This window comes from Onychostoma macrolepis, chromosome 12 (assembly GCF_012432095.1).
Source record: "Onychostoma macrolepis isolate SWU-2019 chromosome 12, ASM1243209v1, whole genome shotgun sequence".
Classification (NCBI taxonomy): domain Eukaryota; kingdom Metazoa; phylum Chordata; class Actinopteri; order Cypriniformes; family Cyprinidae; genus Onychostoma; species Onychostoma macrolepis.
The window spans coordinates 2,126,369-2,270,547 of record NC_081166.1 but is presented as its reverse complement, the minus strand read 5'-3'; the positions used below and the strand labels follow the sequence as shown (position 1 = coordinate 2,270,547).

The 144,179-nt window shown below is 35.8% G+C and overlaps 11 protein-coding genes across 26 annotated transcripts in view; 8 read left to right on the top strand and 3 right to left on the bottom strand.

Annotated features, from left to right (window-relative positions):
• Positions 1-6,908, bottom strand: part of LOC131551494 (uncharacterized) — a 10,800-nt gene extending 3,892 nt beyond the window's left edge. The window contains exons 1-9 of the mRNA XM_058794499.1: positions 6,896-6,908; positions 5,356-5,790; positions 4,410-4,799; positions 4,250-4,321; positions 3,682-4,074; positions 3,166-3,564; positions 2,977-3,066; positions 2,312-2,692; positions 2,150-2,230 (exon numbers count right to left, since the gene is read on the bottom strand). Coding sequence (XP_058650482.1) covers positions 2,150-2,230; positions 2,312-2,692; positions 2,977-3,066; positions 3,166-3,564; positions 3,682-4,074; positions 4,250-4,321; positions 4,410-4,799; positions 5,356-5,790; positions 6,896-6,908 — 2,254 coding nt within the window. The remainder of the gene's footprint in view (positions 1-2,149; positions 2,231-2,311; positions 2,693-2,976; positions 3,067-3,165; positions 3,565-3,681; positions 4,075-4,249; positions 4,322-4,409; positions 4,800-5,355; positions 5,791-6,895) is intronic.
• Positions 6,909-28,619: 21,711 nt separating this feature from the next.
• LOC131550875 (pancreatic secretory granule membrane major glycoprotein GP2-like) lies at positions 28,620-51,702 on the bottom strand. Of its 5 annotated transcripts, none has more exons than XM_058793358.1 (18): positions 49,955-51,702; positions 49,810-49,859; positions 49,329-49,687; positions 49,026-49,088; positions 48,888-48,914; positions 48,276-48,689; positions 46,309-46,698; positions 45,839-45,910; positions 45,249-45,641; positions 44,748-45,149; positions 44,621-44,653; positions 43,524-43,628; positions 43,233-43,417; positions 42,847-43,004; positions 42,521-42,766; positions 42,160-42,322; positions 40,756-40,858; positions 40,329-40,674 (listed from the first exon to the last, which is right to left on the bottom strand). In XM_058793358.1, exons 4-18 carry the CDS (start codon positions 49,072-49,074, stop codon positions 40,571-40,573), a joined length of 2,844 nt encoding a protein of 947 aa, XP_058649341.1. In that variant the 5' UTR covers positions 49,075-49,088; positions 49,329-49,687; positions 49,810-49,859; positions 49,955-51,702; the 3' UTR covers positions 40,329-40,570. The 5 variants fall into 5 exon arrangements, with proteins under 5 accessions (XP_058649342.1, XP_058649341.1, XP_058649340.1 ...); XM_058793357.1 differs by having other exon boundaries at positions 49,329-49,859; positions 49,955-50,040; positions 50,139-51,702; XM_058793359.1 differs by lacking the exons at positions 40,329-40,674; positions 40,756-40,858; positions 42,160-42,322; ... (1 more) ...; positions 42,847-43,004; positions 43,233-43,417 and adding exons at positions 28,620-29,352; positions 29,450-29,552; positions 29,947-30,109; ... (1 more) ...; positions 30,888-31,045; positions 32,414-32,598 and having other exon boundaries at positions 49,329-51,702.
• On the bottom strand, positions 34,000-38,449 carry LOC131550903 (pancreatic secretory granule membrane major glycoprotein GP2-like). The gene is made up of 4 exons (XM_058793417.1): positions 38,404-38,449; positions 34,460-34,849; positions 34,286-34,337; positions 34,000-34,050 (listed from the first exon to the last, which is right to left on the bottom strand). The coding sequence occupies exons 1-3, from the start codon at positions 38,447-38,449 to the stop codon at positions 34,312-34,314; spliced, it is 462 nt and encodes a 153-aa protein (XP_058649400.1). The 3' UTR covers positions 34,000-34,050; positions 34,286-34,311.
• Positions 51,703-54,311: 2,609 nt separating the features above from the next.
• hid1b (HID1 domain containing b) lies at positions 54,312-64,593 on the top strand. Its single transcript, XM_058793360.1, has 19 exons — positions 54,312-54,471; positions 55,109-55,258; positions 56,027-56,197; positions 56,703-56,816; positions 57,488-57,594; positions 58,815-58,928; positions 59,008-59,260; positions 60,101-60,157; positions 60,321-60,461; positions 60,626-60,716; positions 60,949-61,100; positions 61,457-61,535; positions 61,614-61,778; positions 62,017-62,259; positions 62,693-62,841; positions 62,930-63,007; positions 63,169-63,260; positions 63,740-63,898; positions 64,093-64,593. The coding sequence occupies exons 1-19, from the start codon at positions 54,406-54,408 to the stop codon at positions 64,154-64,156; spliced, it is 2,445 nt and encodes an 814-aa protein (XP_058649343.1). The 5' UTR covers positions 54,312-54,405; the 3' UTR covers positions 64,157-64,593.
• Positions 64,594-65,360: 767 nt separating this feature from the next.
• On the top strand, positions 65,361-75,123 carry ush1gb (Usher syndrome 1Gb (autosomal recessive)). The gene is made up of 4 exons (XM_058793378.1): positions 65,361-65,747; positions 69,296-69,746; positions 70,556-71,128; positions 72,090-75,123. Exons 1-4 carry the CDS (start codon positions 65,554-65,556, stop codon positions 72,372-72,374), a joined length of 1,503 nt encoding a protein of 500 aa, XP_058649361.1. The 5' UTR covers positions 65,361-65,553; the 3' UTR covers positions 72,375-75,123.
• Positions 75,124-76,011: 888 nt separating this feature from the next.
• On the top strand, positions 76,012-86,965 carry fads6 (fatty acid desaturase 6). Of its 2 annotated transcripts, none has more exons than XM_058793388.1 (6): positions 76,012-76,387; positions 80,573-80,739; positions 81,468-81,648; positions 81,938-82,122; positions 84,126-84,251; positions 85,187-86,965. In XM_058793388.1, exons 1-6 carry the CDS (start codon positions 76,168-76,170, stop codon positions 85,334-85,336), a joined length of 1,029 nt encoding a protein of 342 aa, XP_058649371.1. In that variant the 5' UTR covers positions 76,012-76,167; the 3' UTR covers positions 85,337-86,965. The 2 variants fall into 2 exon arrangements, with proteins under 2 accessions (XP_058649371.1, XP_058649370.1); XM_058793387.1 differs by having other exon boundaries at positions 84,072-84,251.
• Positions 86,966-87,138: 173 nt separating this feature from the next.
• trim16 (tripartite motif containing 16) lies at positions 87,139-99,308 on the top strand. The gene is made up of 7 exons (XM_058794498.1): positions 87,139-87,196; positions 88,529-89,193; positions 94,306-94,401; positions 94,924-95,157; positions 96,100-96,271; positions 96,384-96,479; positions 97,781-99,308. Exons 1-7 carry the CDS (start codon positions 87,139-87,141, stop codon positions 98,374-98,376), a joined length of 1,917 nt encoding a protein of 638 aa, XP_058650481.1. The 3' UTR covers positions 98,377-99,308.
• A 912-nt stretch (positions 99,309-100,220) lies between these two features.
• tvp23b (trans-golgi network vesicle protein 23 homolog B (S. cerevisiae)) lies at positions 100,221-103,855 on the top strand. The gene is made up of 7 exons (XM_058793410.1): positions 100,221-100,299; positions 100,576-100,646; positions 101,718-101,862; positions 101,993-102,082; positions 102,971-103,108; positions 103,182-103,310; positions 103,410-103,855. The coding sequence occupies exons 1-7, from the start codon at positions 100,291-100,293 to the stop codon at positions 103,434-103,436; spliced, it is 609 nt and encodes a 202-aa protein (XP_058649393.1). The 5' UTR covers positions 100,221-100,290; the 3' UTR covers positions 103,437-103,855.
• A 734-nt stretch (positions 103,856-104,589) lies between these two features.
• exoc7 (exocyst complex component 7) lies at positions 104,590-129,310 on the top strand. Of its 11 annotated transcripts, XM_058793369.1 has the most exons (22): positions 104,590-104,766; positions 105,060-105,125; positions 105,736-105,920; positions 106,994-107,099; positions 107,185-107,407; positions 110,026-110,190; positions 110,382-110,393; positions 113,493-113,582; positions 115,230-115,292; positions 116,461-116,606; positions 116,674-116,826; positions 116,923-117,021; positions 117,949-118,011; positions 118,102-118,168; positions 120,750-120,788; positions 122,000-122,065; positions 126,854-126,974; positions 127,144-127,239; positions 127,319-127,382; positions 128,235-128,276; positions 128,763-128,896; positions 128,985-129,310. In XM_058793369.1, the coding sequence occupies exons 1-22, from the start codon at positions 104,707-104,709 to the stop codon at positions 129,085-129,087; spliced, it is 2,163 nt and encodes a 720-aa protein (XP_058649352.1). In that variant the 5' UTR covers positions 104,590-104,706; the 3' UTR covers positions 129,088-129,310. The 11 variants fall into 11 exon arrangements, with proteins under 11 accessions (XP_058649352.1, XP_058649353.1, XP_058649344.1 ...); XM_058793370.1 differs by lacking the exon at positions 110,382-110,393; XM_058793361.1 differs by lacking the exon at positions 115,230-115,292 and having other exon boundaries at positions 104,591-104,766.
• A 2,219-nt stretch (positions 129,311-131,529) lies between these two features.
• Positions 131,530-138,542, top strand: plaub (plasminogen activator, urokinase b). Its single transcript, XM_058793420.1, has 12 exons — positions 131,530-131,728; positions 132,364-132,447; positions 132,545-132,590; positions 133,112-133,213; positions 133,295-133,454; positions 134,896-134,993; positions 135,077-135,106; positions 135,199-135,385; positions 136,284-136,435; positions 136,772-136,912; positions 137,009-137,157; positions 138,084-138,542. Exons 2-12 carry the CDS (start codon positions 132,391-132,393, stop codon positions 138,252-138,254), a joined length of 1,293 nt encoding a protein of 430 aa, XP_058649403.1. The 5' UTR covers positions 131,530-131,728; positions 132,364-132,390; the 3' UTR covers positions 138,255-138,542.
• A 3,600-nt stretch (positions 138,543-142,142) lies between these two features.
• Positions 142,143-144,179, top strand: part of vclb (vinculin b) — a 42,188-nt gene continuing 40,151 nt past the window's right edge. The window contains exon 1 of the mRNA XM_058793349.1: positions 142,143-142,441. Within this exon, the coding sequence (XP_058649332.1) occupies positions 142,274-142,441 (168 nt within the window). The 5' untranslated portion in view covers positions 142,143-142,273. The remainder of the gene's footprint in view (positions 142,442-144,179) is intronic.

The following is a 144,179-nucleotide window of genomic DNA, read 5'->3' as shown; positions in this document are numbered from 1 at the left end:
CTTCTGTTCTTCCAGATACAAATCTATAGCACTGCTTAGTTGCCCACAGTCATAATCAAAGAATTCTCAGATTTACATGTTACCCTACCAAAATAAAGACAATTTCCATGTTTATCATTTATAATCATTTCCCTCCTGAGGTCTACTACTAAAATTAGTCTGTGTTTTCCATGCACCTGACCATTAGAAATGAGTTTTTTTTTAATGGTACCTTTACTTCTTTTATATAAAAGCCTTCGAAGCTCCTTGCATATGAAATGATTAGCAAAAACAGTGTTTTATATGTCCCTCTTATATGTCACACCTAACTCAAGTCTTGCAGACTCTACTAATGAGCTGATGAGTTGAATCAGTTGTGTTAAATGAGGGAGGCATACAAAAAAAGCAGTGGTTGGGGGTCCCCAGGACAGGTTTGAGAAGCACTGATTTATTGTAACTGCTAACTTTTCTTTAGCAATACAGTGGTGGCCAAAATTGTTAGAACACTTGGCATATTTAAAGCTGCAGTCCATAACTTTTTTTGTTTAAAAATGATCCGAAATCAATATCTGAGCAAGTACATAACCAGCAGTGTTTAAAACTATTGCCTTACTTTAGCCCGATTCACAACATTTAGTTTTCTAACCTGAGTGGTACGGGTAGGTTTTCGCAGGAAATTCAAGCATGCTGCTGTGTCATTACGTCACGTCTGTAAACATAAAGAAGTTGTCCTGGCTAGTATGCTATCGCATGTGCGGATCCTGCAGGTGGCACATCGTTTATAGCCTTTTCTCACAGCAGCTGGAATAATTAAATGTATCATTTTGATGGCGGATTGTAATCCAGAAAGTATTATGTGTTTATGAAACACATGTGAATGAAATTAAATTATATTCCAGTTTTAAATGTGCTTCTGATTACGGATAGCCTGAGTTTACACAAGATTTGTATTTTAAAGACAACCAGCTCGAAGGGAGCATAGTTTGCTTTTTGGGTTAAAAGAATTTCTTAACCAAAGAAGGTTAAATTTTTTATAAAAATGTTTAAGTATTACAGTTGTTTTAAAGCTAAAAGGCTAAACTATTCAAACTATGTTTGACTCAAATTGAAAGAATAAAGAGTTTAATTTCTATTAAGGTTTATAGGGATTTTAAGATGTAGCCTAATTAGCGATTTGAATAATTAAGTTACTTATTGAGTAACTAAGTTACTTTTCAGACAGAGCAATTAGTAAAGTAATTTAAATACAATATTGATGATGTAATTAGTAATAGTAATTAATTACTTTTTGAAAGTAACTTACCCAACGCTGGCCGTGCCAGAGTACAAGAAGATAATTCCGCAAGTAACTGCAATTCCAGGTTTTCAAACATAGATGGCGACAAAAAGGCAAAACTTACGGACTGCAGCTTTGTTGAATTGGCCATTACAATACCCATAAAACAAACTATTGCCAGAACTACCTGCAACAGAAGAAATCTGCTGGAACATTGAAAATGATGGACTGGCCCCCTGAAAGTCCGGACCTCAACCCCATCGAGCAAATTTGGGGCGAGTTGGAAAATAAACTGGACATATCTATTGTGAATTCAAAGGAAAGCCTTTGGCTTGAGTTGCAGAAGGCATGGGATAACATTAGTGTTCAAGTTCTCAGGGAAAATATTGATACTATGCCAGAGAGATGTGCTGCTGTAATTGCTGCAAAAGGTGGGCATACCAAACATTAAAGATAAAAATGGATGAAAACAGTACGACTCACTTCATTTGATATTTGTTGTGCTCAGAGCAACCATCTGCATGTTTCATGAACGTTATGAAATTAAATCATGTTTTTGAAGCAAAAAAAAAAAAGTCAATATTTTCAGATCTGTCAGGTGTTTTAACAATTTTGGCCACCACTGTATGTTAAAAGGTTTTATTAAACACACACACACACACACACACTGTGCTCCCTTGCTTTCAAATTAGTAACAGAATCTTCAACACATCATCTGAACTAGCAACAGCAGATCCTGTATTGAGTACACAGTGATCTGCGAAGGAACTAGTTCTGCTAAATTTAAAACATTATTTAATGTGTTCAATTCCTTATATGTGTCATAATAACACATAACATGTATCTGATTTATTCATATAAACCAATAATACTGCAGATTGTACATTACATTACCAGTCACTGTGGTTTCGGCTACAGTTTCTGCGGTTGTGTTTGTCTCTGTCGTAGTGTAGGTATTGTTTAAGTTCCACGCATCTGAAAAAAAATATGCTTCATAAAAAACAATGATCTCTTACATAAATATAGGACACAAAGGATACATGTAAATATATTTACCTGCACAGTATGCCAAACTGCAGGTAGTTGGACTCACAAACTCATAGACATAATAATCTCCTGGACAGGCTTTAACTTTAATGGGGTTGGATTGGAAATGGCAGCAGTTATTGTCCCAGTGACCGCAGACATCTCGAGTGACCACTCCATCCTCAACTGTTGGATGTCCTCCGTTCAGCCAGAGTGGAGCATGAGTGCCACAACTATACTCTTCAACACATGTGTCAGGCATCTGAACGCTCTGATCCTGAATGAAGAGACGGTACCAGCCGCTCCAGCTGAACCAAGCGTCACACATTAGTTGAGAGGAATGTTGATTGTTGGTGGATCTCCATGAATCATCCAGGACATTGTAGTTGTAGCAGGGGTCAACAGGGGGAGCTGTTGATACGGAAACATTCGAAAAATCACTGACTGAATGTAATATAAATAATCAGTATGAAATCTGTAGAACATTATTAACTTAGGCTCCCTATTACACTTGTGCTCCAAGGTATTCAAAGCTGAAGAGAGTTTGTCTCTGGTTGAACATCTCATTCACTGAACATCATTTGCTCATTTCTGAAGTTCATTTAGCTATGAATTTACTGCACTCTTGTGCAATGGAGCGATACATAAACAAAGATATTCATGAGAGTTTAAAAGGAAACAAGACCATACTTTACCAGTGGTTGTGATTGGTGTAGTAATGGATTCTATGGGTGGAATTGTCTCTGTTGTTGTAGACACTGATGTGAAGGACTGACTTGTGGCTTCTGGTATTAAGAATTTATTTTTTAATATCAACTTCAGCCATTATTAATCAAAACCAAGAAAAGACTAACTGACTTAATTACATATGAGCAAATACTCACCTACACAGTAATCTCCACAAAAAGGTGGCTTCACAAATTCATAAACATAGTAATTTCCAGGACAGGATTTGATTCGTATAGGGTGGGACGTGTAAGTACAGCAGCCATCCCATGAGGAGACACAGACCTGACGGGTGACCACTCCATCTTCCAGCTGTGGATGAGGGCCGCCGAGCCACAGAGGCTCATAAGAGCCACACATACCAAAATTAACACATGATTCTGGCATCTGGGCATTCTGGCCATTGTAGAACAGCCTGTACCAGCCATTCCACTCCACATTATAATCACACATGCCATAGTAGTAATAGTTGTTATAAGGATTGTCAGTGGCTCTCCAAGGCTCATCCAGACTGGTGTAGTTGTAGCAGGGATCAACACTTGGGGTACTGAAAGGTACTATGGGGGTAGAAAGAGAACATTGCATACTGCATATTGTATCTATTCAATATAATATGAATATAAACCAATACAATTTGTGATAAACATGGCAAAGGAAAAGATGAATGAATGTACCTGCACAATATACAGGAACTGGGATCGAAAGAGTTGGTCTGGTAAATTTGTAGACATAATAATCTCCAGGACAAGCTTTGACTTGGATTGGTTCGGATCTGTAGTAACTGCATTGATCATGGCGAGAGCCATAAATTTCACGTGTAACAACACCATCTTCTAGCCGAGGATGAGAGCCACCAAGATACAGTGAACTAAAACCTCCACATGACATGTAAGACATACACCACTCAGGCATCTGAGCACTTGATCCATCAATGAAGAGTCGATACCACCCATCCCATTCAACACGAGTGTCATCATGATCAGAGATGTATCCATACATAGACCAGTAATTGAATGTGCTTCTCCAGTAGTTGTCTAGTATGTTGTAGTTATTGCACGGCTCATAATCTGTTAGAGGGAGACCAAAACAGACCGTTATATTTCAATGAGGAACTTTACAGGATTAAATCTGAACTAATCAAACATATTAACAAACATGAGAAGAGACTAAGCGAGACAAAATAGAGAGAGAGAGTCTGGGGAGGGGGGGGGGGTTATATGAATCAATTCAAATGTAACTTACTCAAGGTGATGCTGGGTCCAGTGATTATATCTGGATTTACAGTGGAAATCGGCCATGAAATGGTGTTATCATCTGAAAAGGACATTCAAGACATGATTTAAGTAATTTAAAAGCTTTGAAAGACTTTGTTTAAAAAAAAAAAAGAGAAAAAGCACTGTACCTGTGCAGTATCCTGAACACCAGAATTGTGGATTCACAAGTTCATAGACGTAATAATTGCCTGGACACAGCTTCACTCTGATGGGTTTTGTCTTGTAATCACAACAGCCACCCCAATAAGATCCTCCACAGACCTCTCTGGTCACCACTCCATCCTCTATCTGAGGATGAGGACCATTGAGCCACAGATTATATTCTGTGTTACAGCTGTATGAACTAATACAGGTCTCTGACATCTCGATGTTCATTCCATTGTAGAAAAGCCGGTACCAGCCATTCCAGGAGAAAGATTCATCACAAATGTAATCTCCACTTTCATTGGTGGCTCTCCAGGGACGATCCAGAGACTCATAGTTGTAGCAGGGATCACTGCTGATGTTGCTGAAAGAAACTGTCATGGAGTTTGCAAAAGTACTGTTAAAATACTGGGACCTGCTTTTTTATTAAGTGTCATCAACTACAATATTCTAAAGTTCAAATTTAACCTACTGTGCACATACATGATATTTACATTGCAACCATATTTAACAATGCACATGTAATGGGTTGAGAAAATGCCATTTATAAGTTTACTGATAAACTCTGTAAAAAAATTAATTAAATAAATAAAAAAAAATAAATGAATAAAAAATAGGGCACAATGTACTATAATAATTTGAAGGAATTTTCCATATTGATTTTTTACAGTTGTTTCACATATATTTTGAATTTTCCACTTCACTGCATTGTGTTTTATGTGCTATGAGAGGGTGTGGGGAGACCTACATAATACTTAATGCACGGCACAACATTGATTCTAACTGTTTATACCATACTCATTTCATTAAACAATCCATTAAAATTTGTTATCTAATAATTAACCTTGATCATTTACTCTTGATATTGACTTTTAAACAAATTATGACAACATTTTACAGATAGAAAAAAAAAAAAACCTGAAATTGCACCTGCACAATATGTCGGCCCAGGGGATGATATGTTGGGTTTGACGAATTCATAGACGTAATAATCTCCTGGACAGGCTTTGACTTGGATGGAAGTGGATGTGTAGTCGCCACACTGAGAGGAAGGCGCCCACCACCACCAATCCCAACTCCACAACGAATTACTTCCCATGACTTCAAGGGTCACCACTCCATCCTCAAGTGTTGGATGAGAGTCGTTGAGATACAGTCCAGTTTCACCACCACATCTCATATGACTCACACACCACTCAGACATCTGGGCACTTTCTCCATTCAGATACAGCCGATACCAGCCACTCCATTCAACAAGGTTGTCATCATTTTCATAATATTCATATGGGCTTTGCCGTATGTCTCTCCAGTATTCATCAAGAGTGGTGTAATCATAACATGGATCAGAGCTGGAAGCTGTAGATTCTGTGAGAACAAAAAACAGTCCTGTGATGATACATAGTCACTGATTATGTGTCAAAAATTGGTACATTAGAGATACAGTTGCATCTTTATATTTTTATTTATTTTTATTTTTATTTTTTTTGGTAACCTGATGCAAAGGTAATATAATACAAAGTGCAGTGCTATAATTGTACATTACATTACATAAAAAACATGGATTGAAAAAACTGCTGGATTTACAATGCTGATGACCATTGAAAATCATCACAGTCTGAGAAAAGGGTCCATATACTATGGCAAGCTGTTTTAACATTTAATCCTTAAAGGTTCTAGTATCTGTTTTAATGCTACTTGTATATTTTAGCTACTAGTATCTATACCACTGAGTACTACTGCTTATTCCATGAAATACTCATCTCTCGTCTTTCTGATATCGGTATCACTTGCATAGCTCTTTCCTGGCTCATTTCCTACATTAGCTATAGAAAATACAGTATATCATCACCATACAAGGGAATAAATCTGCCATTGCTCCAGTTTCACAGGGTGTTCCTCAAGGTTCAGTTCTTGGTCCACTTCTGTTTATCATTTACATATATCCACTTGGTGACATCATACGCATGCATGAACTTCAATTTCATTGCTATGCTGATGACATTCAAATTTACCTAACTACCAGCTCTGATAGGTCATCACTGCCCGACTCACTTACTGCATGTATCAGGGATATCAAACATTGGTTGTGCTTGAATTTCCTTAAACTAAATAATAACAAAATTGAAATATTGATGATTGGCTCTGCTACCTCAGTCAAAAGGATGGACCTGTCCTTTGAAATTGATGGGGTTCATGTTAAGCCTTCTTCATCTGTCCGTAATCTTGGTATCTTATTTGACTCATCTCTATCTTTTGCCTCTCACATTTCTTCTATTGTTAAAACCTCTTTTTTCCATCTTCGTAAAATTGCACGTCTTCGATCTTCTCTAACTCTAGCTGATGCTGAAATCTTAATTCATGCATTAATCACATCACATCTGGATTATTGCAATGCTCTATTTTTTGGTCTGCCTAAAAAACGTATTGCAAGCTTACAGTATGTTCAAAACTCAGCAGCAAGAGTTCTCACCTCCACCAGGCATTCTGCTCACATTACTCCTCTACTGCATGATCTTCACTGGCTACCTGTGGCATCACGTATACATTTTAAGATATTACTTCTAACATTTAAGGCAGTAAATGGTCTTGCACCTTGGTCTTTTTTCCATTCCTCGTTATCGGCTGTCCACTGTAGGTGGTAGGTCATTTAGTGTTAATGCTCCAAAACTATGGAATTTGCTACCCCTTTCACTTCGTAATTTATCTTCTTTGTCTACCTTCAAGACTCAGCTAAAAACGTATTTCTTTAATTTCCATTTTGGATAATGTGGCTATATTTGGCCTTATGTGTTTGTATTGTCTAATTGGGTGTGCAAATGTTTTGTATAGCACTATGTAAAGTGACCTTGAGCAATGGAAAGGCGCTATATAAATAAAACTTCTTCTTCTTCTTGTTCTTCTTCTTAAGCTTATTATTTAGGTTCTATTTGACTTCATAACAGGAGCTTACAGTGCAGAAGAAAGTACAGACATAATGCAGACATACATGATAGTGCAGACATACATAGGAATAACACATATATAAAACGTAAATGTATAATTACACTGTAACAAGGACACCTTAAAATAAAGTGTAACCCAAATATCTAATAATAGGTAGTATCTAAAAAAATACAAATAAAAAAAGTAAAAATGTACCTAATGAATAGCTACTTATATATATATATATATATATATAAAGACCTACTAGTCAGAATTGGAATACGTACTAGCCAAAACTGAATAGTCAATATCTGAATGACAGATATTTGATCCTAAAGGGACATGATTAGGCTTGCTGCAGTAGTCGATCACAATACAGTACACCAGATTTCACTTATCGCATGAAGACAGTAAGGAGAGATGACTGACAGGACAATGTTGGAGGATGTAAGGCCCTGATATACTTCAAATGAAATCGAAAAACAAACTGATATGACGTAATTTCGAACAAAATCAGGCCAAAACGAAGTTCGTTTTGAGTTCGTTTCGGCAGTTCGAAATAGCTAACCAAAGCGACCTTCCTGGGGGAGTTCGTTTTGGCACCTAAACACCTTTGCGCTTCAATTGGTCCGTGGCAATTATGCAATCGGTGGGTGTGTTCTGGAACTCCACCTTCTTTGACGAGAGATATTTTTTCCCCCGGTTAATTTCTCATTCTGAGGTCAGACAGGAGAACAACATCTAGAACAGCAAGTTACTAGCAATATGAAAACACTGGAGTGTTGAATAGCTGAGCTGGTACAAATATATCCACACTTGTACGATCACTCGCGGAAAGACTTTAAAGATTCTGAGAATTAAAATCGTCTATAATATTCTGACCATTGGTACCCATCTCACACCTACTGTAGATAAATTTCGTCATTCTGTTTAGGGCATACGCAAAAGCACTGAAACTTTTTCTTCCCATCACATATTTTTTTCCAACACCGTGTCCTTTTAGGGGCTCCACAGAATGCGTCATTTCCTTTCCGAATGTGGCATTCGGCTTCAGGCACATCCCTTGTTACTAGTATCTGATGAATATGCACTAGTATCTGATAAGTAAGTACTAGTGTCTATTTCATAGGTACTATAGTATCTAATGAAGGGGGCCCAGTATGTAATACATAAGAACTAGTAGCTAATGAATAAGTACCAATATCTTTTTAAAAAGGTACTAGAACTTAAAAATAAGCACTAGTAGCCAACGAATAATTACTAATAGCTAACGGAATAGATAAGTAGCTAAATAAATAAATGCTAGTATTAAGAAAATAGAGAACAATGCGTCTTTTAGATTACATGTTAAAATAGCTTCCCCTCTCCCTTTCCTTTTCTACCAGGCTCTGGTCACCAAAAGACCATATAAAATGCCAAAAGTTCACTAAGAATGCATATACCACATCTAATGTATCTTGTTAATCCATTGCCCAAAACTTTCCGTTACTAGTAAACCCCTTGCAGTGTTGTGTGAGTTGCACACAGAACACTCACTCGCTGCTGCCTCGCTGCTGTCAGAAATGCATCATCACGTTTTTCCCTGACAATCAAAATGTTATATTTGATTTATATTACATTCTTCTGAAATCATTATGACTAATTGATTAATTTGAGTCAGGTAAATACCACAAATCTGTGTCCATGATAGATCAAAGTGAAAAAAATATCTAAATTCTAAATTTTAGAATAATTTGAAATTGGAGTCAGATTAACCTCAGATTAACCACATGTAGATAGAATTTTGAAGCTAAATTAACTAATTAAGTGAACTTTACAGAAATCAGGTATAAGACTTACATATACCTTCTGTTTGATCATAAAGTGTAAAATGTAAATGTTTACACTCTCAGAAAAAAAGGTACAAAAAATAACACTGGGCTGGTAACTTTTTAAAAGGTACAAATATTTACCATTTAGGTACTAATATGTACATTTTAGGTACTAATATGCACCTTTAGGGGTAAATAAGGTATAAAGGTGAACCTTTGGAAAAGGTAATGCCCCAGTGACAGCTCTTGTACCTTTCTTCTGAGTGTATATGTTACGGGGCTGACGAGACATGAGACGTGCGAATCCATATGCAAGCTTTTATTGACTAGATACGTGGTCATAACAGGCAGGGTCGAACAATGGCAGACAGGTATATATAGGCAATGCAAAGAGTTATCTAAAATGGGCGTGGGTCAGATGACAGCGAACAGTATCCAAAGGGGCTAGACAAGAGAGGTAATCCAACACGTAAGCAAAAGTCCAGGCAGGGGAAAACACAATCCGAAACAGGCAAGACGAGGCAAGACTAGGGAAACTAACAGGGGCTCTGTAGGGCAGCGATAATGCATACAATACTCGGCAGTGACGGAAGGAAAGTCCAGGGTTTAAATAAGGCATGTGATCAGTGTGTGTGTAGGATCAGGTGTGCATGTGATTAGTGCAATGAGTGATTGGTGACAGCTGTGATCAGTAATGGATGATGGGAATTGGAGTGCGGTGAAATGCAACAGTGGTGTAGTGCAGTGCAAAATTCCATGTGATGAGCGGGTGACCTCTGGTGGTGAGTGAGCGGAAGTGCATGGACAGGATTCGTGACAGTATACTGATACCATGAAGTGAAAATAAAGAATTTCAAGTTGGTTTTCTAGTTGGTCTTGCTGTTCCTGCTCTGACAACCAGGTTGTAGCAGACAGCAGTCAAACTGAGTGGCAAAATGTGTGGAAAGAATTGGAACAAGTTTCTGTAGACAACCAAAACAGATGCCTTTTTGCCTTCAGGTAAAACAACACTTCTTGTGGAGAACAGGAATGTTGACATTAACCTTTTAGTGAACGGTTAAAGTGAAAGTGTCGTGACATGTGGCCAAGTATGGTATACTCCGAATTAGTGCTCTGCATTTATCCCATGCAAAATGCACACACACAGTAGTGAACACACACACACCGTGAACACACACCCGGAGCAGTGGGCAGCCATTTTTGCTGCGGCGCCCGGGGAGCAGTTGGGGGTTCGGTGCCTTGCTCAAGGGCACCTCAGTCGTGGTATTGAGGGTGGAGAGAGCTGGTTATTCACTCCCCCCGGTACCACTTTATATTAGGTGGCCTTAACTACTATGTACTTACATTTAAATTAATCATTTGATACGATGCACTTATTGTGTTCATACGTGTTCTTACATTGTACTTATATTGTTAATAATACCTTTATGTAATTACATATACAATTAATTTCTGTAATTATATTTATAATTAAACTATTGACCCATCCCTTACACCTTAACCCACTCTTAAACCTACCCATACCTCAATAGCAGCAATAGTGTTTTGCAATACAGTATGAACACAATAAGTATATTGTACTTATTTTTTGATGTAAGTACATAGTAATTAAGGCCACCTAATATAAAGTGTGACCCTCCCCCCACCTACAATCCCTGCCGGACCTGAGCCTCGAACCCGCGACCTTTGGGTTACGAGTCCGACTCTCTAACCATTCCCCATGACTTTTTTAATAACATTAATAGCAACTCCCACACAGAAACTGACTTTTTCTCTATTATTCCTATCAAATGAATGAATTAGGCATTTATATAGCGCTTTATTGTGTATTGCTGTACACCCAAAGCGCTTTACTGTCATATGGGGGGGTCTCTCCTCAACCACCACCAGTGTGCAGCATCCACTTGGATGATGTGACGGCAGCCACAGTACAACAGCCCCAGTGCGCTCACCACACACCAGCTACAGGTAGAGAGGAGAGAAAGTCATAAAGCCAATCAAGTGCATAGGGATTATTAGGAGGACATGATTGATAAGTGCCAGTGGAGGGAATTTGGCCAGGACACCAGGGATACACCCCTACTCTTTACGAGAAGTGCCATGGGATTTTTAATGACCACGGAGTGTCAGGACCTCAGTTTAACGTCTCATCCGAAGGACAGTGCTTTTTGACAGTAGAGTGTCCCCGTCACTATACTGGGGCATTAGGACCCACACAGACCACAGGGTGAGCACCCCCTGCTGGTCTCACTAACAGAGCTGGGTAGATTACTTACAAATTGTAATCCGTTACTGATTCCAGATTACATGACAAAAATTGTAGTCAGTAACATAATCTGTTACATTACACATTTTAGGTAATATAATCAGATTACTTTTAGATTACTTTTGATTTAATTTGTTTATCACATTGATTTAAATAGCATTATCTTCTACCATAATGATGTAAAAAATGCAAAGAGTAAGAACTTGTTCCATTCATTGTAATTTACAACATGAAGTGCATCAAACATATTACATCAAGGTTTCCCAAACTAGGGTTCGTAAAGGAACTGGAGGGGGGTTGTGAGTTTAATGAAAAGCTAAAATGAAAATAAATCATTTTAAAACAAACTCCCTTTCGAGGAAAGTCTCTTCACTCGGCGGCAATATTTTCAATATTTGAAATCTCAAAAACTGCTTGCAGAACTCACAATTAAATTACATGTCAAATCAGCAACAAAAATATGAAATTAATTGCCCCATGAAAGTTGTTTCTTATGGTCAAATAGCGTTTAAAAAGCTTATTTTTCAGGCTAGACCAGCCAATGCGCATTCTGAGTCATAACGTGCTTATAACTGCACATGTGCATTGACTGGTCTAGTCAGGGCTGCGTTCAGCCCTGTCAAAACATTGCAAAACGTTTTTTAAACATATCGTTCATCCCGGAAACCAGGTTTGGGCTTGAATGTGCCCCATGTTTCTATGGAAAATTTGGCTCTTTCATTTAGAAGGTGGGACTATTCCTCTATATTGCGCGTTGCAGTTTCTCCCATTCATAAGTATAGGAGTGAACCGTTTTTGTATTTCTAGTCTTTGTTTTAAATAAAACACTTACTAAAAAATCTGAAATATTTTTGTTTACCTGCATGCCATGTGATCAATAATCAACATCAAAGAAACCGTGACCATGCAAATGCAATACTTAATTATTGAAATATTTATTTTAAAATCTCAGGGGTACTTAAAGCAAATATAGGCTATTTGGTGAATAAGGTTTAGATGAAAAAAAGTTTTGTAATGCCCACATTACATGTAACTAAGAAATAACGTGAATATGTGCATTTTAATTAGTTATAATTAATAATAAACCTACAGAGTAATAATTCAAATAAAAATGAATGTGTCAGTAGTTGATGCAATGTTGAAACCCTTCTTAAACCTGAATTGATTTTTGTAAATCCAGTGGTCCAATGCTGTCGCCAACTGACTAATGACTGATCTTTGTGTGAATGTCCACAAAACTGGACTATATATATATACATACAGTAAATCGGTAGGCTATTTTAGAAAGGAAAATTTAAAAAATAAAAAATAGAAATTAGGGAGAATCAATGAATTATGAATAATTTATTGCTATTGTGTGAATAATATGTAATCATGTAATCCATAAAAAGGTAACTGTAGTCTGATTACGAGTATTTTAAAATGTAATTTACTCTAATTACAAGTACTTAATTTTTTTAATCTGATTACGTAATCAGTTACTACCCAGCTCTGCTCACTAACACCTCTTCCAACAGCAACCTAGTTTTCCCAGGAGGTCTCCCATCCAGGTACTGACCAGGCTCAACCCTGCTTAGCTTCAGTGGGCGACCAGTCTTGGGCTACAGGGTGATATGGCTGTGGTAATGGATAATTGTAAATTCCTTTGGACTCAAAGGAAAAAAAGTTTTTCCATGTGGTTGAATCTTCATGTACTTCACAAACAGTTCCATTACACAAAATGGAACAAATTCTCTCCATATCTTTTTACAGATGAGTATATGCTTAATTAGCTGTTTGTGACACAACAGTGTAAACACACTTAAATATTAAGGTATACAGGATAGCATTGGTGAAAGTTCGATTTTACACAATGTTTGGACTTATGTGTTAAACACAATGTCTGGGTTAATCTGTAATATGTACAGCTGTATCAATACCATTATTTATACAACATATATTTCATTTGAAAAAGATGAGACAGAATGTTGTTGCTGATTTTATGAGCACAACACACTCTGAAAAACAAATGTGTGGCATCTGGACAGATTACATTCTTCAACTTTGAATCAGTCAACTGTGCAGCCTTAACCTAACTTTTCAAGGTGAATAAAATATTGAAGTAATCAAGCAATATTTATCTAAAACACTTTTTTGTCAAATCAAAAGCTAAGTTGTTGAAAAAAAATATATAGTTTTTTTTTTATTTAAATTTTTAAATAAACAATTTTTAAGTAAGCATTTTTTTTTAAACTAAAAAACTTTCTAAAAAATCTAATTGTCCTGTTAATGTAGATGATTAAGTACATAGAAAATATATTATTATTTTTATTATTATTAAATAAATAGCATCTGAAGTTTGTCCATTGATTATTTCACCTGTTAAATACACAATATATTATTATATTAATTATAAACATTAATCAATTAACATTAATTAACATTGAGAAAGTTCACCAACTTACATTTTAATGCACACGACAGATTGTAAAACACTCACCATTAATCAGCAGCAGTAGTGACACACACAGAGAGATCAGAAACCTCATTGTGACCAACAGCTCCTCCTGCACCTGCACACACATATATATATATATATATATATATGCACACATGTAATGTTTCTGATATTTTACACTTTATTTTGAGCATATTGGCACATAAATAAATATCTTCACCTGAGGTAAAATACTGCTGCAGAGCAAACTCAGGGAGATTCTCTCTTCAGCAGCTGAATACAGTGATGAGGAACTGCAGATCTCATGATCTTATCAGCATCTTTAATAACCGTGGGTGGGCCTTCACTGGAACCAGAAATACCACAATAATTTAAATTATTTTCTCATGTGTCATGAAGATATTTATTTGAACGCATTGCTTCCTTGTGTGCACCTGCTTTTAGCAAGTCTTTCACTCTGCACTCAGATAGATGTAGATGGAATGATGATGAACAAGTACTTTTTCCAGCTTTACTTAAAAAAAACAAAAACAAAAAAAAACACTAAAACAAACCCTCCAGTGAGTGAGCTAAAGGTTACTGGAAAAATGTATTAGATTTTAGATTTTAATCCTGCGTATAAATAATGTTTAACCAATAACATTAAAATAATTATTTCATACTAAGACCACTGATTCATGCAGGTGGTCAAGTAATATGAGGGTTTATGAGATGTGCAAACTAACAAGAGCATAACAATGCAAATAACAACTCAAACTTAAACCAAAAAGTAAACTGTAATGTCGTTAAAGCAGCTGGGAAACAGCATGCTAGTTAGCAGGTTAACATTATAACATCAGGCAAATGAATGAGTATGTAATATTCAGGTACAGAAAATGAAGGGGGAACAAAAGAAAAAAAAGCGACAAATAATATTAATGGAACTTGATCATAAAATTAGGTTAAGCAGGCAAGTGTTGGTACTTCCCTGAAGCTAGAATGCTTCACACACACACACACACACACAAAATACATTTTTTTAAAAGGCTGCACAGAGGTGTTTCCCGAGGCCTGATCATTTTGTTGAAACAAGAAAGCAACTCTGTTCTTGGAGAATTTAAAGAAGTGAACACTGTATTCACGAGTTTAATGAAGGTGCAGAGTAACACTCTTTAGAAATGTCCTACATTCCTCCGCTGCACATTTAACTCCTCGTTCAAATGATAGCAATGTCTCCTTTGGAAGTGTGCAGACTAATGCAAACAGAGGGGAGGGTTTAATTAAACAGTGGAATTTGATGTAGATATGTCCATGTAAACTTAACTCTCTAATCTTACTTGTCACTTTTAAGAGTTTTACCAATACCACTTTACCAATAAGAAATATACAAACAAACAAAAAAAAACAATACTTTTACAGCATTTATACATTTAGGTTATTATTACTTTGTACATTGCATTTTAACAAGTTGAATACATTAACAGTAATATATCAAATATTGTAACAAATAGTTCATTAGTTAATACATTAGGTATCATGAATTGAATGACAGCAACACATTCACTGAGAAGTACTGAATGTGATATTTCAAACTGGATAGCAGGTTTACTACATTATAGGACTTTAAGAAAATCACCAGACTCGATTCCAGACAAATGCTACTAAGTTTCTAAATGAAGTTGTCAATGTACGGCTGTCAATCATCTAAAGTGGATTTTTCCAGTTAATTGGGATTCACAAAGAACTACATAGTACATGACTGTCAGCACTGCATTAACAGTGTTTTTATTTCATTATCCATTATCATGCAATTATAAATTTGGAGATCTCAATAAAAAGACAATCCTCCTTTAGGATTTGTTGTTCAACAAGGGTGGCATCATGTCCATAGTACTGATACTGCCGTATGTTTCTCCAGCTGTCATCAACAATGTTATAATTATAGCATGGACCAGAGCTTGAATTTGTAGGTTAAGTGAGAACAGAGTGAAGACAATTCTCTCTTCCTCTTGTTTAGCAACAGTGGCATAAGAGGCTACATAACAACTAAGAGAAACCAGCATAAGTAAATAAAGGACGGTTGGTTGGCTGGTTAAAAAAATAAATGTGGATCAGACAGACTGACTGATTCTTTATCGTACATCTCCACATCTCTATGCTTTTAAACTTTCAAAAATGGCATAATGCAATAACCAATGAGGTTTGTAAGCCGTGTTGGGGAATGTTATTTTTAAAACTTGTTATAGTATTGAGTTTCTTAACATATTAAGCAGTAAAATGCCATTTACTCGATTAACTCGATTTACTTCATTGCACAGATCTGTTGTGTTCTGCCTGCTCTGACAATGACATCATGTCACCCTAAAATCAGATCATGTTCCTATTAATCTGGATCAGCAAGATTCCCAGCAATCAATCAATCGATCAATAAAGTGCCACCAAGGTGTCAGGTTTTCAGAGACAGAGAAAAAAAACTGCCTATAGACTGGTATGAAAGGTATTTTCAGCCCTCAAATAACTATATATACAATAAATTAATATCAGAATTCAGAAGTCAGAAAGAGCTTTATTGCCAAGTACGTTTATGATCTAACTGGCCAAAATGTCTCTCACATCAGTAGTTTAACACTTTAGGGACCAAAACTAAAAACATAATAATAATAAAAATACTAGAAAACTAAAACTAGAAAAAGTTTTGTGTTACTTGCAGAAATTAATTTCAGGTTTAATTGCATGCAGGTATTTTTTTAAATATAAGCACAACGTAAAAGCATGTATGTATACAATAAGTGCATTTTAGCAAATGATTAATGTAAATGTAAGTACATAGTAGTTAAGGTCACCAAAAATAAAGTGGGACCAAAAATCATAATCATTTTGGTAATTTGAGGAATGACTGTACCTCACCACATCTTAGCAGAAAGAAGACTTCAAACAGTGCAGCAACATTCTTCAAATCCTTAGAAATGAAAGTAGAATCAAGCATTTCACAGTACCTTTATCACTAATAGTTGTCTGTCTTACTATTACTAAAAGCAATAAATGATTACAAAAGGAAGACTATATGAAGCTTCCTTGTTAACTCATTAAAAATCAATTACAGTACGTTTTAGGAAAACCCATAATGCATTATGCTTATATATAATGAAAATTTGTTTTGGTCGCAACTTATTCTGGAATATCCCAGCTGTTTCTTCGTTCTTTTCACTCTCTATATTAAGCATGTTTTCTTGGGAATATTGTTTTAATTAAAAAATGAATTAAAATGCTTTTTCCCTGTCTAATCACCTCAAGTTTGTGTCACTTTCCATCCTGTTCAATCCAATTACACAAAACATTTTGACAATATCAATAATTGATGTCTTCATCTTATTCATGGAGCAGATTATCTGATATTCATTCATAGGGTTATGTGAACATTTGCTTACAAAATGCTAGGCTGCTATATGAAAGGCTGTTTTACCACATGAATTATTCCTACTACACTTTTTTTATTTCTACATTTTTAAAGGAAAGAATGGAAAACAAAGAATTGAAGATTACATTAATTCCACCTGCTTTTTATGTCACTTGTTAAATACACAATATAAATATTTATATTGTGACATTTATATTTAATATTGTGAAATGATTTATAATATTGTGACCTATTATGCCCCTTTTTACAAGATGTAAAATAAGTCTCAGGTGTCCCCAGAGTGTGTATGTGAAGTTTTAGCTCAAAATACCCCGCAGATCATTTATTACATCACTTTGAAAATGCCTGTTTCGAGTGGAAGCAGAAACACACTGTTTTAGTGCATGTCTATTTAAATGTGAATGAGCTGCTGCTTCCCGCCCCCTTTTCCAGAACAGGGCTGTGCTATAGCTTGTTTGCAATTATGTCATTCTGATGACGCAAATAATTCAGATGGAGGGCAGGAAGTGAAAAGCAGAATGGGTGAGATTGAGGAAAGTCTGCACTGTACTGGTTTAGACACTATTACAAGAGAAAGTATAAACAGAAAGTCACGACATATGTTGGACATGATCCTTACGTTACGAAGCGGAGCAATTTTTCAACTAAACTGAAATACTTGCCTTCCATTGAGATGGTGGATATAGGCTAAGCAACTAACCCTGATTGCAAACAAGCCATTTCAAAAGTGAATCCCGCATTTATCTGGATGCAGGATATATGTCACTCCTGAAACTTTGCTGCATGTACAGGGTATGTGGTCGTTGGTCCTGTAGCAGTACGTAAAACAAAACTTTTATACAAGTTCTGAATTGATTATAGCCTAGAAAGCGAGCAAATAGCGCTTCCAAATAATCCCTAAAAAGCTGTCACTCACTTCAATTTATCGCAATCTCGCAATGTTCCGTTACAATCAATGAAGCTCTCTAAACTATATAAAAATATATCTTATTTACATCATGTCTATGTGTGGCATTTAGCGCTGAGTGAATTCTGACTGTCTCCTGCTGAATGCATAAAAGTTGGCAGTCCTGTATCTATTTATATATTTATTTATCTTAATATATTATTATTGAAAAGGAATCTGCTTTCTATAGTTAGGTGGAATGCTAGTCCACTACGGAACTCCCGTAAGAAGTGTGACTGGAGACAGATGATTGTTTGTCCGTTTAATCTCTTCAGGCTGGGTCACTTTACATCCTCCAGCATTGTACAGTCATTAAATTAACAGAAGTAGTAAATGTGGTTTAATCTGGAAGAAACAAATAAAATATCAGAATCCGTCTATATACAGTTACATAAACATGTGCCTTAATACAACTTCTACACATTAATATTAAGTACAACCCGATAAATGGCGCTAAACATATGCATGTAAATCACACGAGCATCACTACTGCATATTCTGCATAAACTTAACTACAGTATGAACCGGTGACCACAATCCGACATGCGGCGGTAACATCATTGCAATATGACCGGTAAAGAAAGATATTAACTTACATTCATGCACGCACATTTACCACTCAATGAGAATAGCGGCAGAGAACGAAACTGAAAGTAAACTGGGACCGCGCGGTGAACTGCCGTCAGCGCCTGTACGCCGCACGTCACACGCACTTTGATAAATGAATAAGGAATTTAGTACAGCCGCCCCAGATTAGCATAGCTAATGTGCAGAAATATAAATTCCTTAGTCCTTAACGGCCGTGTCCTCATCGTCCGGGAGTGCTGGGAGTTGAACTAGTTTAGCCACAGGACGAAGATACAGGCAGTCCTTTATCCTGACCTTTGCTGACCTAATATGGCCGTCTTCGCTGGGTACCAGACTCTCAATCCTACCGATGGGCCAGTGAGCCCGAGGCAGTTGTGGGTCTACCACCATCACAACAGCATCCTTAGTCAGATCCTGAGTCTCACGCTGCCACTTAAGACGAGACTGCAGGTTAGGCAGGTAATGACGGGTAAAGTATGCCCAGAAATGATCAACTACAGTCTGAGCATGGCGCCATCGTCGCTAGATAGAGGTTCAGGAGTGTAGACGACTTGGGGTAGTGAGGCATCCCGCCGCCCCATGAGGAGGAAGTTGGGGTGACTGGTCTACATCCGCCACGCCAGACGAGACGTAGCCTAGGGGTTTGCTATTCAGGATACCCTCTATCTCAATTAGCACGGTGTGCAGAACGTCTTCTGGCAGGGATTGACTTCCTACAACAACCTGCAGGGCCGACTTCACAGATTTAATCTCACGTTCCCATGTGCCGCCAAAATGCGGGCTGCAGGAGGATTCATCTTGAAAGTAATCTGCTGGTCTGCCAGCTGTTCCTGCAGTTGAGGTTCCATTTTTCAAATGCCTCCCTCAGCTCTGTTTTGGCACCTCGGAAATTAGTTCCCTGGTCAGAAATAATCTCTGATGGGGTACCCGTCCGGGCTATGAAACGCCTTAGGGCAAGTAAGAAAGCATCTGCATCCAGGCTGTTGAGGAGATCGAGGTGTATGCAACGGGTGGTCAAACATTTAAAGATCACACCCCATCGCTTCTCTGAGCGACGGCCTATTTTGACCATGAATGGCCCAAAGCAGTCAACACCTGTCGAGAAGAATGGTGGTTGATAGAGTCGTAGCCGAGCTAAAGGTAGGTCAGCCATAATGGGCACCGTTGGCTTAGCCCTCCACCTCTGGCATTGCACGCACCCCCTCTGGTGTTTCTTCACCGCCTGTCTACCTCTCAGAACCCAGTAGTAACGACGGAGTTCAGCAAAAACTCTGTCCGGCCCTGGATGAAGTAGGCATTCATCAACGTCTTGGATGAGTAGCTTGGTAACAGCATGATGGGGGTCTAAAACTACTGGGTGAATCTCGGTTGGACTCGAGTCCTCCAATCTTCGAAGCCGTCCTCCAACTCGAATCAAACTTAGTGTCTGATCAAACTCTGGTGCTAGTGTGCTCAGACGACTAGAAGAGGGCACTGGCTTACCTGCTTTCAAGGCTTTGAATTCTAGTGGGAAGGATTCAGCTTGGGATTGACTCAAAATCAACGCTCAGCGCCCGATAATCCGGACTATGTGCTCCTGCATCCAAAGCAGCCGCCCCATGAAGGGACTGGTAAGTGGCCTTAACCAAGGCCTTCCAAGAGGTAAATTGAGCTGCATGAAGCATCTGCAGGTTCCGGTCATCTGTAGTTAGTCCACAGAATACAGTCTTTCTGGTTTCTGAGGAATCATCTCGATTCTCCAGAGGCGGTATAGTTGGCCACTGATCTGGTGGTCCACGTAAGAACTGAGGTCCCTGATTCCACCTACTGGGACCCGCCAGCTCTACGAGTGTCTTCCCCCGGGTGATGTCATCTGCCGGGTTACTTGCTGAGTCCACATACCTCCACGAATGCAAGTCAGTTAACTCCTGGATCTCAGCCACTCTAGTGCCGACAAAAACTTTATATCGGCACGACTCTGACTGAATCCAGGTCAAGACAGTAGTCGAGTCAGTCCAGAGTGTGGTCGTCTCAATAGGAATGGTCAACTCTTGCACTAGAAGCTTAGCAAGCTGGGCACCAGCCAAGGCTGCACAGAGTTCCAACCGCGGCATTGTCAGTTGTCGCTTGGGAGCCACCCTTGACCTGGCCATCACGAAGGAGGTGTGGATGTAACAACGGGGAAACACTACCTTGGCAAGGTTAGGTAGTTCCTGTTCCCATGCTCTCCACCTCTCAAGCAGATCTATGGGAAGGTTCGGGTCATCCCAACTTCTTGGCTTAGCCCAGAGTTTCTGGACTAGAACTTTAGCCCTGGTGGTAAAGGGGGTGACGAACCCTAAAGGGTCATATTGGGATGCCAGGACTTTGTAAATGTGCCTCATTGTGGGGAGACACTCTGTTGTCGGGCGGTGTTTGTAACCCAGATGATCATTCAGGCAGTACCAGATCAGACCTAGAGCTGGCTCCTGAGGGTCGGAATGATTCTTCTGCAGCCATAGCTCTATGCTCTCTGATTTTGCGCTAGCTGGTAAGTGCTCGACCACTGAGGGGACGTTGCTGGCCCACTGCCGGATTTCAAACCCCCCTGAGGCGAGTATAGATCTCATCTTGTTGACCAGCTGCCTAGCTTCATCCACAGTGGGAAGACTCTGAAGGCAGTTGTCAACATAAAAGCACTGTTCTATCGACTGCCTTACTTCAGCATCACGTGGCTGGTGGTCCCTGACGTGCTTCTGAAGTGCAAAGGTCGCACAGCATGGGCTGCAAGTCGTTCCAAATGGTAAGACTTGCCATTGGTAGATATCAGGCTGATCTCCTTTCCGCATGTTCCGCCAGATGAACCTCAAGAGAGGTTCATCCTCCGGCAGGAGTCTTACCTGATGGAACATAGCACGTATGTCGCCGCTGATTGCGACCGCGTGCTGTCGGAATCTAATAAGGACTCCTAGTAATGACGCACCGAGGCAAGGGCCAGGAAGGAGCTGTTGGTTGAGGGAGAGACCTTGATGCACGAAAGAACAGTTAAAAACTAGTCTGTCCTTTCCGTTGTGGTGGACTAGATGATGTGGGATAAACCATGATTCTTCATCTGAATGTAGAAGCTCTAAGGGGACTTTGACAACATATCCTGCATCCAAAAGCTTCTGAATTTCGGCCTCATAAACCTTGGCTTTCTCTGGATCTTTGCCCAAGCGTTTCTCTGTGCTTCTCAGATTGTGTAGAACGGAATCCCTGGTACCCTTCAGTGGTGGTGCATTGGCAGCACGTAGGAGAGGGGTTGCATAACGCCATGTTCCATCCACTTTCACATGCTGTGTTCTGCTCTCCAGCAGTTCCATGGCAAGTTGGTCCTGTCGTGAACGCATTACCAGCTTCTCGTTGCGGTAAGGGAGAATGTCCAACTGCCACAACCGTCGACCTGTTGGAGAACAGGATCTCGTGCTAAAGAAAGGGAAGTGAGTAAGCACTGTTGAGGCGATACCTGGTGCGGAAGAAGCCCATCTGGTCCTTGCAGCACCCAACCGAGCTGCGTGTGTACAGCGGCTGGTCCACCATCGGGGCCCAATCGAATGGGTTCCTTCGCAGCGATTAAACCTGGGTAGTCGGATCCGATCAAGAGTAGGGGCTGAATCTTGCTAAATGATGGAAGTGGAATCCCCCGCAAGTGACAATAACTCCGCTGAAGTCTCTTTATCGGCACGTTTGCTCAGTTAGATTCAGGAGAGGCGCAGAGAATACACCGCTAAGTTGTACCTTTCGTTCGGTTTTGGCTGGGATGAAAGCTGAAACTGGACTGATTGTCCCTCCAGTTGGGTAACATCATGACGAATGGTTCGAAGGGCCATAACCTCCTTCTTTCCTTGTAGGCCTAGTTGCTGGACCGCTGCTGGGAGAATAATGCTGCGCTGTGCCCCATCATCAAGGATGGCGTAGGTTTGTATAGACTTATAGGAAGACACGTCCTGTAGGGCTAGGTGGTGTCATGTAGATGCGGTCGCTTGCTGTTGTAACTAGCATGATGCTCGGGCCCTGCTCTGCTATGCGATGGAGAACTCTGAGATGCACATCCCCACACTCCCCGCATGGTTTCTTCAGTGTGCACTCATTACAATTGTGGCTGGTGCGTCCGCATTTCCAACATCTCTTACCATTTCTTATCCATTTGACAAGTCGCTCAGGTGGGCATTCAGCAATCTCATTGCACTGAGAAAGGTAGTGCTCTTCACTGTGACAGAATAAACACAGGCGCTTTGTTATCTTGACAGGTTGCTGGTTTGGAGAAGCCTCTGTTCGGACGGGCTGTACTTCTTTAACCTTCTCGGCTGATTACTACCATGATAAACAGAGATAGCCCGGGTCTGTGGCTTAATGATAGCAGGACGCTCTCTACGTGGAGCCAGAGCCTTCTCAGTGTGGTAGCGTTGAGCCATCTTTGATGAAAGCCTTTGAGCTTCAGCCTTGACCTTCAACCACTCTGTAAGGTCATGTAAATTATATGGATTCAGACTGTCTGTACTCAGTCTTCCCCTTAACTGGAGGTGCTCTATGAAGCCATCCCTGTAATGTTTAGGAGTTTACTACAGCCGGTCAACATGTCCGGTACAAGTAAGCTCGTCCATGTGGTCCCTCCAGAGATGTCAGCATACCCACTAGAAGGTCAACGTTAAGAGCAAAGTTCTGGAATGCTTTAGAATCTCCAGCCTTGATATCTGGTGAGTTCATTAGAGCCGCAACCTCACTTTGTGCAAGCTGGTGGGGTTGGCCATATTGGCGCTGCAAGGCTGCCATGGCTGCTGAGTAAGGTGCAGGGTGGTGACGGCATGCTTGGGCGATTAGCTTTGCCTCATCCAGGACCAGCTGCTCCATTAGCACACGATATTTGTAGTGTTCTGTGAGATCAGTGCGGGGATTCAGCAGATTGTCTAGGGCTATTTTCAGATCTGTGAACTCCCTCTCACTGTCATTCACAAGTTTTGGCAGTGATGGGACTGGGACTGGTTGCGACGGAGGTGCAGCAAGTACTGGCTGGTATACTGGACGACGGGGCTGCCATATGTGTAATGGTGGGTGCCACTGAAGGAGGATACCAGTTCTGCCCTGAAGTCTGCATGAAGGGCTGAGGAGCGTAATATCCAGTGATCACGGGTGAAGGCTGATATGGATCTAACACAGGCATCGGTTGGCCCTGTGACTGACTATGTTCCGGGATCTGTAATTGGTAAGCTGGTGGCACCAGAGTACGGTGTACGGTTGTAGATATTGGCAGCTTCACTGACGTGATGGTGTGAGGCAACGAGGATATGAGATTATAGGAAGAAGGACGGAACCCTGCACTGCATGCTGCTGGCGTTTGCCTCTCATAAGTTGCTGATGTCGGTGGCAGAGGCGGTTGTAGTGCAGGTGTGCTGTACACCATATGCGCTGTGGTCTGTGATGTCTGCCACCGTACTGATTGATGGGTGGCATCCCTGGGTGCTCCGAGGCAGGAGGTAGGTGGCCCTATATCCAGTAATGGGAAGGCTGGGACTGCCGTAGCTTTTGGCCTAACGATGGGGGGGTGAGTAAGCTTGCTCCATTTGCTCAGAAAAAGGAGATGCAGTGCCGCTACTTAACTCACACTGGCTGTTTCCTCGCTGCTGTGGTACTGGAGATGTGTAACGATAAGGAGAAGGAGATCTCCCAACATCTAACTGCTCTACTAGGTCGCTGAGCCCAGCGTCTATATTGCTCCCACTGACTATGACAGGACCTGGTCGATACTGCAGAGATGATAACTCATGCCTAATCGGCTGCATCCCAGTCGAGGCAAGCTCGGCCTGCCCACTGAGAGTCAATGATGCCGCTGCATGGTCCATCTTTGGCTGCTGATATGGTTTGTAGGGCCCAGTAACTGGCAGAAGGGATGGGGGTAAGGCTACATCGTAAGCCTGCAAATATGAAGGGATCTGACGAGCTCTGGCTTGCATCTGAGCAGGACATGTGGTATCGGGAGAATAATGCGGTATCTGTTGATCCATGTCACCGTAGTGGCTCTAGCTATCCGGCTCGAAGGACCAAATGAAAAGGAATCTGCTCTCTATAGTTAGGTGGAATGCTAGTCCACTACGGAACTCCCGTAAGAAGTGTGACTGGAGACAGATGATTATTTGTCCGTTTAATCTCTTCAGGCTGGGTCACTTTACATCCTCCAACATTGTACAGTCATTAAATTAACAGTAGTAGTAAATGTGGTTTAATCTGGAAGAAACAAATAAAATATCAGAATCCGTCTATATACAGTTACATAAACATGTGCCTTAATACAACTTCTCTACACATTAATATTAAGTACAACCCGATAAATGGCGCTAAACATATGCATGTAAATCACACGAGCATCACTACTGCATATTCTGCATAAACTTAACTACAGTATGAACCGGTGACCACAATCCGACATGCGGCGGTAACATCATTGCAATATGACCGGTAAAGAAAGATATTAACTTACATTCATGCACGCACATTTACCACTCAATGAGAATAGCGGCAGAGAACGAAACTGAAAGTAAACTGGGACCGCGCCGGCGGAACTGCCGTCAGCGCTCTGTACGCGCACGTCACACGCACTTTGATAAATGAATAAGGAATTTAGTACAATTATATCTTATATACTAAGCATTTCCACACACGAGCATTATCCGACTCAGCTCCTCCTGACCACAGACGCAGGTTTACAAGCCACATTTTCCTGCAGCGGGTCTCCACTCCATCCTCAAGTGTTGGATGAGAACCGCTGAGACAGAGTGTAGTTTCACCACCACACGTGATGATAAAGACAATCACAAGAGCAAACCAATTCTCTCTTTCTCTACATTTTGTTAAGTATCAATGGAATCAGATGCTATATAAGAGAAACAAACAAAAGACAAAAAAAGAAAGGATGGTTGGTTAGTTGACAACTGAAGAAGAAATAGACATATATATGTCTCCATCTCTAATATAGAACATTTCTAATCACATCAGCTTTCAAAATGGCATAACGCAGTAACCAATGAGGTGTGCAAGCTGTGTTGGGGAATATTGCTTTTAAAAGTAACGTGTTACAATATTATGTTACTTTTTTTTTTTTTTTTCCTAGTGCACACACATGTCTTCTCTAGAAAAGTCATCAATCTGTGAATAGTTCCTTTTGGACAAAAATGCAACACAGACTGAATCAAATACCTCAGACAAGTGATTTTCAAATAAAAATTTGCCATTTACAAATAGTTTAAAATTGAATGGAAAAACAACAAGCAACACCGTTTGCACCAACAAGCAACTGTAAATTGAAGAAGGATCGCACCTGGAATGATGATCGCGCCATTGGTTATTTCACCTGTTCAACAGAATTAAAGCATGACTAAATTTTAGAGCATTTTGTTGGTAAAGATGGCTATGTGCCATTCTGTGAGACAATATGAGACATATCAGAATCAGAATCAGAATGAGCTTTATTGGTCAGGTATGTTTACACATACGAGGAATTTGTTATAGTGACAGAAGCTCCACAGTGCAACAGAAAGACAGCAACAGGACAGGACACAGATAATAAAAGAATAATATACAAATATACAATATACAAATACACATATATTTGGTCAGTTATACATTTAATGATGTGCAGGACACTCACCATAAACCAGCAGCAGCGACACACAGATTAAAAACCTCATTGTGACAAACTGATCTGTAAAAACATTATTAACAAGCAAAAAGTGTAACAAATCATAATTCTGATTTCCTTTTTCTAAAGGCACATGACCTGGCAGTAATTCATCTGCATGAATAACATTATTTGTTTGCAACTAACAAAAATATTTGTTAGTTGTGCACATTTATAGAAAGTACAACTTCAAGGAAAAGGAAGGCAGCAGTGGGCAGCCATTTATGCCGCGGCACCCGGGGAGCAGTTGGGGGTTCAGTGCCTTGCTCAAGGGTCTCACCTCAGTCGTGGTCTTGAAAGTGGAGAGAGAGCTGGACATTCATTGCGTTACTGGAAACAGGAGTGATCTCTAAACAATACCTTGAAGAAGTGCTTTGTTTCTTTTTATTTTGTGAGAGATTGTATCGACGCTTGCCATTTAATCTTTTGACTTCATTGTGCAGCTCTGTTGTGTACGGCCTGCTCTGATATTACAGTGAAAACAATAGTTAATGTGTGTTGACCTAAAATCAGATCATGTTCCTATTATCAGGAAGGATCAGCAAGATTCCCAGCAACAATATATACAGTAAATATATAATACAATAATGAAATTCCCAGGAGAAGGGTGCGACACTCTGGAAATGTTCAAAATGAAGTTGTGACCAGTTGTGAAAAAATAGTTTGAGAAGATGCACATTAACTACAAAACACACACAAAAAATAATGAAGGCAAAGAATGAAGTGTGTCTTTAGTCTCCAGTGCCATGATTTTCCAGAACTGCAGCCTACCTGAGTCTCCAGAAGGGAAGGTGTCGGGTTCTCAGAGCCAAAAACTGCCTAATAATTATGCACATCTAAATATATCAGGCATATTCAGCCATCATCGATAATTACTTTGCCTATGATTATATACAATCTTAAGAGTAATTTTCTTAAGACTGATGTGGTTTGATTAAAAAATTACAAAATTTTATTAAAAAATATGATTAGAATATTGACTAATAATTATGCATGCACTGTACACTCTATATGACAAATTAACTGTTGTATCATATTATCATGACCTCCTTAATCAACTTGTTAACAATACACCATAATATAGCAGGCCAAAATGTCTCTCACATCAGCAGTTTAACCCATTAGGGACCTCTAATAGCATAATCCCTAAATACGTTTTAAGCAATAACATAAATGTTCACCTGTTTTTCCACTAGTTAAACTACATAGAAAAGCTCACACTCTAAAATTGATCATATATTTGGAAGGAACATATTTACATTCAGTGACCCAGCAAACATCATCATAAAATCTGAACAAAACAAGAAGAATGGAATGACTAAACCTCGACCGCATCTTATCAGAAAGAACAGCGCAGCAACATTCAGATCCTTTAGAATTCAAAAAAGAAATCATTTATGGAAAACAAGCAAAACAATCACAATCATCACTAATACTTCTATTTCTCATTATTCCTGAAAGTAATTGATTTCAAAAGGCAGACAATGAAACCTCCTTGCCTAATCATTAAAATGAATCATTTATCATGTCTCAATCATATGCTCTGATATACTGAATCAAATATTAAGACAGCACTGCACTTATAAAATGAAAAAAAGTATATTTTTTATTTATTTAATTTTTTTCATTCTCCAACTGAGATGTTTAAAGCCAAACTTTTTTTTTCTTAGGAATACTGTTTAAACTGAACATTCATTTCAATTACCGGTACTTTTTTCTGTCTAAATCTAGCCTCTGTGTCTAACGAGATGGAAAGAGTGACACAAATCAGTTATGCAAATCAGTTTGATATCATCGCCGATTCAAAATATTAAAGATAGTCTAATGAAATAATTCTTTGAACTGCAACATAAGCACATTTATTTTTTAAAGAACATAACAGTTATGACTTAAGGAAATATTAATAAACCCACAACCAGTGCGGCATCAGAACCACATTCATTAAAATGGAAATAGGGCATGCATGTAAAATGCTACATGTTTTGGTAATAACTTTCATCAATAAATCATTAACAAACATTAAATAATGCTTAATGGATCATTAGTTAATATATATTCAAAGAGTTAGAAACGTGAGATCATGTGCTTGTTAATGTTTACTAATAAACTTATAAAACATTACATGTTTAACAAATTATTATTTCATGCTATTATTATTTCAAGTTAAAATGCATACAAATGTAATTAAACTTTCGCTTCCATATGATCAAGCACTTACTGAAAATCTACAACATTTGCATAATGCATAACTCTTTTGCTGCTATTGAGGTGTGATCCAGGTAAGGTTAGGGACAGCTTTGGGTAGATTTAAGGGGTCAGAAGTGTTCAGGGGTCAATTTGATTACTATAAGGGAAGACAGTTCAATCTGTTTATATTATATTGTTTATTTTCTTTAAAAAAAAAAGATTTGTTTTCCCCTGTAGATGTATAATTAAGGGAATATCCTGTTTGTTTGTTTTTTTTATATATATACTGAAGAGTAGTGTACTAATATGAGTGTTGAAGCAATAAAAACATGTTTTGCACCAAAATTACAATCTGTTCTGTCTTTAGCAAGTATTTAGCTAAACTTAACCCGCCACCCTTTACATGAATCTTGTTAAAGTAGCTAACAGTCAAATGGCCATAAAGATATTAAATGATTAGTAATCATTTATAAACATTTACAAATGATGAATAGTTTCATATATATTAACTAATGATCTGTTAAGCATTATATAATATTTGTAAATGATTTATAAATGAAAGCTATTATAAAGTGTTACCCATGTTTTTGTGGACATATACTAGAAGAGAGTCAGGACACTCATCAGAGGAACAAGTAACAGCATCAGAGAAGCACACAGACAAGAAGCCTCAGATACCTTCACTTGCTCTGGGACCCACTTATCTGTCAACAGGGAATATAATGCAATGAAATGTAAAGCATTCACAGCAGAAATCATTATAAACCTTTAATTCATGACTAAAATGAATGAAATGTTCACCTGCGTTCCTGTCAGACAACATCAGAGGACCCATGGATATAGAAGCACTGTGATGGAAGTCCAGAGACCTGCGCTCTCTCCGATGGTGTCCAGAGTTACAATCCTACAAGAGAAAAGAGAAAATCCAGTTTTGTGAATCCCTGATAAATATCACTGAACAAACATGAAAGAAAGGAGTGCACTGTCTTCAGAACTGCTTAGCCAAAACAAGTCTTTTAGCAGCCTTCAACATTAAACATCAACACCAACCTTACTTCTTATTTGAACAACAAAGGTTTATAAACTACACCTTTACATTTACCCATCACATTTTACTATAGAAACACAGTAGCCTATATACACAGATGGACAGAGACGCTGGATAATATCATTTATAAATTACAGTGTTGTTCAACACACTGAAAAAAAATCATTTCACAAGTACAGTAAAGCTAAAGCTACTCTCGAAAATGTAACATTAATATTGCATAAAATATGAGAGAATATTATAATCTTACCGTTGAGCAGCGATTGCTTGACAGAAGGCAAAGGTGAACAGCACAGTGCAGGTAAAGCTTAGTGGAGTTTTCAGTGAAGATGAACATCCTGAAGGAGAAACGGCTGGATGTCGAGACACCGTTCTGCAGCAGCTCCACTGAGTCATCATTTGGATTGGGACACCTGAGAATAACAATTATGACAAATTCTTTCATATGAAACATTCAATACAAAAATGATTTCCTGTTCATCACATTTTGGGTTACACTTTATTTTGTGTCCTTGTTACAGTGTAATTATACATTTAAGTACTGAGTAATATTAATTAACTATATGTACTTACTATATGGTTAGGGTAAGGATTAGGGTTACTGGCATGTAATTATGCATAATTTATTGTCATTACAGTAGTAAGTACATGTAATGTGTAACACCTTCAAATAAAGTATTAGCCATTTTTGCATTGCATGTACCAAACATTTTTGTTCTGAAAGACAAAGTATCTCAAGTTATCCTCAAAGTGATATAGATTGTTTTATTTAATCTGTGTGCATTTTTTTTTTTTTTCAAAATTTTAGTGAATTTAGACTGAGCTTTAAGGAATATGACAGCTTAAAAAGAAGCACAGCTTTACTCTGTGGCGATGAGATCCCAGCGGAGACTGTAATCAGGATCATTCACAGGTGTAGCCCAACACGTGTCCATCACCAGGGCAAACTGACGGCTGTCAACCCCCTCAACACGAACTTCCACATTCATCTTCTGCTCGAGCTCTGCATCCACTCTACCAGTGAAGGGCCGGGTAAACTCATCATCCTCATATGGAGTCATCCGAACCTGATATCTGCCTTCACCAGCGGGGAGGATCTTGTGCACAATGCTGTCAAAATGTTCAAGACTCATCATTTGCATACTGCTCATTTTTATACTGCTTAGCTATTGCTGCTTAAAAGACTCCCACCTCTCCAGTGAGTTGATTTCCACATTCATGGAAAGTGATTGTGTTTGAGGATAAACGCAGCTGAAAGGAAGCTTAAGGATTTTCTCTCTGCTGATGAGACCTTCTGACCTCGGTGTCCCCAGAATAAAGTTACTGTAGATGAAGTGGGTGCCGTTGGCCTGTGGACCACATATATATTATTTGAACATGTCAATCATTTTATTTCACTCAATAAAGGAAAAGTTCACAGATTTGCAACTAGCTTTGCATTGCTACCAAGTCCATAGAATATGAAAATCAATAGTATCTACTCTGTAATGAGAGCTCTCAGCTAATTTTTGTAACCAAAAGCGGCATCCAGAGAACATTTATTGATACTACAGGTTGTTTTTCTGTATTTTTTGTTTCAGCCCCCTTAGACAGTCAGATCATTCCTGATGCATTATGAAGTTTCCATACCTTTTTGGCAAAAGGGAATGCCACAGTCCTTTTCGTCTGTTTTCTATAGAATAGCTTTGCTTAAATCATTGATTAGACTGAAGTCTCTTTTGAGTGAACATAATATTACAAGCTCTCAAAAGCTCTTTAAATAATAGAGATTAGCTTTATTCTTTTTCTAACAAGGTTGAGATCATATGGATTTCGTTAGTATACACGTAATCAGTGTTGGGCAATAACTAGTTACTAGTAGCTTAGTTACTGTAATAATATTACTTTTTGCAGTAACTAGTAGTGTAACTAATTACTAATAAGATTTCAGTAATAATATTACAGTTACCATCCATAAAACAGCTTAGTTACTTTTGATGGCTCAACCCCGCTGATTTAAAATCCAACAATCAAATAATTCCTAGATATACTTTCATAATTTTCATGACTCGCACATGCATGTGATGTCCCCAATACAGCAGACAAGCTTGGAATATGGAAAAGCTTACATTCAGCAGATAGAAATATTGCATTATATTCATTTTGTCAGGAAACAAGATGATCTGAACACTGTTGTGTAAGTTGTGGCTTTACATTACTCTGGCATTACATCCCTCTGATCAGCATGTGGGACATTATATAATAGTTAAACATCTTTTTGGAAAATTAAACAGTTTCTTGCAAACTTATGTGATTTGATAAAATACATAATGATACAGTATATAATCGTATATGGGTAACGGAGAAATTACAATTAGCTTCAAGCTACATATGACAATTAATGAGATGAATACAACACTTCTACTTGAATGCCACTATCAATCACTATTGAGTGTTTGTAATAACTTCTGACTGCGATCCAGTGTGGATTTTGGTGAAATGATGAGGCAGAAATATGTTGTTAGTAACATTCTAGAAGAATTGTATCTGGAAGATACACAGTTACAACTTCTGTGGGTCTTGAAGAAAAAGTTATGTAACTAGTAGTGTAATTAATTACTGTTGCCAGAAAGTAATAAGTAAAGTAACAATATCACTTTTGAAAGGAGTAACTAGTAATGAGTAGTATATTACATTCTTTGAGTAACTAGCCCAACACTGCACGTAATACATCCTACCACAAGATTTGTGCCACAGATGTGTTCATCGTTATCAAAATGGAATTCCACTCTGCCATTCCGGACCGTTCCTTTGCAGCTGGGATCATTGAGATGTAAGACGTCAGCTGGAAAACCAGCCTCAAAGAGCTGACAGCGAGACACAGACATGGAGCCAGAGCTGCTTTCACAGGTCTCTGAGAAATCTGAGAGAAAATAATCCAAATATTGTCAGAGTTGGTAATGTTAATAACTAAATCAATTAGAAAATTATTATTATTATTATTATATATTATAGAATGAGTTTCACCTAAAGAATCTGGTCTGGTCTGGTTCTCGTTACACAAACAGCCATAGACGCCGTTTTTCTCTCCACACCATTCATCCTCTGTGCAGTTGAGTTCAGAACAGGAGTCTGAAGGAGAGAACCAAAGAATGAATTAAGTGAAATAAAAAACAATAATAATAATAATGGAAATAAACTTAAAATGTTCTGTATTATGTACAAATTGGGTCAATCACAGAATGATGTCAATTCATATGTATAATTAAATTAATGGCAACCACATCTGCTAATGTGTCTAATGTGATTCTTACTAATCTTTTATTAATTTACTACAACCTTCTGTCATAAATGGTAGTGTATACTGGTACTTTACCAGTGGTTGATGACTCATTAAGGCCTCCAACAACTGAGGATAAAAAAAATCCTGTTAATGGCACTCATTTTCAAATATAATGCAAGGTTATACAACAAATTTTTTGTGGTTAGATCTATCTACCTGTACAGTAAGCTGAACAAAATGGTGGCTTGACAAACTCGTAAACATAGTAATTTCCAGGACAGGTTTTGACTCGTATAGGGTGGGATGTGTAATCACAGCAGCCACTCCATGAGACACAGACCTGACGGGTGACCACTCCATCTTCCAGCTGTGGATGAGGGCCGCTGAGCGACAGAGGCTCATAAGAGCCACACATGCCTTGATTAACACATGATTCTGGCATCTGGGCATTTTGACCATTGTAGAACAGCCTGTACCAGCCATTCCACTCCACATTATTATCACACATGCCATAGTAGTAATAGTTGTCAGTGGCTCTCCAAGGCTCATCCAGACTGGTGTAGTTGTAGCAGGGATCAACGCTTGGGGTGGAGAAAGATACTATTATGTAAAAGAAAGAAGAGTACATACTGTACAATTAATGGATTCAAGGTAAGAAAACCTCAAGATAAGCATTTCAGATGTAATGGTGAATGACTGTACCTGCACAATATACAGGATCTGGGATTGAAAGAGTTGGTCTGGTAAATTTGTAGACATAATAATCTCCAGGACAAGCTTTGACTTGGATTGGTTCAGATCTGTTGCGAGTGCACTGCTGATAGCGAGAGCCATAAACTTCACGAGTAACAACACCATCTTCTAGCTGAGGATGAGAGCCACCAAGCCACAGTGAACTAAAACCTCCACAATGCATATAATAAAAACACCACTCAGGCATCTGAGCACTTGATCCATCAATGAAGAGTCGATACCAGCCATCCCATTCAACACGAGTGTCATCATGATCAAATACATATCTATTCACAGGCAAATTGAGTGTGTTTCTCCAATAGTTCTCGAGTATGGTGTAGTTATTGCACGGGTCATAATCTGTGTTAGTGAGATCAAAAAAAACCAGTTACGTTTCAGTGTGTGCAAGTGTAAATTTAAACCTGTCATACACAGTAACAATCATAAGATTGAGATTCTAAAAGTGACACTAAAAGTTCATGCAAATAGGGGCCATTCTACACTGTTACTTTTTCTTTCTTTTTTTAGCTACAGGGATTGTGATTAGCATTAATAACAATCATATTTTCATTCATATATTTCTATTAAAACTTACTCAAGGTGATGCAGGATCCAGTGATATTATCTGAACTTACAGAGGAAACCACCTGTGAAATGGTGTGTACATCTTGTTTAAAAAAAAAGGGGGCAATTAAAACATGATGGAAAACATTTCAAAAGTTTTGAAAGACTTTGTTTTGTTTTTTTTAAAAGAGAGAGAGCACTGTACCTGTGCAGTATCCTGAACACCAGATTTGTGGTTTCACAAGTTCATAGACATAGTAATTGCCTGGACACACTTTCACTCTGATGGGTTTTGTCTTGTAATCACAGCAGCCACCCCAATAAGACCCTCCACAGACCTCTCTGATCACCACTCCATCCTCTATCTCAGGATGAGGACCATTGAGCCACAGATTATAGTATGTGTTACAGCTGTATGAACTAATACAGGTCTCTGACATCTGGATGTTCATTCCATTGTAGAAAAGCCGGTACCAGCCATTCCAGGAGAAATGTTCATCACAAATGTTATCTCCACTTTCATTGGTGGCTCTCCAGGGACGATCCAGAGACTCATAGTTGTAGCAGGGATCACTGCTGATGTTGCTGAAAGTAACTGTCATGGACAAGATAAAAAAAATATATTATATTTCAGTAAAATCCTTTTACATTATAAAGAAATAATGATGTGTCGTGACACAACCCATTCTCACTCCCAAGGCGTCAAAAACTGAAGCATAGTCAAACGCATTTCACGTCACTATGAAGACACCAAAAGTGCCCCTAGGCGTCAGTATATAACAAAATAGGAACTCCATTGTAGTGATCACAGTTGCCAACTCTTGTGAGACAAATAAGCAACCGCAGCTTCAAAAACAAGCCCAAAACAAGCCCAATGTTTTTTTGATGATTTATTATCAATTATTACCAATAAACAAGCCTGCAACATATTAAACTGAAACCACTCTTTTATCTGAAAAGCAAAAACAGAAGCTATTTTACAAAAATTAGCAAACTGCAACAAAAGTGGGATCAAAACTCGTCTCCAATCACCTGTGAGCAGAATAGGACTGGAGAGATGGAAAAGGAGAAAAGCACAAGAGCTTCAAAGGGGAGCTGTAACATAGCCACATATTCGTAGCCTAAAATATATAGGGGTCATTCTATGGAAATGTCCATTTTTCTTGAAAAACACTGTTACATTTTTTATATATATATATATATATATATATATATATATATATATATATATATATATATATATATTTTTTTTTAAATGAAACAATGTGTTATTTGAACAATTACACCTTCTTGAGCTATCAATGTGGCAATATTTGTTTTTAATTAATTATAAAGAATTCCAAGCACCACAAAACTGCTCGTCCCTACATGTACAGATGGAAAGTGCTTTATTTTAAGGTCAAAACAGGTTTTTCTTCCATTTAAAATAAAATAATGTATCAAAGTAAATGACATAAAAAACTAAATACCACATAAATATTATAGAAAAAAATATAAAGTATTATATTAAATTATAATATATATTATATTTAAAAAGAAAATATTATACAATATTATTAAAAATATTATAAAAAAGATAAAAAATCATTAAGCTGTCATTTATGTGTATTCATGAAGTCAAAAGGTAATCTATTAATGTGGTCTAAGTTTAAATGTTAAAACAAGAAATACATTTTAAGACATCTTGCCATACCAGGCTATTAGAACCAAATGTATTTACTCAGTATTAGGATATGACTACTTGTTTTTTTATTACAGCCCGACGCCCGTGATAATTAATACATTACAAAAACATTGTAAAAATTAGGCTAAAAGAAAGTCATCCCACTCCTCTACGTCTACTTCTATCATCGCTTGGATTACAGCGTCACGCCTCTTCTTTTTTTTAATGTATTTTTCTCCAGTGAGGGGGCAGAACATTTGGCAAATTACGCTACAGCACTTATATTATTGCACTGGTTGGCTATTAACTGCGAGCAGACAGAGTGTCTATCAATGCATTGGGAGAATACGGCGAACATAAATAAAAAAAACGAAGTTGCTTGTCAAATTTCCCTAACAAGCAACCATATTTTTTTAAATAAGCCCAAAAAAACCGCAACCCGCGACCAGGGATTTTTTCCCGCAATTTTACAAAAAAAGAAGCCGAAAGTCCCGTACAATACGCGGACTTGGCAACTGTGGTAGTGATGGGAAGTTCGGATCGTTTTACTGACTCGGACCTTTGAGTCTCGTTCAGCAAAATCACGTCACGTGATGAACGAACGATTCAAACCCGAAGACTCGAAACAGGACTGAACGAATCACTCTCCGTTAACTGTTAAAAACATTCATTAAAAACATTCCAGCAACTGTTGTGGCTGTTTACATTGAAAAATCACACCCCAACATATATGCAATAATGGCAATGTTATTACCCAATATATAAATTAATTATGGCGATAAAATTCCCAGTATGGCGTCGGCATATTGACGCTAAGGATTTCCTATAAAGCAACGGAGGACCCTGCAAGTCGAAAAATGACTCGATATGGAGAAACAGTGAGTGAAAAGTGCGTTCACACTTCTGTTGCACGATCTTGATTGCTCTCAGCTCACTTAGCATATGCATCACTTTGATTAAAACTAAATCGTAAACATAAAACAAATGTGCACGCACTATAAACACTTATTTTGAACGGCAAGCATACAGGACTTTACTTAAAGCCAAACTGAAACTAGCAGGCTGTGTAGAATGTGCTAAGCTGCGTCTTGGAGCATCAAAAATATCAGACTCATTGTGGAAAAAGTGGAATCAGTGCATCCCTAATATGAATTATTATTTTGTTAAATTAACTGAATAATATTTGTAAGTGATGCATATGTAAGTAATACTAATTATAAGCATGTAATTTACAAAAACATATTTTGTAAATGAACCCCAGAACTGCACCTGCACAGTATGAAGGCCTGTAGATCGACACATCTGGCTTGACAAGTTTATAGACGTAATAATCTCCTGGACAGGCTTTGACTTGGATTGAGTTGGATCTGTAGGTGCCACACTTATTAGACCATATGTAAGTTCCCAAGACATCACGGGTCACCACTCCATCTTCAAGTGTTGGATGAGAGGCATTGAGATACAGTCCAGTGTAAGCACCACATCCCACATTACTCACACACCACTCAGACATCTGGGCACTTTCTCCATTCAGATACAGCCGATACCAGCCACTCCATTCAACAAGGGTGTCATCATGATCATAGTACTGATATGAGCTTTGCCGTATGTCTCTCCAGTATTCATCAAGAGTGTTATAGTCATAGCATGGATCAGAGCTGGAAGTTGTAGTTTCTATGAGAATAGAGTGAAGACAATAGCATAAACAAATTCTCTCTTTCTCTACCTCTTGTTAAGCATCAAAGGCATCAGAGGCTACATAAATTAAGAGAAACCAACAGAACATAATAAAAAGAAAGGACTGCTGGTTGGTTGTCAAATTGCAGGTGGTTCAGACTGCATCTAGTACATCTCTATATACGCACTTTCAAATTACATGGTAACCAATGTTGTGTAAAAGCTGTGTTGGGGAAGGTTACATTTAAAAGTAATGTTACAATAAGTTAAATGTTAAGTAACATTATGGATTTTGGAACATTATGGAATGTAACTCCTCAGCTGACTCCTCCAGAGTTCAGGAATCACACATGTGGGAAACCATCTACCATAAAACCAAATCATTCTCTTTTACAACAGTGCTTAATAGTACCTTTGGGTCATGGCTCTATAAAAGTTATAAATCAGTGAATAGATGTGCATTTTGTTGTGCTTATCTACGGGACGAAATGCAACACAGATTGGATTGAATAGCACAGGCACCAAAAAAAAAAAAAAAACGGAAAGACAAGCTTGCTTGAAGCAACAATTTTTACATTAGTAAATGGAAAACATAAAGCAAAAGATTATAATTCACTATAAAGTTAGGCTATAAATTGAAGAATGATTGTATGTGGAATGATGACTGCACCATTGATTATTTCAGCTGTTAAACAAAATTTGAACGTAAAGATTTAATTTTAGAGCATCTTGTTAGTACACATTTAAAACAGTGTCATTCTAATATGAGACATCTGGTCACAGTTATACATGACATGCAAAACACTCACCATTAACCAGCAGCAGAAGCACACACAGAGAGATTAGAAACATCATTATGACAATCTGTAACAACATTATCAAGATGATAATACAAACACCCATGCAAAAGGCATAAAAGCATTCATTATTTCTATGTCCTAGCATTAGGCATATGACCTGGCAGTAATTTGTCTGCATGAATAATAATATTTGCTTCTTAAAATACTTACATTTGTTGTGCGCGTTTATGCAAAATAGAAGTTCACTGCAACTATACAAAACTTAAGCCGTTACAATCAAAACAAATTGCTAAAATATAATATTCATGGTTGTTTAGGTATAACAAAAGCATATGACTACAACTGCAATTAGTGCCCAGTGTGAGGAAATGAAGAGAAATAACTTTACCTGAGGTCAAATGCTGCTGCAGATCAAACTCAGAGAGATTCTCTCTTCAGCAGCTGAATACAGTGATGATGAACTGCTGATCTCACACACTTATCAGTGCCTTTATTAATAACGGTGGGTGGATCATTACTGGAAACAGGAGTAATCTAAACAATACCTTGAAGAAGTGTTTCATTTCTTTTTATTTTGTGAGAGATTGTATCGACGCTTGCTATTTAATCTTTTGACTTCATTGTGCAGCTCTGTTGTGTACGGCCTGCTCTGATATTACAGTGAAAACAATAGTTAATGTACGTTGACCTAAAATCAGATCATGTTCCTGTTAATCTGGATCAGCAAGATTCCCAGCAACAATATATAAATAATGCAATCATGAAATACCCATGAGAAGGATGCAACACTTTAAAATTTCATCAGACAATGAAATGCTTTGTTAAAAATCAGCAGAGTTCAAAAAAAAAAAAAAAAAAAAACAGGTTGAGAAGAAAAGATGCATATTAACTGCAAAACACTTAAAGAATGAAGACAAAGAAATAAGTGTGAAACCACCAGGAAGACTTTAGTCTCCAGCAGAGGCGTCCATTCACGTGCCCCCTCAGATTTCTGAGCCAAGTGGATTTTGAATGCAGCTTCCAAAAGACAAAAAAAAAAAGCCTAATAATATTTTTTTATAGTTGATACAATCACACCGGTGTGATTAGATCATCAGTGCGGCACAGCATCAGCTGCTAAATTCAAATCCGCGCTCGCGCTGAGACAGAGACAGAGGCGTTTGTACAGCGCTGCATTATAACCAATCACACGCGATTCTGTTGAGCTTACGAATGCAATGGCCAATCAGAGACGTCCAGATGAATCATCAATGAAACGCGGTGTTTTTTTCACTTGATCGCTTACGAATATAAGTAAGATATTAATTTCAGTGTAAACAGCTTCAGTGAGTTTTTATTTAGAGTGCCTGAATTCTGGCTAGACTGCATGAAAATTTGATAATGCAATGTTCTTTAGCCTACTGTCTGTTAAATAGAAGTGTTGCAATTAGTAACTTAAAATAGGGCCTGTTGTTATTCAATTCACATTAAATACCAAGTCAGTCGTATTAAAAATATTTTATGGCATGACACCCATATCTGGTACTTAAGTAAAAAGTCGTGGTTTTGTGTGTAGTTAATAGATTACACTATTAGTCTACTTTGCCCATCACCATTTATTGAACAAATAACAATCTATAAAGGTGCAAAACCCACTTACTTACATATATTTGAGAATCGATTTATTTCCTAATATAGTTAACACGTTTGGAAATATTTCGAATAAAAAGGAAAAAAATAAATAAAACAAGCCTATATCAGTTATACAGTGCTATCATGGCAGCTGTGTCTCATATATTCTCTAAATAAAATGGTTCAATTGGTTAAATAAGTTTTTTTAAACATGAATTGAAATAGTTTTTTTCCCCTGTCTAAACTAACCTCTAGTTTGTGTTTCTTTCCATGTGTGATCCAATTACACAAATCAGTCTGATATCATCAATTCAAAAGACAGTTAAAATCTTTATTGCAGCATAACCTCTAACGTAAAATAAGATTAATGTAGTACATAGCAATTCACATAAATTACCAAATTTTTGAATCATTTATTTTTGGTGCTTAATCAATAAACAAAGGCCACACAACATTCTATGAAATAATTAGAAACCCACAACCAGTGTAGCATCAGAGCCACATTCATTAAAATGGAACAGGACAATATGCATGTAAAACGTTACACATTTTTAGTGGAAAAATACTAAAAGAGAGTCAGGACACTCATCAGAGGAACAAGTAACAGCATCAGAGAAGCACACAGACAAGAAGCCTCAGATGCCTTCACTTGCTCTGGGACCCACTTATCTGTGAACAGGGAATATAATGCAATGAAGTGTAATTTATTTACAAATCATGAGGATGAAAATAAAAATAAGTAATGTTCACCTGTGTTTCCTTCAGACCACACCAGAGGACCCATGGATATGGAAGCACTGTCATGGAAGTCCAGAGACCTGCGCTCTCTCCAGTGATGTCCAGAGTTACAGTCCTACAACAGAAAACCCAGCTGTGTAATAAATGTCACTGAAATATAATCACAGTTAACAGAACAGTTTGTTTTTTGTGAAAGAAGTGCAAAAATGTCCAGCAGAGGGCAACCAAAACAAGTATTTTGTCAACCTTACATACTGACATTGAAGCATTTCTTTCAAGTTCCAACAATAAATTTAAAGCTACACCATGTAATTTTTTGTTTGTTTGTTTGAAAGGATCAAAATTTAAATAATAAATGAACAAATCATAAAACCATCTTGTAACCATGTCTTTGCTTTACCCTTCACTTTGGCAAGCTTATAGCAATTTATATTGTACAGTAATATGCATTTCGCAGAAAACTACATGTACTGGGGGGAAAAAAAAAAACTGGAGTAGCATTTACTTGGGAAAAAACAAACTAGGAAATAAATTTCAATCCAAAACTGGCTGTTTTGTAAAGGTGACAATTCTTAATGGCTTTAATTGTAAATGTTACTGTTTAAAGTAAATTATACGGTATTCACATTTTGTAAAAGTTTCTAAAGTAGCATGCTTATTAAAATTTTTCATTTATCTTCTTTAAATTGCTGGGTAAAATAGTGCTTATTACTACAATTAATTTGTTAAGCATTATTGAAATAAAAATATCTTAATCCAAATGCATTGACATATTTGGTAAGATATGGTAACATTGCCAATAAACATACAGTACGGGAAAGTTCATTAGTATTGTATAAGTTGCACTTCGCGTATAAACTCAATTTATCTTGAAAAATGTGTCACTCAAACGATTAGTCCTCAGTATTTAAATAAAAACTGGTGTCAAATTCTTCCTGCCAAAACAACACAGACACTGCTAATTAATAATTCCTTATGAGATATTTCAGCACATTTAACATTTAACAAAGTTAAGCAAAAAGCATAATTATCTCAAGCAATGTTCACACAGTTCTAGCACTCATATTGACATTAAATGTCTGCAGTCTGCCTACTGTATATTATGGTAATTTGTTTGTGCATGTTTGTCGTATCAGTGAATAAAAACAGGAGGTCAGGCTACTATATGCAATCGAAGGTGTCATAATAGCTTGAAGCCACAACAAATCAACCTCGAACTGAAAGCCGTTTTTAACAAAAATTGAAAGCATCATTACCCATAATAAAACTAAATGGGGTCAAAAATGCATGGTGTAGCTTTAACATCATATATATATATATATATATATATATATAAATTGATCTACATTTAATCACAACTACATTTAACATCAATTATTCAAAAATATAATAACCATGAAAGGTTTGTAAACCCACCATTGAGCAGCGATTGCTTGACAGAAGGCAAAGGTGAACAGCACAGTGCAGGTAAAGCTTAGTGGAGTTTTCAGTGAAGATGAACATCCTGAAGGAGAAACGGCTGGATGTCGAGACGCCGTTCTGCCGCAGCTCCACTGTGTCATCATTTGGATTGGGACACCTGAGAACAGCAATAATGACAAATTCTTTCATTTGAAAGATATTCAATACAAAAGCTATCTGTCAATCATCACACATTTGCATACCATGTTAAAAAAGAAACTGAATCTTGTGCTTTAGTTTGGAAATAGTGAAAGAAAGCATCTAGAGCAATCTTAAAAGTGATTACATTTAGAAACTATAATAGAAACAGCTTTACTCTCTAACGATGAGATCCCAGCGGAGACTGTAATCAGGATCATTAACAGGTGTAGCCCAACACGTGTCCATCACCAGGGCAAACTGACGGCTGTCAACCCCCTCAACACGAACTTCCACATTCATCTTCTGGTCGAGCTGTGCGTCCACTCTACCAGTGAAGGGCCGGGTAAACTCATCATCCTCATATGGAGTCATCCGAACCCGATATCTGCCTTCACCAGCGGGGAGGGTCTCGTGCACAATGCTGTTGAAATGTTCAAGACTCATCATTTTGATACTGCATATTTGTATACTACTTAGTTTTGTTGCTTAAAAGGTTCCCACCTCTCCAGTGGGTTGATTTCCACATTCATGGAAAGTGATTGTGTTTGAGGATAAACACAGCTGAAAGGAAGCTTAAGGATTTTCTCTCTGCTGATGAGACCTTCTTTCCTCGGTGTCCCCAGAATAAAGTTACTGTAGATGAAGTGGGTGCCGTTGGCCTGTGGAAAACAGAAATAATATTTGAACATGTCAACCTGTTTATTTTACTCATCAACCACTATCTAAAGTTTCTGTTGATTAGAGCTTCATGACTAAACCTTAAAAAAAAAAAATTGCCAAAAAACTACTACTCTTAGTATTTCTTTACATGCAAGAGCAAGAGCAGCATTAGTAAATCAACATTAAATCACATGTACATTTGAATGGCATATACGTGTATATCCTACCGCAAGATTTGTGCCACAGACATGTTCATTGTTATCAAAATGGAATTCCACTCTGCCATTCCGGATCGTTCCTTTGCAGCTGGGATCATTGAGGTGTAAGACGTCTGCTGGAAAACCAGCCTCAAAGAGCTGACAGTGAGACACAGACATGGAGCCAGAGCTGCTTTCACAGGTCTCTGAGAAATCTGAGAGAGAGAGAAACATCAGAATAAACAAACAAACAAACAAAAAAAGTTAAATAATTGCTTATAAAACTATATTTAATGGTTTTTGCAGTGAAATGACTTTCACCAAAAGAATCTGGTCTGGTCTGGTTCTCGTTACACAAACAGCCATAGACACCGTTTTTCTCTCCACACCATTCATCCTCTGTGCAGCTGAGTTCAGAACAGGAGTCTGAAGGACAGAACCACAAAATGAATGAAAAGATAAAACGGGGGCATAAACTAAAACTATATTTTTACAAATATGGCCATTCAATGCCATTGTAGTTGGCGTATTCATACAAAATTCAAAGTGTAAAGAATAACATCAATTCATGTGTATAAATGAGTGGAAAACATGCCTGCTATGATTAATATTTCATCAAAACATGAAGATACATGACAAAAATGCATACTCTACAATTCAAAAGTTTGGGATCAGAAAGACTTTTTTTTTAAAGAAATTGCTGCTTTATATCAGTAAGATACATATGTCTGATACATTGATGTTCAAACACACTGTGAGTGGATGTGTGTACTGTAGTATATGCGGTCAGCTCAAGGCGGTCGGTTTAGGGTTGTTGTTGTTTTTGGCATCTCCATGTGGTCCTGTTTGGTATAGCAACTTGACTTGTCTACTGTAGATATAGTGTACACTATGAATTCTGAAATGTCTTTTCAGTATTTTTTATGTGTGCTTTGGTGTGCACAAATGTATTAGTTACATAAACTTCTTATCATTAGGTTCTTTGGTGTCCTTTTTGAAAAGACATTGAAATTCATCTTGAAATACCGTTGCAGAAAATACTGTTTTGTGAGAATCACACTTCAATCTTTTGGTTTAAGATAAATGGTGTATGCTTAATTTCATAAGTGTGCGATTAATCGTGATGAAATCACAGAAAAAGGGTGTGATTAATCCGATTAAAAAAATTTAATTGATTCAAAGCACTACAATATATCCAAATAGAATATCCGTTGTTTTAAATTTGTTTGTTTTGTTTTTAATTATATTTCACACATTATTTTTGACTATGTTTCATCAAATAAATGCTTCTTTGGTGAGCATGAGACGTTTTTTTTTTTTTAACAAATTTTTATTTTTAAAAGTCAAACTAATCCCAAATGTTTCTACAGTAGTATACACCTCTCTTAGCATATTTATGAAACGGTACAATACTTTACCACTGGCTGATGTCTCATTAAGGCTTCTGACATCTGATATGAGAAAGATTTCTGTTAATGTCAGTCATTTCCAAAAAATCATCTCACAAAGGTAGTGAACGAAGTGTATGTGGTTAGATCCACCTACCTGCACAGTAAGCTGAACAAAATGTTGGCTTGACAAACTCATAAACATAGTAATTTCCAGGACAGGCTTTGACTCGTATAGGGTGGGACGTGTAAGTACAGCAGCCGTTCCATGAGGAGACACAGACCTGACGGGTGACCACTCCATCTTCCAGCTGTGGATGAGGGCCATTGAGCCACAGAGGCTCATAAGTTCCACACATGTACTGATTAACACATGATTCTGGCATCTGAGTATTTTGACTATTGTAGAACAGCCTGTACCAGCCATTCCACTCCACATTATAATCACACATGCCATAGTAGTAATAGTTGTTATAGTAATAGTTGTCTGTGGCTCTCCAAGACTCATCCAGACTGGTGTAGTTGTAGCAGGGATCAACACTTAGGGTGGAGAAAGGTACTATTATGAAAAAGAAGTAAAAATTATACCTTACCAATATAATAATAATATGCAAACCTCAATACAAGAATGTCAAGTGCAAAGAATGAATAAATGTACCTGCACAATATACAGGAGCTGGGATTGAAACTGTTGGTCTGGTAAATTTGTAGACATAATAATCTCCAGGACAAGCTTTGACTTGGATTGGTTCGGATCTGTACCGACTGCACTGATCATGGCGAGAGCCGTAAATTTCACGAGTAACAACTCCATCTTCTAGCTGTGGATGAGAGCCACCAAGCCACAGAGAACTATAACCTCCACATGACATGTAAGACATACACCACTCAGGCATCTGAGCACTTGATCCATTAATGAAGAGTCGATACCAGCCATCCCATTCAACACGAGTGTCATCATGATCAGAGATGTATCCATACATAGACCAGTAATTGAGTGTGCTTCTCCAGTGGTTGTCTTGTATGTTGTAGTTATTGCACGGGTCATAATCTGTGTTATTCAGAGATGAGACCAAAACAAACAAAATTATATTTCAATGAGGAGCTTCAAAAGTGCAAATCTGAATTATAAAAAAAAAAAAAAAAAAAAAAACACATTAAACATGAGACTTGACTTTCATTGTGATAGATAGATAGATAGATAGATAGATAGATAGATAGATAGATGTAACTACAAGTGTAACTTACTCAAGGTGATGCTGGATCCAGTGATTATATCTGGACTTACAGTGAAAACTGGCCGTGAAATGGTGCTGACATCTAAACAGGACAACATTCAAGAGATGAAGTAAATTGAAATAATTGTAAACATTTTTAAAGATTTTGTTTGAAAGAGAGTAAATAAAATGATTAAATGACTCCGACAACCTCCACTATTTACTGTACTTGGAGAGGATGACATGACAACCAAACTAGCTGCAAAATATGTATACACACCATATGAAATTGTAAATCCATTGTATTCATTTGCTTCATTTTACATAGTATATATAATTGTAATTGTTACAATTATAGTTAGGGATACTGTCTACTTTTTTTTTTTTTTTCTCTCATTTATTGTCTCCTTTATTACTTTGGTGGCGTTATATTCGGTATTTGACACATACTTAAAATGGTTTGGCAATACTATATAAATGTCATTCCAATAAGCAACTTACCTGTGCAGTATCCTGAACACCAGAATTGTGATTTCACAAGTTCATAGACATAGTAATTGCCTGGACATGCTTTCACTCTGATGGGGTTTGATTTGTAATTACAGCAGCCGCTCCAATAAGACCCTGCACAGACCTCTCTGGTCACCACTCCATCCTCTATCTCAGGATGAGGACCATTGAGCCACAGACTATAATATGTGTTACAGCTGTATGAACTACTACAGGTCTCTGACATCTGGATGTTCATTCCATTGTAGAAAAGCCGGTACCAGCCATTCCAGGAGAAATGTTCATCACAAATGTAATCTCCACTTTCATTGGTGGCTCTCCAGGGACGATCCAGAGACTCATAGTTGTAGCAGGGATCACTGCTGATGTTGCTGAAAGAAACTGTCATGGATAGAGAAATGTTAAATTATGCTTTGAAAAACTTTTTGTAGGAGATAAATAACATTATATATTATTGCAGCTATTTTTCCCCCAAATGCTTTCTCCTATCTCAGTTTAACTTTAAGTCAACCATTGATAGGTTGTGGTTTCCAAAACTTTTGTAAACTTTTTTGCCCCAGATCACAGTTTGTTTGAGGAGTTCAACAATAGTTATGTTTGGAGAAAGACTACATGACTACACAGAGTACAATAGTCTGTTTAACAGGCATCTTACTCAGGGCTCGCAAAATCGCTAGCCCGAGGTCCCGGGGCTATTGTGTTTTCCAAAATGTATCACTGCCTGCCCGACGGGCTCCTTAAATACAGACCTCCCGCGGGTCCTTAAAAACTCTTAAAGTGAGTTGTATCAAAATTAAGGCCATAAAAAGTTTTAAATACGTGAAATGGTAAAAGAAATGTCTTAATTATAATTTCAAGAGGTCTTACAGTTGGGGACGGAAAGACAAGAGTCGCAATACGGCAGGATTAAACTTCAAAAGGCAACGATGTCATTGAATAAATATGATCGCTGCACGTTTCAAGTCAAAACGCTGCGCAGATGTCTTTATGCGAATGTATCTGAAGCTAACTGACTGTCCTCAGAAATGTGTCGTTGGCATTTTAATTTCATTTTACCTATAATTCCTGATAAAGCAGCGTTTATGAGCTGCTTTGTGTACAGCGTTTCCAGGGAAACCACAATATTTCAGCGCTCCTAAAGCGCCTCCTTGTGGCAGAGAATGAATCTGCATTTCCAAATAGCCTTTCTTACTGTTTATGGTCAGATCAATGCATATATCAACCCATGTTTTTACGCAGCAAGCACAGAGTTGTAAATGTGAAAGAAGTTGATGTGCCTTCTAAAAATCTAAACAATTAAGACAGTAATATTTATACGTTTTAAATTAACATCATAATTTATATGCTTGATTGATCCCTTTTCATAAAAACGGTCTATAGCCTGAAACACTGTTGTATAAGATTTTTGTTTTCGTGAAAACCTGTATCTGAACTGTAAATCATGTAATTTTATGGCTCAAAAACTGTATGTTACCATAGACATTGTCCATTTTACTTGTGCAGCACTTAAAATGGGTCATAAATTGCCTTAAATATATTTTTAAAAATTCTGCAGATACCCTGTAAATAGTGAAATAAAATTCCTTCCTTCATATTTGTGTATTGAAAATATTTTTGATTGACATTTAAACTCCTATCTGATTTTCTATATTAAAAAAAATAAAATAAAATAAAATAGTAATTTTTTAATTCGGGCTAGTTAAATTAATTTTCGGGCTACCAAAATCTGAAGAGTACCTGCCCGAAGGGCTACCAGGGATTTTGAAATTTTGCGAGCCCCGTTACTAGTTTTCTGAAATGGCATATACAAGAATGGTTGGGGTAACATTATTTCACCAATTCTGTTAGGAACAGAAATAATTCACTTGTATTTTTTTGGTACATTTTGTAGTAATTGTTAACTTAAAATATGAGTACAGCTTTAATGTAATATTAACTGCAAGCGCCTAGAACTACACCTGCACAGTATGTAGGACTGGGGGCTGATATGTTGGGTTTGACAAATTCATAGATGTAGTAATCTCCTGCACAGGCTTTGACTTGGATGGACGTAGATGTGTAGGCGCCACACTGATTGGAATATTCCCACCACTGCCACAAATAAGTTCCTACAACTTCACGGGTCACCACTCCATCCTCAAGTGTTGGATGAGAGTCGTTGAGATACAGTCCAGTTTCACCACCACATCCCACATTACTCACACACCACTCAGACATCTGGGCACTTTCTCCATTCAGATACAGCCGATACCAGCCACTCCATTCAACAAGGGTGTCATTATAGCCATAGTAGTGATATTGCCGTATGTCTCTCCAATAGTCATCAAGAGTAGTATAATTATAGCATGGATCAGAGCTGGAAGCTGTAGGTACTGAAAGAGACAAATGACAATCAAAGTCAACATACTGTCATTTTCTAGCTCTTGTTCCGCATAAATAAACAGGACATCTTAAGTAAATGACTATGGAAGAAATTTACATCTCTCTGCCATTGTCTTTCTGGGGAAAAAAATATGTGATTATGTTTCATAATAAAGTCAACTATAAAAGTTGAAGAATGATGGTTGTACCTGATGTTTGTCCACTGACTATTTCACCTGTTAACACAAAATTCAAGCATTGGTTAATATTACGGCATTTAGTCAGTTGACATCTAAATATGTCATTCTGAGATGGATTTCTGACCACTTTAATAAACGTACACTCACCATTAACCAGCAGAAGCAGGGAAACACACAGTGAGATTATAAACCTCATTGTGACAAACTGACCTGTAAACAAAAAGACTTGATTCTGAATGATCAATTGTGGTTTTCTTCAATTAAAAGCTTTTTTGCATAATCTACACTAAACGTTATAATAAACTACTATTCTTGCATCCAACATCCAATACTGCTATCTTGAGGTCTCTTGTATCACTTTTCACTTCAATCCCAGTCAGTTTTTCCATTAATGAATCATTCAACCAAAACAAAAACACAATGAGGTCAAATGAAGAGAAATAACTTTACCTGAGGTCAAATGCTGCTGCAGAGCAAACTCAGGGAGAATTTCTCTTCAGCAGCTGAATACAGTGATGATGAACTGCAGATCTCACACACTTATCAGTGCCTTTAATAACTGTGGGTGGATCATCACTGGAACCAAGTATAATCTCTTAACAATACCTCAAACCAGTTTTTCATTTCTTTTAAAGTTGTGTGAGAGTGTAACTATGGTTTGCTTGCCATTTAATCAGTGTACTACATTGTGCAGTTCTGTTGTGTTCTGGTTGCTCTGATATTATAATGAAACAATAGTTAATGTATATGTTGACCTAAAATCAGATCACGTTCCTGTGACATTCCCAGCGACATTCTCATAAAAGATACTGCAATCATTAGAACAAATCAGATATATTAAATATACAGTACCTTCAAAAGGTATAACATAAATCTTATCTTATGTACTTCATTTATGCAAAATCCTGTTTTTACTGATAAACGTATTTACCTTGAATATGAATTTCTGCAGTCTTTAAGAAACATTGTGATGAATCATTTCTACGAGGACCAGAGTTGTCATTGGTGAATCAACTGGTAGTCAAACAAAGACAATTCAACCATGTTCATGGCACAATATTAAAAAATACACATACCTCTCCATGCTTTCATTTTCAATCCAAACATGAGAAGACACACACACACACACACACACACACACAACTAACAGGCCAAACATTATCTGTGGAACAAAAAAATGGTTAACATTTATTATTATATAAGCAATAACATATATGTAATAATGTAATATAAATTATATATTTGCAATGTTTTAATTACCTCTTCTTTATGCCGGTCAAAAACAGTTGTCCTTGGTTGTAACAACAGGAGTTAAATGTTTAAAGAGTAAAACTAAATGCAATAACAATAACTTACACCAAGAAATGTTGCAATCAATAAAAATAAAGTGTGAACACAAATAACATGTGACTTACATTTATATAAAATTAATAATGACATTAAGGTTAGTAGGTCATCCAGGTATCTGTATGCATAAAAAAAACTGCATACTTTTTTAAAGTATTAATATTCCAGAAAAAGAAGAGTAGTATAATCTTTCAAACATATACAGGGTCTTTAAATGCAACAATGCGGCAAAATAGACATAAATAAAATTACCACTTACCACATGACATGAAAGCATCTGAAAGTGCCTCTTGGATTTAATATGCTGACTGCTTTTGTTTGGCTCATCTTTCCTTTTGCTCAGTGTTGGGCATAACACGTTACAGTAATCAGATGTGTTTCATGTGTGTACACAGATCCAAACACATAATGCTGGGTGATGTTAGATGCAAAATGTTTTTGGAGAATAATAAACAGTAAGAATGAACATCACCAGCAACTACTAAAGAGAACAGCATGAAATGAGCATGCATGCATTTATTAGAGTTTATTAAAATTATGCCAATTACAGATTGTTCCAAGTAAAGAATATTAATGCTATTCTGAATGAATTTTGGATTTGAAAATGATGTGCATACAAATATATTTTGCTTGTAATAATTGGGCAAACATTATCATCTAATGGTGCTTCTTTTTCCATTTTCAAATGTCCATGTCAAAGCAAAAACAGTTGTTTCTGAATCTCAGCTTAAAACCCCAAAAATACAGCGTAAAAATGAATGTTTCTACTTCTGGAGTCAGGTAAAGCTGTTATTTGTAACCAGGCAATGCAGGCAATGCTGTTTCATAAATGCAATAACAATAGCACTATCTGATCACTTCTGTATTTTCTTTGATATATTGATCTCTGTTACCACTGAATCTAGATATGTCTCTGTCAGAAAGAGATGCATTAATGAGAAAACTAGTGCGCTATTTATGAAGGCTATATCTTTAACACCAAGCATTTCTGCAGACTCTGTTGATCTTCTCCTGGATTCTTTTAACTCAAAAGTTAAGAATGTTATTGATGATATTGCTCCGACAAGGGTCTGCAAGAAGAATGGCAGACAAAAATCACCATGGAGAAAATCAACAGCAGCTCAGAGTATGAAAAGACAATGCAGAAAAGCTGAGCGGATGTGGCGGAAGACAAAACTTGAAATTCACTATAGCATCTATAAAGACAGCCTTCATGCTTTCAATGTGGAACTAGCCACAGCTAGACAGACCTTCTTCTCAAACCTTATAAACAGTAACTTAAACAACTCTCGCACTCTTTTTGCTACTGTGGAGAGACTTACAAACCCCCCCAAGTCAGATTCCCAGTGAAATGCTCTCCGACAGTAAATGCAATGAGTTTGCTTCCTTCTTTTCTGAGAAGATCAATAATATCAGAAAGGAGATTGGCATATCTACTTTTGCAGAGGTCACACAGATTCGACCGCAATTTCAAAAAGAAGTGACTATGTCTGTTTTGAAGCAATTGATTGCAAAATTTTGAAAGAAATAGTACAGCACCTTAAATCATCAACCTGCTATCTTGACACACTTCCCACATCTTTTTTCAAAAGTGTGCTTAACTGTTTAGAAGCAGATCTCTTAGAAGTGGTGAACGCCTCACTTCTTTCTGGGACTTTTCCAAACTCCTGAAAACTGCAGTTGTTAAGCCCCTTCTGAAAAAGCGCAATCTTGATAACACAATGTTGAACAACTATAGACCAATATCAAATCTTCCGTTCATAGGTAAGATTATTGAAAAGGTAGTTTTAATCAGCTGAACAACTACTTAAACTTAAATGGATACCTGGACAATTTTCAATCTGGTTTCCGAGCACATCATAGCACAGAGACAGCACTCATTAAGATAATAAATGATATTCGCTTCAATTCTGATTCAGGCAAAATATCAGTGCTGGTACTACTAGATCTTAGTGCTGCGTTTGACACTGTTGATCATAACATACTTCTAGAGAGACTGGAAAACTGGATCGGGCTTTCTGGGATGGTACTCAAATGGTTCAGGTCATACTTAGAAGGGAGAGGTTATTATGTGAGTATAGGAGAGCATAAGTCTAAGTGGACGTCCATGACATGCGGAGTCCCACAAGGCTCAATTCTTGCACCGCTCTTGTTTAGCCTGTATATGCTCCCACTAAGTCAAATAATGAGAAGGAACCAAATTGCCTATCACAGCTATGCTGATGATACGCAGATTTACCTAGCCTTATCTCCAAATGACTACAGCCCCATTGACTCCCTCTGCCAATGCATTGATGAAATAAACTGTTGGATGTCCCAGAACTTTCTTCAATTAAATAAGGAGAAAACTGAAGTCATTGCATTTGGAAACAAAGATGAAGTTATCAAGGTGAATGCATACCTTGACTCTAGGGGTCAATCAACTAAAAACCAAGTCAAAAATCTTGGGGTGTTTCTGGAGACAGACCTTAGTTTTAGTAGTCATGTCAAAGCAGTAACTAAATCAGCATACTATCATCTCAAAAACATTGCAAGAATTAGATGTTTTGTTTCCAGTCAAGACTTGGAGAAACTGGTTCATGCCTTTATCACCAGCAGGTGGATTATTGTAATGGTCTCCTTCCAAAGAAGACCATTAGACAGCTGCAGCTCATCCAGAACGCTGCTGCCAGGATTCTGACTAGAACCAGAAAATTTGAGCATATTACACCAGTCCTCAGGTCCTTACACTGGCTTCCAGTTACATTTAGGATTGATTTTAAAGTACTTCTACTCGTTTATAAATCTCTAAATGGCCTAGGACCTAAATACATTGGAGATATGCTCACTGAATATAAACCTAACAGACCACTCAGATCATTAGGATCGAGTCAGTTAGAAATAACAAGGGTTCACACAAAACAAGGGGAGTCTGCTTTTAGCTATTATGCCGTCCGCAGTTGGAACCAGCTTCCAGAAGAGATCAGATGTGCTAAAACATTAGCCACTTTTAAATCCAGACTCAAAACTCATCTGTTTAGCTGTGCATTTGTTGAATGAGCGCTGTGCTACGTCCGAACTGATTGCATTATGTATAATCACTTTCTATTCTTAAATGTTTTAAATTATTTTAAAATCAATTTTTAAATCACTTTGTTTTTATTGTTGTAATTTTTATTATTTTTAATAATGACTATTTCACTTCCTTTTATGTAAAGCACTTTGAATTACCATTGTGTATGAAATGTGCTATATAAATAAACTTGCCTTGCCATATGAAACAATCAATCAATAATGTCTGATTCTTGTATCATTATTATGCCAGCAGCTTTTGTGAGCTCGTAAATATTGAGAAATGACAAGGAATATATTCTAACATTTTTATAAACACAGCAATGACATAGGCAGGCCTATAGGCTGAGCCAAACTAACACAAACTCACGATTGGTCCTATCAGCATCCAACAGTAGGCTATTTACATTACCAGTAATGCTAAATCCCAAGTAAATTAAGTTCTAACCAATAAATACTAAATTACAACAAGCATTTAAATAACGGTGCAGAAAACAATATCCACAATTACAACAGGTGGTTTTTCACGTTCAAGAGAAACATATACTTACACTGCGGAGAGAGAGAAAATATTCATTGTGTTTACTGTATTTAAATCACAATGTATCTAATGCCATAGTGCAGAATAGTAAAGGAAACACGAATTATGATGGCGCGTGTTACTTTGAGGACACAGTCCATTGTATTCAATGTTGGCCGCGCCTTTAAAGAAACAGCTTAATATTAATTCACAGTGTGCTTAAGGTACTCGACTTTTAAAGAGTAATCTTTGAGCAAATATTTACTTTACTTTACACACCCGGAAAAATACCATACTTGCATCCTGGTCACGAACAAAGGATTCCTACTACGGCGAAGCCTTGCCTCATGTATATTCATGACGTAACGGGAAGATTGCTCAATCGATCAAACTGATTGGCTAAAGGTTGAAATGGGCGCCAATGCTGCTGGCGAATCAACGAATCTCAAATATTAATACATTACGCGATTGGATGCGCCGGGTAGGTTAACGTCGACGTCAGTGCAGCGTAATTAATATTCATGAGCTAAACCTTGGTCGTGGTAGGATTGGTAATTTGGCGTCGTGTTCACCTGCGCCACAGGTGCGCGGTGGACAGATCCGAGTGAGATGGGTAATTCAGACTCCAAACTGCACTTCAGAAAAGCGGTGATACAACTTACTACCAAAACACAGGTCAGGTTTATTTTATTTGACATGTGTGACTTTTGTATAGAGTTAAAAATGTTCCAAAGCGCTGTTAAAGTGTAACAGATGGAGTACTGTCGCATGATGTAGGCTAGAATGTCTGATGATATTAAACTTTATACACTCGCTCGGACATTTAAGCTTTCCTTATATAAAATGTTAGGTTTTTAATCATCATTTGAAGGCAGAGCATTCGGATATAAAGCCTAGAGAAATCAAAAACTTGATATATAACCTGACAGCTGTGTGCAGTCACGCGTATGCATTTGGCATTTTCTCGTTTCTTATTGAGTTTTACGGGTGAGCTGACCCGCTTTAATGTTTTCTCAGTAAAAACGTCTGTTTATGAAGGATTTAAATGAACTATTATTCTGTCAACACACTTTCCTGTAACAAAGAAGGATAAAAATAAAGGGAAAATGTTAGAAAACTAAGCATTTAGGATCATTAACATCTTTTACATTTTTGACAAATAATGAATGTAATGGAAAAAAAAGATACAGGGGAAGATGTCTATAGACCGAAGATGTCACTAGGCTTCAGTCTCAATGCATTTATTCTGAAAAGTTTTTTATTTTATTTTTTTTTTACTTTTAAAAAACGGTCCCTTGTGTGATTTTTGTAGCCCGTAGAGGCCTCTGAGGATGTGTTCTGGGACCAGTTCTGGACTGACGTCAACTTGACGGCGCAGGATATTTTTGCTCTGGTTCCTGCTGCTGAGATCCGTGCTGTGAGAGAGGAGTCTCCGTCCAATCTGGCAACCCTCTGTTACAAGGTACAGTCTGTGTCCCATAATAGAGGTTAATAATGAGAAAAAAGTAATTATGTGATCTCAACATGGTGGCCATCATGAGAGGGGACCACTGATATATAAAATAAAATGTTTTGTAGACCAATAATATGAATTTTGCTTGAACGTTCATGCCTTTAGGTCTGTTTTGACTCAAATGAGATGCATAAAAATTACTGAAAAAAATGCATAGCCTATTATTAGTAGAGGAACCACATTTTTTTAAATGGACTGTCAAAACACACATAATTTATTTGTTTTTTGTTTTTTGTTTTTGTTTTTTAAATATTTAAAAATGTAGTTTGATACCCTTTTTGACCCAGGCTTTACACATGATGTTATGCATAATTCTCATGTTTTGTTTTGCTTTGTTTTGGGGTTTTTATCTATTAGTTAGATTAGTCTCAAATGCATTTGTAAAATATATTCAGGCTCATTCTGACTGAATTTTGTTGATAAACATGAATATGTATGAATATTGAACTACCTTTGCAGCATGAAAAATCGTTTTCATATAAAAAAGTGAAAGTTTATGTATATAAAATGAATTTGTTTTTCATGCAAATATTCCAGAGTAATATTTATGGTGTTTTTATGTTGTTATCTTTTTAAAAAATTACTATTTTTGAGCAGTCTTGAGTAATATGTTCAAAGGAATGTAATTAAATCAATTGATTTGTCTAAAGTACTAATCATTTCTTAAGCTTTAAAACATTGCACACTTTGAAAGTGTTTGTGTGTTTTGTTTTGCAGGCAGTAGAAAGGCTCGTGTTGAACGCTGACTCAGGCTGTGTGTGTGAGAGAGACAGACAGGCCGTGCTTAGCTGCACTTGTCTGTTGACTCGGATTCTGCCGTATATCTTCGAGGATCCAGACTGGCGTGGATTCTTCTGGTCCACCGTGCCAAAAGTGGGCAAGTCTGTGGTGAGGAAAATTTCAGAATTGCTTTCAGAGTGGGTAACTCTCCAAATGGTTGAATATGCACTAAAATGTGCCATTTCCACACACTCCCACAATATCACTGGCGAACATGAGCTGTGCAAGCAGGATTTAAGAAGATACACAGAAAAGCTTTGCCTAGCTTGAACTTTTGTTTAAAACATGAGCTGCGTGTGTGGGAGAGCTTGTTCTGCGGTGCATTTTTACGGTCTCCTGTTACCAGCATAAACACTGCTCTGATTGTGTCTGTCTCAAAGAACGACAGCATATTAAATATCCTGTGATTTGAAGAGAGCAGAATGAGTGTATTGATGATGTGATTGTGTGCGTGAAACTCTTTAGAAAGCCAATAGCCCCTCAAACACTTGTCAGATGAGCTTGAAGTCTTGAAGTTTGCACTGTTAAAAAAAAAAAGGAATGTACTGCTTTTGTGATTAAAAACATGATTTCTTTGTAGAATGACACATTTAATTGGTGTGTGTTGATGTAGGATGAAGGCGATGACGAGAGCACGCGGCCGTTGGCGGAGTCTCTCCTCACAGCTATTTCTGATCTGCTTTTCTGTCCAGACTTCACTGTCGAGAGCCACAGCAGGACCAGTGCGGTAACCCTCTCTCTCTATCTCGAGTCTTCCTAGTCTGCCAGACCGACCTTTTGACTAATTAAATAAGATCCACATTACTTACTCTGCCCGAGAAACACCTGCTTAGGCAGAAAGCGACCATCAGAATGACGTAGACGTGAGCAGCAATAGTTCACGTTTTAAAATGTCATCTAGAAGTGGGTTTGTCTGAAATTGAACAAAATGGTTGCTCATTCAAATAAAGGCACAGAAATCCCTTATGTTTGCACAGACAACACGAAGAAATTTGCAGAAAATGTGTTTTACATTTACATTTTATGCATTCGGCAGATTTGCTTTTATCCAAAGCAACTTGCACTGCATTTAGGGTAAAGATTTTATCCGTATGTTTGTTTCCTGCATGATTTCAGAACTTTTTTGGAATGTTAAATATGTACTTGAAGTACCCCTAAAATTTTAAGTTAATATTTCTATAATTTGACAACATATTTGCCTAAATAACTTGAATTTAAAAAAAAATACAAATATATATATATCTAATTCTTTGCTTTTCATAATTTCTTTCATGATTTTCCAGGGGTTTGTGAACACCAGTTTGAGAACCCTAAGCAGGAACACAATTTCTGTACATGTGAATAAATAAATAAATAAATACAGTTTAATTTATAGACATAAGTTATGTATGTGTTCAGGATGGCTCCTCTGATATCCAGTCCATCGACAGCTGCGAGTTCATCTGGGAAGCTGGCGTTGGATTTGCTCAGACTCCGCCTCTCAATCACACCCATGACTCCAACAGGTCAGAGATCTGTCCACTTCATACTGCCCTGTCTTTACAATACTTATATGTGACCCTGAACCACAAAACCAGTCATAAGGGTAAATTTTTCGAAATTAAGATTTATACATGATCTGAAAGCCGAATAAATAAGCTTTCCATTGATGTATGGTTTGTTAGGATCGGACAATATTTGTCTGAGATACAACTATTTGAAAATCTGGAATCTGAGGGTGCAAAAAATCTAAATATTGAGAAAATCACCTTTAAAGTTGTTCAAATGAAGTCCTTAGCAATGCATATTACTGATCAATAATTAAGTTTTGATATATTTACAGTAGGAAATTTACAAAATATCTTCATGGAACATGATCTTTACTTAATGTCCTAATGATTGTTGGCATAAAAGAAAATAATAATCGATAATTTTGACCCATACAATGTATTTTTGGCTATTGTTTCAAATATACCCCAGCAACTTAAGAACTTGTCCTCCAGGGTCACATATGTACGTATTATACACGCTTAGTACTTAATATAATATATACTTATTATATATAGTTTGCATGTGACCACATTACATTTGTATTATGAATCTAATCCATTCTGAAGTGTACATGACAACTGTGAAGGACCACCTACTCATCTGTCAATCAACCATTGCTCTGAAAGTTGAACCCAAATTTTTATTTTTTATTTTTTATTGCATTGGGAAAAATAACTGTTTTTGAAATTTAGAAAAGCACATCAACTACCGTTTAAAAGTTTGGGGTCAAAAGAAGACTTTTATGCACAACAAATCTGAATTTATTTGGTCAGAAATACAGTAAAAACAGTAATATTGTAAAATATTACAATTCAAATAAACCGTTTTCTATTTTAAATTGTAATTTATTCCTGTGATCAAAACTGAATTTTCAGCATACAGCATTTCTCCAGTCTTCAGTGATGCATGATTCTTCAGAAATCATTCTAATATGCTGATTTGCTGCTCAAGAAGCATTTTTGATTGTTATCAGTGTTTAAAATGGTTGTGCTGCTTCATACTTTTGTGGAAACAGTGATGGATTCTTTGGTGAATAGAAAGTTCAAAAGAACAGCATTTTTCTGAAATAGAAATCTTTTCTAACTTTTTATAAATGTCTTTGCTCTCATTTTTGATCGGTTTATTGCATCTTTGATTTTTAAAAGTACTAAGTATTATTTCTTAATGTCTTTCAATCTCTTTCTCTCACTCTCAGGGCAGAGTTGTTGAAGCTGTTATTGACATGTTTCTCTGAAGAAATGTACCAGTCTCCATCTGACACGCACACACTCAACCCCTGGGTCTCGTTCTTTTGCTCTAGAGAAAACAGGTAACCTCATATACACTCATTTGTTGTCATTCATTGGTTATGCAGCAATTAAAGTTTGCTCTCTCTCTCTCTCTGTCAGACATGCCCTGCCGCTCTTCACCTCTCTTCTTAACGTGGTATGTGCGTATGATCCTATCGGGTACGGTCTCCCATACAATCACCTGATGTTCTCTGACCAGCGGGGGGTGCTAGCAGAGCTGGCGCTGCAGACACTGATCGTTTCATTGGAGCAAGAGCTCATCGATAACTCAAACACCAGCCCAAACCTGAACACCAATACTGATATCTGCTCTGCTGATTACAACAAGAACACAACTGCTGAAGGATGCCAGGTAACAGGACTTGCAGATGTGTTCAGATTAGCATCCCAGCTAAGAAAAATATATTCTAAGAATGTTTTTCTTACATTAATGTATGAAAACATCATTTCTGAATGTTCCATGAACATCAAAAGAACTGAACATTTTAAATGTTTTGGTAACGTTTCCATTAAGCTATGAAAACTTTTCTAAATGTTGTCTAAAAATTAAAAATTTTCCATTAATGTATGAAAATATTTCTAAATGTCAAAAAAAATTTAAAAACGGAATGTTTTAAGTGTCATTTGAACATTAACCTTATGTTTCCATTATGTTATGAAAATACTGTTTCTGAAATTTTTTTGTTAAAAAAACTGAACATTTTAAAATGTTATTTGGATGTTTTGCTAACATTTCCCATAGGTTATTTCCGAATGTTCTTTAAACATTCAAAACATCCATTTTTATGTCTTATTGTTACATAAACATTAAGGGAACATTCCCTTTTATCATTTTGCAAACATTGTTACTTTTAAATGTTCTCTGAACATCCTTGAACAATATTAACGTTTAAAAACATTAGACAAGCATCCTAAACTAAAATGTTTTCAATACAGTATCACGTTTGCAACGTGATGACATCCAAAAATTAATGTTTTTAACTTTTGCTTAAATGGCATCCAACATCTTGTGTAAAAAGACAGCATAATTTTAGTTCATTTGAAACCGGAACAAAGCATGTCTTTGATTCCCAAGAATGTTGTCTAAGCAGTGCACTAGGTCTGGTCAGAGAGCCTGTGTTCAGTATTGTGATAGTTCAGTATTTCAAACGCTCAGCTTGAGTATCAGATTTTTCCTCATGATATGTTTCAGGCAATGAGAGGCGAAAACCTGTTTGTAAGCTACCTGTCTCGAATTCATAGAGAAGAGGTGAGACACACAAACACTTCACAACCATCCCAAATCAACTGCAACAGCTTCTACCTTACACGTGTAATAGAATATTAAACACTGCAAATGATCAGTAACCTCACATATTATCTTTCATAATAATACTTATATTTTTCTAAATGCATGTATTTTTTGCACATAGGATTTTCACTTTATCTTGCGAGGAATTGGCCGGCTGCTCAATAACCCCCTGCTGCAGACATACCTGCCCCATTCCTGCAAGAAAATCCAGTTTCATCAGGAGCTGCTGGTGCTTTTCTGGAAACTCTGCGACCTCAACAAGGTGCCACCTTGTGTTGTGTTGTTGTGTTGTTTTATTTTTATATAAAACTATGTATTTAAAATGTATGTTTTTATATAAAACTTTTTTTTTTTCATTTACTAGTTTGTTTATTGGTCAAAAAAAAAAACTGTGAACACTGATGTTTCTTCATCTCTGAATTTCAGAAGTTCCTGTTCTATGTGTTGAAGAGCAGCGACGTGCTGGATATTCTGGTACCAATTCTATACTATCTCAGTGATGCTCGTGCCAATCAGTGTGAGTATCTGAAGCATTCAGTGTTACACACACAAAAGAAATTCACCCATATATTTTAACCTATATATTTTACTGTACTTTAAGAGACATTTTTTTGTTAATTTGTCACATTTTCCTGTACCTTTCTCATCTTAATTCAGTTTATTGCCTATTTCTAATGGTGTTTTATTATTATGAACTGTGGATGTGATAATAGCCATGTGTGTTAGGGTGTATATGCATCTGTTTGCAGCACGTGTCGGTCTGGTGCATATCGGCGTGTTCATCTTGTTGCTGTTAAGTGGAGAGAGGAATTTTGGGGTGCGTCTAAATAAACCATACAGTGTGCGTGTGCCAATGGATATTTCGGTGTTCGCTGGGACTCATGCTGACCTGCTGATAGTGGTGAGATGAACACAGATACGTTCATGTGACTTTCTCACATCATATTGGAGATGTAGATTTTAAAAGCCAAAAACAAAATTTAATAAAAGTGCAGTAAAAGTAGTCCATATGACTTGTGTGCAATATTGCATGTCTTTTTGTAAAGAACAGACCCAAAATTTTATTTATGTTTTCTAAAGCTCTCCAATCTCACTCACATGCATGCATGCTTAATGCACATTTGCATTTATGCATTTGGCAGATGCTTTTATCCAAAGCAACTTACTTTGCATTTTTTCAGTTCATGCATTCCCGGAAATATAAGCTAATAAGATTTGCATGAGCATTAAAATGCAAAAGTTATTTTTGACTGACAGGTTTTCCATAAAATCATCACCAGTGGACATCAGCGACTGCAGCCCCTGTATGACTGTCTGCTCACTATTATAGTCAACGGTAAGCAAGGTTAAAAAGTACATACATTTTGAGAGATTGTTTTCACTTCCTGATGAATCATTGCTGTTGTGTTTTCAGTATCTCCTTACCTGAAAAGTCTGTCTATGGTAGCAGCCAACAAACTACTACACCTGCTGGAAGTTTTCTCAAGCCCGTGGTTCCTGTTCTGCTCACCTGTTAACCATCACCTGGTTTTCTTTTTGCTTGAAGTTTTTAACAACATCATTCAGTACCAGTTCGATGGTAAGTTGCTCTTGAAGCTTCATCACTGCTGTAAATACAGTCGCCACAGTCGTGCTGGCAGTTCTTCATTTAAATGACTAATAAAATATGAAGCAGCAAAAGTCTGTTTATTTGAATGCAAATCATTTTTTGATTTTGGCGAACCTTGGTATACAATCCTACAAATTTGGTCATTGCAACTCAGTTGTTTATTGTAATTTTTATAAGCATTTGTTATTCACCTGTCTCTTAAAATCAGGTAACTTTAACCTGGTGTACAGCATCATTCGCAAACGCAACCTCTTTCACCAGCTGGCTAACCTGCCTACAGACGTCAACTCAATCCAGAAAGCCTTGCAGAAGAAAAGCAGGAGCAACAGCACCCATAATGCCGTCTTCATGGAGACCAACAACCCATACAACACTGCCTGTAGTGAAGGGCCGTATAAAACCTCACCGGTTCAAACAGGCACTCTGAACGCAAGCTTGAAGGCCATGCCACGTACGTAACCCACTTCATCATACACGGTTGCACTATTCCAGTAATTGTCTCATCCACATTTTTATGCAAATTTTGAGATGTCATAAAAAAGCTGGGTGGAAATGATGTATCCAGTGCATAAAATCATCAAATGTGCATTTAAAAAAAACATGTGCAGAAACTACAGTGAAAACACATTTACTGAATAAATATGCAATATTCTGATTTTTAATTTGCAACTTTGAATACAAACAAATTGTTGCTGTATTGGTAAGTTAACAGCCAATTTGTTGGTTTACTAAAATTCTGTAAATGTTTTTATTTAGAGATGTTTAACTGATCTATTTTTTTTTTATTCTTGTGAATAACTTTTGTTATTCACCTTGTTCTCGCCATAAAAGTGGCCTTGCCGCTGATGTTAAAAAAAAATGTAAATTGATGGTTTATGTTGTAGGCATTGACAAACTAACAGAAACATCGCAGGTTTCTGAGGACGGAACGACGCTGTCACTGCAGCAGAGTGACTCGACCCACAGCCAATCAGATGACAGCTCTGAGACACAAGTCAGAGACACTGAGCCGACCGCAGGTGAAGATGACAAGGTACAGCAGCACTGATGACCCTGACATTTAATCTATGTTACTTTGTTTTGTTCATATCAACAAAATGTTTTTCTTTTTAATTCCTTAGAAGTCTGAAAAAGAGGATTGTGATGAAAGTCCGAAACGTGTGTCGTCTTCATCGGACTGGGCTCCTACTCCAGACTGGGTCAGTCATAAAACCCTTAAATTATAAACCAAAGCTTGTGAGGACCTCATATATATACTGCAATATTTCTGATAAATTTTTCAGAAAAAAAAAAAAAAAGCCAAATGAGTTTCCCTCTCATTCGTTCTGATCACATCTAACCTCTGCATGCTCCCTTTCAGGTCCTCTCCTGGAAGAGTAAACTTCCTCTGCAGACTATAATGAGACTCTTGCAGGTGCTGGTGCCTCAGGTGGAGAAAATCTGCATAGACAAGTGAGACACACACATACAACATCATTCACACACTCAAAGAGTTTATCAGTAACATTTTACATAAACGTACCATTGGTTAACATTAGTTTCATTAACTGTGTTAATTAACACAAACACAGACTAATAATACTTCTAAAGAATTTATTAATCTTAGTTGATGCTAATGTCACCATTTACAAATACAATATTATTTAATGAACCTTGGGTAACAATTAATCATTAGTAAACAAAAACAATGTTAACAGATTAATAAATACTGTAACATTGTTACAGTAGTTAATGTTTTTTTTTTTTTCATTAAATATCCTGCATTATTAGAAAACATGCAACATTGTGTCATGTTGATTTGAACAGGTTTCGGGTTAACAGGTTTTAATTTAATTTAGTGAATTTTTAGTGTGGTTTTGAACCCTAAAGCATGTGTATTACACTGTACAGTTTGACATGACTGAGTGAGGATGCTCTTGTTGTGCTTGTAGAGGTTTGACGGACGAGTCTGAGATCCTGAAGTTTCTGCAGCATGGGACTCTGGTGGGTTTGCTGCCGGTTCCTCATCCCATCCTCATCCGCAAGTACCAGGCCAATGAGGGCACGGCTCTGTGGTTCCGCACATACATGTGGGGCATCATCTACTTACGGTGAGTCCTCCGCTCTGTCTCTCTCTATGGGATAATTTGGGAGCTACACTCAAAATTACACTCGGCGTAGAAAGTCACACAAATGAATTGTATTATACCTTTTATTAGGACTTGATCAATGTGATGTTTTGTATGTATTTATGTGTTGAAATATGTTAAAACATGATAAAAGTTGCTTTTTTTTCTTGTTTTAGTAACGTGGATCCTCCTGTTTGGTACGACACTGATGTCAAGTTGTTTGAGATCCAGAGAATTTAATGACACCAAGAGAGCCAACTCAACAAAACTGACTCGATTTCTCCAAACTGACACATTCACAAAGATTTAATCCAAATTTACACTTTCTTTCTAAAAAGTAATTCAGTGAAATCTAAGGTTTAGTTTTTCTGACCTTCTTTTTTGTTGTAAATATATAAATGAGTGAATTTAAACTGCCCTGTGAAATACTTGTTATTTCTGATACATTATGCTTCATTTTCTTCTGAGTCGATCCATGAGGATGGACACATGACCCTCAGGTCTCTGACCTCGTGAGCAGTGAGAGGAGTGTGTGTTTATATTGTTTTTTTGTTGGTTTTTACTGAAATAGTGTTCTGTGTGAATGAACTCTGTATATAAACTGATGCAAAAACTGAATCCTATAAAAGCTGGAAATGCTGCATGTATAGAAATACTATAAAAACTGTTGAATGCCATTTGGACTACTTTTTTGTAAGCAAAACAATGACAATATATGTCAGAAATCTGTTAAAATCAACATGAAATGCTGCATAATCTCTGAATAGGCAATATTTGGTGTATATGAATAAAACAGGATATTTAATTAGGAAAATGCAGGATGAGGCCATTTAATGCATTGATTGAATGATAAAAAGTGTTCCTAGTTATGCTTGCACTTAGAAGAGAGAGGACTTGGAGAAATAAGTGATTTGCAATGTCATCCTCAAATTATAACAACTGTAACATTTTGATCAAAGTTAATGAAGTTGAAATAACATGCACTTTCAATAGGTCTTTATTAGAAGTGAGAATGACAAGTCCAGGCTTTGACCAACAGCAAGACCGCATATTTGATCAGATGTGCTAGGATGAGGTTATGCTGAGGTCACAGCAGGGCTTGGCTCTGTTTAGACTGGATTAGTTTAATGTTTGTTGTGTATTAAGTTTCTCAGCTGCAGGGAGGAGAATAATAGAAGTTTAAAGGCCGGATGAAAATATAAAACCAGACTATATATATATATTTATATTGATTTTATTGAATAAATAAAGGAGGTACCTATTTTCAACACTTGCAACATTATAACTAGGCTATTTACATTGTTTATTTAGTCATTTTGTTTGTTTTTATCTAAATATAATTGCCATTAGGGGCAAAATCATTACATCATGCCCTGCTTTAATATTTATCATTCTGGTAATGTACTTGAAGTAATAGAGTGTGATTTTACCTGAATGTGTCACCGAGTTCTCATCTGTCAGGTGTGCGCTGACCGAAAGTGGGCGTGACCATTCAGGACTCCTCCCATAGCAACCGCGTGAGCGTGCCTGCAGTCCCTAGAGTGGAGACGCCAGAAGCTCACGTGAAATCTCGCTGACACAACACGCCAAATGAGCGTCCGTGAGCCGGGATAGAGGGGTCAGTCGCCGCCGCCGCCATGGAGATATATCCATCTATTGATGTCGCCATGAACGACAAATACCACCGGGCGGCTCGAGACGGTCACCTGCACCTGCTGAAAGACGCGACGCGCAAAGATCTGAACGCGCCGGATGAGGATGGAATGACGCCGACGCTCTGGGCCGCGCACCACGGCAACCTGGATGCGCTCAGACTGCTGGTGGCACGAGGGTGAGTGATGCGTCAATTATTCATGAGGAATATATATATATATATATATATATATATATATATATATATATATATATATATATATATATATATATATATATATATATATATATATATATATTAAATAATTATTCATGCATTCATTTTCTAAACCATTTTAGTTCATAATACAAATTTCCAGACCACAAATGATGTATGTAAATAATAATAGTTTTTTCTCTTTAAATTTTGGTAATATTTGACCGTGGACCACAAAACCAATTTTTTGAAACTGAAATTTATACATAATCTGAAACCTGAATAAATAAGCTTTACATCACTGATGTATGGTTTGTTAGGATAGGACAATATTTGGCCGAGATACAAATGTGAAAATCTAAGGGTGCAAAAAAATCAAAATATTGAGAAAATCACCTTTAAAGTTGTCCAGATGAAGTTCTTAGCAATGCATATTACTAAGCAAAAAATTTGATATATTTACACTAGGAAATTTACAAAATATGTTCCTGGAACATGATCTTTACTTAATATCCTAATGATTTTTGGCATAAAAGAAAAATAGATCATTCTGACCCTTACAATGTATTGTTGGCTATTGCTACAAATATACCTGGGCTACTTATGACTGCTTTTGTGCTCCAGGGTCACACATTTGCTGACTTATGACATATTTGCTCAAGTCAAATTCTAGAAGACAGTGTTACTGAGATTCTAGCAATCTAGTATAGTAACATCTGTAAAGCTTGTGTTGGGTCAGACTGACTCCACCAAAAACACAGTGTGTAAATGTACAGTATTTTATTTTGCTGACAGTGTACCATCTGAAAACCTTAGCATGAGAAAATTTCTTTCATTCATTCTTTTTTAATGCCTGGGGTCTCTGAGACCCTCAACATTGCAGTATTTTTCAGACAAGATTTTTGATACATATATTGCACACACTGATATGTACTTCAGTCTGTAAAACACCTTTTCTATTTGGCTCTACTTGAAGCACATCATTCTAAGAGTTTATATATTTTCAAAATAATTAATATAACATACAACGCTCTCAGATGTTTTGGCATATGCAGTTTCATTAACAGGATGGCAGTTCTGTGTTCTCCTGTATCAGATCACATCTGCACTGAGACAATTTAGCCCTCCACCCAGCCGCTCTCACTGATGGATATCTGGACTGTTTTATTTGCATATTTACTGTCCTAGGCTAATTAAAATAAAGGTCACCCGGGAGAACAATGCAATTTACTCTTGAGTGTCACTACTGTTATTACTGCTTAAAAGTTCTAGGTCTATATTCAATTATAAATTATGAACTCTGTATGCAGAAGAGTTGCAGATAAAAGCATGCTGTAATAATCTGTTATGTCGCGGATATCTGAAGCATTCAGCTCAATCTAAAGAAAATTGTCTTTTTTTTCACACATTCATGTTGTTCCAAAATCATATGCTGTTGTTTTGATTTTACATATAGAACAAGCTGCATCAAGATCCTTCTGTGTTCCATTGAAAATATCATCTTGTGGGTTTGAAACATGATGGAAAGTGAATAATGGCACAGTTTTCTGTTCTTTTTTAGAACTGGCTTGAGGAGAGAGCAGTAGTCTTGTATTGTTTGTCAAGTCATTAGGTAATCAGATCTAAATAACCTGGCTCTTATCTCAAGACCAGGTTAATAACAGAAGCTAATTGTTCTGCTCTGTGAACACCCTCGCTGTTTTCTAATTAGTGTTCTGCATCAGTCCCTCCAGATCTCTGACTGAAGCAGATCTGTTACTGAAAACACGTTCACAAAGAGAGACGACTGCGGTTTGAGCCATAATAATTCAGCATTTCACAAAGTGTGTGTTTAGGACGGAGGATCACCTTGATTTTTACAGTCTGAGCGTTTATGTCACGATTAATCTCATGGAATTGACTGAATGTTTTTGCCTTTCCATATATTTTCACATCATTCTATGGAACAGATTTTTACTTTGGTAAACTTTTCTTTTTTCCATCCTATTTCTGAGTAAAACAAAACATTCAGCAAGAAAAATGTATGGCAGGTGCCTGACTTTATCCATCAGGGGTTGATTATGAATTATGGATTATGATAAATGGGCATCAGATCAGGTGGTTGGAGGAGAGGTATGTAGTGCCATCCAAAAATGAAAATTATTCAGTAGCAAGGGTTTTTTTGTTTTGTTTTCATTTTGAAAAAAGAGCTGAGTAATACACTTTTTTTTTTTTTTTTTTTTTTTTTGTAGCTGAGAGCAAAATCACTTAGCTTTTCACTAGGAACAATCAATAATGCGATTGACAACACAGACTTTGCATCACAGATTTAAGCATTATGGCCCCAACATGTCTAGAGTACAGATGCTAAACACTGTGCTACATTTCTAAGGAGCAGTGAGTCTTAATGCTCAGAGTCTTTAAAGACATTTCAGGGCCGCATGCACGTTCATGGAGGGGAATTTTACACATGGCCAGACAGAGAGAAAGATGTTAATGTTCACAGCTTAAGGTCAACATAATGAATTAGGGCTATTCCTTTTCCGCCTGCCTGTTTCCTTGGCTGTTGGCATTTTGCTAACTTGAATGTCAGCACCATTATACACCTCAGGATTTCACGTTTTGCTTTCTGTAGTATTTTAATCTTGTTACCCTGCATGGTCCCATAAAACCTCAGGTCGTTTCTGCTGGTCTTTGCTAAAGGGTGATTGCCATTTATACCTCAGCAACTCTTATGAGGGCAGACAGCTTATTAAATATACAGAGGATATATACAGCATGTTTTAAATGCATTTGTCTTAACTAAAGTCTGCTGCACTTCAGTTTGTTGACAGGCCATTGCAAGCATACATGATCTTGACACCATGATTACTGGTTAACATGCTCTCCATGTGATACTAACATACAATAAACAGGGTTTTGTACTAAATTATCAACATTGTGCCTAATGAATGAAGCACAAACAGAATGAATTGTATGTAAAGTACGGTAATGAATACTGCAGGTCTCTTTCAATGCAGATGATGAATGCATTACATGGTGCACAGTTTTTAATGACTCTGAGAGGTGAGCCACAAAGGCAGTGTGCTGTGCGTAGTGTGTGTGGGTGTGTGTACATGTGTGTTACAGTGGGTAAGTGGAGCTCCAAAGCATCATGTTACATATTCAGATCAACACCTTGCCACACAACAGAACATGAACGCATGCACTCATGCACCGACACGCACATGTGCACATACACATGTATTCACACACCCTATATTTTCACTAGGGATTGATTAGTGTATTGGCTTGGCCAATTAATCAGACAATATTTGGCCATTTTGAGAGCATCGGCAGATAACCACTTTGCATAAATATTTTGTAAACATCTCATTTCTCATTATTAATTTGTATTATATATTGGCCATCAGCCACCCTGCTTTCTAAATATCATTACTGGTATCAGTCACTGACAAACCCATATCCATCAACCACAAATTTTGACCATGTAACTATGTAAACAATAGAATTAGATGTAACTGATCTGCTGTTGTTTTGTTGGTCCACAGAGGAGATCCAGATAAATGTGATATTTGGGGAAACACACCTCTTCACCTGGCAGCAGCTAATGGCCATCTCAACTGTCTGTCCTTTCTGGTGTCATTTGGCGCCAATGTGTGGTGCTTGGACAATGACTACCACACGCCACTGGATATGGCAGCCTCTAGGAGCCACATGGACTGTGTGCGATATCTGGACTCTATCGCCGCCAAGCAGATCACCATCAACCCCAAACTGGTGAGCAAACTGAAGGACCGTGCATTCCGTAACGCAGAGAAACGCATTAAGAACTGTGAAAAGCTTCAGCGCAAGCATCACGAACGCATGGAGAAGCATTTCTTGAGAGAGAGTGCTGCAATGGACACGTCGGATACGATGAGTTACAGCAGTTTCAGCAGCACCCTGAGTCGAAGGATCCCCCAGTTCAACACCCTCGACTCCAACATGACATACTCGCAGGTACTGTGCCTGAACAACACATGGGTACTAAAAAGGCATAGAACTGGTCAAACTCATCATAAAAAACTGTGCTTCTTGGACTAGGTCAATATAGACAAGCAAGTTATAAAGCTCTGTTTCAAAACCTATTCCTAGAGGGCCTCCAGTCTTAATTAAACACACTTGAAACCAGCTAATCAAGTTCTTCAGGATCACTAGAAACTTCTAGGCAAGTGTGTTTGGGCAGGTTGGAGGACATTGGCCCTCCAGGAATAAGAGAGTAGCATGTTACCAATAAGACTGTAGCCTAGTTCACAGTCTGCATTTTCAATTTATCCCAAAGGTGTTCATTGGGGTTCGAGGTAGGTGTTTTTTTGTATTGACCTTTGTGCACTTGGGCGTCGTCATGGTGCAATGGAAAAGTGTAGTAAAAATGATTGCCTATGGTGATTGCATGACTTGACCTTATGCTCATTAGTAAAAAGTGTAGCTAAAATATGCAAATCCTGTTATTTTTGAAGAGGGTATCCATAAACTTGAACTCTGTTAAACACTTGGCAGATTGTAGCAGTTGCTGGTTCAGTTCCCACATGATTTATCACCATTATTCTCTTGTGCAAAGCCTGGGACATTGCTTTAGATAAAGCATTTGCTAAATAAAGACTTGCTTCCTTATTAGAGTAGCATAATGCTTCTGTAGACAACAGTGCATGCTAGTTCACTAAAAGTAGTCAGTCTTCAAATAGGCTGCCTAAATGTGTGTGAGGCAAAGTTTATTTACAGTGTGAAGTATTACAAAGAATATGAACATTATGAACTTCTCTTTACAGGCAACGCTTCAGTCCACAACAAGAGGCCGGACCAAGATTCAGCGGCGTCTTGAGAAGAAAAAGCAAGGGGACGGAACATTCAAGATTTCCGAAGACGGGCGAAGGAGCGTTCGCTCGCTCTCTGGTCTTCAGCTGGGCAATGACGTCATGTTCTTGAAGCAGGGAACGTACATCGACCGACGTCAGCAGTCCAGCCCTCGCCTCAACATCCGCAACATGTTTTCTGGTAAACAGGACATCAGGCAAGACGATGATGATGATGATGAGGTAGACACTGTTTCACGGGCACTCAGTGATCCGGGTCTGTATGACGCTGCATACTCAGAAATAAGTACAGACTCGGGTAGAGACTCTTTGTTCAACCGCCCAGGACTCGGTACTATGGTATTCCGTCGGAATTATGTGACTGATGGGCTGCTCCGAATGGGACGGAATGACGGGAGTGTGGCTGGGAGTGAACCAGTGGGACAGGTCCCAAATGTCCGCTTACGGGGGAGATTGCCACTCCGATCACCTAGTCTTGATGAAGTCAGCATTGGCAGTTCATTGAGTCTCCAAGAGAAGAACTTGCAGGTACAAACAAGAATCGCCAGATACCAGACAAATTCCTCTTGTTTCATAACGTGCTATCTTCATCTGATTAGTTCTAACTTAATGCTCCTGGAGGGCTACCTTCTTAAGGTCTTCAGTTCTAACCCTGCACCAACATGCCTGACTCATGTTTTCAAGTAATGCAGAAGACCTTGATTAGACCATTCTGGTGTGTTTGATTCGGGTTGTGGCTACACTCTCTAGGATGGCCCTCCAGGAGAAGGGTTGGCAACCCCTGAACTAGATTCTTACTATTGGCAGTCTTGAACTTGCAGCACATAAAGTATAGGCAACTCTGGTCCCGGAGGATTACTGTCCAGCTGAGTTTAGGTTCATCCCCAGTCTAACCAAAAATTCTTCAGGATTACTAGAAATGTATATGCAAGTGTGTGATTTGGGATAGAGCTGAACTCTGCAGGACAGTGGTGTTTCTCCAGGACTGTAGTTGCCCATCCCCGCACTACACTGCTTTACATTTAAATGGCTGCTTAGCATTCACTTGAGCATTTTGCAGCATGCTTTCAGAGTTCCTCTGAAACCCTCCACCTTCCCCATATCCACCTGTACAGATCTGCTACGGGATATTTTAAATGCTATTTGTGCATCAGCAGTATGTCTTAAATATTCACAGCACCATATCGCTGTATGCATTGGCAGTAGCAAGTTCCTGTACTTGCTTGCAGCATCAGCAATCTACAGCTACTACAGTAACCAACAGCAGCAGTGTAGCAGATCTATTCTGCCAAGACCAAATACATTAACATTGTCATGTCCGTTACCATGCTAAAATCTTCAGAGAGTTGTCATGATAGAAATGTGCAAATCTGAATCAGTCAGTGTCAATCTGTTGATCTAATCAGTTTGAGAAGACACTGCATCTACATCTGGAAGAGGGCTTTATGATAATTATGATTATTGTTCTTATTGTGTCGGCATCCTGTAGGATTTGCCATGGGAGGAAGGAGACCTGGGTTTGGAGGAGGAGGATGACGAGATTCAGCCATCTTCGGCTCCTTTAGAAGTGTTCCTGGCATCTCAGGGTCTGAGTGACTTCCTCTCCATCTTCCATCGAGAGCAGATGGACCTGGATGCATTGCTGTTGTGCTCTGAGCAGGACCTCATTAGCATCCACATTCCACTCGGACCTCGAAAAAAACTACTTGAAGCATGCAGCAGACGCAACAATGTTCTGGAGGAAGCTGATGGCATGCAGGACACTATGCTGTAGAGTGTGTATGTCTGTCCAAAATCTAGTGTACATTCTTGTTGCCTACATAAGCAGTTGTTTTAAATTAGCATCCTAGTTGAACTGTATCTTCTTAAGTGTCTACATAGGCAGCAACTCAACACGCCACAAAAATAGCGCTTCTCATGCAAAGTGCATGGGAGATTTGACATGGACAAGTCTCCCATGCATTTATCTATATTAGACGAGACTTCCAGTATTTCTCTCACCTTGACTACCGTCTTGGATGTGTTTGTTTACTTTGAGCTTGTTGCATTCTAAGATTGCTTTCTCTGTAAAGATTTAGCCAAAACAATGTATTTGCTACAAGACAATTATGCTGCCTACTGTTTAAAGCCACATAGCCACATCTACAAAGCTTCAATTGACCTGGTTTACTAAATGTTCATCCCCAGTCTTAAGGTACGTTCACATTATCCAAATTTCAGCTACATTTTATAGGCAAGTTATGTTTTTGTTATTCCTAAGAGAAAAAGTTGGAACACTATTCACTAGTTTTTACACTATTCACAAATAACTAGTTGCTTATTAGCATGCATATTCTTAGTGTATTGGCTGTTTATTAGTACTTATATAGCACATACTAATGCATGAATATATTCTAAATCCCTTAACCCTACCCAATACCTAAGCATAACTACCTTACTACCAACAATTAACAGCAAATTAGGAATTTATTGAGGGAAAACACTTAGTTAATAGTGAATATGTGTTCCCTAATCTACCATACAGTAACTTGCTTTTCCTGTGGAATGACTTTGCTTTTCTGTTGCCGGTCGATTGAATAATGTTAATCATAGCCAAATAGCTTAATTAAACACTCATTAATTTTGACTCCACTCTGGAATGCAACACTCAACACTCTTTTAACCCTGTCTGATCAATACCAGATTGACAAAATCAAGTCCCACCCTACTTGTTTTCCTAATTAAGTATCCTGTTTCACTTTGAAATGCATGGCACTGTGGAAGAACGGGATTCACAGACAGTGCAATTCACATTTTTTAAATGCTTCCTATACCTGCATCTGGAGCAGAGCCATTGTGTGTGTCTGTGCATGAGTGAGTGATATGCCTGCCTCCTTGTGGCTTGGAGGAAAACTACAGCTCTTCTATGGCACATCTCACTTGCTAGCCAGCAAAACTGCTCACAAATAAGTTCTACTTGGAAAATGACGTCTATGCTGATGGTTGCTGTTTTGAATGCACGTGCAGTTTAAAATTCACACAAACCTTTAATCTGACCTGCTATTTACCATCATGAGGTTCATCAAAGATATTGTGGTTCCTGATACACTCTGTGAATTATTGCCTTGCATACTGATGCAGTATTTTAGGGCTAAAATAGAGTAATTTGCAGTAATATTTAGCATTTTCAACTTTAACAATTCAGAACAAGAAACAAAGCCTTTGTTGTTACATGATATTACATGATGCATCTTGATTTTGACCTATATTTGCTAGTGGAGCAAAAACCTATATATCAGCGCTTTAGTGTCCCAGATTGCTCTAATTCACTTTCTTTCTTTTTTTTTGTACCATGGTGGAGAAATAACATGGTAAATAAATCCACAATTTCTATGACTGTAATTTCATGCATTTAAATAGAATAATTTAGATCAAAAAGTCTGTAAGATCATACATTGAGGTCAGATGTGTCCAAAATTGGCTCATCGCTTACTGCATGTGCAAGCATTGTATATTTTTTTGTGTTTAGTTGTACATATGAAGCTTTGGACAGCATCAATGTCCAGCCAAAAGACTTTTCAGTTATATAAAAAGTTATGTAGGTGATTTAGAGTTTTCATCTTCTGAATTCTGATGGTTATAATGATTGTATGCCCTACTAACTGACTCCAGCTAAGAGGTGGCTTGAGTTTGGGTGTGTGAAATAACTTCAGTTTTATTGATGTATGTTATTGATCAACCGCAGTCAAAGCTTCTCGCTCGGTGGGTGAGGTGTTTGTTCTGGAACCGTGTTCCTCTGCTATCTGCTCATTTATGGGTGTGTGCGGCAGGTTTTAGAGACTGACATGCTGAAAGCTGATATAACTCTTGTTACTTTATCTGTCTATCCATCACACTCCATCTCCACACAATTCAGCTACACACGGCTAGCCCTTCCTACATGTACGGTATACATGACAGTATGTGTGTTCAGTACCTGTCTGGATACAAGTTTATTTGCTTCTGTGTCTTTCACTGGCTCTTAGCTCAGATTGGTCCTCATTCCTTCTCAAATTTCTGTGTAAATGTTTTGTAAAACCATTCTTGCGTAAGTCATTGTCATGTATGACATTTTAGAAACTAAAACTTTTCTTATGCAAGTTGTAGGAAAATATTTTAAATACAAACATTTCTGTGTAAATCATTCATAAATCCACTGCTAATTATTCATAAGAAATTTGTTCTGCTTATGTTACTTTTGTTTTGTATTATGTTTCATGAAGCACAGGGTTTTTGTGCTCCATTCTGTGCTCTTTCCTCTCCTCTTTTGTAGTCTTGCATGAAACTCTAAATATTGTCTTTATATTTTACGAATGTCCCTGATTATGTCAGGTCATATTTTCATACCCTAAAGAAAACTATTAGATTTTTAAAAATGTATGTTTACTTTTGATTTTAGGGTAAAATATGACCCAAGACTCATTTTCAGTGTAGCCAAATGCCAATGTTTTCAGTGACAAATTGTGAATAGTTGTTTTAAAATGTTGATTTAATAAACTAGTCATTATTACTGACCAGTATTTGATGTTTATTTTAAATAGTCTACATTCTATGTACTGTATGGTAATGTCCTTTTTTTTTTTTTTTTTTTTTTTTAAAGATACAGAATGAATACATGGGTGAGTTAGTAGATGAGAGAGAGAGTAAATAATATTCTATAGCTGTAGGAAGTGTGTGTGTGTGTGTTTGTGTGTGTGTGTGTGTGTGTGTGTGTGTGTGTGTGAGAGAGAGTTTTACTGTGTACAGACACCACATGGGACCTGCACTGTGGACCAAAGGTATCATTGTGGGAACAAGAAAGAGGAGAACTTGCAGATTTTTGAGTAAATAACTTTTATATAAATGGTTGCATGATTTTGTTTTGATATTTTTGTCGGTTTGTTTTACATAAAAATTGCAAAATGCATGTCATATTGTATGTTAAACCTTTGCATGATTTATATAAATAACAGTACAGTTTTTAGATGTTTGTAAAATAATTTTTTCTGCTGAATTTCTGTGCAAGTAAAAAATGTAACATTTTAGTGATTTTGAAATTCATTCTGTAGCTGTGTGTGTGTGGTGTCCTGGTAAACCCTATATGTTATGTGGACAAAATATCCCCAAAATGATGGTAATATCCGAAATCCTTGTCCTTGAGGGGACATTTTTTGTGGGGAAACAAGTTTATAAATCACACAAAATTAAGTTTTTTGAAAATCTAAAGAAAGTTTCCTGTGAGGGGGTAGGTGTAGGGCGATAGAATATACGGTTTGTACAGTATAAAAACCATTACGCCTATGGAGAGTCCCCATGAAACGTGTGTGTGTGTGTGTGTGTGTGTGTGTGTGTGTGTGTGTGGTTCTTGTGATAGGAGATGACGCAGGACTCTTGCACCACTGAGGACACTCCTGCCAAAGGCATCGCCGTGGGAACGAGAAAGACACAGAGAGAGAGAGAGAGATATCCGTTTCTAGCGCAGTCAGCACTAAAGTCCCTCACTGCCTTGTTTCGCGGACGGGACGGAGTGTGTGTGCGTGTGCCATGCGTTTCTGATCTCCAGCGCTAGAATGCAGAATTATCCAGAGAAGAGGAGAGACTCCGCGTCCCGGGATGGCGAAGGACACCGGGACGGAGCGCAGGGGAAGCCGCCGGCGGACGCGGAGCGGGAGACGCTGATGATGGAGCTGACGCGCCTGGTGCAGAAGAGTTTGAGAGAGAGCAGCTGGTGGGAGAGGAGAGGAATAGACTGCAGCATCCTCGCCGCAGCCTTCATCAGTTTACCAGCAGGTACACACACACTTTCAACACTTTTCGTTATAGACACAAAAAACTGTTTAGACACAGGCTCAACAACAAACAAAAGATACTCAAATTAACTCCGATTTCGAGTCCATTAGCTTCCATGGAAATTAGCCACATTTCCACTAAATGTTCATTACTGTAATGTAAAAAAAAAAAAAACCCATTACTGTGATGTGCGAAACAATTATTTATGTGTGTGTGTGTGTGTGTGTGTGTGTGTGTGTGTATTTGTACAGCTATCTTTGTGAGGGCCGGTTTGAGTTTTAGACCATAGATGTGAGGACAATCTTGTAAAGTGAGGACATTTTGGACGGTGCTCACTTTCTGGGACCCCTTTAAAGGCCTGTTTGAGGGTCAAGACTTGGTCTTAGGGGTCAGGTTATAATTGGGTAAAGGGTAGGTTTAGGGTAAGGGTTTGGGTGAGGCACTTAGTTCTGAAGGTTAGGGTTAGGGTAAGGAGCTGGAGATTGCACTGTGTCAATATGTCCTCACAAAGATAGCTATACAGAGTTGTGTGTGTGTGTGTGTGTGTAATAATAATTATTATTGTTATTATTATTATTTCTTTACTGACTTAAGGAGAATAATGAGGGAAATTACAAAAACACAAAAACATTTTTTTTTTTTTTTAAATGCATTAGAATAGTGAGAATTTTACTAAATGAAAATGTCATGATTGCATATATATGGTATATGTATGGCAAGGAAAATAGGCTTTGTTTTCTTAATGCAAAGTATAATTTCCTTTTTCTGAGATTCACCCATTCATATCTGAAAAAAAAAAAAAGTTTACTTTGAAACCGTTTTCACTCACAAATTTGTAGAACTTCACAAATAATTACAAAGAATATGAGAACCACAGTACTTAAGTCAAAACACTGAAATAGTATTTTCTTGCAAAAAAAAAGAAAAAAGAAAAAAAAAACTCCAACAATCTTTTTTTTTTTTTTTTTTTTATAAATAGTGTATGGTGTGTGGGGAAATTACTATTAACAACTGAGAACGAATTTGTATCCGTTGTCGCTTTAGCCTGAAAATATCTGCATTTAGATTTAATATGCTCGGAGTCTAGGGAACATTCAGATTGTGTTTTTATGCTGTGATTGTTCATTTCAACATGTCATTATGTTTACAACAGCCTGTATGAGTGATATGAAGGTGTGTAATATCATTAATGGGGAGTGTTTTGGATAATATGCATTAAAAACTAATTGTTGACTGGTTTAGTCATGCAGGGGTGTGACTGTGTGCCGGCCAGTTATTGGGTTAAACTTTGCTTTAACACTGACACAGAAACCAAACTTCAGTTTTGTGCCAAATGTTCTTTGACTTTCAGTCCAAACAACTCGGCTTCTTTATTTAGTAAGCTTTTAAGTTTTCAGACATTGGCGACAGTTAGTAAAAAGGAAAATGCTGTCTTCATTTACTCACTTGTTCCAGACCTGTATGAATTTCTTTCTTCCGCTGAATACAAAAGAATCGTGTCCAAACAGTTGCTGGTCCCCATTGACTTCCACAGAAAGGACAAAAGGGAACCCTAAACTCTTTGGTTACCAACATTCTTCAAAATGTCTTCTTTTATGCTAAACAGAAGAAAGAAACTCGTACAGGTTTGGAACGAGTGAGTAAATGATGACAGGATTTTCACTTTGGGTTGAACTATCCCTTTAATATCCAAATTAGGAGGTGCTCCTGTGGCGGTGGTTGTCGTGGCGACCAGTTCGATCTGGGTACTTCGCTCCCATTGGGCAGATCCAGTTTCCTGCAGCAGTCGAGCCACTGACTCGTCTTTCAGGGACAAACCAACAGCGATGGGGGTCAAAACAGTTAAATTATGAGGGAAAAAAAAGACTTTTAATACTCTATTATACTAGCCAAGACAACAGGACACTGCATACTTTTAAAAAGGCATGAATTGCATGATACTTTGTTTTAATATAAATTTGTGATTATATTAACAAGTGTTGCTTGTTAAGGTTAAGCTTACTTTTTATTGTGTCCCATGAGAGAAATTTGTATTGGATAAAGGAACTACTGTATCACCAAACAATACCAGATATTACAAATAATACATAATAATACCCAAAAACATTACAATAAATATAACCATGGCCTGATAAAAACTAAACCATTAAACACAAATGATCACACTCTCAAAGTCCCCCGTTAGGAAGCATAATTCTTCAGACATTCCCATCAAAATATATCATTTAGTTTTAAAAAGATACCAAATTAAATATGAATTCAGAATTATTATTTATTCATTTAGCAAATGCCAAAATTCACTGCAAAAATTCATTGCAAATTTCACTGTATCCATGTTCACTGTTTAAAAAAATGATATTCTATAAATGTAAAACTTTTATTTTATTTTAAAAATAAAAAATGTAGGTAACACTTTAAGGTGGCCTTGTTAAACATGCACTCACTATTATAATAACAATTAATTATGCATAATTACATGCAATTATCCCTAAACCAAACGCTAATCCTAACCTTAACTATATAGTAAGTACATGTAGTTAATTAATATTACTCAGTACTTAAATGTATAATTACACTGTAACAAGGACACCTTGAAATAAAGTGTAACCAAAATCTACTTTTGCAGGGCATTTGCAATTAAAAATAAACTGCTAAATCTTATTATGTGTTTTGACCATTTGTTTACGTTAATGAAATATTGAAAATTATATAGTTATGTAAACTCTGAAAATGTGACGTCACACGTGTGCATTTTACATGTTCAGTGCAGAATGCATATTAGTGTTTCTTTACAAAGTGACAATGCCATCTACTGGCCTGGCATGCTTAATGCAGCATTTTTAGTTGTTGTTTTGACAACTTTGTTGTCTGTACACCAACTTTTCAGTTTTTATTACAGTCGTTGTTATGTAAATGTACCCTTAATTATTTGAGCATGTTTTACAAGAAAAAACTGCTTCAAAATTTCACTTTAATTCATCGTGATACTTGCTATTTTTCTGTCAGGAACACTATTGTCAAATATGACTGACAATTAGCATACAGTTTGGATTGGCGGTATGGTTGTGTTCTGGGCCTAGCATAGCATGGATGAGATCAGGGAGAGCGGAGATAACCCCCTTAGGGTAAACAGTACACAACCACCATAAATTTATTGCAAATATCATTAATGTTCAATAATTTAAAGTAGGGATATCCCCATCAGGTTTTTTGAGTAAAAGTAATATATGTATGTATATATAATATAATATAATGCTATCTCTATATAAAGACATTGGTGGATGTAAACATGTTGCAATGGTAGACACCGTAAACACACTGTGTGATATATGCTTTTTGCATTTTGCATTTACAATAAGCAGAATAATTGCAACATATGATTAGAAAGCATGAAGCTTGCAGTGTCGGAATACCGCTCTATCAGTCAAATCCAAAGCAAAATGCAACCCATAGCAAGGCGTTATGACAAAGACATCTCAGTCTGATGGCAGTTAAAAGTAACCGATAAATGAATGAGTGATCGTTATAAAAGTGCAAATACACTGAACACAGAAGATCAAACATGAGTGAAGCGCTAGAACAGACCTCACAGGTGCTCGCGCATCACGCCTGCACATTTCTTCTTTTGGTTTTAATGGCTGCTGAGCATGCACTTCTTTTCCTTTTAATGGCGGTTGGCAAACCCACCTAAAGGCACATATAACCACCTACTGCATGACACATCCCTTTAGAAATGAGTCTGATTCCAAGGGGAATCAGAAGGCCGAATCCTGACTAGACGATAGGAGGAGCTGGGGATGGAGGAGGGTAATTAGCTATTGAGCAACGCAAAGCTGCTGACAAAACTAAAGGACCTTATATATGAATGCTGAGATGGGCGTTGTATTTCTATAGGTAGACGTGGATCAGCTGAGAGTCAGCTGATAGCTTGACTAACGTGAACTAACTTGATATTTGTAACTCATTGTGAAATTTACTTGAAACTTCAGAGTCAAAATTATTTCGACTTCTTTTTTTCAGTGTTTTCTCAGTAACTCATTCCTAAACCTGTTAATGCAAGCATTTTGTGTTTTGATTACGGAGCATAAATGTCATCTAGATGTTCCCAGAGACCTGTTTGTGCTCATATATTTGTAGTGAGTTGAGCTCCGCACCGCTACAGTGATGTTGCTCTTGTGTCTGCAGGGTTCCTGTTGCTGGGTTCGTCTCAGCCGCTGTATTTCCTGTCAGGTGTGCTGATAATGGGCGTGGCTCACGCCGTCATCACCGTTAAAGGGACACATCTGTCCAGTCACGGCGCGCTCAGCGAGTCTCCGGCATGGGCTGACTTCTGGGCCGTCTTCTTCATCGAAGTGAGATTTGCTGCCTATGTGAAATTATTAAACATTGTGAATATAGGGAAATCTATCGTTACAAAATAGCAAAATTATATATTATATGAAAAAGCACCAAAAGTGCCATGGTTTTCCATTTTCACCTTAATTCCATGTGTTTTGGGTCATTGGGACTCTTTGTACTGATGTTTAAGTGAAGTGTGTTTCACATGCAGCTAATTCTCTGAAACGTGAAAATGCAAAAGTATGGAAAGAATTTAGCTGATTAATTCGTCATGGATTTAGATTCATTTACAGTTTCCATCCTCTCAAGAATGTAAAAGAGTTTTAATGTTGATCATATTCCATGGCAACAGTCTGTACTCATGTATATACAGTGGGCTCCAAAAATCATTAAATCTTACCATTTATATGCCGTTTTCTTTGCAATTTATGTTAGCAGCAGTGTGAATGAGATTTCACAATGTTCACAAACGTTCTTAGTATTTGTGTTTTAATTTAATATTTAAATTAAATTATTAAATCATCATATTAAATTAAAATCTCGCATGATTTGAGATATTCCAAAAAGCATCTTGAAGCTTGGTCGTTTGGCCATCTGTACAAAGAGTCACATGATCAGACGACACCATTTACTTGCATTTGGTAGGCCACCTAGAAATGGTGCACAATTCTTCATTGTACATCACGTTTTCTTTGTTTTCAATGCTTTAAAATTCTCAACCTCTGTCTCTGTGGTCTCTCAGGTGTGCGGCTCGTTCTCAGCGCGGGCTGGCGTTCAGGCTCACGTGAAGATGCATCATGCTCACACTAATGTGATCGGTCTGGGAGACTCCAGCACCTGGAAAATCCCCTTCCTGCCTCGATCCGTCTATCTGTTCATCGCGCCGCTGGCCGTCCCCATCATCACGCCCATCGTCGCCATCGGTGAGGCCTTTCAGCCCTTACAGACACAGCTTTTCAATGCATCCTAACCAGTTCATATGCGATAAAGCAACAAGAGATAAACAGTATGTGATCATTTTGAGTAACAGTGATTTTGTTGTTGCACACACATTCACTGAGGATATAAATGACTTTTTGCTTAGCACACGACATCAACCGAGTTCATTTAACTCTGAGCTGGTGTACATTTACATGCATTTACATTTGACCTCTTGTGGGTGAGTGTATGCACTGATGAGAAACCTCCAGCATATTCAGTCATGTGTTTCAGGTCAGCTGAAGGGTCAGTCTCCGCTCCAGATCCTGCGCACCATCCTGTGTGTGTGTCTGGGCTTTTTTTCTCAGTATTATCTGCTCAGGTGTGTGTCGGGTCTGTCATGCAGTTCCGCTCTGCTGGTCATGCTTCTGTGCAGAGCCATGTTCTCCCTGCCGTACATACACGTCAACATATTTCAGGTGAGATCAAATGCAAAAAGACAGCAAGCTGCATTTTGATATATGACTATTTGAGCTGATTCGCTATACTATGATATATATTTTCTGGTGGTGCATGCTTTCTGCAGTTGTTTGAGATACAACCAGAGCATAAATTATTTACACCAATTATCTTCAGTAAAATATAAAACAATAGTTGTTTTTGCATGCTCAGAAAATCCTAATTAAATTATTTACCCTATACTTATCTTCAGAAAATATAATAATTATAGTTTTTTGCATGCTATAGTTGTTTGTTTTGACATGCTCAGTAAATAAATATATAGTTGTTTTTGCATGTTCAGAAAATATATCACTTCTCTTTAGAAAATATATTGTTATAAAATATAGCAAATATGAAAATATATTTGTTTTTGAATGCAATCATTTGTTTTGCATGCTCAAAAATATAAATGTAATTATTTACAACACTTTTCTTCAGAAAATATAAAATATAATGGTTTTTGCATGCTATATGTGACCCTGGACCACAAAACCAGTCTTAAGTCGCTGGGGTATATTTGTAGCAATAGCCAAAAATACACTGTATGGGTCAAAATTATTGATTTTTCTTTTATGCCAAAAATCATTAGGACATTAACCTATTGTATATATATTTACCTACTGTAAATATATCAAAACGTTGTTTTTGATTAGTAATATGCATTGCTAAGAACTTCATCTGAACAACTTTAAAGACGATTTTCTCAATATTTTGATTTTTTTTGCACCCTCAGATTCCAGATTTTCAAATAGTTGTATCTCGGCCAAATATTGTCCTATCATAACAACATCAATACATCAATAGAAAGCTTATTTATTCAGCTTTCAGATGATTTCGAAAAATTGACCCTCATGGCTGGTTTTGTGGTCCAGGGTCACATGTTTGTTTTACAGTATGCTCAGAAAATATACATTTAATTATTTATACTACCTATCTTCAGAAAATATAAAAAATATAGTGGTTTTTGAAAGCTTAGAAAATATCAGTTAAATTATTTATACCAGTTATCTTTAGAAAATATAAAAATATAAAATATAAGCATTTATACCATTTATCTTTAGAAAAAAAAAAAAAGGTGTTTTGTATGCTGTAGTTGTATTTGCATGCTTAGAAAATCTAAATGTACATTACTTCAAAAAATATAGAAATATAATTGTTTTTGCATGCTAGTGGTGTACGGAAATCATACACTTCAGCTATAATCAAAGGTACAGTGGTGATAGTTAATGGATCGCTTGCAACTAGTATTATTCTGGTCTCGAGCTTTATCCAGACAGCACACGGCCGCACAGTAACACTTCAGCACTACATTATTCTGTCGTCTCTCTCGGGCTCATAAGAGTAATCATTCAGAGTGTGAACTTTCCGAGCTATTCAGCTGAAGTCTGCATCCGTCCATCCCTGTCTTTGTGTGTCTCTCCATCCTTTCCCGCGAGACCCGCTCAATACGGCTTTGTTCTCCTCTCCTGCTCGCGGAGGTTCACAGGGTTCATCTGCAGAAAAAAGTAAAACGGCGGAGAACAATTCACGCATGATTTTCCCAGGCAGAGCAAAGGGAGAATGTACTTTTGTATTGTGCTGATCCTCTGAGGTATTTTTGCTGGTTTAAAGCTGAGACCCACAGCGATGTGTGAGATCTTTGTTTAGGAGTGAATGCTGGGCTGCTGGTTCATAGCTGTGGTGTGTGTGTGTGTGTGTGTGTGAGATGAATGCATGTATGTGCAGTTTTGTCCAGTTCAGGCCCCCTGTGGCGTCAGTGGCGTCTCTCGGGCCGCTGAACACATTTCATCCCACTTAAAGATCAAACACACACTGAGCTAAAGGTTGAATGGCTTAAAGGCGCCGTGTTCTTGAGCATTTTATTCTTATAATGGAGTTGTTCCAGTTTTCTTTTTTTGAGTTAGTTTCTGTGTCTCTGCTTTCGCAGCACATCGGCCTGCCGATGTTTTCTGCCACTAATCGGCCCAAACGCATCTACCAGATGACGCACGGAGTCCTGAACCTTCCCCGAAACCCGCTGCTGGACTGGACCTTCGGCCATTCCCTCATCAACTGCCACGTGGAGCATCACCTCTTCCCATTCCTGTCTGACAACATGTGCCTGAAGGTGTGCGTTTATACTGACAGCACAAACACATGAACCACAAATTTATGGACATGGAACAAACAGCAGACCACCCAGAAAATTTAATTATTAAATAATGTAAATAATATGATCTATCTAATTTAATCATTTAAACTAACATTTAAATGAAATTTTTACATGAAATCAGTTTAATTATTGTTTAAATTAATTTATTATTTTATATAAAATTAATATTTTTATTCTAAATGTTTATAATGTATTTTAATTCAATCATTTAATTTATAATAATTTATAATATATAATTAATTGAACTTATTGTTTTAATTCAGATTATATATATATTCACATAATTTAAATAATTAATTATTATAAATAAAACATTACAATATTTAATATGGTTAATTAAATTAACAAATAAAGTAAATTTAAAAAGGGAAAAAATAATTAATATGATAAACCGGATATAATATGTAAATCATTCAATTTAATTATTTAATAAATAAATTACCTTAATATTTAAATAAATTAAAATGCAGCCTTAACAAATATAGTATTAATAAAATTCAGAAAAAGTAATAATTTAAATAATAAGTTAATTTTATAATTAAATTAAACAAGATTAATTAAAAGAAAATGCTCATGGATAAGGGTGATATAAATAAATATATACAATCTAATTTGCAAAAGTAATTAAATTAAATTAAATTAAATTAAATTAAATTAAATTAAATTAAATTAAATTAAATTAAATTAAATTAAATTAAATTAAATTAAATTAAATTAAATTAAATTAAATTAAATTACCAGTAATTAAAAGTAACAATACATTCACAAAATGTATAAACTAATGAAGCAACATTATTCAAACTAGATTAAAAAAGGATAAACTAATCAATAAAGACAATATGCCAAATAAATATACATAATAGTGAATGTGCATGTGTTTATCGTGTCAGGTGAAGCCGATCGTGTCTCGGTATCTGAAGGAGAAGAAGCTGCCGTATCAGGAGGACGGTTACGTCTCCCGTCTGAGTCTGTTCTTCCACAAATATCAGGAGCTGATGGTGTTCGCGCCGGCCATCACTGACCTGGTGGGAATCCAGTGACGATGGGACGGAGAGCAGAAGACAAGAGAAGATGGACACTGACATGACAGCCATTCAAATTTTATATTCTTTCAATTGATGCATGAAGGCATTAGAATTAAATTCAACATGAAACTCGGCTCACAGCCCATTTTACTTGCAGAACGTGACATATTTATGAAAAAAACAGGGTATCTGACAAGAAAAAAATGCGAGATGAGACTTGAATGATGGCATCCGCTGGAGAAGAAAGTGCTTTCAGAGATGGATGACAATTTGATGAAGGATTATGAAGCTAAACATTTGTTTGTTTAGAATAGTATGCACTGATGAATCGTGAAAAGACCAGGAATGTGCAATAAGAAAGTACACTTAACTTTATAACAAGCAATGCCATGCAAACAAAGCCTCTTTTCATATATGACAGTGCTTCCAATTCGTTTAGCTAAATGACATTATTGAATGTAAGGATCTTTGCCTCATGCGCTGATGTCAGATCAGTGGTAATATAGCTCTTCAGTTCTCATCATACACGACCTCTGACCCCGGATCAGCTCTCAGCTTCAATATGCAGCTGTATGAAGACTAAAAACATGCATAAAACTTTACCTGATCTATACAGGCCACACTTTAGCTTTGTTCCAAAGTTTAGTGAGCTGCCTTTGCTGTCTCTTAAAGGGAAAGTTCACCTAAAAATGAAAATTCTGTCATTTACTCACCCTCAAGTTGATCCAAACCTGTATGAATGCCTTTCAGTTGTTGAACACAAAAGAGTACTTTTGAAGAATGTTGGTAACCAAACAGTTGATGGTAGCCATTGACTTCCATTGTATTTTTTTCCATATTATGTAAGTCAATGGCTACCGTAAACTGTTTGGTTACCAACATTTTTAAATATTTTCTTTTGTGTTCAACAACTGAAACAAACTCATTCAGGTCTGGAACAAGTGGAGAATGAGTAAATGATGACAGCATTTTTGGGTGAACTATCCCTTTAAGAGACTATTTTGATAAACTGCAAATCTGTATGTGAAACACAATTGATTGCAATAGAGTTTGCAATGCATTATGGGATTGTCTTCTCAACCAGGGTTATGTGTGATGCTGCTTTTAAAATTTTGGCCAAATGAAGGTATCTTGATGGTAGCATAATTATTCTTCAAATGCTGTCTAGATAGGCTGCTCACTAGGATTTGAAACACAGTTTTTGTGTAGATTAAAGCAAATAGGAGACAGAAATGAAGACTTTCTTTTTTTATGATGGTTGTAGGTTGATGTATTTGAATTTGCTAACAACAATGCTATAATCTACGTACAATATTAATACAGCACACAGTAGAGATGAGTACTTTAACTGTAATGAATATGTGGGAAATGATTTTTTATGACCTAAACACAATAATCATATTCACCGTATTACAGTTGTACTTATGCACTGATAGGTGGGGGCTGTTTTTTTTAATGTATATAATTCAGTGATTTTAACCAAAATCATTCACCTCTGACTTGCTTTCGCTGAATGCTTGTGAATGTAAGTGTGTCTGTGATACTGAGATGTGTGTTTGAGAGAATGTTGCTCTCCTCTTTCATTTGAAATGAAGATGATACATTGATTTTACTGACCAAATAAACTGAAGTATATTCAGCTGTTTTGATGTACTGTTACATTGATTCTGCAAGAGTTTCATACAATACAAGGCTATTTATGACTTCAAAAGACTTGGAATGCGGCACACAATTCATATGTCACACGCCTTTCATGTTGCTTTTATGGTGTTTTATCCTCTTTCCAATTTTAACTTGCATTGTATGTAAATGGCAGCATGTTTTCCTGTGATCCATGGAAGACAGAAAGTCAGACGGGATTGGAACAACATGAAGGTGAGTAAAAATAGTATTGTAATAAAATAATATTTCAGTTAAATGTTTTAATTATTGGTTACATTATTTAATTATTTTAATATTATATTATTACTGTACATGTTTATGCATTTCAATTATTTTATTTAATAATTAAACAATATTAATATGTACTTTTAATATAAATAAATGAATGTGTGTGTATAGAAATTTTAAAAACTAATTATTTAAAACATTAATATTTTAATTAAATATTTTAATTTGATTAAATTAATACACAGCATTAACAAATGCAGTAAAAATACCATACCAAAGAGTATCATTAGTCAAACGAGACTAAATAAAAGAAAAACAAATAGCTACAGATAATATGCTAAATAAATATATATTTAATAACTAATTCAATGTAATTAGTGCTGTCAAATGATTAATCGTGATAAAAGTTTTTGTTTACATAATATATGTGTGTATAATGTGTATATTTATTATGTATATATAAACACACACACATACATGTATATATGTAAGAAAAATATGTTATGTTTATATATTAAATATATTTATATATAACAAAATATAAGAATATAAATATATAAATTATATACATGTAAATATTTTTCAAGTCAGCATAAAAGGTAATACAAAGTAATAAAATTTACAAAAAAGTATAAATTAATTAAAAGGATATACTAATAGATAATGTAATAATTGAATGTAATATTTAAATTTAAATGTAGCATAATTTACAAATAATTCACAAAAAAATAAATTAAGGCATTGGAACAACATGAGGGTGAGTAAAAAGTTTTCTTTGTCCAGCAGGTGGCAGCACTGACCTTTATATCAGATACATGACCTGCTTCCAAAAAACTTAATCTCCTGTAAATCTGAAGAAACTTTACATGCGACTCATTTTAAGAAACTTACAGTATACTTATTACAAGAACAATCGCCAGGGTATTTAATTACAAAATGAACACCTATTTAGAATATATAGAAGCATAATGAGTTTGATAGCTATGGTAGAGGCCAAGATTTTCATTGTATACAGCTACTGCTTTTAAAACAGCATCTTAAAAAAACAACTCTCACCCTGAAAAAAAAAAAAAACAGCAACAACAGTTAGAAATTTCTAGATCTGATTCATTTGTACATTGTAAACAGGTTTGTGGATGAGTAATGAACTATAACCAGCAAGCCATAGAAAAATCCATCAGCCTGTAACGTCAGTAACCAAAAATCACCAAATCACATCCTAAGAACAGCAACCGCATGCCTTCCTGATCTGCATACGAACCCCGCCCACATTAGTGTAGCTCCGCCCACCGTCTCTGATTGTATCAGTATGAGAAGAATATGAGGAAATAGTTGAGTTTCAGGGGGCGTGGCTTAGATTCAACTCACTTCTCATAAGTTTGGGCTTGGCTTCAACTTTAAACCGAAGTCAAAGCTCAAGACAGAAGGAGAGAAATCATGGGCGACGTGGTGCTGACAGTAGATCCCCAGCAAGAAGCTTGAGTTCAGAAAAACTCCAGGAGAACCCAGAGGAGAGCAATATGAAATCCGCAAAGGAGAAGACCAATAGATCTCCAGAGACAGAAAACCAGACCGCAGGAGAGAAAGACAGCAAGACCATTGAGGAAAGCAAGATTCAGGAGGACCTCGAGGAATCCGAGGACCCTCAGAAGCCTCAGGATGAAGAGAAGGCGCTGGGGCCAAACGATGTCACCTGCGACTCCTGCATCGACCGGCCGTGCCGCGCCAAGAAGTCGTGCTTGACCTGCCTGGTCTCGTATTGCGAGGCTCACCTGAGGCCACACCTGGAGAACGTCAAGTTCCAGAGCCACAGGCTGGTGGAGCCGCTGCGGGACATCGAGAGACGCACCTGTGAGACGCACCGCTGCGCGCTGGAGCTCTTCTGCTGCGCCGACGCGCGCTGCGTCTGTCAGGAGTGCGTGACGGAGGAGCACCGCGGACACAACGCCGTGCCCATCGCCGAGGCGCGCAGGAAGATTGAGGTACGTCTGTTTACTTGCTTGCTTTGTAACTTAATATCTTGAAATGGTGCATAATATTTATTTTTTTGTTTCTTATGCTCACCAAAGCTGCATTTAATTAATCAAAAATACAGTCAAATTGGGAAATATTATTATAACTTATTTTCTATTGTAATGTAATTTATTTCTGTGATGCAAATCTGAAATTTCAGCATCACTACTCTCCTGTCTTCAGTGTCACATGATCTTTCAGAAATCATTTTAATATGCTGATTTGCTGTTCGAGAAACCTTTTCTTTTCTTTTTCAATGTTGAAAACATTCCTGCGTATTGATATATTTATTTTCAGGATTCTATGATGATTAGAAGTTTAAAAGAACAGCGTTTACTTTAAATTAGAAATCTTTTGTAATATATAGCCTAGCCTAAATGTCTTTACTGTCACTTTTGATCAATTTAATGCATCCTCGCTAATGAAAGTATTATTAAAATGTTATTGACCCCAAACGTTTGAACAGTAGTGCACTGTAAAAAAACTTAAAATTTTAAGGCAACCAGCTTCAGCAGATTTTTGAGTTTTCTCAACTTGTCTGTTTTAAGTTTATACAACAAAAATTTGAGAATCTCCCACAAAAATAAGTTGAGCAAACTCAAAAATCTGCTGAAGCTGGTTGTCTTAAAATTTTAAGTTGGCTCAACTTGTTTTTTTTTTTTCAAGTGTGTATGACAAAAGACCAGTTTTATTTAAAGTGATTAAAATTCAACAGTTTCTGTGAAATGATCGTGACAATGATCTGTTGCTGTGAAATGAGAGTGAAAATTATAGTATTTGGGGTAAAAAGGCTCCATTGCACAGCCATTTTGATCATCATATATTTCTGAACCAGAAAAAAAGGTGAAATATGCCATTTTTGAGCCACTAGAACAAAAATATTGCCAGACACTTTTCCGTCTGCCATTTGGTTAATCAAACAGATCATGCCACTGGGACAGTGTTGCTGTTTCAAGATGCTCAAACTAGCATATGATTGTTATGATAGCATTCTGAATCACATACTAGCATGCATAAGATACTGTAGTGTATGTAAATATATGGCAGAAATATTAACAGTCTGAATTCAGCCACAGGATTTGCACTCAACTTACTTATTTAGACTTTACCTTTAAGGGCGATTTTAGCCTCAAGCATACAGACTGTTCCTTATATCTAATGAATCTTTTCAGTGAAATAAGGAACAAAATGTTTCCTCTTTGATGCTCTGATTATTGTTAGATCATATTGTACAAAACCATATCAGGATGCATCTCTCTGTGTTTGATGCAGATCAGGTCATGTCATTCATCATGCTATTTCTCTCTCTGACCTAAAAGAGCAGGTCACACATACTGTAACAAAGGCCTGACAATGGCACTGTGTGGTCATGATTAATGACTCTAAGTGGTCATCAAGGCTGAGGTTTCGTGATGTTATCAACACACAACGAACTTCAATACTTTGTGTTCCTGACATAAATGATTCTTCAAATAATGTGTCTCGTTGAGGAGAGTTGTAATTTTTTTAAAAGACAACAACTTAACAAAAATGTAACAAAACAGTTTCAATTTGACAGAGACCTTATTGATTATTTATTTATTGATCATCTTTGGTTAAGCTTGGTTAGTTATGTATTTAGGGTGTGCAGTAGTTTAGTGTGAGTTTGACTCATTTGCTCTCTTTTGAATCTCATTGCTCACTAATTGTGACAAGTGAGATTTGACAGATTTCTTAAGAGTTCTCCTTTCCTGATAGAAACCTCATTGACGCAGGTCTGATCTTTTAATGCATTTCTTATGAAAATACACTGAAACTTGTTCTACATCCAATTGTGAACGCCAATTCATGACATCTGCCTGAAATCATCTCCTTGACAATAAAAACCATCTATGAAGCATGTAGTAAAGACTGACATGACCACACTTATCAATACATCAGCCAGCAAACAAAAGCATTAGTAAGCAGAAAAACTTTTATGGTATTTTCTAAAGAGAGGTTTCTCAATGTGACCGGAACCAGAGAGTAAACACTCTTTACGTGACATGTGACATGTTTTCAGGATGACGCAAGGCTTGAACAGGTGGTTCAGTGTGTCTTTAACATGCTTAAAACACTACTTTATGTCATCTCTTGAAGGTTTTTGCTGTGGCCGTGTATGAACGCTGTTGGGTTATTTACAGTCAGACTCTCTGGCATATTTACATCCTAAACAAATAAAGGTGGTTTTATCCAGTTGTGCATGAGCGTGCACGTCACAGCAACTAGAAAAACAAGATTTACTCAAAAATGAACATTTGTCACGATTTACTCACCTTCATGCCGTTCCAAACCTGTATGACTTTCTTTCTTCAGTAAAGCAAATACATGATGCTGTTTTTCAATGAAAGTGAAGTTGCATTTATTTACAGTAGTATTTGTAAAATATTATTGCAATTTAAAATAAGTGTTTTCTAAGTGAATATATTGTTAAATGTAATGTATTCCAAAGCTGAATTTTCAGCATCATTACTGCAGTCTTCAGAGTCACATGATCTTCAGAAATCATTCTAATATGCTGATTTGCTGCCCAAGAAACATTTCTGATTATTATCAATGTTGAAAACAGTTGTGCTGCACAATATTTTTGTGGAAACCGTGATACATTTTATTCTTTCAGGGTTCACAGATGAATAGAAAGTTCAAAAGAACAGCATTTATTTGAAATGTGACATCATAGAAAGCTCAATTTATGACAGAAAGCACCATAAAACTATAACATTTGGCCATATGATTATATTTCAAGTCTTCTGTGAGAAACCGACTGAAGTTGTTTTCTTGTTTGATTTTTGATGAATTTTCAGTGCTTATTAATTTAAAATTTCTGTCCATTCTTTGCATAAAGCTGACATATGTCTTCAGAAGACATAGAATGCAATTCCACGAATGACATTTTAATAATGCATATAATAATACATTGCATGGACCATGCAATGTGCATTTTTTTTTTTTACTTATCATTGTATGCTTTCAAATGAAAAACTTATGATGTTAATATCCTGCAAAATGACACTATTTATTGTTCTACAGAAGAAATAGGTTGAAGACAGAAAATATTAAGACTGGTTAAACTAGTCAGGACATCAGAACTGTTAGGAAAACTGTTTTTCTGTAAATGCAATGCACTGAACCAATCCACCCTGTATGTGTGTGCTTGTTAGGGTGTTGCCTGCCAAGTGAATGAGTTTGATGTGTTGTCCTCGCGTGCAGAGCAGGGAGTGTCCGGGTCTCTTCGTGGATCTGAGGCATTCTTAGGGATGTTTTGACATGAGCATTAGATTGCACAACATACATAACACAAATCCTGCCTGACTGCGTTACTAGACCGTGCTAACCGTTCAGTCCAGTTACCTTGAGAGAATCTTCCTCTCCGCTGATTAACAGAGAAGCTATGACACACGCATATCTCCTTTACATATCCAGTTTAACCACTACAGTGAGGTCATATCGTTATTAACTAGTGTGCATATGCATAAGTCTAGCTCTTTTAAAGTGCATTGTCAGTGATGATACTCCAAGTAAATTCAAATGAAACTTTACATAAATGACTAGCAACAGCAATGTAGAACCACATCTTATGAAGAATAAACTCACTGCTGGTTGCCAGGTTGTTGCAAAAACAGTTTTTTGAGTTTTAATAAGTTTCTATATACATGAACAAACTCTAAGTGTGCAGTATTAAACTTTGGTGCATGAACATGCCTTGATAAGTTTTCTCGTTCATTTTTCAGTTGTAATTTTGTGCCTAGGGCAACCAGCTTTATTGCATGAGTGACAGTAGCATCAAATTAGCTTTATATATTCTGAACTGTTAAGATGAGTGAACAAAACTGATGTGTGCATATCTGAGCGTGTTTTAACTGGAGACAGTGCAGGGAGGGGTTCTCATTGACATCAGTGCCGTGAAACACCGTCAGGTATCACCTGAGCTATTCTGGGATTGTTGGGTGGTCAGGGTGGAGAGAAAACTCACTTTTATTTGCTTTAATGTGAGAGTCAAAGCTCTATTGTTTGCGATGCTGCCTTTAGCAAGCCTGCACTGAATAACAGTGACAACTGCTGAACATGAGCTGTCTCATGTGTCAGGACTTTTCGTCTGAACTTGTCTGTAGAATGCAAAGCAAAAGCTGAACAAAGAGACTGATTCCTATCTGATTACTCACTTATGCAAAGGGATGCTGGTTTTAGTTACATCTACTTTTTATAATGCATAATAGAATGCATAATCAGAATTTGCCTTTGAAAACCATATGAAAATCATTTTTTACAGTGATAACTATCATTATTTTCATATGAAATGTTGTATTTTATAAATATTTAATTACATTATAAAGTATTTTACCAGTGACTGTATATTAATATTGTGCATTAAACATAGTAAATATATGTAGTAAATAAGTCTAAATGTGTATATGTGACCCTGGACCACAAAACCAGTCTTAAGTCGCTGGGGTATATGTGTAGCAATAGCCAAAAATACACTGTATGGGTCAAAATTATAGATTTTTCTTTTATGCCAAAAATCATTAGTATATTAAGTAAAGATCATATTCCATGAAGATATTTTGTAAATTTACTACTGTAAATATATCAAAATGTTGTTTTTGATTAGTAATATGCATTGCTAAGAACTTCATTTGGACAACTTTAAAGGCAATTTTCTCAATATTTCGATTTTTTTGCACCCTCAGATTCCAGATTTTCAAATAGTTGTATCTCAGACAAATATTGTCCGATCATAACAAACCATACATCAATGGAAATCTTATTTCTTTCAGATGATGTATAAAACTCAATTTTGAAAAATTGACAGTTAAGACTGGTTTTGTGGTCCAGGGTCACATATTAATAATCCATATGCACGTGTGTGTGTGTGTGTATACATTTAAACATGCTCTATAAATTGTAAATATTACATAACAGAATATTTTGCCAGTGACTGGTTTATTTTTGGAGGGCATTTTGGATAAAAAAATTAGTAAAATAACAAGGAACTTTATTTTTTATTTTTATTTTTTAATTGTTTTTGTCATATTTCAACACAAAATTGTGTGTATTTACAGAGAGAGCTTCAGGACAAACAGACAGACATGGTGAAGACGGTCACAGCGGCAGAAAACGCCATTAACAAGTTACAGGTCAACACAGTGAATATAGAGGTAAAACACCACATTCAAAGAACTAAACACTTGAACTTCATCTACTGTCCTGGAATCAATATGAAACACTCTTCGCAACCCATTTTACTTCTGTTATCAGTGTGTTCTGTGTAGTTTGGCTATACGAGACCATAATGCTAGACTTGTAAACACTTTTAAGAGTGTTTAATAGTTCACATATTAACTAGAAACTGGTAATTGAGGTCATTCCTTCTCTGAATTCAGTTCAGAGTGACTAACCTTTCTGGGTATATTTTATGTTTTTTAAATGTCAGGTTTAATGTACATTATGGCTTAAGTATTTAATACAAGATGATATTTGATAGGTCGTCACTGACATCCTTTAGAGGAGATATTAAGGAAATTTCTAGAAATGACTAAATGTTTGGACCTATAAATACTTGTCATTCAGAAGATGATAGATGTCACTCAAAGGCATTTCCCTGCGGCTTCGCTCTGGTAATGGCTTTCCCAGTTGTCTCTTTGACTTTGAAGTGTCTCAGTCTGTCTGTCTGGCCGCAGGCGTCTGTGAAGGAGGTGCGTGGAGTGATCGAGGAGCAGTTTAACATACTGATGGCGGCTGTGGAGCAGGCGAAGAAAGAAGTGAGCGAGATCTTAGAGGTGGAGGAGCGACAGGCGCTGCGGCAGGCCGAAGGAATCCGAGTTCATCTGGAGCAACGCTGCACCGAACTCAAGAAAACCCAGAGTCAGGTCGAGAAAATCACCAAGAACAAAAATGACATTGACTTCCTGCAGGTAAGGAGGTTATTTCCTGTTCCCTGATGGGTTCTTCGTGTCCTTAAAGTATCTGTAACGCCTGTCAGTTAAAGGTCATGTGTAAAGTTAAAATGCATTAAAGTTAAAAAGTTGCAATGCATTGGCCACAGCGATATTACTGTTAACTATTAAAAACACGGTAACACTTTATTTTAGGGTCTCTTAACTAGTTGCTTATTAGCATGCATATTAGCCATTTATTAGTAGTAATTAAGCACATATTAATGCCTTATTCTACATCCCTAATCCTACCCAATACCTAAACTTAACAACTACCGCACTAACTGTTAATAAGCAGCAAATCAGGAGTTTATTGAGGGAAAAGTTGTAGTTAATAGTGAATAAGTGTTCCCTATTCTAAAGTGTTACCAAAAACACTTTTGCAAATTGAAACAAAACTGAAAAACTATAAATGAAAAAACTAAAATAAGTTTAATTAGAAGCACTAAATGACTAACTTAAAATAATTACAAATGAAACCTGAATAAATATTAATCCTAAAAAAGTTACATTAAAAAAACCCTAATAAAAGCACATAACAAAGTACTAAAAATTCAATTAGAATGAAAACTGAAATTATAAAAATAAACACCAATTTAAAATATTAATAAAATAAACTATAATAGAATATAAATCTACAAATCAATTCTCTCTCTGTAAATATACTAACATAACTAAAAGTAAAACTGAAATAAAATTAATGAACACAATACAGACCGATTTTAAAACAAATAATAATAAAAATGATCAAAACTCACAACATTTTACTAAAACCTAAATTAAAATAATTCTACTCGTTCAAAATATTAATAAAAAAACATGTATCTTAATGGGAAAAAAAATCTATAACACTGATGTAAATAATAGTAAAATAACACTGGTTGTGTTTCTGGTATTAATTATGTGAGTATTGTTTTCCAGGAGTATTCACAGTGGAAAAAGGAAGCTGCTGACGTGTCTTTACCTGGCGTTTATATCGGCCTCATGGATCGACTGCAGTCGTTCAGTCGCGTTATCACACGGTCCACAAAAGAGATGTGCGACCACCTGCTGACCTCATACACCAACAAACTTAAAGACACCTGCAAAAACGGTCAGTATGCAGAACGAGGTGACACATCTTGCTATGAATCTGAGCGATTCAGAAACATCAAACCTTTGAAGAAGTTTGCTAATTTACCCAAACATCTTGTTTCAATTCACAGATAATGTAGGCATAAAGACGACGGTTTATGCCATTATTGCTGCAAAAAAGAACATGTCAATTCCGAACCCGGAGACCAGGGACGACTTTCTTAAATGTGAGTGTTCATCAGGATTATTATCGATAATTAAAACTAAAACCATTAAAAAGATGTTACACGACACATACTTCTGTTACTTGAAATAAAATAAGTGTCCAAAGAAAAATCACTGATAAATAGGGTAAAATATTAACTAATAGATATCACCATACTTCCCTAGTTAATTGAATCAGAATTGATCAGAAAATACTGTCAACAGTACATTTTCACCATGTTTCAAGAACAAAATGTGAAATTATAAATCGGGTGAATTATATATGAACAAACTCTTCTGTAAAAACCTTCAAAATATAGCGAGGAAGAAAACTTTTACATTTGGTGTATGTAAGTGCAGCTGAAGTGGAGAAAAAACGTTTAAAGATTTGTATTGTGATTGAAATCTACAGACGCAAACAGAACATAGACAGGAATAAAACTGCTAAGTTTAGTGTATGCTGAAGTGGAGGAAAAAACTTTTAAAATATATATGTGACCCTGGAGCACAAAACCAGTTTTAAGTCGCTGGGGTATATTTGTAGCAATAACCAACAATACATTGTATGGGTCAAAATGATCCATTTTTATTTTATGCCAAAAATCATTAGGTTATTAAGTAAAGATCATGTTCCATGAAGATATTTAGTGAATTTCCTACCGTAAATATATCAAAACTTAATTTTTGATTAGTAATATGCATTGCTAAGAACTTCATTTGGACAACTTTAAAGGTGATTTTCTCAATATTTAGATTTTTTTGCACCCTCAGATTCCAGATTTTCAAATAGTTGTATCTCAGACAAATATTGTCCGATCCTAACAAACCATACATCAGTGGAAAGATTATTTATTCAGCTGTCAGATGATGTATAAATCTCAATTTCGAAAAAAATTGACACTTATGACTGGTTTTGTGGTCCAGGGTCACATATTGTAATCGAAATAGTGCAATAATAAAATCAGGTGTATGTAAGTGCTGCTGAAGTGGGGAAAAATCATTTTGAGGATACAGCACTTAAAAAATGTATTGTAATTGAAATCTGCAAATGCAAATATAATAAGTGTAGCAAAATAAACACTGAAATGTTGGATGCTTTCTTTCCACAAGTCACATTATATATGCCGAATAGCCCACAATCTTAAATTTAGTGCAGTTATATTGCCTTTAAATGAAAATGGAAAATATAAACATAAAACCTAAAATAGTACATTATGATACTGAAATAGCAGTGATGCTTGCTACAGAAACAGAGTCAAACTTCCCCGATGTGACAGTGCTTCTCAGACTATAGTCTTGACTTTTTGCCAATTTTCTCCCATAGACGTCACGCCTCTGACCTTTGATGCAGATACGGCCCACCAGTATCTGCGTCTGACAGAAGAACGAAAGAAGGTGACAAACACGACGCCGTGGCAGCAGAGCTATCCAGAGCTCCCCGAGCGCTTCGAGCACTTCAAGCAGGTGCTGACGGTGGAGAGCTTCTACCTGGGCCGCCACTATTTCGAGGTGGATATGAGAGGAGAAGGCACTCACGTCGGCCTGACCTACAAGAGCATCGACCGCAAGAGGTCCGAGAGCAACAGCTGCATCACGGGAAATAACTTCTCCTGGTGTGTGCAGTGGAACGGACGCAGCTTCTCCGCGTGGCACAGCGATGTGGAGACGCCACTCAGCGGCCCCAAAGCCACGCGGATCGGCGTCTACGTGGATTATTCCGGCGGCGTGCTGGCTTTCTACGATGTGGAGAACGGCATGGCGCTCATCCACAAGTACCAGGCGGAGTTTCTGGAGCCGCTTTACCCGGCCGTCTGGCTTCCCAAGAAGGAGTGTGTCCTGCTGTTGGAACCCGGAGCAGGATCAGAACCAGAACCAGGATCTTCCCTGACAACCACGTCTCCTGTTCCCTCTCCCAAATAAACTGCTTCTGCTCCTCGTATCCACATCATTTCCATCTTATAGGGTCCCATTTACAGAGACAGGTGTTATGGTGTAAACAGGGCTATAAGAGATCTTCTGTAACCTCTGACTGATGTTAAAGTTTTATGACTGCAACAGTGCATTTATACAAGATGCCTACTAAAATACCTACAAATATGTTTTGTGCATTGATCATATATCACAAAATATATCTTTAAGTATAATTTTTCTCACATCAATGAAATATATATACATATAAATTACATATATATACATTATATATTGTGATGATATGTAAATATAAAATAGTTTGTATTATACATATAACATGAATAAAACGAAATATATTTTATTTTATTCATATATTTATATATTTTAAGTCAAATTTTTCTCACATGAATGCAACTATATATATATTTATATATATATATATATATATATATATAGTGAGATTAAATATAACATATATATATATATATTATACAGTATATACATATACATAAATATAAATTTATTTATATTATATTTGTGTATACATAAATGTAAAAATAAATGTATGTTTTATTTTATTCTTATATATATTATGTATATGTTCATGTTAAAATATGTAAGACAGAAATTTCTCATCCATACAATAATGTTGCACAAGTGACCAAACCCATTTGACGTAGCTGGATAGTAGTACATTTCACTAGGGTTGGGTTAACAGGACAGATATGGCTCTTTAATGACTCTGTAGTCTGTACACTGTCTATATGCTGCTGTTTTCCTTTATATGTTACATTTTGTGCCTAGTATCAAATGTGACAGGTGACAGTTACTTAAAACAATAAAACATTGTCTGTCTATGCAAATAAAACATTGCTACAGTGAAATGCTGGTGTTTGTCCATGTGTTTCGCTGCAGTGTGATATAACCGGTTGCACCAGTATACAGAGAGAATGCCACAAAGCCTAATGAGGCACAGGACAGGGATAATGTTTGACTGAGGATAATACACATATCTAATTACATAACTGCTATTTATTCTTCCTAAGTTCTAAATTTACAATTCATGTGTAAAAAAAAAAAAAGAAAGACAATTATTACTGCATGAGGAAAATGGCACATAGTGGCTAATGTAGCAATCATATACATTTATAATTTAATTTGTAATGTCAATACATTAAAATTCTTGAGATTTTTATCAAATAACCCCCACATCAGAGTTTTAATTTCACAAATAATCACAATGACCCATTGTATACATAAAATGTATATGTAAATATATGTAAATATAAAAATATCAGAGTCACACACACACGTTTGTTTTTGTGAATTGTAGAGACTTTCCATTGACTTCTACTACTTTTATACTGACCAAACGATATTTTCCATCCACTAACCCTGAACCTTCCCCTTACAGAAAACCTCTTTGCATTGTTACACTTTCAGATAAACATCATTTACTATATAATATAATATACAATAACATAATATATAATATTAGAAATAGAGAGAGAGCAAACGAAATAAATATGTAAAAATATATAATTATTATTAATAATAATTGTATTTATTTTATCACTTTTATTTTCATATATAATATTATATTATATATTAAATACTATCATATCTATTATATCTATAGACAATTATGCTATATACAAAAACTTAAGCCAAGGAATGGAATAAGAAGAGTTAACGTATTGTTAAATAAAATAAATTTTGATTGCACGTGATAAAAATATTATTTACTAACTATTTAAGAAATAATATTCCTTATATTATCGTTTTTATTTCTCTTTTTCTGTTAGTGCAGTGAAAAAAAAAAAAAATGTTTTCTGTTCAGGCGCGATGTAGTCAGTCCTCACAGACCCGGAAGTGACGTGTCGTGTAACATCAGTAGCACCAGCAACAACAGCAGCAGTGGAAATGAAGCTGGTGAGTAACAATGAGCTATTTTTCATTATAAATTCTTCTCAAACATCGTAGACATATTTTATATGTAACGTTACAGCATGCTTGCGTTCCTCCAATATGACTTTTAAGATAAGGAATAAAGCTGGTTTAGCTTAGCCTCAGTCCTCAGTCCTCTGACAGTAAACAACTCACTGCATCAGATTGAGTTTTTATCGGTGTATGTTTAATTATATGTTTAATTAATCGTTATAAATCGTGTTTCTGAGCCTGACAGCTGTCATCTTGTCTCGCTTCCAGGACAACGATGATGACGATGTGGCTTTATTTGATGCTGAGGAAGATTCAGCCTCAAGAAAGAACAAAATCAAGTGTGTCTGGCATCGTTAATTAGTTTTGTTATATGGTCTGTTTAGATCGTACATCGTGTTTTTTCCATCTGTGACCTGTATGTATGTATATATGTATATATACATATACATATACATATACATACACACACACACACACACACACACATATATATATATATATATATATATATATATATATATATAAATTAATGAATACATTATTATAAATAAGTAAATGCATCATTAATATTTTAAAAGTGTGTAGGCCTTTTAGTACGATTTTATTAAATGTATTATAAAATGTCTTCATATTATTATAATATTACTATATTTTTAAATAATGAAATATTTAAATTAGTGCTGTCAAACGATTAATCGCGATTAATCGCATTCAAAATAAAAGTTTTGTTTACATAATATATGTGTGTACTGTGTATATTTATTATGAATATATAAATACACACTCATGAATGTATATATTTTTAAGAAAAATATGTTACGTTTATATATTAAATATATTTATATATTATATAAATTATATGAATATAAATATATACATGTGAATATTTTCAAAATATATGTTGTATGTGTGTGTATTTATATATATATACACACATACAAAATATATTTATATATATATAATAAAAATACACAGCACACACACATATATTATGTAAACAAACATTTATTATGGATTCGATTAATCGTGATTAATCGCTTGACGGCAATAATTTAAATACATTATTGTTATGAATAAAATTATATATTAAAATGTAATATGTTTAGGGTTTGGGGTTAGTTTATAGTAATTATAATATTGTGACAATTATTTATACTTTTTTAATTAGTAAAAAATAATACATGTATTATATTTTAATATATGATTAATAAATCATTATTAATAATTACTATTATTATTATTCAAATAAATGTTTGTTATTAATTACATTTATTATTACTCGATTATTTTACATTCTGAAAATGCAGTATGTTTAAGGCTTTGGGTTCGTTTATAGTAATTATTCCAAATGAGGTGCAGTATATCCTCATTTAGATGAATGAGCTAAATAAACGAGTGTGTGATTGCAGGCATCCGGTGGCGTCCTTCTTCCACCTGTTCTTCAGGGTCACTGCCATTCTGGTCTACCTTCTGTGTGGTTCAGTTGGTGGATCCTTCATCGCCTGTTTGGTCACCATCATCCTCCTCCTGTCATGTGACTTCTGGACTGTGAAGGTTTGTGTTTAGAATAACTGATCAGGTGTTCATAAATTATTACGATTACTCAGATTTAAAGATTCAAACAAACCTCTAACCCTTCGTATTAAACGTCAGCATGGAACCTGTCCTGTTTGTCTTCTTGTAGAATATTACCGGCCGTCTGATGGTGGGTTTGCGCTGGTGGAATCAAGTGGATGATGATGGAAAAAGCCATTGGGTGTTTGAGTCTAGAAAGGTACTATTACACACACACACACACACACACACACACACACACACAGTCATCAGTAGAGCAGCTGTCAAATGATTAATCGCTGTATGTAAAATGTAAGTTTTTGTTTACATAATATATGTGTGTGTGTGTATTGTGTATATTTATTTATTATGTATATATAAATACACACACATACAGCATATATTTTGTAAATATTTACATGTATTTACTTAATATTTAATATATAAACGTTACTTATTTTTCTTAAATATATACATGCATGTGTGTGTGTTTATATACATAATAAATATACACAGTACACATTCATTTATTATTTAAACAAAAACTTTTATTTTGGATGTGATTAATCGCGATTAATCATTTGACAGCACTATTAAAAATATATTTAAAATTTGTGTAGACTGGACTGCGTTGTTATTTACAGAAAAACATGATTGATATTAAAACATTTATGTGCTCACAAAGGCTGCATTTATTTAATCAAAAATGTAATAAAAACAGAAATATTGTAAAACATTATTACAATTTAAAATAAGTGTTTTCTAGGTGAGTGTATTGTAAAATGTAATTGATTGCTGTGTATTTTCAGCATCATTACTCCAGTCTTCAGTGTCACATGATCTTCAGAAATCATTCTGATATGCTGATTTGCTGCTCAAGAAGCATTTCTGATTATTAAAGAACAGCATTTACTTGAAATTTAAAACTGTCTTTTATAATAAATTGAATGCATCCTTGATGAATAATTGTATTAAAAACACCAGTCTTTTGAATGGTAGTGCGTGTATATGACATACAGTAAATGTGAATTTGCATTTCTGGTTAAATGTGTGAATATTTTCTCCACTTGTTGTGTTACATTGACGTCCCGTCTGTATGTGCTTGCAGGCCAGTGGGACTCAGTCTTCAGCACCCCGTTCCTCAAACTCAGAGTCTCGTATCTTCTGGCTGGGTCTGATCATCTGCCCCATCATCTGGATCATCTTTGCTTTCTTTACGCTCGTCTCCTTTAAGATCAAATGGCTGGTGAGTTCTGAGCAGTTCTTCAGCAGTCGGAGTTGTGATGTTGTTCTGTGAGTGATACTGTCTTCTGTCTCAGGCCGTGGTGATTTTGGGAGTGGTGTTACAGGGGGCCAATCTCTACGGATATGTGCGCTGTAAAGTAGGAGCCAGAACAAACCTGAAGAACATGGCCACAAATTACTTTGGACGGCAGTTTCTAAAACAGGTGAGTTGTTGTAATTTATGAACATCTTCTTAATAGTATCGTAATTTCATTTCCATTGTCTGATGGTACTGTATTTAACTCTATTTTATTGTCTTTTAGGCTTTCACAAAACAAGAGGAGTCTTAGGAAGGAGCGTCTGACCTTCAGAATTCTCACCAATTCCATTAAATAACTTTTAATGTTATATTTTTTAAGAATGATTAAAATAAAGGGCAATGGTTGCTTTGGAAATGGTGACTGATTTTTTTGTTGTTTTTTTTGTCAACCACAATTTATTAAATAATGTGTTTGACATATAAAATACCTTTAACTTCTTTATAGTTTTTGTTTATTATCTAACTAACTTAAAGTGTTTTGTTATATAATATTGCATGACATCATGCATTATGCTTCTGTTTTGCGGACAGAAACAGATGTACATATTTATATACTGCTGTAAATTACTGTATACTTTCTGTATTTAATTGTATGAAGGTTGATGACTGATTGATTGATTGTATCTCATGTTCAGTGAATTTAGGAAATAAATGGAGTTTTGAGTACAACTGGAGCCACCCTGTATCTCTGGCCAGTGAAGTCACCCACAAACACCACAACATTAAAACTTGTCAAAATCAAAGTCCCTTTTATACTTATCTAAAGTGGCTTCTAATACCATTAGAAATTCCTCTTCACTTTAAATTTTAAATCAGTTTCTTCTTTTTGTCATTTTTTCGTATGACATGTTAATGTCCCCTATAAATATTAATAAAATTAAATCATTTAATTTAATGATAAATTAATATAATTATTCTCACATAAATTGCAAGTTACTTGCAATCTTAAAGAGCTTCTAATGCTTTTTTTTTCTCTGAATTGCTATATTGAATTTGTGGTTAATATAGTTTTGCCCAATTATTTTATATATAAGTAAGTAATTAAGGTGATCTTTAAATCCCAAAATCTTATGGTGCAAAAAAACAAGCAAAAAAAAAGCAAGTGGAAGTTAAAAAAAAAAGTAATTTTTTGGAGGTTCATTTTGATGATCAACCCACTTTGGTAAGATTGTTCTGTATGTCATATTTATTCACATTTATTTATATTGTTATTATTATTATTTATTTTTTTTTTTATTTTATTTTTTTTTGGGGGTATAATATAATCATTATATATAAAATTTATATATAATGATTATATTATAGATCAGTGATTTGGACTCATTCAAGCAACAACAAAACAAAAAATAAATAAAAACCGGAGGACTTTTATCTTGTACTTGCGATTCACTTCACTGCCATTTTGCCGTTAGTATTGTATAGTTTCCGCTGTCTTCACGTTAATGTTGTAATAGTATTGCGGGTTTTGCATTGATCCGGAGGATCCAGCTGTCATTTCTGTCACATTTCTGCCTGTCAGGATGATCCCGACCGAAGACGCGTCCGCTCGGAAGCGGGAGATCGAGGACAAACTCAAACAGGTCCGTTAAAAAGAGACAAAACCGGAAGAATGAAGAATAACATGAGAATCCCGTGATCAGGCAGCGGATGTTATTAATATCATTCACGATCAACCAGAATGAGAATCAGCGTGATTGTCATAAAAATAATGTCACAAAACATTTTTAGAAGCTTAACGATAGAAAAACGATCATGTCAATAAATAATCAACCCTGTTGATGTGGGGAATTCACTTGAGAATTAATTATAATTTACAGTATGCATAAGGTTGTATCATGAGCTGTATGTGTTATTTATCGTCTTCCATCTACAGGAACAAGAAACTCTGTCTTTCATTCGTGAAAGTCTGGAGAAGAGTGATCAACTCACTAAAGGAATGGTGAGAGATGATCAATTCACAAATTGGTGTGTGTGTGTGTGTGTGTGTACTTGTTTATGCTACATTGTGGGGAAGAAATGCCCCCACAAGGATAGTAAAACCTGAAATTTTTGACATTGTGAGGAAAAAAATGTTTAAAAATAGTAAATGATGTTTATATGAAAGTGTAAGATGCAAACAGGTTTTCTATAAGGGGTAGGATTAGGTTTACACTGCAAAAAAATGGCTTATCTTAGTATTTTTGTCTTGTTTCTAGTCAAAATATCAAAAGTATCTTGATTTAAGAATTTTTAGATATTTTGACTAGAAGCAAGACAAAGATACTAAGTAAGATAAGCCATTTTGTACAGTGTAGGTTTTGGTTAGGGGATTATATAATATTGTTTGGTCAGTATAAAAGTAATAGAAGTCTATGAAAAGTCCCCACAATTCACAGAAACAAACGTGTGTGTGTGTGTTGTTCTAGTTTTAAGATCAAACTGAAATAACAGCTTTCTGCAGTGTTGTAGGATGATATTCACTGTACACATACCATTATCTGCTGTTACTTCCATTGTACATATTATTTTAGTTGTTTTTATGAATGAATGTATGTTTTGTTTCCTGTAAGGTGTCCATCCTGTCCTCGTTCGAGAGCCGTCTGATGCAGCTGGAGAACTCCATCATCCCGGTCCATAAGCAGACGGAGAATCTGCAGCGACTGCAGGAGAACGTGGACAAAACTCTCTCCTGCATGGATCACGTCATCAGTTATTATCACGTGGCCAAAGACACCGATAAGATCATCCGGGAAGGGTGAGTGCGACCTGAGACCCTTGTTCAGGGATAGACCGATATATCGGCCAGACGTTATCGGTTGAGAACTGTAGGAAGTTAGTGTAAGTGATCATTCCTCCTTGATTAATTTCCAAAATATAACAACAGTACTCTCTGTACATTTCTGTTTTATACATTACAGATATAATATTTCAGCTATTTTTAGTTAATTTATTTTTTTACTAAACAAAATTGTAATTAATTTTGTGTATATATTTCTTATTTTATTTTATTAAATAATTATTTTAATATTTTAAATTCTTAACATTAGTAAATTATTAAATATTATTGTAAAGTCACTTATACTCATAAAAATTGCATATACTTGATCAAAAATACAATAAAAGCACTAATATTGTGAAATATCATTACAGCTTTAAATAACAGATAAAAGATAGATAGATAGATAGATAGATAGATAGATAGATAGATAGTAGGGACGTTTCCTCCGAGGAGGTAAGGGAGGCAGTATCTCCTCTCCTCAAATTGGATGAGAAAATAATCGATATTACAAAATAAAACAGCGCAAATATGACTAAATATGATATTAAAAGTCTTAAAGTCACTTGTTTTTATACAGTAACAGTGTCTAACGACGACACCCCCGCAGGTAAAGTTACAGCAGAGGCAGCTTTTTTCCTTTAATAAATGAAATCATCATTTAAAAACTGCATTTTGCATTTACTTGCATTATCTTTGTGTAATATTAAAATTTGTTTGATGATCTGAATCTTTTAAGTGTGACAAATATGCAAAAAAAAAAAAAACTGGAAGGGAGCAAAAACCTTTTCACGGCACTGTACATGTTTTTTTATTAAATAATTTGAATATTCTAATTTATTTACATTATTAAATAAAAAATATAAGTATTATTAAATAAGATTATCTGTGAAGTCTCTTATAGTTATAAAGGCTCCATTTACTTGATCAAAAATACAGTAAAAGCAGTAATGTTGTGAAATATTATTACAGTTTTAAATAACAGATAAAAATGCATACAGACAGATAGATGGATGGGATAGACTCTGATTTGTCAGTCACTACTCTTGCAGGCCTGCAGGTCGTCTGGACGAGTATCTGGCCTGCATTGCAAAGATCCAGAAAGCCGTGGAGTATTTTCAGGACAACAATCCCGACAGTCCCGAGCTCAACACAGTGGTACGTACAGTATGTCACACTCTCACACTCCTCTCACGCTTCTTCAGTCCGTATGAAGCTCCTCAGCGAGGCTGTCCTGTTGCAGAAAGCACGCTTCGAGAAGGGGAAGGAGCTGCTGGAGGCGGAGTTTCGCAGCCTGCTGACGCGCTACAGCAAGCCAGTGCCGCCCGTCCTCATCCTGGACGCCATCGGAGGAGACGAGGACATGGAGGTGCAGGAGGACGTGACGCTGGAGCACCTGCCCGAAGCCGTCCTGCAGGACATCATCTGCATCTCTGCCTGGCTGGTGGAGTACGGACGCAACCAAGGTGGACACATGCAAACGCTTTTATCTGTGCCGTATGTCAGAAAGTGCGTTAGTGCCATTGGTGTCATTAGTGTTGGTCCTGTAAGTATTTTTTCCCAAAGGGATTTTAAAAAAGTCGCTGTAAGCTGTGAACCAAACCAACCAGTTACGAGCAGAAGCACAACACGTCAAACTAGGGCTGCAAAACCATTAATCGCAATTAATTGCATTAAAAAAAATAAGTCTATGTTTATATACTACATGTGTGTGCACTGTGTATATTTATTATTTAAATATACACACATATATGTATATATTTTTAAAAATATTTGTATGTATGGTAACACTTTATAATAACTGCACGCTATGAATCATTAGGTAAGCATTAGTAAATAGTCAGTTCATCCTTTATAAAGCATTGTCCCAACATTAATAGTCATTAATAAGCAGTTTATAAATACAGCTATAAATGCCATGTTCTTGATTTATAAGCATATCTATTGCAAAGGAGACTTAAAGGTTCAGTTATCTTCCTAACAGAAAAAAAATAAACAAACACAATGCAGAGGGATACAAAACTATTTATTTCAAGATGCATAAAAATGAAACTGTACACTTGAATTTTATTTTTATTTTTTTCTATGGAATTCCAGAGGTTTATTTTTCATTTTTTTTATCAAGTGCAGTTTTACAGTTGCATTTTTTGCATCTTGAAAAAATATTTCTGTTTTCTGTGTCCCTCTGTGTTGTGTTTGTTTAACTTTTCTGTTTGGAAGATAAATGAGCCTTTAAATATCATTTGTAAATGCTTTATAAGGTATAAATATTCCTCACTTTAGATGAGCTCACAAAAATAGATGGCTGGCAACTACTAAATGTTTTATAACTACCTGACTTAATCATGAATAACAGCAAGAATATGTGTTAATAAAGCATGTATTAATACACTGAGCAACTATTATCATGTGTCTAAATAATAAGATTTATAAATGTACATTTAAATAGTTTATTAATCATTTACTCACACCTTCTAAATGATCTTATGAACCACTGACAACTCCTAAATAACTGGTTTGTAAATAACATAATAATTTAGAAATGATTATTTGGTCATTAATAAAGTATGAAAATACAATTATTAAACATAGGATATGCTCAAGAACAAAACATTTATAGCTGTATTTATAAACTGCTTACTAATGACTATTAATGTTGGAACAATGCTTTATAAAGGACGAACTGACTATTTACTAATGATTAACTAATGATTCCTACTGTGCAGTTATTATAAAGTGTTACCATATTTTATATATAAATCTAACATATTTTTCCTTAATATATACATGTATGTGTGTGTGTGTGTGTGTATATATATATATATATATATATATATGTAATAAATAAACACAGTACACACACATATAGTATGTAAACAAAGACTTTTAATTTGAATGCGATTAATCATTTTGCAGCCCTACTACAAACATTTATTTGAAGCAAACGGTATTTCAAGATCACGACTACAATCTCATGAGGCATTGCAAATGACATAATCGAATTTAAAATGATCGTGAAATATAAAACTATGTTTTTAAATGAAATAAATGCTGCCTTGGTGAGTGGAAGAGAGAAATTTAATTTAAATTTAATTATTTAATATAGTAAACAATTTGATTTTAATTGTTAATTTAAAACACCAAATTAAATTACATAAAATAATTAATTAATTGAATATATATATATATATATATATATATATATATATATATATATATATATATATATATATATATATATATATATATATATATATATATATATATATATATATATATATATATATATATATATATATATATATATATATTCAATTAATTAATTATTTTATGTAATTTTCATTCACAAAAGTCATTTAAAACATTAAAGTGTCTACTTTAATGTTTTAAATGACTTTGTGGAAATTTTTTTAAATGTATGAAAAATGCTTCATCATCATGCAGCATAACAGATATATTGGTGTAAAAATGAAACGACATACTTATTCTGACCTGTACTTAAAATATATAAAAGAATAAGCGACCATACTAAATTTTAAACTTCTTAAACATAGACTTTTAATTAAATCTAATGATTCTTGTTCTAAATATGACACTTTTTTTCTGTAAATTCAGGTAAAAAAGGGAAATATAATCATTAATTTTTACTCAGAAAAAAATCAAATGTACAAAAAAAAAGGTTAACTTCTAATGTACAAAAAAACAAAATGTATTAGATATTATTTGTTTATTGTATCTATGGAAACAGTGTATTTATGTTTCTTTCAAATTTATACACGCACACAATTATTATTACATGAAAACTGATTTTCTGTACAGCATCATGGGTAATGCAGTTTTTTACCTCTGCTATTAATTCACTTGATTATTTAAAATATTTGAATTAATGTGAACAGATGGCTTTAACAAAAGCATATATCGTTGATTAACAACCTCACACAACAGGTCTGTCTTTAATAGCTTATCGGTTATCATTAAAAATCAATTTCACTATGGAGAAAATGAATGGGTTTTACTTCCAGATCCTGACTGTTGCTCTCTGGGGACGTTTGAAATCTCACGTCGTGTGTTTGTTTCTCTGCAGACTTCATGAACGTGTATTTCCAGGTCCGGTCCAGTCAGCTGGATCGGTCCATTAAGGGTCTAAAGGAGCATTTCCGTAAGAACAGCGCCACCTCTGCCATCCACTCGCCTGCCGTACAGACCAAACGCAAGGAGACGCCCACCAAGAAGCCTCCTAAAAGACCAGGTCAGTGACCTTTAACCTTTCACCTCACTAGACCGGGTCTCTTTGGGTTTCTGGTGGTCCTGATGGATCATGATCAGGTGTATCTGACTTTTCCGTCGAAGTTCTCCTCTTTTCCCATTCCTCGTGTGTGTTCTTACTAACCGTCTCCTCTCCCCGTTTCTCTTCTCTGTCTCACTCGTGTCTGATGTCAGTCTACATTCCAGGTAAAGTCGCAGCTGTGTTTGTGACGCGTCCATCGCTTGCTTCTGTTTGCAGAGCCAGAGCTTCCCATTACACACACACACACACACACACAAACAAACAAACACACACACATATGCAACAGAACAGGCTATGAAAGGCAGTCTAAGACAGGACTATTCACATGCAACACAAACATGTTTCACATGTAAAGTTTGCTGGCAAAATACACAAAAAATTATTCACACAGAGCTTGAGACAAATTAGTATTTTGATGAAAAAAATTGACCTCAATTGTAAACTAAAAAAAACAACGCTCAAAGGTCTGGGGTCGTTAAGATTAAAAAAATAAATAAATAAAATAATGTGAAAATGTAAAAAAAAAATAATAATAATAATATATATTTTTTAAATAATGTAAATATTAATAATTAGTTAATAATTTTATTCATTTGAGTTATTTTAGTATTTTAAATTAGCAATTAAAATTGTTTACTATATTAAATAATTATATTTAAATTAAATTCTCTTTTTTTGCTCAACAGGGCAGCATTTATTTAATTAAAAAAAGCAGTAATATTGTGAAATATTATTGTTAAAAACTGTGAAATTGTGAAATATTATTACAATTTATATATATATATAATATATTGTAAAATATAATTTATTTCTGTGATGCGCAGCTGTATTTTCAGCATCATTACTCCAGTCTTCAGAGTCACATGATCTTCAGAAATCATTCTAATATGCTGATTTGCTGCTCAAGAAACATTTCTGATTATTATCAATGTTGAAAACAGTTGTGCTGCACAATATCTTTGTGAAAACTGTAATACAGTTTATTTTTCAGGATTCACAGATGAATAGAAAGTTCAAAAGAACAGCTTTTATTTGAAATACAGTATAAATCCTTTCTAACGTTATAAGTGTCTTTATTGTCACTTTTGATCAATTGAATGCGTCCTTGCTGTATAAAAGTATTAATTTGTTCAAAAAGAAAATCTTACTGACCCCAGACATTTGAATGGTCGTGTTTTATGAACCATTTAAACCAAATTCATTCATTCATACATGTTTGCTTTTCTTGAAAGTGAGAAGGCCTTTTTATACGCACAAATGGACACATGCACCATTGCAGACGCATCCATCCAGACACATGACTTATATCTCAGCCTGACCAATTAATTGTTATTAACCAGGATAACTAGTATATTGAGCTGTATAGCAGCCGTTCTCCTTCCCGTCATCTGTTGGGACTGTGTGTCAGTTTGGAGCCATCAGTACAGGCTCTCACAGTGGTGTTACTGTATTTCCTCGGCGTGGAGGGCACTTTTTGTGGGCTAACAGCTCTGTTTTGCGTACGGCGAGTTTAATATTGAGAAAGATAGTTCTTTGTTTTCTACTAACACTCTAACACTGACCGCATGCTCACTCCTCACCACACGGGGGCGCTGTGACTGTTCTGCCCTCACTAACAGACTGACTCTGTCTTAGTCATGTTTAATGCTTATTATTGCCGAAGAAAACATTTACTGCATATTAACTGCTTAATAAAGGGGTCATGTCACGATAAATGAACGTTTTCTTTAATATTTTGATCATTGCACAATTTATTGTTATTTGTACTATGAAAAGATTCTAATGTTTGCAACACAAAAGATGAATGCAAACTAGAAATCAAAAATCTTCATGATTATTAATGACATCAGCCATGAGCTTGTTAATTTCTGACTGCTCTCATCAACATAACAGTCATAATAGAGCTCGTTTACATACACAGGTCTATAATAACAACCTGTTCCATTTCCAGGGCCACAGAGAATGAAATGCACTGAAAAACTAAATGATTACAGAAAACTTTTCTTAAAGGGAAAACTGATATGATATGAAATGATGATATGACCCCTTTAAGACTGTCTTGACGTGTTTGAGTTTATGATGTTAAACAGGTTTTAGATTGTGTGGCTGATGCATTGAAGCAGAACTACTCTTAATGACTGTATTAACATCACTGTATGTGACACAATGCTGTGGTTTAATAGCTGTGATGGATTAACCGGTTGTATTTTCTCCTCAGTGTGTGTTTGACGTGTTCTTCAGTCTGTTTAGCTGTAGACATTGTGATGTGATGTTATGTAATGCTTGTGCACCGCATGTGTGTGTCTGAGTGTGTATGCAAGGTCCAAAATTAACTTTCTGCCACTCCTACTAATGAAGAGTCAACTGAGAAAGTGTACAGACGATCAGTCAGTCAATATTAAACAGACCAATTACATGCAATTATTTTATATAAATATCCATTATTTGCCATGCTATATTTTTTTCTTCCAAAATAAACAAATACTAACTACAGTGAAAGTAAATAAATCCACTGTTCATTTTAAAGGCACTTTTATTACCTAAGCTTTGCATTTAGATTCCAAAATAGAAAAATACAATAAATAACAAATCATTTATTTATTACAACGTTTAATTAATCAAAAAAGCTCACTCATTTTTTCCATTTATTTAAAACAAAAAATAATGTTTCAGATATGCTTTGAATGCAAGTAAATTCAAATCTTTGTTTATATTTAATTTTTAGTTTTTAGTGAAATTTTTAGTTTGAAGATTTTAGGCGTCCAAGTTCCAAAATAAATGTTTGATGGTGAGTCTTTTTGGGTGTTTATGTTTGTAAACTTACTGTTAACCAATTAACAGGTTTTTACCGTAGCATGTATACAGTATTTTACAGTGTACTTGAAAACTTATCACTGAAATCAGTTCTTTCAGTTTGACCATATAATGTTGGTAATGGTGCGGTTCCTAATATCCTAATCCAGTTTATTGGCTTTAATTAGTGTAGCAGTGATTGGAGGTTCATGTTGGACCGTGTGTGTGTGTGTGTGTGTGTGTGTGTGATTGCTGTGGTGTCGGCTGTAGTCTCGGAGGGATCTGGATTTCTCTCAGTTGTTGCTCTGGTGTCGGTGAACAGGGTTTCAGACGCCCTTCCTCTTCCTCTTCCTCACGGTGTCTTCCTCTGCTTTCCTCCTGCAATCCCTGCATCTCTCCCCCTTCTCTCTCTCTCTCTCTCTCTCTCTCTCTCTCTCTCTGTTTCTCTGTTTGGGTGTTGATGGGCGCAGGCACGATTCGTAAGGCTCAGAATCTGCTCAAACAGTACTCTCAGCATGGCCTGGACGGAAAAAAGGGTTCTAACCTCACTCCTCTGGAAGGTAAAGCACGCTGTCTTTCTGGTTTCCTTCCTCTTCTCAAGCTCTGTTTCTTTTTTTTTTTTTTTCCCGCTTCTGGTGTTTTTGAACTGTTGTTTCTGCGTTTCGGAAAACAACAGTCGGATAACACAGAAACTTGTGGGCCACAGCAGTTTCATGCTCAGTGAGGTGAAACCAGCCTCACAATGGAGAGAGACCAACCTTCCTGAGAGAGCCACTGTTTGTATATATCTGTGATATATATGTTTATATAATAAAATTAGAATTATTTTTAAAATTATACATTAATAATTCAAAATAATGTCATAGTTTTTATATTAAATTAAATAATAATTGTGTAATTAATAGTATTAAAAAATGTTTTTATTTAATAAAAAAACTATATGGATTTAAATTAAAGTGACTTTGTGAAACTTAAAAACACTTTAATTTACAGTTTAAGTGATTTGAAAACACGGCAATGAACAAAAATATTGGCACCCTTGGTAAATATGATCAAAGGAGGCTGTGAAAATTAATCTGCATTGTTAATCCTTTTGATCTTTTATTTTAAAAAAATCACAAAAATCTAACCTTTCATTGGATAATAAGAATTTAAAATGGGGGGAAATATTATGAAATAAATGTTTTTCTAACATACACATTGGCCACAATTAACGGTACCCTTTTATTCAAGTTTGCCAAAATAGTTTGCAGAACATGTTAAATGTTCTGAAAAAAGCATTTAATTCATTTTACGTCATTTAATGCAGGAACTTTGACTTATGAGATTTTATCTTTCTTAAAAAAAAAAAAAAAAAAAGATTATTAAATGTGTTCATCTCTCTAAATGCTGCTATGTTTGTGACATCATTCTATCAGTATTGGTATTGTTAACTAAAACTATTTAAAAAAAAAAAAAAAAAAGAGTTTACAATGAGAAATAAAGCTGAAATAAAATATAAATAGTATTGAAAAACCTAAACTGAAAAAAACTGAAATGAAAATAAGAAATGTTGCTTTGGCAGCTAACTGAAATAAAATAAGTTTGAAGTGCTAAAATGACTAACTAAAACTGAAATAAATATAAATTCAATTTAAATAATAAATAACTAATAACTTAAATTAAACAACTAAATTACTAAAGCAAACTGAAATTAAAATGAAAACTAAAAATATAAAAATAGTATAGAAATAGTACTAAAAATTCAAATATACTATAAAACTATTTAAAAAAAATGCATAAAAATAATAGTATATAAATATGACTAAAAATTAAAAAGAACACTGAAACTATAAAAATAGCATATAAATAATAGTATATATAGATACAACTGCATCTCAGTGAAATCCAAATTTTAAGTCCAACTTCATTCTGTTGACTTTTCCAAGTAGGAAGTAGACTTTTTGAGTCGAGCTTGGCAGCAGGAAGATTGTGGTCATTGTTTTCTCTCTCAAACCGAGCACAAACTGTTGTGACATCAGTGTTTCCCATGAGTCTCTGTGCTTTGCTGGGTCCATCGGTGCACTTAGACGCCCCACTAACATCCAGCACTCGGTCGAGCCGCGTGAGTGTTTCCTTTGCTTTGTGGCCGGGTGAGCTTGTTCAGCACTCCCTCTGTAGTCTTGAGAGAGTGACTCGGGTCATGTGACTATATCCTAAACAATCAGGTTTCGATCATGACCTGCGTGGGGTTAAGCACCTGTCTGACGACAAGCATGGGGCGACTACAGGTGAGTCTGACCTCAAAGATTATGAAAAACTCTTACTGTATCTTTTAAAAAAACACAAGTGTTGAGTTCAAAACAAGCTACAACAATCATTCTGACTCATCCCTCAGTTCATAAAGAACAAATGATGTAATTTGTTACATTAGCCTCAAGTGAACACACATTTTGTGTAAATCCTGTTGTTGTGTGTTATATAATGTGAATGTTAATCTTTATAGTGTTGCAGTGGCAGTAAACAAGCTTTTTGTGTTCTTACAAACTGAGGGATGAGTTTAAGTTATTATCAGTATTTCAGAAATGCTGTGGTTAGAACGCTAAATATTAATTTATGAGAGGTTATCAATAGAGTTTCAACAGTAATATTGGGTTCATTTCAAAGAGTGAGTGATTCAGCCCTTAAAAATGATAGAGGACATTCTTCATTTAATTGTAATAATTTTAAATTAAAATGATTATTTTAATTTCTTTCTTGATAAAATTGTATTATAATTAATATAATGTATTTATTTATTATGTAATTTAATTAAATGTCATTAATAATTAATTATAATATTATTAATTATTTAAAAAAATATTTATTTCATTTCAAAGAGTCAGTGATTCTGTGAGTTCATTCAACATTGAATCAGACCTTAAACATTCAAGTCTTTTGCTTAAACTTTTCACATTCATTTCAACATCAACATCAGGTTGCAGTGATTTGAACATCCAGTAACATGGATATTATTTTAGTTATGCATACAGAAACATTGATCATTTAATCAAATGCTGTAAATTTGGTTTCCTGCAGTAAACATTATTTCAGAAATCATATTTATTAAGTGCTACAGTACTTGTTGAAAAAGTCCAAATGATTTGGAAATTTTAGCAACACACATATGATTGAGAAATTACATCTTTACTTCTCATTTGTAGCTCTTTGGTCTCATATTGATCAGATATATTTAAAGCTGCGGTATTTATTTGCTGCATCACTGGCGGCACCAAACAGAATTGTAAAAATAATGAGTTTTTCAAATATCAAATAGGTTTTAATTCTGTTCAATGCTTTAATCACATTAAGTTTAAGGTATTATTAATATATCACCCTTGGTCCACTATGATCATATTTGAATGTAGTTTTCTTGAGCTCTGACAGGTGTGTGTGTGTGTGTGTGTGTGTTTGTCTCAGGGAAGGATGACGTGTTGGACGTCGAGATCGATTCGTACATCCACTGCATCAGCGCGTTTGTGAAGCTGGCTCAGAGCGAATACGCGTTACTGACCGAGATCATTCCAGAACATCACCAGAAGAAGACCTTCGACTCGCTCATACAGGTGAGTGCGGTGTGTTTGTGTGTTCGGTGTGTGTGTGTGTGTTTAATCACAGTGTTTGTCGCTGCAGGAGGCGTTGGATAATCTGATGCTTGAGGGTGATAACATCGTGTCAGCGGCGCGTCGAGCCATCATGAGACACGATTACTCCGCTGTGCTGACCATCTTCCCCATCCTGCGCCACCTCAAGCAGACCAAACCAGACTTTGACACCACGCTACAGGTGGATAGAGAGCAAGTGAAAAAGAATAAAATGTTCACACTGGATGTTTGGCACAGTGTTGTAACTGACGATGTCATATCCTGTCTTGTGGTGCAGGGAACGGCTGCCAGCACCAAGAACAAGCTCCCAGCTCTCATCACCTCTATGGAGACCATCGGAGCTAAAGCGCTGGAGGAGTTTGCTGACAGCATTAAGGTAGATCACACACAACCGCTAACGGTTCCTGTCATGACATCAGGTGCAGAATTCTATTCTTTTATTCATTTAGATCATTTTATTATAATTATTATTATTTAATTCATAGTTTTATTTCATTTTAAATAATTTATTATTATTATTATTATATGTAATATATAAATAATATAATGTAATGTATAATATATCAATAATTATAAATGTTAATAATGATTTAAAATAATTATTTACTATTTAATTTATATTAAAAATAAAAAATAAAAATGTTTTTATATATATATATATATATATATATATATATATATATATATATATATAGTTTTATATTAAATTAATAACAAAATGCAATATTTAAAAGTTAGTTCTAATAATTAAAATTTACATTTATTATTATTAATATATAATTAAATAATTATTTATGTATTTATTTAAAAATATTCAGATTATTATGAAATAATACCATTTTAAAAATATTAATAATGTAATATATTATAAATACATTTTTAACCATTTTATTTATTTAGATTATATTAAATAATAAGCAACAATTTGTAGATAATTTATTTTTAAATAATTTAAAATAATTAGCTTTTAAAATTATTTATATATATATATATATATATATATGTGTGTGTGTGTGTGTGTGTGTGTAAATACTTTGAGTTATTTCTAATAAATGTTAATATTTTATAATATTTATAATTATTATGAATTACTTTTATTTTAATAATGATAATAATTACTGAAAACGAAATATTTTATATGTACATTTTGTTATATTTTAAGTACACGTTTTATTATATTTTTAATTATATTTTAAGTACACATTTTATTATATTATAAAATAGAAATTACATTCCTCATTACGCTTTGTTATATTAATGATTATTATTATGTTCTGACATGCGATGTTCTCTAATCCAACAGAATGATCCAGATAAAGAGTACAACATGCCGAAAGATGGAACCGTACATGAGCTCACAAGCAATGTAAGATCTCTTCATTGTCCATTTTGTACAGGAAAAATACCAATAATAGTGATATGTTATAAAAGCAGACGTCTCGTTGTTTCTCCTCAGGCCATCCTGTTCCTGCAGCAGCTGCTGGATTTCCAGGAAACCGCAGGAGCGATGCTGGCCTCTCAGGGTAAAGCAGAAACACAGACATGGCCACAAATGAAAAACAGACACTAACAGACTGATTCAATAGATTTACCTCATTTATAGCATTTATAAATCTCCCGTTTTGCAATGTAATTCAAAAGCAATTCAAACACAGATATAAGCTCTGGTTTGAACAGCTGAGATGTCTGTTTTTTTATCACATTCATGTTCATAACACACAGATCGCTGTCCTCACCCTCCTGTCTCCTTATTTGTCATCTGTTCACATTTCCTGTGGTCTGCATTTCCTTTTCCTTTGGTTTTCCTGAAGTTTCTCGAGACAAATGTTCTGCAGAGCAAACATGATCAATGCTGAGCAGGGCTCGCAAAATTTCAAAATCCCTGGTAGCCCTTCGGGCAGGTACTCTTCAGATTTTGGTAGCCCGAAAATTAATTTAACTAGCCCGAATTAAAAAATTACTATTTTATTTTATTTTATTATTATTATTTTTAATATAGAAAATCAGATAGGAGTTTAAATGTCAATCAAAAATATTTTCAATACACAAATATCAACAAATATGAAGGAAGAAATTTTATTTCACTATTTACAGGGTATCTGCAGAATTTTTAAAAATATATTTAAGGCAATTTATGACCCATTTTAAGAGCTGCACAAGTCAAATGAACACAGTATGAGCGGGGTTGGACAATGTCTATGGTAACACATTTTTGAGCCATAAAATTACATGATTTACAGTTCAGATACAGGTTTTCACGAAAACAAAAATCTTATACAACAGCGTTTCAGGCTATAGACCATTTTTATGAAAAGGGATCAATCAAGCATATAAATTATTATGTTAATTTAAAACGTATAAATATTACTGTCTTAATTGTTTAGATTTTTAGAAGGCACATCAACTTCTTTCACATTTACAACTCTATGTGCTTGCTGCGTAAAAACATGGGTTGAAATATGCATTGATCTGACCATAAACAGTAAGAAAGGCTATTTGGAAATGCAGATTCATTCTCTGCCACGAGGTGGCGCTTTAGGAGCGCTGAAATATTGTGGTTTCCCTGGAAACGCTGTACACAAAGCAGCTCATAAACGCTGCTTTATCAGGAATTATAGGTAAAATGAAATTAAAATGCCAACGACACATTTCTGAGGACAGTCAGTTAGCTTCAGATACATTCGCATAAAGACATCCGCGCAGCGTTTTGACTTGAAACGTGCAGCGATCATATTTATTCAATGACATCGTTGCCTTTTGAAGTTTAATCCTGCCGTATTGCGACTCTTGTCTTTCCGTCCCCAACTGTAAGACCTCTTGAAATTATAATTAAGACATTTCTTTTACCATTTAACGTATTTAAAACTTTTTGTGGCCTTAATTTTGATACAACTCACTTTCAGAGTTTTTAAGGACCCGCGGGAGGTCTGTATTTAAGGAGCCCGTCGGGCAGGCAGTGATACATTTTGGAAAACACAATAGCCCCGGGACCTCGGGCTAGCGATTTTGCGAGCCCTGCTGAGAGCAAATTCAACCGTTTTCAGTTTCTCTGCTGTTTTTTCCTGCACCATCTTCCTTCATCCTGCAGAGGGGGCTCTAAATAAAAATATACTGCTCAAAGAACCATTTCTGGCCTTAATTATTGATCAGATATTATTTTTAGAAGTTGGATCTGCTAGGCAGTCTTGCATTATGATCAGAAAGTAAGAGTATATGTTCCATATTTTAATTTAATTTAATTTTAATTTTAAATTATTATTCAGTTTCTATTTTTTATTTTAAAGCATTATTATTGTTGTAAATATTATTAATTAATATTAAAATGAAAGTAATTTTATATTCTGCAAATTCATTACTTTATGTAATTGTATTATAGTTAATATTTAATTTATTATTTTTCCATTTTAAAGCATTATTATTATTATTATTATTATTTAAAATAATGAATAATTCATGTAATTCATTATAAATATTGTTCATTAAAATTTTAAGCCAAAAGGCAATATTATGTTCATGTTCTGTATGTTTATTAATGTGTATGCATTTATTATAATTAATTGTATTTAATTTATTATTTTTATTTTAAAGCACTATTATTATTACTGCTGTTGTTAAAATGGTCAGTGAAAATGATCAGAAAGTAATATTATATGTTCTACATGTTCATTTATATAATTTTATTGTAATTAATATTATTTAATTTATTTAATTTTAAATTATTTTTTTATTTTAATTATACTATTATTAATTCAAATAGTAACTCAGAAAGTAATGTTATATGTTTTGTATGTTCATTAATTTATATAATGTTATTATAATTATTTTTATTTATTTGTTTATTTTTTAAAGCATTATTATTATTCCTCTTCTTATTATTTTGTGTACACTCATGTTCACAGCAGTGCATGCCACTCTGTAGCTCCTCCCACTGTGTTCTCAGCCCCGCCCACTCATCTCTGCTTTTGTCACATGATCTTGCTCGCTCATCCTGGCTGGCTATTAGTGGTGTAGCTCTTCACTAACAGAACTATTTTAACTTCTCGCCCTCTGCCTCTTTCTCTTGTTCTCTTTCTCTCTCTGTTCTGCTTTGCTTCTGTCCTGTAGTACTCGGGGACACTTACAATATTCCTTTAGACCCCCGAGGTAAGCGCTCGAGCGGACGAGTAGAGCGGCAAACCACAGCTGACTCCATTTACTGTCTTTATACGTGTCGTGAATGATACTAAAGATAACGTTTACAAACATGTTTCACTCTTAAATACTTTATATTATGGACACATAATGGACAGCTTTCCCGTTTTGACCCCAGGTGCAGAATTTTATTATTTATTCATTTATAACATTTTATTATAGTTAATATTTAATTTGTAATATTTTAATAATATTTAATTTGTTGTTTTATGCATAACTGTATCATTATTATTATTATTATAGAATATTATTTTAAAATATTTTTCATGTAATATCAAAATAAATTATGTATATCAAAAAACATATATATATATATATATATATATATAAAATATAATATAATATTATTTAATTTGATGTTTTATGCATTGCTACTGCATAATTATTCATAATATAATTCTTCTAGATTATATTAATTTTTTTTTTTTTATATATATAAACTTTAATTATTTCATATATTGTCTAATATATATTTGACATATAATGTGAAGTTTTTGAGTAAAACTGGATATTCAGTGGAAAAGGGTAGGCTATGATATTATTGTTTAATTTTTTCATTAACATTATTATTTAGTAATATTATATAGTATTAAAATACTGTATAGATGTAGTGAAATCAACCAAACATAAACAATGTAAAATAGATAAAAGAGATGCATTCAGTCATTCACAATAACTCCAGGAACATTTATTATGAAAGTAAACGGGGCCAATTTGATTTCATGTTGACTTCAGACCTTGAACTGTGTCTCTGAATCACTTACTGTACTTGCTTTGAAGACATGCAGATGTTTGTGAAAGACTTACAGGCTTTAAATATGATGTTTCTGATGGTTTCCAGGAACTTTTTCTTGTGCTGATTGAAATATTCTGTATTCTATAGAAAGTTTGATCTCCTGTTATTGGCTCTGAGCTCTTCATATCATTGTCTGCAGACAGCAGGATATGAAACAATCCTCAACAATCCTCTCTTAAGATCTATAGAATATTGTAGCATAGTACAGGAGCTGTCATTTAATCTGGGCCAAAACCAAACCGAAGCATCTAGTTTATGAGTTTATTATATTCAGAGGTTGTCAGAGTGGCTCAGACTGAAGAAGTGAGAATGTATTGTATGTTAAACAGATGAACGGCTGTTGAAATGTGTCTCTTCTGGTTTTCAGAGAGCAGCTCGTCCGCCAGCAGCTACAGTTCAGAGTTCAGCCGGAGACTCCTGAGCACATACATCTGTAAGACACACACACACACACACACATTAAAGAACTAAAGAGTGCTGTTTTAAAAGGGTCATAACATGCATTTTATATAAGCTTTTTCCTTATATCCTATTATTTTTTTCTGGGTTAAATCAGTGTTATTTTCATTTTTTACTGTCTGATCTGTTTAATATCAGACACAGAGTTGCAGAAGTTCATAATTAGTCACTTTTGCAGCTCATTTAAATGCTCTTTTTGGATTAAGGATGAGGTTTCGAGTCCTGAAAGTTACTGTATGTTTTATAGTCATCAAACTTTTTAAATTTGGTTCCTCATGAACAGATTGTATTAAAGTATTGGTAACACTTTACAATAAGGTTCATTAGTTAACTACATTAGTTAACATGAACTAAGATTGAACAATAGTCCAGGTGATATGTGAAAATTATGTTCACTTTTTCATAAAAGCATGAAACTTGGTAAACATGTTCAGAAATGGCGCCATTGCAAAAACACCTCGTGGTTGCCATGGCGACCATTTTACTTTCCGCCATAACCAAATTATGTGTTTTGTGTCATATCTCCTGAACCAAACATGATAACACAGAAAAGGTGATGTCTACCCGTATGGATTACAATGATGCCATATACAACAACATAAACTGTTCAGATGAAGAGTAATGGTGAAATCAGCAATGAGCATCACAGTAACACAGCATTTACAAAAATCCATATTATGGCTATTATTTTCTTCTTTCTTTGATAATTAACTAACATTTTATTCAATAATACATTCAAAGATTTTTTTCAAGAATACTATCATATATTTCAGAGAGAATCATCTCAGGTAAGTGTATTTTTCCTTACTTCTCAGGCAGAGTCAGGTAGGCGGTAGTGTGACGGCAATGCTATCAGGTGAAGAGTTAATGGTTAATTCAGTGACTTTATGAAATCTCAGAAGATGCAGAATGAAATTTCAAACATATTTCATGTAAACTTAATTTACAATCATTCTCTAGGCTAGGGCCAGAGTTGTCTATTATGTTGTCCACAAGGGGGAAGCCAGGGTCCTGCATGCGGGCAGGTACATGCAGGTGAATTGCTAATATTTGATGTAACGGGTGGAATAATATTTATGTGTAGGGTGTGGTGCAGATGCGGGCCCGACGGTGACAAGCACGGGCGGGTTTCGGGTCCATTAACCAAGACTATTTCGACTCGGTCCAGTACACGCTGAGCAATGTAGCCAATCGCGCTGCCACTGATTGACAGCTGTAGTGATTATATTAAAGTGAGCGCTCTTTGCTTGCTTTCTGTATTTAATCTATTCACAATTTGAATAAAAGTTGTAACAAATGAGTTTTGTCTACCTCACGTAGGAGATTTAATGCGGGTGCGGTTCGGGTCGCAGTTTTTATGTCAAATGGGTCGGGTTTGGGATTAAATTAGTGTTGTTGTCAGATAACGTGTCAGGTGTTCTGTTAATTACTGCGCTTGTGGGAAGATCATTTCAACAGCCAGGAAAGGTAAACGAAAATGCCTCTCTGTGATGTTACCACGAGGTATCGCTTACTTACAGATCTCAGGCTTATGGAGAGGATGTAGATTCATAAGAGTGAGGAGGAAGTAGGCGGGTGCTGAGCCTGTGGCTGTTCTGTATGAAAACATCAACGTCTTGAACTTGATGCGAGCCGCAACCGATAGCCAGTGCAGGGAGATAAAGAGAGGAGTGAAGTGGGCCCTTTTGGGCTCATTGAAGACCAGTCGTGCCGCTGCATTCTGAAACATTTGTCGAGGTTTGATTGCGCATGATGGAAGTCCAGCCAGAAGAACATTGCAATAGTCCAGCCTAGAAAGGACAAGGGCCTGGGCAAGAAGTTGTGCGGCATGCTCTGTTTGGAAGGACCTGATCCTCCTGGTGTTGTGCGATGCAAACCTGCTTGATCGAGCTGTCTTTATGGTACTTGAAGCTCAGCTGGTTACCAAAGAATGATTTTTGATGAACATAACAGGATGATGAAATCATGCTGTGGAGTCGGAGTGGCAGGAAATGAGAAGCTCAGTCTATGCCAAGCTGCAGGAGATTTTCCTTCATCCATGCCGCGATGCTTGCCAGGCAGCCTGAGATCCATGCAGCTACTATTGGATTGTCTGGTTAAAATGAATGATAGAGCTGTGTGTCATCAGCATAGCAATGGTAGGAGAAACCATGTGCTTGTATAATGGGTCCCAGTGATGTAGTGTATATGGTGAAGATGAGGGGTCCAAGAACCGATCCCTGAGGAACCCCTGTGGCCAGTTGATGTTCTTTGGATACCTCTCCTCCCCTGGAAACCCTGAAAGACCTACCTGTGAGATAATAATCAAACCAGTGGAGTGCAGATCCTGTGATGGTAGACAGGAGAATCTGATGATTCACAGTGTCAAAAGTGGCAGATAGATCCAGCAGAATAAGAACTGATGATTTAGAATCAGCTTTCGCAATCTGCAGGACTATACTGAACGACAGTAAAGCATTTGAATGGACGCTTCTGAAACCTGATTGGTTAATGTTCAGTTGAAATAAATAATGTAACTCTGTCTATAAAGGTGTGAACCAAATGGTCCATCCCATTAGAATAACAAAGGAACAGCATTCCTCAGGAACGTCATGTAGATTGCAGGAAGGTCCTAACAGTATTGTTTCTAGCCCTTTTGTCTTCAGGTATAAAATTCTATCCCACAGACAGAACTTTGGGAGAAGCTTGGATTCACAAGGAATTGTTTGAAGGAAGACATGCTAACATCACTATTGAAGAACTGCTACACTACCATCTTCAATAAATTGTCCCCACAAAAATTTCGGTCAAGCCTTAATTCTTTGTATTAGAGAAATCTAGTACATTGGTGAGCCACCCAAAAGACTGCTCATCAAAAATACAGTAAATATGATGATACAATACAAATATGATGAGGCAACCTTTTAGGTTAGAAGGGGTAGTATGCACAGGCCTGTCTAAACAGATATTGTCTTGACAAGAAGTTAATGTGGATCATATAGTGTCAGTTGCTCCAGAGATGAGAAATGGGTGGGTGAGGGAAGAGAGGATGACACTACAGAGGAATGATGGAAGGGTGAAAGGGAGCGTAGGTTTTGCCTAAAAGTAACTGGTAGAGGAATTAGTGGCACACAGGTAGTGATATGTAGGTTAAATGTAATAAAGAAATGATCAGAGATGTCTAGAAGTTTTACCAAATGTTGTCTGTGATACAATTGCAATGTGTAAATTAAGTCAAGCTGGTTGCCTGATTTGTTAGTGCTTGTGGTGGTAAGCTATTTGAGATCGAATGAAGCTAGGAGTGGAAGGCTTCTCCAGATGGATTTCGAAGTGGACTGCCATCCCCAGAGAATGAGGACAGCAGCCCATACAGCTCCTCTATAAAGGTGCCCAGTTGACCAGGAAGGCGATAAAGCATTACAATATGGAGTTTAACAGAAGCTGTTACCATAATAGCATGAAACTCAAAATAATTTTTATTGTAAAGGGCAGAGTGGGTTGAGTATTTCCAATTATTAGAACTGAGAAGACCAGTACCCTTCCAACCTGACGGGGGGGTGTGAGAGAAAGGGAAGTTGTTAGAGAGAACAGCAGGGGTTGCGGAGTCTTCTGGACGAATCCAGGTCTCAGTCAAGCCCAAGATACTAAGAGCAGACTGAGAAGCAATGGCCAGAATGAAGTTTGTTGACAGCTGACTGACAATTCCAGAGACCCACAGAAAATGACAGAGGTGCAGCAGAAGAGGAGCAGATAGGACACAGTTTAGAAAGATTGCATTGCCGTCTGCGTGTGATGTTTGAGCGTTGTTGAGAGAGAACAAGAAAGTATTGGAAACACACTACCGCCTACCTGACTCTGCCTGAGAGGTAAGGAAATATACACTTACTTGAGATGATATTTTTTTTGTATCTCGGAAATATATGATTGTATTCTTGAGAACAATCTTTTATTGTGCTATTGAATAAAATATTAGTTAATTATCAAAGAAAGAAAAAAATAATAGCCATAATATGGACTATTGTAAATGCTGTGATACTGTGATGCTCAGATACTGTTATTTCATTCTCACATTGCTGATTTCACCATTAACTCTTCACCCGAACAGTTTATGTTTTGGTATAATTGCAATCCTTGACCATCAAAACATAGGGGTAGACATCACCTTTTCTGTGTTATCATGTTTGGTTCAGGAGATATGACACAAAATACATAATTTGGTTATGGCGGAAAGTAAAATGGTCGCCATGGCAACCACAAGGTGTTTTTGTGATGGCTCCATTTCTGAAAATGTTTTTGAGATTAATAAATACTGTAATATTTGTGTTGATCATTGTTCGTTCATGTTAGTTAATACATTAACTAATGTTAACAAATGACACCTTATTGTAAAGTGTTACCAGAGTATTTTATAAATTCTATTAAAAATAATTTCAATTGAAATTGAAAAGCTAAAATTAAAAATAAATAAATAAATAAAAATCAATATTTGATGAAAAAAATGTTATTTTGGCAAGTAACTGAAATAAAATAAGTTTAATTTGAGGTACTAAAATTACTAAAACTAAATAGAAAATAATTAAAAATAGATGCGTTTAAAAATGATATAAGCACATAAAACTTAAATTAAAATGAAAACAAAAAATATACAAATTTAAAAATAATTGATTATTCAAAATATTAATAAATACTGTAATGTATATAATTAATACTAAAATAACACTTGTATTTGGAATCATTTTTATTATATTTATTATTAGCTAAATCGATGATGTTATTTGTGCAGATAAAGTCCTCGGTAACCTGCAGCTGAATCTGTCAAATAAAGCTAAAGTGTATGAAGATCCGGCCCTGCGCGCCATCTTCCTTCACAACAACTACAACTACATCCTCAAATCCCTGGAGAAGTGAGTCCATTCACACTCTTCACAGCTTCAGTTCACTGACCAATCAGAAACGAGAGCACACTGGCCAATCAGAAGACAGCATGGATAAAACTACTCTTTTTCCTTACTGAATATTTGGATTATCTTAAAGTAAGCGATAGAGGTAAAATGCTGCCTGTGTGTTGTGCAGGTCTGAGCTGATTCAGCTGGTCGCTGTGACCCATAAGAAGGTGGAGGGTTCGTACAGAGAGCTCATCGAGCAGGAGATCCAGAATTACCAGCGCAGGTAAAACCCCATCATCCAAACACACCAACCGTCCTGTAATGAATCGGTGAATGACCTTCTGACCTTCTCTCACCTACAGCTGGCTGAGGGTCACAGAGCATCTGACAGAGAGAAACATGCCAGCTTTCCAGCCTGGAACCAAAGTGAGATCATCACGCATACACACCGATAAACTAGACCAGAAACAGAATTTACGCAGATACACACATGCAGGTCTATTGTAGTGTCATTGATGTACTATTTTTTTGATATACTGTATTATTTTTGTTAATATTTTGAATTTGATTTATTTTATGTTTTAACTTTAAAGTTTTTGTCATTTTGTTTTTGTCATTTTTAGTAGTTTTTTATTTGATTTTTTTTTATTCATTTTTATTTATTCCTTTAGTTTTTTTATATATATATTTTAAATTAGATTTAATTTTTACATTTAATTTTTATTTTAACTTTACTTAAAGTTTTAGTAATTTTGTTGTTTTTGTCTTTTTGTGTCTAAATAGTTTTTATTCATTTTTATTTATTCCTTTAGTTTTTTAAATATTTTAAATTAGATTTAATTTTTACATTTTATTTTTATTTTAACTTTATTTAAAGTTTTAGTAATTTTGTTGTTTTTGTCATTTTTTGTGTCTTAGTAAAATTTTGAAATAGATTATTTCATATTTTCTGATTTCACTTTCATTTTCATTAAGTAGTTAGTTTTAGTAATTGTGTTGTGTGTGTTTTGTCATTTTTATTAGTTTTTTATTTTTTATTTGTCCAAATAGTTCTTATAAATAGTTCTAAATGGTTTTTATTTATTCATTTTAGTTTATTTTGTGTTATTTTATTTCAGTTAACATTTATTTCAAGAAGCATTTTTATATACATATATATATAAACTTGTGCAAATGCTTGGCCAATGCATTACAAGCACAGTATTTTGTGGAAAATGGTTCATCGTTATGTAATGATCTCAGTTTAATCCTGCTCTCTGAATGTTTTCACATGAGCAGCTCAAAGACAAGGAACGACAGATCATCAAGGACAAGTTCAAGGTGAGTGAGAACACTTTAACTTGCTGGACTGAAGCAGCTCGGCTTTACTCGACTCCCCATCAATCATTTTTAAGAAAAAATCAGTCTCAAATCTGATCGTCAGGCTTTTGAGGAATGTTTATTTCTTCATCTCAATCATCATTGGATTGCATTGCATTATGTGTTTGGATCATTTGAATATCATCTTATTATTGGAGATATAGAGTGACGACTGATATTTATATTATTTTATGTGAGTATCTGCTGTACTGTAATAAAGATCTCATTGATTTACATCACAAGCGTCAGAATTGCATCATAGAAATATCAGCATCTGCACCAAATTGCATAGTTTTTCTCAGTTTGAGTCTAAATAAAATTGAGTAGTTTTTTCTCCATATTCTCACTATATATCACACTATATGAGCCAGAAATACCCGATGGATCAAATATGATACTCATCAGAAACACATGCAAACCAGGCTTTGTGTTGTTGTGCGTTTGCAGGGTTTTAATGATGGTCTGGAGGAGCTGTGTAAGATCCAGCAGGGCTGGGCAGTTCCTGATAAAGAGCAGCGGGACGCCATCCGTCAGGCTGAGAAGAGAGTGGTTTCAGAGACGTACAGAGCCTTCCTACAGCGGTGAGACCTTCACACACACCAGCCAATCAGAGCACAGCTGATGTGTGATCGACAGATGCACTGAGCTCACGTTTACATGCTTTTACAGATGCGCCAACATCTCATTCACCAAAAACCCAGAGAAGTACCACCGCTACTCACCGGAGCAGGTCGGGGAGATGATTGACAAGCTCTTTGACACTTCAGCCTAGGCCACGCCCATCCCGTCACCATAGCAACGGAGTCTCTGGTTTCCTTGGAGACAAACATACTGCTTTCTCCTGTAAGACGGTCTGCTTCATAACACACTACACAACTGGAACGTCTTTGTTCGTTTTTGCTTGCTTTTTGTATAAATGTATTTATGTATATGTTTTTTGGGGGATTTAACTGCAGTAAATAAAGAGAATTCACTCCTGAAACCTCTGCTGCGTGTTTATGAGACCACGACTGTTTCAAACACAGAAACAAACACGCACTACGTACACAGGTGAAATGTGCCATAAAAACATCATAAATTGCACAATGATAATGAATAATAATGATAAAGTTTATATTCATTTTTTTAAATTATTTGTAATAATTAGAAATATATTCAATATTTTCATTCTTATATAATTTTATATTATATTATATTTTATATATGTTTGTTTTTATCATTTCTATAATTACATTTGAATTATTTAAAATTCTATCTTATTTTTATTATTCTATTTTAGTTTTAAAAAATATTTTATATGATATTTTATTATATAAAAATATATAGAGAGAAAAAGAGCATTAGTTTCATTATTATACATCTTTATTGTATAATATATGTATATTACACATTTCATTTTTATGAGTTTTTAAAATATTTAATAAATGGTTATTATTAATATGAATATATTTAATATTTGTATTTTATTTTAAATTTTATATTTAATTTTTATAATTTAGATAGATTCCTTTAAAAAACATATATATATATATATATATTATTATTATTATTTATTATTATTAATTCATTTAAAATGTTACTTTTTTTTTTTTTTTTTTTAAGTCAGAGTCAGAGGCCATATGTTGTCTTTGTATCGGTTTTGGCCTCTGTTTATGACATCAGAGCTTCTTTTTGTGTAGAATTAACTTAATTTATCTCGGTGTTTTGGTGATTTTTTGTTTGAAGTCGGTTCTCCTCAAAGTCATACAGTTTTCGAGAAACACATTAACTATCAATATGCTCCAATAACAACAAGCAAAACCACTGTTTTTGTCTCATAAAACTCTTCAGATGTATGTCATAGTTGCACCAACATCCTGTTTGTTTTGAATCCATCAAAGATGATTAACGCTGCTCTGCATCCGCTCGCTCAGTCAGTCGGGCGTGGAGCTCCATTTTTAACCCTCACGTTTTTAAAAGCCTTAATCAGTGACCTAAAATCAGCTCGGAGTCTGTGATGACGCCTTCGTGCTGCTATAAAGGTAGAAGCTGAATCAATGTGTCAAACATACTGAATCATATCTGTACATTCCCGAAAATCGTAAGCTTTCGGCCAACACCTACGGCAATTAGTCATCAATTATTCTTAAATCCAAAGGAAATGAAAGCATCATGTCATGCATATTGTCATTCCACAGCTGGATGTTTCAGAATGTGGAAGCGTGAAACTGATTTCGCTGTTTGCCCACTTGTGTCTCCTCCGGTGGGCAGCAGTGTCGGGGGTTTTGGAGAAGATGCCCTTTTGCCCGGAATTGAGGCTTAGTGACCCAGACTGAGATTAACCCTTTCAGGCTATGATTACAGATCATATATTATCATTTTGGGCCAGAGATTAACCCTCTAAACCCTGACATATGACATAAGAGTCTGAAAATCTTATGTTTTGAAACGGAACAGTTTGTTAGACAAAATATTGTTGGGTATCATATTTGATCCATCAGGATTTTATGACTCATATAGTCTGATATAGTGAGAATATAGAGGTTAGTTTAATTCAGAGACTCAAACTGAGCAAAAATATGCAATTTGGTGCAGATGCTGATATTCATATGGCCCAAAATTGATGAATTTATGATGCTTGTAATGTAAATCAATGAGCTCTTTATAACAGTACAGCAGATACTGACATAAAACTATATAAATATCAGTCATCACTCTATATCTCCAATAATATGTCTGAGATTGAAATGATCCAAACATATAATGCAATGCAATCCAATGATGAAGAAATAAACGCTGAGATGAAGATCATTCCTCCGCTGAGGAACAGTGAAAGTAAAGCTCCTCAGAAGATCCTGATGATCAGATTTGAGACGCACTGAGTTTTCTAAAAAAAAACGATTGGTGGAGAATCAAGTAAAGCTGAGCTGCTTCAGACTAGGAAATATGACTACAGTTATTCTGACGTTTATTTGAGAAAAACCAGTTAAGATTTGACGGCAAAAAGACACGTGAAGCACCAGCTGATGTGTGATGTATGAACTATCAATCATACAGCAGAAAGCATGGAGTGGATTGTGTGAAACAGCGAAGTTTTGCTCATGTTGGTGATTTAGAGACATTAGAAAGTTAAAAGAGTTAAAAGAATGGTTCAAACAGTGTTGGACAGAAAAAGGAAAAGAGCATCAAAAGAATTCCAGGTTGAGGGAATGAAGGAATTGAAGTTAATTTGAATCATTCTAGTGATTCACTGATCTAGTTTCAGTTCAGCAGCACGTGCACGTTCCCTCAGACACACAAACCCCCCCAACACAGGTCTGTCTACTCCTGCGGCCAATCACAGCAAACCAGCTTCTGGATGGGAGTGTTTAAAACCAGCAGCGGGATGCAGAAACACACACACCAGACCTGAGCTGATCTGACTGAACACACAGGTGAGTCCGGCTCTTACTGATGATAATGGAGTTTATTATGCATGTCTATGAACAATATTCATAGTGACAATAATCTGCTGGGTAGTTTTAGATCATTTGCTCTTGGAGTTCATATTGAGATCTCTGACTTTGCAGACGTTGGTAAATTCAGTTTGAGATCTTGTTGAGATCTCCTCTGAAGCTCTTGAAGAGATGCATGTGAGATTATGGAGTCTTATTCTTGGGAGAAACATCTCAGAAGCAGCTGAACTGTGTTCGGTTTCACTGCTGTCTAGGAAAAAATATTACAAACATCTCCTCTGTGATATTTCTGGTCCTGTGGGTGTGGATCTCCGCTCCGGGCCTGTTTTGTCTGGTCTTGGTCTGAATCCAGGAAAAGTCACGTTTCTTTAGTCATATACGGATTCTGTGAACTTGTAAAGAAAGTCTCGCCTTTAGTGTGTTTTCCTGTTGTATTGGGGTCAATGTGACACTTGGATTTCAAACTCTGTGTATATTTATTCTTGAAATCTTCTCATTTAGGCTAATGAATGTGCAATGATTCAACACATAGATATGTTGGCTACAGAACTAATGAAATGTAAGATTTAAAGTTTATTTGAAATTGAGACTAATGTTTCTTAACGCACTTACAGGTTTCAACATCCAAAGAAGAAGCAGAAATGGCTCGGTTTGGCCTGCTGAGTTTGATTCTAGCTTTAGCAGCTCTCACAGTTTGTGTAAGTGTGCTTCAGAAGTGCATACTTAACTCGCTTACTTTTAAAGAATGCTTTTAGGGAAAAAACATTTACCTTTTTTGTTGGTTTTGACCTCCAGAGTGACCAGCGCCGACTCTTTCCCAGCAGTTTACGTGAGAAATCAGGTAATGAAAAGCAAATAATTCAAAATAAATCATTTTAAAACAACAACAGTCAAAATAAAACGCTTACTAAAAAAGGTTAAATAATTTGTTAACGTGCATGTCTTTTGACCTTTAACCAACGTCAGAACATGCCAATTATGAATAGATTATTAATAATTTATTGCTACTGTGTGAATAATACATAATCATGTAATCAATAAAAAAGTAAGTGTAGTCTGATACAAGTATTTTAAGATGTAATATAATCTAATTACAAGTACTTCATTTTTGGATAACACTTTATTTTAAGGTGTTCGTTACACATGTTGCATGTACTTTGCTATTATAATAACAATAAATTATGCATAATTACATGCAAGTAACCCTAACCATACAGGAAGTACAATTAATTTTACTCAGTACTTAAATGTATAATTGCACTGTAACAAGGACACCTTCAAATAAAGTGTAAGCAATTTTTGCAATCTGATTATTGCATGTAATCAGTTACTGTTTTATGATGTTTATTATGATTCCAACAGATGTTCTGTGTCTGAATGGAGGGACGTCTGTCTTGTCTCCGTCGGGTCGTCACATGCTCTGTTTCTGTCCTGATGGCTTCAGCGGCTCCAGCTGTGAAAGAGGTGCACATCACTCGTGTGTGCTTGTTATCATTAACTGCTGTTTGCATGCATTCATATTCATTATGATGTTTTTTGTGGCAGATGAATCCGTCTCCTGCTTTGACGGGATCGGTCTGCACTACAGAGGTCCTGTCTCTAAATCAGCGAGTGGGCGGGAATGTCTGGAATGGGATTCAGAGAGCGTGCGTGAAATCGGAGTCTCTCCCAAGAATCTTGGCCCGGGACGACACAACCACTGCAGGCAAGTTACACTGACTGAAGAGCTTCAGCACACTAGAACAAGAACAAACAGAGCAGGCGGTCCAGACCTGTCCCTTACTAGGAGTTCCCTGGAGACCGTAGATTAGCTGAAAAACTGAAAAAATACTAAATCAACATGCATTTGTCCTGAAGGCTTGGACATGAATAGAACAAGAAAACTGGTGTAATGTTATGGAGTTCAGTTTATGAGCGAATCTCACGAAAGGTGTCAAGAACATGTCTTTGGCATAATTCACCCTGGAGATAAAAGAAATAATTGATGTTACATTTAATTAAAACTTAAAAAAAAAAAATTTAAATAAATAAAATATTTTATATTTTAAATTAAACTTAAATTTTCAATTTAATGTATGTTTTGCATCAAATTAAGCCTTATTATAAGGATTATTATTAGTCCAATTTTTGGAATTATTATTATTATAGTATTTAATGAAAATTGAACACATTTAACAATTTAACATTACTTTTTATTAAAATTATATCATTTAAAAACATTACAACAAATGTCATACTTTGCAGTTTAAATAATAAAACATATATATTTAATGTATAAATACATGCAATATTTAATTTTTACAGTAAATTTTAAATAATTTAATCATGATTTTATTTGATAAAGTTTTGCATGAAGATTATTATTAATTAAGCATTTTAGATGATTAAGATTTTTTCATTGTGTTATTATTTTAATGACAATTAAACACATTTACCCTGTTTATTAAATTACATTTATTTACATTTTGTATTAAAGTAAATCAATACAATTACTAATTATTTTATTTAATAAAGAATGTTTTGGATGATTATGTAAATCAATACTTTTAAAGTCAATATACAATTACACTTTTATTATTTTTATTCACATTAATTAAAAAGAGTACAACAAATATCAGCACACTTCATACACACTGTAAAAAGAGAAAACTTGTTGAGAAAACTTAAAAGTTTAAGGCAACCAGCTTCAGCAGATTTTTGAGTTTTCTCAACTTATTTTTGTAGATTTTTGACTTTTTGTTGTATAAACTGAATACAACAAGTTGAGAAAACTAAAAAATCTGCTGAAGCTGGTTGCCTTAAACTTTTAAGTTTTCTCAATTTATTTTTTTTGACAGTGCAGTATATATATATATATATATATTATATTACAGTATAGTGAGAATTTAGTCAGTGCAAAGAAATTTTCTTTTCATTTTGGGGTGAAATATGACCCAGACATGTTTTTAGCAGGATTTCATTCCCCCTTATTCTCAAGCCCAGACGTGAAGATCTCCTGCAAAAAAATATTCACAAACACACCTCGCGCACCTGTCTGAGCCTGTGCCGCACTGCTGCTGAATCCTGAGCCATTCAGGTGTTTTTCATCTCTCTTATCATGTCAGCTACATCCATCATAACAGACAAACATGTTCCATCACCCACAGAAACCCAGACTACACCCGCAGACCCTGGTGTTACGTACGGACCGCGTTTGGGATCGTGAAAGAAGACTGTGATATTCCACGCTGTGCAAAAGATCAAGGTCCGATTCCGTCCTTTTCATTGTATTAATGTAATATTACTAAATATCTGTAATGATCTGACATATGAAATGGTTTGACGCAGGTTCTGGCAGTCTGAAAGGCGCTCAGTCAGGTGAGATCATTGATGAGCATCATTATTGTGGAGCATCTGTCTGTATTTACTGCGGTTTGATTGACAGGCTGACCTGTCTTTTCGTCCAATAGGATGGCAGTGTGGCCAGAGGGAGGAGCGGAGCATGAAGGTAGTGGGCGGGGCTTTGAGCGCGGTGGAGCGCCACCCCTGGATGGCAGCGGTGTTCAGCAGGAGCTCACGCGGGAGAACGTTCACCTGCGGCGGGAGTCTCATCTCACCCTGCTGGGTCCTCACGGCCGCCCACTGCTTCCCTGACGGGTCAGTGCACATGTCAATGCGTTCCCCCGAGAAACTTTGCGTTTTTGCGAACAAAGGCAAATGTTTTCTGAACGCAAGTTGGGAGGACAAATTATATAGCAATGCTTTCGCAAAACTTTTATTTCACAAAGGTTTTGAAGCTTCGAAAGTGCCCCCATCACTACTTAAAATAAATTAATAAACAAACAAATAAATAATAATACACTGTAAAAAGTGATGTTGAGTTAACTTAAAAAAATTGCCTTAAAATTTTTAAGTAAATGATATTAAAAAAAATAAGTTAATTGAATTGTCAAGTTCACTTAACTTTTTTTTTTTTTTTTTAATTATTATGTACTTAATAATTTTAAGGCAACGGGTTTCCTCAATTTTTTTAAGTTAAGTCAACTTTCACTTTTTACAGTGTAATAATAATAATATGAAATTAGAGGGAAAGTATATATTACAGTAGTACACTTTTGCACTTACCCTACTTACAATTTTTGCGTTCCTTTGAACTTCGAATTCTTGCTCGCAAATATTTTCATTCCCAATAATATTTTTTGCAAGTGAGGGCGAAGTTTTTCAATGTAATGCTTATGTTCTTGTGATGACAAATAAAATGTAAAAACGCAACCGTGCTGGTGATGGAAACAATATGAGATGGGTTTGAAAACTGTTTCAATGGCAAAACTTTTGTGTTCTGCCGAGAAACTGTTTGGTTTTGCCAGCAAAGGCAATGCCTCTTTTTCTTTCATTATACCTTGTCTCTTTAGTAGACCCTTCATGATAAATGCAGCTGGATACAATTAATGAATAAATGGGAAGCAAGGGAAATGGACTGAAGCAGGAAAAAAGGGATGGACTGATGTGTTTTTGATATATATTTACACATTTCTCTCTTCTCATTTGTTTTCAGCGCTCAGACTAAACTCCATAAACTGTCAGTATTTCTGGGGAGGAATGCCATCAATGAGACCGACGTTCAGAGAGAGCAGGAGTTCAGTGTCTCTGAGCTCTTCATCCATGAACACTTCGACAACGCAGACGGCAACTTCAACAACGACATCGGTAATGCTGACTGACTAAACCCCAAACAACCCATTCATTCACTTTGAAAAGTACTTTCTGTCCAGTGAGCAAATGTAAACACATTTCTGAGCATCAACCTTCTGAAAAGACCAGTTTATGCTAGTCCAGACTGGTTTTGTGACCGGTGAAGCTGGCTGACCTGTAAAGTTTGGCTGGTTAAGCTAGACGCATTCAGAATCCAAGACTCAACATATTCTGGTCTTTTCAGCAAAGTCAAAGTAGCTTTATGAGTTTAGCTTTATGAGACGTGTAATGCAGTAAAATGCATTTCACATCAGACTGTCATTAACATCTGATTGACTGCTGTGTGTTCAGCGCTGTTGAAGATTCACAGTCCTGACGGTCACTGTGCTAAAGAGTCCAGTTCAGTCAAGACGGTCTGCATCCCTGAAGCGCATCAGTCACTCAGTGACGGGACGTCTTGCGAGGTCACTGGATACGGCAGAGAACAAGAAGGTACATCAGCTGAGAGTGATGACTGTGTTTGTTCTGTTTGCACTAAAGAAGGGTTCATTCATCACACTTGTGTGTGTGTGTGTGTGTGTGTTGTAGGGTCGTGGTATTACTCTCAGTATCTCAGAGAAGCAAAGGTCAACCTGCTGTCAAAGGATTTGTGTTCAAGTAAAGCATATTACGGCAACTTGATCACAGACAACATGCTGTGTGCCGGGAGTCCCGACTGGAGCGCAGACTCGTGTAAGGTGAGCCAGAAACAACTTTTTTAACAATAATGACCCTTATATATACACATATATAAAATGCATGTCATGGCACTACATATTGGGTACAAATTTACATTTATTCATTTAGCAGATACAGATAGAGTACAATTTGGTCTCATTACTTTTCTAAAGCAATAAAGGCATAAATCCAATACGTGAAATGCATGAAAAGTAATTTGTTTCAAAATCAGAAAATGTCTGTACTGCCTCCTTAAAATAGTGTTTTTAATCTGCCCCACCAAACTGATGTTTTCAAACAATAAATTCATAATTTTGATATAATATTATGTATTGAATTCACTGAACAAAATAATTAGCTAATATTAATTACCAGTTAACATTTAGCTGTGTCTTATATAAACTTATACAAACAAAATCTGGCATCCCACTGACATATTCATTTACAACTATTTCTTTAAATTATTTAAGATCTGTTACTTATTCTGTATCATTATGTTATTAAAATGTTTTTTTTTTTTTTTTTTTAATGATTATTTTGTTGTTATTATTATTTCTATTTTCAATTTCTTTTACATTTATTGAATGTTTATTTGTAGAAAAAACTAAATCAGAAATCAGGGTTTTAAACTTCACACATATCACAATGTTTGGGAAAATACTGAATATATACACACACACACACACACACACATAAATATATGCTGGGACATTATCCATTAATTTTATAAACATTTCCGTTAACCCTAAAACACAATGCAATGCAAAATTCAAATACAGGTAAAACACCTGTAAAAAATCAATACAGAAAATTCCTTTACAGTATATTAATACAGTACATTGTGCCCTTTTTTACAGGCCACATGTAAAATTATTGCACATTTTTATCACTGAGAAGCAAGAAAATTCTATCAGGTTGATGCATCTGTTCTTCTGGGTTGTTTCAGGGTGACTCTGGCGGGCCGCTGGTGTGTCGCGTCCGTGAGCGTGTGTTTCTGTTCGGTGTGGTGAGTTGGGGAGAGGGATGTTCCAGATCCTTCCGTCCTGGAGTTTATGCCAAAGTCAGCAACTACCACCGCTGGATCCTGGAGAAAACCGGCTTGTCGTCGCTGAGCTGAGAACAGGAGCTCACCTGCCCTCAGAGACCAATATACAGAACATGAACAAACAGTGCAAACAAGTCGTGTTCAAACTGATTTCTGTTCAGTTACTCGTTAATATGTCCATCATTCTTACATAATAGCAGCTCAAAGGACTTTCTATGTGAAAAATGTTTATAAAAGTACTGTTTTGCATTGGTATTGAAATGTATAGTCCATTTTCTTTTCGTTCCGGATGTTTTTATATTGTTGTATAATTTTATATTGTTGTGTAACTATTTATTTTATGTCAATGATAAAAGCCAATTATTAGGCCAATAAACAAATACTGTTTTTAACTGTTGTGTGCATTCTGAGTAAATATTATGTACAATAAGTGTTTGTATTAATGTGTGTGTTTGTATATATATATATATATATATATATATGTATTAGTGCTGTCAAACGATTAATTGCGATTAATCACATCAAAATAAAAGTTTTTGTTTACACAATATATGTGTGTATACAGTGTATATGTATAGATTAATACAAACACATGCATGTATATATTTAAGAAAAATATGTCATGTTTATATATTAAATATATATATATAATATAAAATATAAGAATATAAATATATAAATGTATATACATGTAAATACTTTCAAAATATATACTGTATGTGTGTGTATTTATATATACATAATAAATATACACAGTACACATACATATATTATGTAAACAAAAACTTTTTATTTTGGATGTGATTAATCGCAATTAATAGTTTGACAGCACTATATATATATATATATATATATACATAGATGTATATAAAGTAGCTTTATTTTACTGGAACTTTAAAGTAACTATAATGTAATAAAGTTTTGACCCACCTGTTTGTTTAAAGATTTAGATTATGAAGATTTGACAGTCTGTGCATTTACTCAGAAGATTTCCTTTGTGTTGTATTAGCACATATGACATGCTTCTGCATGTTTAATCTCCTTGAGTAGTATATACACTCCATGAACAGTCAAAACAAACACACACCCTGAATTTACACACTCTTTATTTAAACACGTGCATAACCATATAATCACTGCAGTTTACACAGATACTCACTATCAGCTATTATATACTATCGTATTATAACAATGGGACAAAATGTGTGTAAAATGTCATGACTAAGTCTGGATCGTTGTAACAGCTGCGTGTGTAAATCCAGTGCAGCTGGTGAATCCGTCGCCATAGTAACAGGTAATGATGATGTCACTGGGTCAGCAGAGGTCACTGACTCACAGATGGCATCACTCACAAAAACAATGTCACTAATGCAACACTGAACAATATTAAAATAGCATCTGTAATAAAGAGCATAATTATAGAATATGTCATTTTACAATCTCAAGGTACAAGCCTGTCACTGGGGCAGTACCCTATCAAAAGACACTAATATGTATCTTTAAGGTACTAACATGAACCATTTAGGGGTAAATAAGGAACAAAGATGTACATTTTAGCTTTTGTATGTTAAAGTAAGCCTACCTGATTTTCTGAGAGCGTATCTTTATCTGCTACAGTTTCTTATTCAGCCACTTGATGGCAGACTAAAGACACTGAAGTACATACTGATATTGTCAACTCTTCATCCTGCAGATGACATTAGTATGAAAATTAGTTTGTGTGCTCAAGGCCTAACTGCTAGATTGTGGTATATGGAAAAGATGATACATTAACGACATATGACATACTGACCAATGCTAAAAATATTTAGTATAGGCCACTAAAATACGGAAATAACAGAATGTGTAATATAAACTCTAAAAATAGAGATCTGTTTCATAGAATCATACATTATATGATAACCCAAGTTTTTATTGGCAAAGTTACACTTACAAGGAATTTGACTGCATGCTTGGGTTGCTGCAAAAAATAGTCAGCGTGCCACATCAATTACTTCAGATCTAATATAAGTAGTAACTAATAAAATATTTTGAAAAAAAATATTTAAGCAATAGTTCACCCAATTCTATATGGGAATTATTCTTTTAATACTTGGAGTGCATTAATTACTTGATTTAATGTATTATGCATTTTCATAAGGGGCTTCTGTACTGTTAAAAAAAAAATGGTTCAAATATGTTATGTAATATTGCTGAAACAATCTGACAACATTGTGAGTGTCACTTTATAGGTGAGCAGAATCTGCTGTTTTATATTGAGGTGTGCAGCATAAACACACACACACACACACACACACACACGTGTTTACTCTGTGCTCTCTAAACTGACTTTCTCAATTCTTTCTTTTCAGACTCTTCCATATTCGGTCATGCAGCCTGTTGAGGGTCTCTGGGCAAATTCTTGGGCTGTTTGAGGTGTCTGATGGGTTGAAACAGCTTGAGATCCTGTTATTGTTATTTCAGTATGATCAGATGAAGGTTGCAACCTGCTCTTATGATTATGAATCTGGAATGTGCAACATGAACAAAATGAACGACAATTATATAATGATATAACATTTGTTTTCATCCACCTATAACTTGGCATATGCATTTATGCATTCAAGAGTTTCAACACAAGTTTGTTCATCAGTAAATAATGTTTAATTCATATTAAAATTTTAAAGCAGTAGTTGTCCCAGTACAAATGTGACAATGCTACGACAAACAAAAATATAAAGAATATATAGGCTATAGCAAAAAGTATACATAATTTTATAATTATAGTTATATTTTACTCTTTTTTTTTATCAGATTCATCAGTGAATAAATAGGTCTATGTGTTTTTTTTTCGGCTTATGAAACCGTACACATTGTAAATTAATTAATTATATTGTATGTTGTTTCATTAGCCTATTGTTTACTGATCTTGTTGCAAATAAAGATGAAAATAGATCCTCACAAGGCCTCAAACAGATCCTAAACAGTGCTGAGCAATATTCAGACCCAGCAGACCGCTTTGGTGCCCCCTGGCACTCAGAATTCCTCATCCAGAACAGAAGAATCAAGTTTCCTTTTTAGGGCATGAGAATGTATTACGTAATTTGGGAAGAACTCGCGTCTCTAGCAGACGCTACAAAGGTTATGGGCGGAGCCAATCAGGAAGAATGACGTTTGCGCGAACCAATCGCGTTCACGGGCGCGCCGGCGCTTGCTTTGTGGTTGGTGGACGGAGTGTTTGCGTCATCGGGGAGGTTTAGGTTCAGTGTAATGTGGGAAGCGCGAATCGATTCTTTCGAACGGTTCATTTCAACGAGTCAGTTCAAAGAGAGAGTTCGTCATCACGTACTCCTAGAGGTTTAAACAGGTTTTAAATAAATATGTAGATAAACATAGAGTTCTTTGACAAAAAATGTTACAGTAGAATAGCTGCCATAGCGATTAATAGCAAAGGATTTAGTGGCCTATGTAATGAATCAAATTCTAGACAATTAAATAGGCTACTATTTACGTTTTGTTATACACACACACACACATATATATATATATCTATTCTTCTATTGTCCTCATTTGTAAGTCGCTTTGGATAAAAGCATCTGCTAAACGACTAAAATGTAAAAATGCAAAATGTACTAGAATGTTATATTATAGTAGACCTGCTAGTATGGTATAGCTTTTTCATAGTAAACCTAATACTTTAACTACTGTGCTTTGTTAATATTCTAAATGCTTACAAAGTTTATCTGACTCTAGAATCTAATGAATAGTTTCTAGTGACATTAAAAGATATTATTACAGTTGGTTTATTTACTATTTAAAATTACTGGTAACAAAACACACACACAAAACAAGTTTAGTTTTAGTGAATAACATGTTGTCAAATTCAGTGACTCGTGAAGCGCGATGCGCGAACGAATCGTTTTGCGAACGGGAAAGAATCGACTCCAACGAGCGATTCATTCGGTAGACGAGTCGCTTCCCACGATAGTTAGTTAGTTGCATGAAGGAGAGTCAGTGTGATCTTGAGTGGGATAGTCTCGGCGCTCGGATACGGAGAGGGGAGTCTGGATACACACTTGGAAAGAGAGTTTGCGTTCTCTTAAGAGCTCATCATGCCGGTTTTTCACACGAAGACGATAGAGAGTATCCTGGAGCCGGTGGCCCAGCAGATCTCTCATCTGGTCATCATGCATGAGGAGGGAGAGGTGGACGGGAAAGCCATCCCGGATCTCACCGCTCCCGTAGCCGCCGTGCAAGCAGCTGTCAGCAACCTGGTCCGGGTAAGAGTTCGGGGTTTTTACTCTCGTTTCTAAGCGCGAATGCACGTGTAAAACTCTCAGGGTGGATGTAAAGTATCGCTGTTTGATGTTAATGTATCCGCGAAAGTTTCCTGAAGTTCTCTGGCTTTGATCCAAACCGAGTTCCGCCTTTTCCTCTTGGATTTCGCCCTGCCCACTGAAACACCGCTGTGCCACGACATGCCATTCAATGCTTCTTCTGATGTCTGACCAAAAAGGTGAAACTAGTCGTTCAGCTGATGATTTATGCTAACATTGCATGTTCACTCCCCTTCAGGAACATGAGATGAGCTGTCTTGCTCAAGGTTACACAATGAAAGTTCACGAATCAGTGATTCATTCTTAAAAATAGAGGTTTTTGTTGCCATCTAAAGAAGTTTTAACATCAATGGAACCTTTATATTCTACAAGAGGCTCTTCGTGGTGGAAAATCTTCATTAAAATGTTTGATGCATGAAGAAAAATGGTTCTTTTAAGAACTGTTCGCTGGAAGGTTCTCTTATATGGCTTTGTTGTGAAAACCCCTGTTTGGAAACTTTACTTTTAAGAGTGTTGTGTGGTTTGGACCACATTCTTTCATGTAGGGTGTTTAATTTTACATGCAGCGCGTTCATTTAGACTGATTCTTCTCATCAGCATCTGACTAACCTCAGATAACCACAGAGAATCTACAGTTCATAGAGATATTGATATGAGGCATCCACATCAAACCACATGATTCTTTAAGCTCTGTAGTCACAGCAGAGTCAGAAAACTTTAAAGGGCAATATTTCCCCCAGGAATCGATTTCAGGGACATTTTTACAATAGCATATGTTTTTCAAATCATAGAAAAGACTCCATTTATGACAAAAAGTTAATAAATTAAGTATGTCCTGCAAATTTAAGTACAATTTACATGTGCAAATGTAATGATGCAGAAGATATCACAACACAATTAACACTCTACTAGAATAGAATAAAATGAAATAATTTTGTTAGATGATAGCTACAGTTCTATACTGTATACACAACCACTGATGTCTGTTTTTCTTTTTTCTGATTTCTTTCTGTTTTTATTTTTATACATGTAAACAATTATTAATTATATTTTACGTTTTTGTTATATATCGGATCGGTACATGGATTCAAGTACTCGCCGATACCGATGCCAGATTTTTTGATGGTATCGGTGGAATTTCCGATACTAGTATCGGAATCGGAACAACCCTAATTTTAAATTATTATTTTAAAATAATGTTTTTAAACAATTACATTTTATGTATACATTTTATTTTATTATTGTACTTATGGTTAAAAATAATGTACTATTTGTAAATATAACTGCATGTTAATTAATTAAAATGTTAATATTTAAAATTATTAATATTATACATTTAAAAATATTTTAATTTTTAAATAATTTTAAATGTATAATATTTCGAATTAATATTTTTATTTGTAATTTTATATGTATATAATATATATATATATATATATATATATATATATATATATATATATATATATATATATATATATATATATATATATATCAGTATATAAATAATTATATACATATAAAATTACAAATAAAAACATTAATTTTAACATTGCTTTTTTCCTCACATGCAAAGAGAGAGAGAGAGAGAGAGAGAGAGAGTCTTATGTAGCGCGTCAATTCTGCTTGGTATGTAAACGATATTCTTTGTTGTATTTTCCTGTCAGAATAACGGAGTTCC

Excerpts from the sequence above, each read along its gene's own strand:
- LOC131550903 (XM_058793417.1), bottom strand. The coding sequence starts at position 38,449 with ATGATGTTTCTAATCTCTCTGTGTGTGCTTCTGCTGCTGGTTAATG. Across the intron at positions 34,850-38,403 it reads GCTTCTGCTGCTGGTTAATG|TTACTTTCAGCAACATCAGC; the intron begins GTGAGTGTTTTG and ends TGTCCATGACAG. Across the intron at positions 34,338-34,459 it reads GTGTTCAGGATACTGCACAG|GTGGTTTCCTCTGTAAGTTC; the intron begins GTACAGTGCTCT and ends ACCATTTCACAG.
- LOC131550875 (XM_058793359.1), bottom strand. The coding sequence starts at position 49,074 with ATGAGGTTTATAATCTCACTGTGTGTTTCCCTGCTTCTGCTGGTTAAT. Across the intron at positions 32,599-43,523 it reads GACCAGACCAGATTCTTTTG|ATTTCTCAGAGACCTGTGAA; the intron begins GTGAAAGTCATT and ends ATTTTCTCTCAG. Across the intron at positions 31,046-32,413 it reads TCTGTGGCACAAATCTTGTG|GCCAACGGCACCCACTTCAT; the intron begins GTAGGATGTATT and ends TGTGGTCCACAG.
- hid1b (XM_058793360.1), top strand. The coding sequence starts at position 54,406 with ATGGGTAATTCAGACTCCAAACTGCACTTCAGAAAAGCGGTGATACAA. Across the intron at positions 60,158-60,320 it reads CTCGAATTCATAGAGAAGAG|GATTTTCACTTTATCTTGCG; the intron begins GTGAGACACACA and ends TTTTGCACATAG. Across the intron at positions 61,536-61,613 it reads GCTCACTATTATAGTCAACG|TATCTCCTTACCTGAAAAGT; the intron begins GTAAGCAAGGTT and ends TTGTGTTTTCAG.
- ush1gb (XM_058793378.1), top strand. The coding sequence starts at position 65,554 with ATGGAGATATATCCATCTATTGATGTCGCCATGAACGACAAATACCAC. Across the intron at positions 69,747-70,555 it reads CCAACATGACATACTCGCAG|GCAACGCTTCAGTCCACAAC; the intron begins GTACTGTGCCTG and ends TTCTCTTTACAG. Across the intron at positions 71,129-72,089 it reads TCCAAGAGAAGAACTTGCAG|GATTTGCCATGGGAGGAAGG; the intron begins GTACAAACAAGA and ends GGCATCCTGTAG.
- fads6 (XM_058793387.1), top strand. The coding sequence starts at position 76,168 with ATGCAGAATTATCCAGAGAAGAGGAGAGACTCCGCGTCCCGGGATGGC. Across the intron at positions 80,740-81,467 it reads GGGCCGTCTTCTTCATCGAA|GTGTGCGGCTCGTTCTCAGC; the intron begins GTGAGATTTGCT and ends GTGGTCTCTCAG. Across the intron at positions 82,123-84,071 it reads TACACGTCAACATATTTCAG|CACATCGGCCTGCCGATGTT; the intron begins GTGAGATCAAAT and ends CTGCTTTCGCAG.
- trim16 (XM_058794498.1), top strand. The coding sequence starts at position 87,139 with ATGTTTTCCTGTGATCCATGGAAGACAGAAAGTCAGACGGGATTGGAA. Across the intron at positions 87,197-88,528 it reads GGGATTGGAACAACATGAAG|AATATGAGGAAATAGTTGAG; the intron begins GTGAGTAAAAAT and ends CAGTATGAGAAG. Across the intron at positions 95,158-96,099 it reads ATGACATTGACTTCCTGCAG|GAGTATTCACAGTGGAAAAA; the intron begins GTAAGGAGGTTA and ends ATTGTTTTCCAG.
- tvp23b (XM_058793410.1), top strand. Across the intron at positions 102,083-102,970 it reads GGGTGTTTGAGTCTAGAAAG|GCCAGTGGGACTCAGTCTTC; the intron begins GTACTATTACAC and ends ATGTGCTTGCAG. Across the intron at positions 103,311-103,409 it reads GACGGCAGTTTCTAAAACAG|GCTTTCACAAAACAAGAGGA; the intron begins GTGAGTTGTTGT and ends ATTGTCTTTTAG.
- exoc7 (XM_058793369.1), top strand. The coding sequence starts at position 104,707 with ATGATCCCGACCGAAGACGCGTCCGCTCGGAAGCGGGAGATCGAGGAC. Across the intron at positions 107,408-110,025 it reads GGAGTACGGACGCAACCAAG|ACTTCATGAACGTGTATTTC; the intron begins GTGGACACATGC and ends GTTTCTCTGCAG. Across the intron at positions 120,789-121,999 it reads TATTCCTTTAGACCCCCGAG|AGAGCAGCTCGTCCGCCAGC; the intron begins GTAAGCGCTCGA and ends TCTGGTTTTCAG.
- plaub (XM_058793420.1), top strand. The coding sequence starts at position 132,391 with ATGGCTCGGTTTGGCCTGCTGAGTTTGATTCTAGCTTTAGCAGCTCTC. Across the intron at positions 133,214-133,294 it reads CGGCTCCAGCTGTGAAAGAG|ATGAATCCGTCTCCTGCTTT; the intron begins GTGCACATCACT and ends TTTTTGTGGCAG. Across the intron at positions 137,158-138,083 it reads GGAGCGCAGACTCGTGTAAG|GGTGACTCTGGCGGGCCGCT; the intron begins GTGAGCCAGAAA and ends GGGTTGTTTCAG.